The sequence below is a fragment of the Ceratosolen solmsi genome, unplaced genomic scaffold (assembly GCF_000503995.2).
Source record: "Ceratosolen solmsi marchali unplaced genomic scaffold, CerSol_1.0 scaffold10, whole genome shotgun sequence".
Classification (NCBI taxonomy): Eukaryota; Metazoa; Arthropoda; class Insecta; order Hymenoptera; family Agaonidae; genus Ceratosolen; species Ceratosolen solmsi.
This window is the reverse complement of record NW_011948412.1, coordinates 24,856,688-24,978,597: the sequence shown is the minus strand read 5'-3', so window position 1 is coordinate 24,978,597 and position 121,910 is coordinate 24,856,688. Positions and strand designations below refer to the sequence as shown.

The 121,910-nt window shown below is 26.6% G+C and overlaps 3 protein-coding genes across 3 annotated transcripts; 1 reads left to right on the top strand and 2 right to left on the bottom strand.

Annotated features, from left to right (window-relative positions):
* Nucleotides 1–2,045: 2,045 nt before the first annotated feature.
* Nucleotides 2,046–3,571, bottom strand: LOC105366370 (serine/threonine-protein phosphatase 6 regulatory ankyrin repeat subunit B-like). The gene has a single exon (XM_011504795.1). The coding sequence runs from the start codon at nucleotides 3,567–3,569 to the stop codon at nucleotides 2,046–2,048; it is 1,524 nt and encodes a 507-aa protein (XP_011503097.1). The 5' UTR covers nucleotides 3,570–3,571.
* A 6,794-nt stretch (nucleotides 3,572–10,365) lies between these two features.
* On the bottom strand, nucleotides 10,366–12,419 carry LOC105366361 (chymotrypsin-1-like). The gene is made up of 4 exons (XM_011504783.1): nucleotides 12,374–12,419; nucleotides 11,789–12,129; nucleotides 10,699–10,947; nucleotides 10,366–10,529 (listed from the first exon to the last, which is right to left on the bottom strand). The coding sequence occupies exons 1-4, from the start codon at nucleotides 12,417–12,419 to the stop codon at nucleotides 10,386–10,388; spliced, it is 780 nt and encodes a 259-aa protein (XP_011503085.1). The 3' UTR covers nucleotides 10,366–10,385.
* Nucleotides 12,420–37,672: 25,253 nt separating this feature from the next.
* Nucleotides 37,673–111,828, top strand: LOC105363132 (uncharacterized). The gene is made up of 14 exons (XM_011500740.1): nucleotides 37,673–37,881; nucleotides 92,209–92,494; nucleotides 94,206–94,314; nucleotides 94,385–94,409; nucleotides 94,701–94,866; nucleotides 96,194–96,540; nucleotides 98,896–98,950; nucleotides 100,006–100,353; nucleotides 101,564–101,798; nucleotides 102,186–102,532; nucleotides 104,011–104,139; nucleotides 105,502–105,588; nucleotides 108,519–108,980; nucleotides 111,257–111,828. The coding sequence occupies exons 1-14, from the start codon at nucleotides 37,844–37,846 to the stop codon at nucleotides 111,407–111,409; spliced, it is 2,787 nt and encodes a 928-aa protein (XP_011499042.1). The 5' UTR covers nucleotides 37,673–37,843; the 3' UTR covers nucleotides 111,410–111,828.
* Nucleotides 111,829–121,910: the final 10,082 nt, after the last annotated feature.

Below are 121,910 nucleotides of genomic sequence, written 5' to 3'. Positions count from 1 at the left end.
ACCAATCAGATAATATACCATTTGTATGCCAAAAGCACGTTTAACCAACAGAATAAACAATTTTCAAAACAAATTTTAATTTGAACAAATTCATTATCCATATACATAAAGTAATGAGTTCTAATATAATATTTAAAATAATTTGTTGTTCAATTAATTACAAACTTTAAGTATGAATACTCAATAATAAATAGGTATATTAGGTAATGATAGCTTCGAAGAAACTTATGAAATTTTTAAATTCAAATTTTTTTTCATGTTTAATTATAGTTTTAAATCATGTATGTACGAAATAAAATTATACAATGTAATATTATTATTTAAAATATATAATTTTTATTTCATAATTCGTATCATCGTGTATATCACGCACAATTATCGAATATAATTATTATCAACTTTAGCCATAATTTTTCAAAACTATTTGAAATTTTTTTTAATGCTAACAATTTATAATTTCAGATTTAATCTTTAATTTAAGATCTGTAAATATACACGCACGTATTCATAGCGTTTATTAATTTTAATCAACTCCATAATTGTTACCATAAAAAATCTTTATGCAATAATAAAATTACTAATGAATATCTAAAGCTCGTATACTTTTATATAACCGAAATAATGTACGTAAAATGGACAAATATAAATTGTAGAAGTGATTTATTTTAAAGTAAATCCTGTAATCGATTCCACTTATAATAAAAATATCGTTTTATTATATTACGATCTTTCTAAACGAATAAATTGTATTTTAAAAAATAAATCTGAAAATTAGAGTATAATATTAGTAATTATAAAATTAATATAAAAAAATCATCTACATATGTTAAAATACTCAAGATCTATTTTGCAACTAAAAAACGAATATATGTAACATAAAATAATATTTTAAAGGATACCTTTATTAATTGCAAAAATAAAATTTATTACTAGATTTAATATTAAACTTATAATATAGCCAATATCAAATTTAATTAAGTTTTTTAAAATAAAAATTCGTTCCTGATTAAAAAATTTCATAATCATAAGTATAATAATATCTGTTTAATACTAACAATTTATTGTATTTTAGTATATTTGCTACGTTTCGTTTCAGAATTTAAAAGCTTTAAAAAGATAATAGAAAATAAATATTATACGACTACTTATATAATGCATCAATATACGTAGAATATATAAGCCATTTCATTATAAATATTATTACAATATTATAAATATTATAAATATTATTATAATATTTCACATAAGCTTATCTTACTACTAAATAATTAAACAAATTGTATTGAATATTCTTTTTAATTATAGGTGATAAGTAAAAAATTATATAATCTCGGATTGCTAATATATTATCAATGATAAAGAATTACTTTTAATTATAACAATGATTATTAAAAATGAAATTGAAGGTAGAGAATAAAATGAATATATAGAATGTAATGTTAATGTTTGTATCATGTTATAATTTTTTATTATTCCTTTATTATAAATTAAAGCAATAATTATTGAAAAGGTATATATTTTATTGATACTATGTAATTTCATAAAATACAAATTTATCACATTATTCTTAATATAATTGAATTTATTTAAAACAATAGTTTTATGAACATAATTAATTGGTTTATTATTTTAATTAAAATACTATATTCCTTCATTATATTGTCGTACAATTATATATTTACATATAAAAGATTAATATAAACAATTAACAAGATAAAAGTCAATAAAATCTTAAAAATTAATGATTACAAAATCTAAATTATTAGATAACTACAAAACGTTCTTGAATTTCGCTTAATTTAATCGATAAATACAGCAGCTTAAAATTAAATGACATCTATTATCGAGATACAATATGTAATATCTACATTTATAGATGAAAATATAAATATATATGTATGTATACACTTAGCGTTTTTCGTTTTAATATATATATATTAAGATAAATACGAATTTTATAAACTAATTTTTATAAATATACATACGAAATCTATACAATTTTTATTAAGATTTATTTAGGAACATAGAAAATTTAATCTTTGAAGTCAGTCCACTGTTTGAATAAGATTCTTCATTTTTCGAACGCTCTTAGTAACATTTTCAGTTTTTAAATTTACATCGATACTGCCGCAAGCACTTTCATCGGATGAAGTCAAATAATATGAGATATTGTTAGCAATCATTTTACTACCAATTTCAACCAAAATTTTAATAATTTTTGAATCTTTCGTGCGAATGGCGTGATACAAAGGTGTCCTACCCATATTATCCATTGAACATGTAGTTGCTCCGTTTTCGAGCAACATTTTCAATAAACTAGCATTTCCTTGAAAAACGGCTTCGGTCACCATCGGTCTACCTGCTTTCCCCCGTGCATTTGGATTAGCACCGGATCTCAAAAGATATTCTACCATCTCCAGATCCCCATGTTCGACAGCGACCATCAACGGCGTTTTGCCAAATTTATCCGGAATATCTACGTGAACTCCTCTTTGAAACAAAATCCTGATTACATCCTTGAATCGTTGCTTCGTTGCATTATGTAGTGTTCTGGCAATTTCACAGGTTGATGCACCATAATTCAAAAGTGAAACAACCATTGCCGAATTATTGTTCATTATAGCCAAATCAAGTGGCGACCTTGACCACCTGTCACGAGTGTTGATGTCACATCCGTGCATAACCAGTAGCTGGACTATGGATACTTTGTTAGTTTTAGCTACAAAATGTAGTGCATTCATTTTATATTTGTCCTTAGAATTGGCATTTGCACCAGCTTCCAAAAGTAATTTTGTACAATGCTCTTGTTCATTTTTACAAGCCAAGTGTAAGATCGTTCTGCCTTTTCTATATCTTCCGTTCACGTACGCCTTTTGTTTAATTAAATACGCTAAAGTATCAATATCGTTTAGCACTACTGCAAGATATACTGGTGTATGATTTTTATAATCTCTAGCATTCACATTTGCGCCGTAAGTTATTAATAAATTTGCCATAGATTGAAAATCCTTTTTAATAGCCCAATGTAGAGGTGTAATTTTCAGTTTCTCAGACAAATACATATCGACTTGCGCATTATTTTTTAATAAAAATTCAGCTGTATCCGTATGATACTTGGCAAGGCAGACGTGAAGGGGTGTAAGTCCTGTATTATCTTTTTCATTCACGTCGGCTCCGTAGTTAACAAGGTATTGGATCATCTCTAAATTGCTATCGCTGCAGGCTAAATGAAGTGGAGTCTCTCCGTTGTTGTTCGCTACGTTTACCTGCACTCCGCATTTCAAAAAAATATCTAGAATCTTGATATTTCCATAGAGAACGGCAGAATGGATAGAAAAATCACCACAGAAATTACACTTTATGTCGGCTTTTGAAACGAGATTCTCAAGATCTTTGGCGAGGTTGATGCGTCGAAATTTGAAAAGTTGGCATATTTCGGAATGTTCACTGGCTTTTGTTGAGATCCAATTTATAATATAATCAGTTTTATTCGTTCCATTATTATCTGCATAAATAGTTGAAATACGAAATGTATCGGGGTTATTTAGTTTTGGTATATCAACACCCATTTTCACACCCCATTGTAGAATATCACAATCCATTTTATTAATTAAAGTTAATTTTAACTTAAAAAATTAATTTTATTATCGCTTACGTCAGGCACTAAACAATAATAGATTTTGATAAAACTAGATTTAAAATTATAAGATAAATTCTTCTAAAACTAAGATAAAGCTTCTAAAGCTAAGATAAAGCTTCTAAAGCTAAGATAAAGCTTCTAAATCTTATGGTCTTGTATTTCAAAAATGAAAGCACACTGTGAAAATTACCGGCACCGACATGCCAGTTCAACTGCCAAAAGCAAACTAAATATAATGCAAAACACCATACATTTTATATAATCTATAAGGTTTGAAATTCTATGTAACTGTTTAATTCAACCAAGTATTTTAAAATTAAAATTTTCCCACACTGCAAAATATATGATAATGCATTAGGCCTTAACTACTTTACATTCTCGGAATTACCCGACTAAGAATGGTCACAACTTCAAAGTACAAGATTTTATTGGTCAGTTCATAAATATATAATATATATTATAAAGGTTTCATAAAATTATGAAGAATTTTATCATAATTATCTTAATTATGGTGTGTATTTGATTCTATAATGAATTTTGTTATTATTTTATAAGCTAAGATAAGAACACGAATTTATGAATCCCTTAGACCATTTTTAATATTATTGTTTGAAATACGTTCAAAATACATTTAGTAATTTTAATATAAATTATTAATTATTGTTAATAAAATTATATTTAATAACAATTTTATTATTATTATATGTATATTGTTATTATATGAATATAAAAAAAATTCTACGCGAACGATAATTTATAAATAATAAATGTAGTTAATTGTATATAATGTAAAGATCTACGGTGACTTCAAAGCAAAATGCAGATGAAGTTATGAAAACCTGCTTTTGGTAATGGAAGCACGTAAAGCATACACTATTAATTATTATGAAGTCAAGGAATATTTTTTAATTCTGTTAATGCAGAACTTACATTTTCATAAAGGGATCCTTTTTTACCGTTTCCTCCCCCCTCTTTATTATCACCGCTCGTCACATTTTTTTCACCTATGGCTTAATTGTAAATTTCTGTTATTATCTTGATAAAGCTTGTCAATAAATAGTTAACTATTTATATTATATTTCCGACTAAATGTACTACTAAATATAATAGCATTGATAAAGATAATAATAATTACAGCAATGAAATAAAAAAGAAAATTGAATCAATCGATTTAAGAATTTGTTGATTTCCTTACAATATTGTAATAAATACGTATTTATTAATGTAGATTAGTAAATGTTAAAGATAATATTGAAAATATTGTTTTTATCGTTTCCATTAATTATGGAAAAAATATAATAAAATGTATAAAAATATTGTAGAAAATATAAAGCAATAAAATATTTAAAAATCTCTTATAATCTATAAATTAATATAATCTAATACAATCTTACAAATCTATAACAACAAATCGTACTTTAAATTAAAAAATAATATTTTGTAATGTGATTGCGTACCGAATGTATCATCCATTATGTACATAATTTTTAGTGAAATACAAACGTGCAATTATAAGAATAATGCATTTGTCCATCAATAATGTCATTGAAGCCCATAACATACGTTGTGTCTGATATTTCAAGGCATTCCTTCTGAGGAGCATAGACCTAATTGTAATGGTAAGCGTCGATTTTTCTCTCTCTCTCTCTCTCTCTCTCGCGCGTGCTCTTTGTTGCTCTCTTTCTCTCTCTTTCTCTTCCTTCCACTCTCTCCTGCCCGCGCCGTCCCGTCATCGTCATCTCTTCTATGCCATCCCTTCTTCGTATCCTTCCGTCTCTGTCCCGAATATTCTGCACGCACACTTTCTGTCTCTCCCTTTTTCTGCCATACATCTTTGTTCGTGTGATACGTTCGATACGATTTTCTTCTCCGAGTTTCGCTTTCTCCCTGCTTCTTTCCTGTCAATCTGCCAGTATATTCACAGCTTGTAAAATGCCCATGAAATTCCACCAGATTAAAAAGGAGAAAAACAAGACTGGATAAGGACAAAGGGGGGACAGAGAGCTCGAAAGGCGAGGTGCATTTTACAAACGATATCGATGTATCTTACGGAATGGCAAAATGGGCTGAAACTCTCTGCTCCGCGTGCCTTCTTTTTCTCTTTCCTTTTGCTCTTGTGCATATGGACGTTCAATATTCACAGCTATAAAACGTGATGAAAAGCGATCAACGTAGAACAAGATCAATGATGATCTGCGGCCATTGACAATCAATAGAAAATCGTGAAATTACCGATAAAAGTAATATTTTGGTCAATATTTCTATTTTATTTTTAAAGAAATAATTCTTTAAATCTTAAAGCGAGACGTTTGGTTTTCTTTCAATCGCGAAAAATTAATTATACATTTGTATCAATTTGAAGTATTTATTTTCGAAAACTAATATTCCAATAGAAATGTTTTGTTTCTGAAAAAAATTAGTTTGATATTTGTAAGACATAGTATAGTGGTATTATAACAGTAATATGATATATATAAAAATAATTTTAAACATGAAGTTTTTTAAATATTTTTCATGTTTATTTGACTAATATTATATGTATACTATGTTAAATTAATTCATGTCCTTTGCAATATACTGTTCATGATAATCGAGGGAAAAAATGAGTTTATATTTTCATAAAATATCATTTTGTAATTATTTAAACAATTTAATAATATTAATAAAGAAACAATTAAATAACTAATAAATAATAGATAATATCAATAAATAACAATAATATTTATAAACTGATACAACCATTTAGCCTTACTATATACATTCTTAGCCTTAATTTAAATTATTGATAGTATTATTTATTCATGTATATGTTATGTATTTCTTTTAAAACATCAAAATTTGTATTTTTGTTCTTTTACAACATTTTTATATTGCTGATTACTTTCGCCAATTTTAAATATATTTGCTAGCGAATATTTAAAAAACAAGGTATGTTAGACATGTATATATATTATTTGTTAATATGCTTGTTATGTGTTATACAAAATCATAATTTTTTTTACACATTATGTTAAACAATAATTTAATACTTTGCTTAAATATATATTGTATTCCTTTGCTTATTATAAACTATATAAATCATGATATTTAATAGAAAATAAAAGATATAAGTAATAAAATTATGTGTTGTAATTACTATAGAGAATATAGTAAATGTATAATTATTTGTACATATATAATAACTATAATATACGTAAGTATATAATAAATAATAATTATTATTATAATTTTTATAATAATTTATTTTTATTATTAATTATTTTTTATCGCTGTGATTATTGCAAGAAAACAAAATAAAATAGAAAATAGAAAGAGGGAGAGATTGAATAATTTTTACCGAATAAACAATTTATATTCAAGTTTTCTTTTGGAAATCAAAATTATCCTGAACTTTATGCTTTGTTAAATATAATTAAAAGAATTTTAATCCATTTTTATGTCATGCCTTCATCATTGCACAATTTATTATTAAAGGACATTGGATATTGGCGATTCAATAAAGTAAATGAAATGCTGAAGTATATATACTGATATCTGCTTTGATACGTGACTTGGCGAAATTCTATATGATTATGTACGTATGTGAATTGATCTTTTAAAAAATTTCAAACTAAAATCTATCTTAGTTCAAAATTGAACACAAGAAGGTAGTTAAATGTATAATGGTGCCTATTTAGTGATGATGCTTGACAGTTTTTAATTTGCAATAGGAGTAATAACGAAAATTTAAAAAATTATATTATGATTAGAAAATCGATTCGAGGCAATATTAATGCTTTTTACTACCTTTTTCCAATATTAAGGCTTGTTGCTTTTGCAACAAAATAAGTTTTGCGCTTATAAATCTGTTCCACAGTCGTATATTACATCCAGAATCATATATTCTTAAAAGACTCCTAATAATTTTATATGCTGTAACTATCGTTAGAGAAACTGAGAAAACTTTTTTTACATTACTTGAAAATTAAAAATATATTTAACTTTTATAAAATATTGTTTTAACAGTTCAAATTATGTTAAAACTTTTCTTCCTATCTTACTGATCGAGATTTTGTTTCCATATTTTAATTCTTAAATTTTGTAAATTCACTTTTTTATAGATATCTAAAACATTTATATTTAAGCCAATTCTGTTGAACATAAAATTAATAATTATAAAATATATTTAATGTATATACTTAATTAAATCACATAAATATATAAAATTTTTGTCACAATAATTGAAAATAAAATATGCATAAAAAATACTATATATAAATTAATTAATGTAAAATATTAAAATGTAAAATATAAAAAAACTCGTTTTCGAGAACACATTTTCGAAACCACTTGAGAGATTATAGTTTTAACAAGAATTATGTGACTTATATAAAACTTTTATGTAAATTGAAGATCAGGTAATTTTTACTTAAAAAAAACTTCATCAAATTTTCTTTTGCAAAATTTTATCTTTTAAAGAAGTTATATAAAAAATTATATATCATATTATCTGTTGGATAAGAAGTCATTAAATTGAAGCTCAGTCTTTTTAAGGAGATTGTTTCAATAATAAAAGAAATTCAGATTATTTAGTTTTCAGATCGATGCGATATAATATCGATCGAATTAGAAAAATTATAAATACTTCTCATCTGATATTTTCTTTCTAATTTATCTAAGTAAGAGAAAGTAGAATTTTATTAGCTATTAAATCAACTGATTTTCTGTAACGTTTATTATCAAATATTACTATGTAATTAATATAATGATGAATATATGCAATGATAATGGTGAAAACATCTAGGAAATCTAATTCAATGGTGACAGGTTTAGATTTAACAGGGAACTCAAATTGGTGAGCTGAATGACTTGTTCGAAAGACTTTTTACAAAATGAAGGGCAATGATGCAGAAGAACAAGTTACTCTGGAATGAAATTCAGTGGCTGGAAAAAATTATGAAACAAGTACAGCGAAACATCACCCAGCAAATAAATATTCAATGTGGAGACAAGAAGGTTCAATACCAATGAACGCTTGATGAAATATCACAAGTCGCATCGCGATCCAACAAGAAATGGTCGGTTCGGTAATGATTTGCGTATTAATGCGATGGTCGATCAACCACAATTGCATGAGAAAGATTGCATACATGATTTTCTTAGAATTTCTTTGCACAAAAGCAATTATGAAATAATTACCAATTTAATCGAGAGTAACCATCTGCCAAATGTTCAAATCTATCTCGTTTTAAGCGATCTTCAACTTTGATAAATTTCATTAATGGCCATTTTTACAAAAATTTATTTACAAATTTATTAATTATATATACGAATTTTTTATTTAATAAATTATTTATTAGATACATACATAAGCTGCATAGCTAATCAAAAGAAAAACCCATATGAAATCATAATTTAAAACTGTCAATGTGTAGACGAAAACATGAAATAATACAATATTTCCTCTACATTTATAAATCCATCATAATTCGATTTTATAATATTTAAATTTTCTTTATCCACAGATTTCGAACTTAATACCAATAATATTCGATATAATGAAAGATATAAAAATAATTAGTGTAATAATATTATTTTTTGAAAATTAATTTCGAGGGAGAACTTTAACATCGAGCTATTAACATTATGATTACTATTATGATTCATGCTCATCTATCTCTAGATTGGAAGTAAAATTTATTGTATTTATTTTAAATTTGTGTTAAATTTAATTTAAAATTTAAATAGACTCCATGATAGTTTGCAATTAATATATATATATATAATCTACAGTATTATTTATATATTTGTTAACAAATTTTTTTTAAATTATCTGTTAATTACCTTATAAAAACAAGTTTAAATTATTTAATCGAGAAGATTAATTCATAAAATATAAAATTAATTTGTAAGATGCGTTTGAATATTTAAATTTATGAAATAAATTAATTGTAGCACAATATGTAAAAAAATCTGTTTTATATTACTTTAACTTAAATTACATTATAAATTTTAGATGATACATTTCTATATTTTTATGCTAAGAAAATATTATTATATATTCATATCAAAATATTTTTAAATTTTATGGAAAAATATTTATTATTACTTTTGATTATTTTGATTATTGTTAATATTTATTACTTTTGATAATGAAATTATTACATTATTTTAGAAAATATCTAGTTTCAGAAAACTACAGAATCAAAAATTATCTTTGCGTATAATTAACATAAAAATAAACAAGAATTTTTAAAATATTTATTCAAGTAATACTAACAAGTAATAGAACATTTTAATTCTAATAAGGTTTATTAAAACTAAAATTAAGTATTATTATATTTTATATTATTTTTAGTTCATTAAGTATTATTATACGTAATACCATAAGATACTATTAATAATTTTTCACTATATTGTGAAAAATGTATGTAAAACGATTAACACATTTCAATATTAAAAATCTTAGATCGGTATTTGTAACTTATACATATTTATTCCATTTTTATCAAATTTATATTAACAGAAAAAAAATTATTGTTTATATTTTTTACAATAAAATATATAAGTTTGAAGGGTGCAAAGAATGACTAAAAGAAATAAATATTTGAAAATAGTAGTAGTGCATTTGGAATCAGTTAATGTACATGGAACATAATTAAATTTATGCTCATAAATTTTTGATTACAATATTTACATGAGTTAACAAAATACACATTTTATTCCATTTTCAGAAATGACTTAGAATTAAATATTTACACTTGAATTATAAATTTAAAATTGCGAAGATGTATTCGATATGACTATAAATGTTAACGTAAATATCTGGAAATCCTAAGGCACATGGATCAAAAAGTGAAACGATACCAATCAAAATGTGATTAGCAACTAACGGACTACCAACATCACCCTAAAAATTTTTAAAAACAATATTATTTTTATTAAGGTATATTTTAAATATTATTTTTTATTTCTTAAACTTTTTGGTAAATTGAATAGAAAAAGAGATTACATTTAATTAAATTGAATTTACCAATCTTAGCGAATAATATTAGTAAATAAATTGTGGAAAAACTCACAATACATGCACCCACTCTTTGTGTTTGAAATGCACAAAATTGATCGTATAAAATTCTCATATGATATGCACTTTCGCAAACATCGTTATTTATGATCATCATCCAAGTTTTTCTTAATTTATTAGGACTGAAGTCATCGATAGATCTTTTTCCCCAACCGATGATATAAGCAATTGAGCCATAATTTAAATCAGAGGTGGGAAGTTCTATTCGATTTATAAGATAACTAAATTCAAACGAAGTTCGTATCTAAAACATTATTGAAATAAAAATTCTTATTTAATTTTAAATAAATAACGTAGCATATGATAATTGTTAATTTATTTATCATTGTAGATATCTGATTACAAATGTAAATGAAATTAAACAAAATATCATCTGAATTTTTCATTTATATGGATATTCAACAGTTTAATGCAAACATATAATATCAGATATTTCATTTGGTATTTAGAATAGTAACGAAAACTTTGATTTTGTAAATTGACTTATTAGATATAGAATATAAATTAATAGAAATATTTAAAATAGATACATATCACCTGGTACCTATTCCGATACATGAATAGTATATTGATAACGAAAGTATATCAATAAATAGTATTAAACAGTATGTAAATTTGAGTATACAAAATTTTTGCAAATTTTGCATATTAACATATAAAATAACATTGTCTATAAACGTACAAAGAAAAAATAATTTCAATTGCATCATCGAAACATAAATTTACTTGACTAATATTAATATTTTTACCTTTATACACCTTTTGATACATACGTAATTTATGAAAATGTTTTAAAATGAAGAATTAGAATAGCTTAAGAAATTGAAGGTATATACGTAACAGAAAATTCAAAATAACAAAGACTGATAATTTTATAATTATTTAATAATTAAATAATTTTTAGATAAAGTATTAAATTTTATAAAATTGGATAATTTAAATGAAACTTCAATTATAAAAGGTGTAGAATGTCAATTAATAATAACAACATTCGCATACCCATTTCATTTTCACAACTTCATCGATAATATATATTTTTTATTCCTTCATATTAACAATTTTAGTCGAAATTTCACTTAACATACCTTCACAACAGCGATATCACTTTGGTACTTGGAAGTTGTAGTTAATTGGCTAATGTAGTCTGGATGTAAGAAAATTTGTTCGATCTCAAACAAGATTCCATCTACATACAAGTTACTTTCAGTTATATTCGAAGTTCCCACGCGGATTATTAAATCGTTAATATTAACCAAATCCTCATCTACACACTGACCAGCAGTTAAGACATGTTGCGCACTTATAATAGCACCACCGCATATATGTTCATCACTCGAAATGTACTTAAAAGCAGCCATATATGAATGATGCCGAATACTAGTCTCTGTGCCACCAACAAGTCTTATATTCTTGCCAGTAACAGCTTCTAAAAATTTTAAAAATATTTTTATGAAAAATTGTTAAATAAATATGAAAACTACAATTTCATAAAGAATTATAACTGATTAATTTAAATATTGGCATTTATTCTACTTTAAAATTTGCACTCGGTTGCACTTTATCAAATTATTTATAAATTAAACGTAAAATAAAATTTTATTGATTTTATAACCATTTTATAAATGAATGTATTTCAATAAAAATGAATTAAATTAAAAAAATCAACTTACCAACAGTTAAAGCAAGATACAAGCAAATTACAATTCGGAAGGACATTATAACCTCTAACCATAGAGCCAGTAAACGATAAACTGGAAAAATTCACTTTATACATGAAGAATAAATTTATCATAAAGATAATCATTGTACACATGACACTGGTTATATATTTTATAATCGAATACATTATACGAATTATCGCTTCTTATAATATGTAAATGAACATTCGGGCAAATATTCTTGTAACAATCGCATGATGTCACCTATAACAAAAGCTATTCACAAAAATGCCGTTCCAATTTCGTTTAATTTTATTTATTGTAACTTTTTTATAAATTAAATTAAAAATTAGAAAATCCAGACAATTAATATGCTATATAACTTTTAATTGGTATTAGTTAGCCTACTCATTAATTTAACATATTTAAATGTCTTTCAGTTATAATTATTGTTTCAATAAAAATTTTAATCTACTTATCGTTATGTATTTAAGAAACCAGATATACGTATTTTCCACGTTAAAGAATAATTTGAACTGCATATTTAAAAAAAAAAACAGAATTATTCATTAAAAATAATGTATGGATTTATACCGTTAACTTCTATATGAATTTTAACTACCATAAATGTTTATTGTATGAATTCATACGAGTAATTCACAGATTTATTAAAAAATATAAAATGGAAATAAAAAAGAATTGGATGAATAATTACATTATTACATAAATACTCTATGTTTATATTTATAGATATATATTTTATAAAATATTAAATCATAATTCGTTGTGTTACAATCGTAATTAATAATTACACAGTTGGATATAAAGAGCTATTTATTTCATTATATAAATAAACTAAAATAATCACAAATAATATAAAACTTAAACTATTATTGCGTCATAATTAGTGCAGGACAAGCTGAAGCAAACAAAAATTAATTCTTTCATCATAATTGTGGTTATAAAAAATATTAATTAAACAAAACTATTTACACATTGAATATTCAATTATATTTGTAGTTCACTAAATAATATTGTGTACATCCTATAAATTCAATAAAATTTAAAATTAATTATACAAAATTTTTTACATATTATGTATTGAGTAACATTTGCAGACTTTTAAAATTCAACTAATGCATGTACAATTTTAAAGAATAGCAACTTTATTTGAAAAAAATATATATTTTTTAATAATATTTTTGTTTATTAATAATTATACAATAATACTTAACAACAAAACTGAAACATTTGCTGTAGAAATTCCAAATAAACCACTGTTAATGCAACACTCTAAAATATTATATATCAAACTGCATTCATTTATTTGAAATTACAAACGATATTGAATTTTTAAAACTGTAGATAGTTTTAAATTATAGATAGTTAATGTAATATAAATAATCATTTATATATTTATACTGTACCATACCATTGCAATAACAACTATTATTAATGTAATAATAACGCCTGAAAATGTTTATAGTGTGTGACATATGACATGTGATGTTTAGTCATTTAAAATAAACGTTTTTTAAATATAATAATTTTTAATTTAATTTAGTTTTTAATATAATTTAACAGTTACTTACTCTATTATTATTTATATTTTTAAATATTTTTAGATATTTAAAGAAATTACTATGTAAATTTTAAAAAATAAATATTTTTATGAAATAAAATTAAACGTTCTCATTGATAAACATTTATATATTTTTTACTTTATACGATACATTTTTATAATAATTTGACGATAAACTTATAAAAATCAGTGTTTAATATTCACTTTTTTCTTTTAAAGTTAGCTGATAAAGGATATTGAATAAATAAAATATACTTCATTGAAAACTATGTAATTATTGATTTTAAAAATAATGTAATTTTTGCACACTTTCATTCTAAAATAATTTTAATATGTAACACTTTCCGTAAATAATACTTTGTGTTCGTGAATAAGTTAATAACTTTACAAAAAAATATACAATAAACTAAGTTAATTCAATTACGATTGCGACATTATTTATTTAATGATAATAATTAAATACAAAAAATGTCAAAAGGAGTATTTAAATAAAAGATAATATAGAGTTATCAAACTGCCTCCAAATATTAATATGCTCACATCATCGACATTTCTTACTTGTACCCTACAATTACTTGGCTGAATTGTTCAGAGCTGGAAACTCTATTCACTAATTCCAAACATCACACCCTTAATCTTCAAATGACACGCACATTCATAATTGATTTCCTGGCTTATGTGTGAATTTTCACACCAACAAACACCTATCATAAACCCTTTTATATTTGCTTTTCAAGAGAAATTTTGTATAAAGTCATTTCGACTACCTATTTCACCATTTGCATTATATCTTACTTGAAAGGGCAATTGGAGAAATGGACTTTCATGAGAGATTTTAATAGCTAACTTCATATTTCGTATCGTCTACTAAATATTTATTATTGATTATATATACTACCTATAATATTGCAATATTTTTAAAATCTAAAGTTTATAATTTCCAACTTTAATGATTAATTAATTAAGAATACTGAAGAGATTCGAGAAGATATATATGAAGAAACATTGCATTAAAAAAAATCTTATTTTATTCTTAAAAATTGAAGAATACTAATATAAAAGATTTTTCAGTGGTACAGTTTTATAAAATATTTTGCAAATTGAAGTCTTCAATTTTATGTAAATTAATAAACTGATTTAAAAAAAAACATGCTAAAAATATGTTGACCTTATTTTAAAAGAACGTATTCAATTTAATCATTTATTAACAAAAATAAATAATTAGGTTATAATTATAATTTATTGATTTATAATATAATAATTTATAACAAATTTATAATTTATTAATTATAAAAAAATATAAATTTATAACAAAAAATAATTCTAACAAATTTTTAATTTAACTATTTGAAAGTAATTTCCTTTTCATAATATTTCAGTACTTCTATGTTATCATGAATTATAATCAAATTCTCTAATAGTCAGCTGATAGTTTAAATGCAACAGAGGATAGTAGAAAGAAGAGTTACACGGAAATAATTAATAAGCTATATGCACCTACACAAAAAATCAGATCTTTTAAAAATAGTTATAAGAATTATATGAAATTAAGGGCATGATATTATCATCAAATAAAGAGCAGCAATATATAATAGGTGTGCAATTAATGAACATAATTGGCACGTACAAACATGAATAGATACAATATTAAAACTAGTTTGGACAAGTTGTTGTCTGTCGTATCAGGTAATTAGTTAAAATATTGTATATTTAAATACATTTGTACTTTTTATTAAAATTGTCTTTCACTCTGCATAATTTTCAATTATTGATTCAAATATTTGTATCACAAATATCTTTTTAATATATATATATATATATATATATATATATATATATATACATATATGTTTGAGTGTGTATGTTTATGCGCAAATCCATGTGTATTCAGGCGCGTGTGTATATGCATCTCGCTCATCCGTGGTTTATGCACGTGCGTATTTTATGCCCATTTAATGCACCTTTAGGCAACAAAATAAAAATTAGTTTACATATAAATCAATTACATTTCATCCATTTCATCAATTTCTTATTATCTAATAATATCTTAACTAGGATTATAGTTCATATCATTATGTAACTTTATTCAATTATATGAATATAGCTCGTATCATTGACAAACTAATTTAAATTAATAATATTTTACTCCTAATTTAATATAAGTTAAAGCATTAATATAAGTTATTTATTCTATTCTTGATATAAATATAAAAACTTATTATATAATTTAAACATAAATTTAATGAAATAAAATAATCAAAAATAATTGTTTTAATCATTAATAAATAGATATTAAAAGTAATGGTATTAATATTTGTATTCATAATTTATATATATCAAATAAGGATACAAATAAAAGAAATTTATTTATAATAAGGATGGAAAAAATTTTATTTGAATTTAATACAATATTTTAGTTATAAAATACTTCTAATTCATTAAATCATACATAATAAGCAATAACAATTTTATTTAAAATTTAAAGAACATAAATTACAAAATAAACTCATCCTTATATTGTGCTTAATAGCTTAATAGATCGTTTTAAATACATTCCAATAAATACATTCCATTATTTAAATAAAAATATTATTTAATTATAGTTTTCACATTATTTAATCATTCTAAAAAACGTACAATTATGATAACTTTATTAAATTTATTTTTCAAAATTATTTAAAAACTACTTTTTATTTTCTAGTGCAATTCAATTCTATTTTCGTTTTATAATTGCAGATAAGAAAGTCTGTTATTAAAATATTTGTTAATTATAAACTAAATATTATTAAAATCTATTATCAATAGAATATTTTATAGCTAAACCTTATTACGCTAAAGTATTTAATGATTGATATATTAATAGACATAATAAATATTTTATCAAAATTAATAGCTTATAATATAGCACCTGGTGTGAAAATAAATTTTTACAAAATTCATATACCTTATTGAGTGTGCTCATTAACTATAGCTTCACGAACGTATATTCTTGACAACGACAAACAAAAATTTTGACTATAACGGAACCAACTAACTAATTGAACAGTAAAACTGGAATGATAGAATTAAAATACATTGCTTGCTTTAGAAAAATACGACAAATTATCTGCTGGCGGTGGAAATAAAACAGTTAGAATTGATCTTGGTAAACCTGGTAAATAAAAATTAGCATAAAGCTAACAAATGAAAATAAAAATTGAAAAAAAACTAAATACAATGAAATATTATCTTAACCTTTAAAAGTAATATTTGGTCTTTGGAAATATTCAATTAAATGTAATTATATTTTTAGGATTAAATTTTACATTTAAAATATTGCTCATCAACACAAATAATTTCATAATTTACAAACCCGTTCAAAAAATCTTATCTCAGATAATATAAAATATTTAAATAACAATACATATTATTTACGTAATAACATTAACCATTAAACATTAAAATTAATAGTAAATTAATAAAAAAATCGTTTATACAAATTAAATATATAAATAATAAATTTTATTTTATTTAAAATCATACTTATTTATATCTGATAATGTTTGGCAGCTATTGTTTTGTATGTTCATGAAGACAAATAGAAAATATTTACTATCGAATACACGAAAATATGAATTTTAAAAATATAAATAATAAATATTATGGTAATGTAATGAATACTTAAATAGAAAAACAGAAATCTGCAAATTCTTGAATATTTATTATTTAATTTCATAAATAAATTTATTAATGTATAAATTATAATCCAATTTAAATTATTTATTATAAAGAATTTCTTTTGCTTTTTTAATCAAGTTACTCGTAAGATTGATTTTTTAATCAATTATATTGTAACATAATTATATTATATTGTATAAATAATAAGTATTCAGGAAGATAAAATTATGATCAATAGCAGAATGAATATTTACATCCAAAAATTAAGATTATATTATTAATGATTTATAATTCACTTAAAAATTTATCGTACATTAAAAATACTTAATATACAATCCATATATGCAAATCCGTTATTATATGTGTATTATAATATATATATATTCATATAATCATTTTCTGATCTCAATCGATAAATAAATAATCATAAAGAAAATTGTACGTCATTACTTATTTAATTAATTTACATAAAGTACTTTTTAATATTTCGATCTTAATTTGTAAAAATATAAGAATGTAGTATGTTTAGATTTTATAATATAATTAGATCATTCAAACAAATTTCAAACTTTTATGGTGCTCACAATCTTTTAAACAAAATGAAAATGAACTTTAAAGACCATTTGTTATCTGTATTTTTGAATATCCGTATACGACCATCTTCTATAGAATAATCGTTAGATCATATATTATTTGATTAAAAACGTTATTAACTATAATTCTCATAAAATATTATTAATTTATTAAAAACATGCTGACATATAAATTTGAAAATAAATAACATTAAAAATGTGTTACAATTAAGCGTTAAAAAAGTCACCCAGTTTTGACGAGCCTTTGAAGTATTGCATACGTTATGCAAATAAGTACAACTGGTTGCCAGCTAGCTGGCGCTTAAACTAACTAATCGTAATTATATTTGGAAATAGTAATAGATAATTATTCAATAGGTTATATTTGAAGAAAAGCAGCACTATAAATATGAAAAGACTAAAAAATAAATTCAAATTAATTTTCTAAAAATCTTTAATAATAAATTATTATTAAGTCGAATGACACAAAAATTTAAAAATGATCTAATTTTTTAATAATCAAATCATTTTAAGCATTTTAAGCATTTAAAAAACTATTGTATATTATATTTTCATCGAATTTTATTTGACGTTTATAAATAACATTGAAATAATTGATAAAAATATAATTAAAATTCCATAAATCATATTGTTCTATTTTTAAGTCGTTTTATTTTATTATCACTAATTAAGAACTTTTATTGTCAAACAATAGATAATTCTTCTAATATATTCTATTAAAACTCATAATTTATGATTAATATATCTGTCTAATTACAACAAGTATTGCATTCAATTACAAAAATGAAACATTGCAAACAAATAATAGCTACATGAAACGCAATATATAAATATTACTCATTGTTTATTGACAATAAATATACTTGCAGAGTTAATACATTTAATTACTACTGTTTAATTATAATATATCATTCATACTGCACCTATTAAATTCAACTAATTAAATTCCATTATTGTTGTCTAAAGAAAACGAAACTGTAGGCTAATCCAACAATATATTAATCATATATAAATGAACCTTGTAAATTAAGAAATTATTATTTAATGTTATAATTTCAACCATCGTTATAATTTCAACCATCGTTATAATTTCAAGCGTATTCTCATTTGATTTGTTTCGATTAACATGTAAACGGAGTTGTAACACCAAGCAATAAAGTAATTTGAATACCCTTAACGTTACATAACCTTCCAATTTCTTTTGCATAAATATATTTCATTTATACATAGAATAATTAATATTTTCCACATATTTGTAATATTTTGTCTATGAGTTACCGAATCACGAAAATTTATTTTGCGTAAAGACATATCGAAGCTATAAGAATATGCAGATTCATGGATAAACAAATTTATAACTCTAATCTTGTCTTTAAAATGGATGTGCAATTCAGATATACAATTATCATTACTTAATTCTAACATAATTTAAATTAATTTTGATATATGATCTAGTAATAAGTTCCGATTGCATTTGAGAACCTTTTAATTTAAAATATTTAAAAAATTTTAAATAATGATTATAAAAAACATCTGAATACTTTTGCAGCGCCGAGGAAGTAATTAAAATAGCTTTCTTACTTCAAAATAAAACTCATTTTTTATAATCTCCATTCTACAATACTTATAGCATTCCTTCATCATTTTAGTCGGTGCCTTATTATACGATTTTTTATAACGCCTCATTTATAATTCGTATTGGCCTTCCATACATCGATAGTTGAAAACTTTTCACCCCGGTAAATCATTAGGCTTGCAGCTGAATACATACACTGACGGTTGAGTTTCTTAGATACGAGACTATCATACTTTCTACGTGCGCCTTGTTTTTGCTGGAATGACGGATTATTAATATGACTTTTAGTTATTTTCAGTTAAAAAATCACCTCATTTCTGAATTATTATTTCTCATATCAGACAGATACAATAAGAATTTATATATATAAATTATATACTAAATTGCTACTGCAAAAGCACCTATGACACTAATTGTAAATTATAAATTATGTGCATCATCATTTTATATTACATTTTACTATTTATTCAATGTAACTATGTGTATTTACGGTATACAAAAATAATGACGATAATTTTTCCATTAAATGCAGATTACTTCTTCATAAAATAAGACTGATTTTTCTAAATTATTAATTTAATTAACATTACAAAAGAAAACATGAATTATATTTATTAAGGAGCGATAAATAATATCCGATAGGTTCACGTTGCTTACTTCTAAATTTTTAAAAGCCCATAATCATGATTGATAGATTTTAATACTTAAATATAAAAAGAAAAACAAAATATATATATATATATATATATATATTTAATTGTATTTAAAATAGAAATATCACAAATAACTGGTGATATACATTGGTTATTAGCAATATTTGGGTAATGTTAGAAATTTATAGCGTCAAGTTAAAATCGATCAAATTAATAATTTTTAAGTATTGCATATGAACATTAATTAAACTATTTATTACTTCCAACGAATATCTAAAATTTAAATTACAAGTCTTATTCCCATAAATTATTCACATTTAGAAAAATCAGACGTGCTGAAAACTACTTGTTATGTAACTACGGATATGCTTTGTAATATTTTGGATCGTTCCATTACTTTATCGAAAAGTAAAACTTCACATATTCCACATATTGATTTTTTTTTAATTATAGGCAAAATTAATATAACTTAGTATCATAATGAGTTTTATTTAAATGGCTATAGCCTGATTCACTGATTCAATATACCAAAATTATTAAATTACATTTATTGAATATTAAAAAAAAAATTACAATTGATTAATGTTATGACAAAAAATAGATTTTCTGTACAATAATTGAAAAATTGATAATGAATATAATATAATGAAGACACAAATACAATTGTATATAACTGTTTATTAACAGAAAAAAGTAATGAAATTAGATTTATTTGATAATAGTATATAATCACGCTGATTTAATATTTAAATTTCATGTAAAATTTATATCCTTTATCTATTACAAATTATTTGAAAAATATAACCAATCATCATAAATTATAAAAAGATATCATATTATAAAACACTATTTGTCATATAATGTTAGAATATAATAAATATTATAATTCTTCTCTTTTTATTTTATATATAAAATTTTTAATTATTTTTTGTACTATTAATTTTTTTTCTTCAAATTTTAGTAAGAAACAAAAATATTCAATACTCGTAGGAAATGTTGTCAAGCATTCGGCATAGTGATTTTATAAATTTTTTATATGTAAGGTACTAAAGATTGCCGTGCATATTTCATAAGATATTCTTTACTATAAAGTTGCTCAAATCCAGTTAAAACGATCAACTCCAACATCTATTAGTGGCTGAATTATTTCAGTGATGAAATCGAGCGTAAAAAATCGTGTAGTGGCACTAAAACCAAACCGGTGATATATAACAAGTTACGAATATACATGAAAAAAGACAGTGATACTTGCACTGACATTACAATCATCGTACGATCACTTTTAACAAGCTTCCCTTGTGTAAATTACCATTTACTTTGCTTATTTCAATTTCATTTAGATTATTCACAATTTAAAACATAAAAAATTAAAATGTTATAAGATTGTGTTATGTTATTGATTTTAAAAATGAAATTAAAAAAATCATTAATAGTAGAATATATTCGATTTGTCGAATTTAAAAGATATTATTATTAGATTTAACCTATCTTTTAATTTTTATAAGCAATGAATATATTTCTACATGAAAGTTGCGAATTCATTTATGAAAAGTGAAATACCAAAAGTAAAAAACCACCATGAAACATATTTATCATTTACCTACAATGAACAGAATTAGAAATTCAAAAATATTTTCCGATTTTATTTTCAAAAATTCAAAAAATTATTATGATTTTATTAATGGTAAGTATTGAATAGATTTTAAATAGATAAACAGTAATTGCAAGAATAAATTAGTATTCTAAACATTTTAAACATTTAAATACTCATATATTTTTGGAAAATCGTTTATTATTACGTAATTAAAAAAAAAAAAATTTGATTGTATAATTGGATGCATCAGAAAGTATTAATCTTCATTGTGAAATATTAAGAAATAAGGAATATATATAACCTGTATTATTTTTGTCATAAAAGTTATAATAAATGAATTATTTTTTGATAAATTAATTAAAATATAAGATCTTACGTAAAATAGGGTTACATAAATTATTTAATATATCATATAAATTATATGAAATATTTATTTATCAATGATAATACTATAATAATGTAATGTTTATTCCCGTGTGCAATAAATGCATTATTAACTATAAATAAATTTTTGGCCCCAAATAATTATGAAATGAAGCATTTTATACAAAAATTAGAATATATTTTTATCTAGATTTTGAACTATAAACGAGAAATTTTTTATAATATAACTCTTTAATAATTAATTGAAAATATATTAAATAGTTATTTTTTTATAAAAATCAAAAAATAATGGAAATTTAAAATGTTGTATATAGTTATATATTTTTTTTGTCCCCAATATACCACACACTATCAGAAATTCAACCTTGAATGATCAATGTATAGGAATGTATGGGAATAAATATTGTAAAATTACTAATACGTTTATAAAACAAGACAATAACAATTTTACTTCAATATAAGATATAACTAGTTTATAAATGTACACTACTAAATTATTGAAATGCATATTTCCTAATGAATGACGGATAAAAATAAAAATTTATAAAATCCTTCTCGTATTATCAATTCGTTTTAAGCTTAGGTTTCAAACAATCATTCAATAAATCAATAAATCAATGTAAAAACTTACTATTACAGTTATGAAAATGCATTAGGAAGGCACAATAAAAAAGATTGTAATAGGTTATAGAAAAGATTCCCCAGGGACTATACAGTACATTTACATAATGTTATATAATCTTTAGAAGCACACAATATTCATAAAACTTTATACTTGGACACTTTTATGAAAATTACCATGCTATAATGCATACAGTTTTAACATAATATACATTAATTCTATTATATACTCAGAATAAGATATTAGAAATACGTATTAAGTATAAATAAATATAATAATTCTTGTCTAATTTTATTTATATAATACATATTTAATAATAATATATGTTTACATACGTAAATAGATATTAATATAAAATCATTTTACAAAATTATTGTTGCGATAACACTTATTTTTTAACGACGAACAATATTTATCAAAGTAATGATAATCATAAGTAGAAAAGTATTTATGAATTTTATACTTATTTAAAGATTGGTTACCTATTTTAATCATTTATATATAGACTGACAACTGACATTTATCTAAAATTATAATTGAATTGTACACATAAATTCGTAAAAACAATATGTTTTCAATTAATTTCTAATTAAATAAACTTTTTAAAATAATGTATAATATGACACACGACAAATAGAGATTATATTTTATATAAAATTCATAATTTTTTCAATAAAATCATAAAATTATTAAATACATTCTGTTTTCAAAAAACGATCTAACGAATTAAATTTACTTATCCTTTTACTATAATACTAAGAAACGGTTACATTTTCACTAAGACCTACTTTTCATTTAATAACTGCAAATATTTATAATCATAATATCTAAATAAGGCCATTATAAAATTTATAGAAAATTATACATGAGAAGAAAATTGTATTATTTAATTCAATATTATTTTTTATACTGTATATATGTGTACGTACATAGACATATGCTAATACATATTGATGATATGAGTTTAAAATAATATACAGGGACAAATCTATCCGTAACATACAAAGAACTTATGAACTTTAAATCATTTGTAGATGCATTCTTAATTCAGAATAAGTTAATTAAAGAGAGAGAGAGAGAGAGAGAGAGAGACAGACAGATAGACAGAGAGAAATGAAATAGTCAACTTTAACAGACTTAAATACTTAAGAAAATGATAAAATGAAAAAAGACCACATGGAAACTTTTTCTATACCTTAAAAAATTGGTTAAATACACAATACAGTTATAAGTAAACTTGATTATTATATGATAATATAATTATTATATAAAAATGTTTTATTAATAAGTTATATATTATATTATATATAAATAAATATAATATATAAAAATAAATTATATAAATAGAATAATAAATAATTATTATATGATAATAAACATGAATTATTGAAAAAAAATATTTATTTCAATAAAATATGTAAAATTCTGTACCATTATTTTATACTATATGTAACTATAAATTTGTAAATAATAACTATTTTTAAAGGTCTTAAATGTAGAAAAAACTTCAACATAAAATATTTAAAAGTGCAAACATTTAAAAATATTTACATATACGTGTAATATTAGTAACTATTGAAAATTTTTAAATTCACTTTAGTATTAATATGCATCTTTTAATGACTCATCTTGACTTTGAGTGAAAAATGTTTAAGTATTAAATATATCTTACATTGATATTGAAAATTATCAAATATGCAAAAATACTGACTACATATGTATATTTAGATAAACCATGAATGTAGTTCTATTAAAATATACATTGTGTGTTATTTCACGGCTTTAATTCTTTATTTGTTTATATCATATAACTATTGAACAAAAGCGTTAAATAATTTAATTGTTTTCAACAATATATTATTATTAATTAATCAATAACAATTTTATTTTCCTTCTGTTATTAATCATATGTTAGGATGGAGAATATTTTGTATTTGAATAATAATTGATTTAATATATTCATATTTATAACATTAACATTTATACCATGCAAATATTATGAATATGCAAAATAAATTTTATCGTTTTTTAGCGCAAGATAAATATTCTACGAATTTATTTACTTAGAATTAATAAATTTAATAATCATTAAATATTATTAAAAGTGGAGTGCTTTTATATGTTTCAAAATTACTTATACTGCTTACTAAATCTAATGATGTTAAAATATATGGGACGAACATTAGAAAGTATTATGAAAAAAACTACAATTACAACTACAATTACATCTACAATACACAAGCTACATTTTTAATAGCAAAAAATTTAAAAGTGTAATTTCAAAATATGTCTAATAGCTATTATTATTGTTATGATTATTACATTGATTTATAAATATTATTTATGTTGTTGTTAATATATGTTACGTTAACAACATATAACATCTTACTCAATAAATATTTTGACAAATTATAACAAAATTTTAAAACCAAAACTTCATCTTGATAATATTTTTACAATTATCATTGCAATTATTCAATAATTGTACATAAATATGTAATTCAAATATACATAAAAGTGTGAGAAAATGGAATATCCATTATTAACAAGCATTTAGTATTTTAGTTTGGAGTAGTATTTATTTATATGTATTTATATATTCTCTCTAACATAGATTAAAATATATGACGAAATCGAACGAACTTCAAGTTGCTTATTATGCATTCTAAAACAATTTACATAATAAGATAATAATTTTCAGAATTACAACAATTGAAGGATGATCAGCAATATATTATTTTCATTGAATTTAAAAATTAAAATTTTTATTAGTAAAATATTATTATAAAATCCTTGAATTTTATCTTGAGATTTCTAATTGTTATGAAATTTTAAACTCCAACGTACAATTTACAATATTTACTAATTATTGCTCAAATTGTAATGTTAACATTTTTTATGTTTCATTATATTTTTTAAAAATATTATTAGAAATGAAATATCTCCCTGCAATTAATCTAGTGCCTTAAGTAAATGTAATAAGAACAAAGTCATAGAGAGAAATATATATCTATAATAACTATATTTTAATACACCTCATTCATTTTCATCATATTAATCATTAATAAATAATATTTTAAAAATGTGACTCAGGATTATATAGATATTTACATTTCCCTCGTATATCTTTCATACCCAAATTATACTCTAAATTATGAAAATTCATAATGCCCAAATTGAAAATCTTTTACTTTAAAAAAACATTCATCAACGTAGACATTTTTACTTTCGCGTGTTTAAATAGGAAAGTAAAGTAATGTCTCGTACAAATTTTGCGAGCCCAAATGAAAAACAAGAAGACATGTAAAATGGTATTATATTGATTTCGTCTCATGTTTTAACGTGTTCCTTTCTTTTCTTTTCTTTCGCCGTTCTATTTTGCTGACATAAACAAGATACGCGTTATCTTATTCTTACGAAAATTGAAACCGTTTGTCCTTTTGGAAAACAGACGATTTGCGCATGGATCGTGCCATAAACACATACTCCAAATAAAAAAAAAAGTTATTATCTGCTAAAATTTTACAAATGATGAAATGCGCTTAGGAAAAAGAGAAAATAATTCGAGAAACGTGAAAATAGGAAAATTAATGGAAGAAAATATTCGTTAACCATTGTAATTCTTACGAGATAAATAATTTGGTTTGCAACTGTGTACTGTTTGATGAGTAATAGTACTTTCAGCACATTTTATATGTACGATCTTGGTTTTATATAAAAAATCTTGTCATTAAATTTTAATATTTTATGAGTATTTCTAAAAAAAGAAAGACTGGGAATAAGTTAAGACCGCTATACGCATTCGTACTAATTTACTACGCAATTTTCTATAATTAACCACTGCTTTATTTTATCATTACTATTATTAAATGATGTCTCTCTTTATACTTATATATCCACTCGAGTACTAACAAATAATTCTTAATACTTTATAAATATCTATCGGTTAATGAACCAGTAACTACTATATTATTTTTATTATACTTAAGCTTGCATACTCATTATTTTGTACATAATACAGACATTATAAATCATCCTCTCATTAGAATTTTATTAATTTATAGTACAAAAGAATATAAATTTTTAATGGTTAAAAAAATATTACGATTTTCGTATATCAATGATATCATAGATTTTTTGTATTCCTACATATTACTCAGCAACAATGTCGTCTGTCGTAATAAATTTTTTTTTCTTATAATTAGAAACATGTTTTTGATTATATTATGTAGATACATAAAAAATACTAATCTATATAATTATTTTTAAACTTTCAAAATTAAGAAAAATATAAAGGAAAGTTTTTGAAAAAATAAAGTGAAATACTATTATACAGAGTAAGAAAACAATTAATTATCTTTACCATTAAATAAATTGCATTGCATACTCATAATCATACTATATGCATTTATAATTAAGTTAAAATTTTAAAACAATTTCTTAATCATTAGAGGAATTTGACAATAAATTTATTCAATATGGACCTCCTCGTTAATTGCAGTCAAAACGCCGTATTGTTTGTATCATAATGTATCATTGGATTATATTCTCAAAAAATTTATTATTTATTTATATCTTCATCCAACTTTACAAAAATGATCTATTTCATAATGCATAATGCATGCGATTATTTTCCCACGTCGACACATAAACAACTTCATGAAATACATTTACGCACCAAACTAGAAAGTGAAGTATATTGGCTGTTACTTATTCAACTGTTTAGTATTTTTTCTACAGGATCTCAATCTGATAAACACAGATATGATAAAGAATTTCCAGGATTTTAAGACAGAAACCAACTTCATCAACGGAGAGCGTTGGCGGGAAGTAAGAAATTTGTTCGGCTCCAACTTTACTATTACTATATTAATATTAGTAATAATATAGTAACTTGTACATTATATATTAATTGATATTATATTTTGAGAATTCACTTCAGAATTAATTTTTAAAACAATTCACCAATAGGAGTACCATCAATATAAAGGATGCGATTAGCAAATATACAAACGATATTATTTGCAGCTACCTGTTTGGAATTAAGACTTACATGTGAAAGATCTAAGAAATAAATTTTATATTGCTGCCAAGCAAATAACAGTATCTATGGTAAAACAATTAAATTAATTTTTGAAAGTTTTTATTCATTAGAATTTTGGTTTTCAATAGGTTTTTGATGAATATCGCAAATTCTTTATATATATCATTACTTTTATAATATATTATATGTAATTATATAATTATTAAAATTAAATATATTTATAATGTTTATAAAATTAATAATGCTTATAATTTATTTGAATTTATTGATTCTAACAATTTCATATAAATGTAAAATATACCGTTTCAAGACATAGTAAAGAATTATTGTAGGTATTATTCTTAGAATAATTATTATTTTAAATTAAACGATATTATATTAAGTCCATTGAATTTTTCATGAAAATATTTATAAATCAATTGTTATATTATAACTATCAAAATTTTGTATATATCTATAGATTTTAGCAGCGTTAATGATTAGGCTAAAAACAAAGATTTCTACTTAAACTGATTAACTGGATAAAAGAGTGACTAAATTTTGTATTGATATCATTCGTAGTGTAAAAAAAATACGAGATAATATTGATATTATCAAATCCAATATGCTTCAGTTATTGATGCATGCCCGGAATAGAATTAGACAAGAGACGGGAGTCAAATTAAATTTATTAGAAATGATTGCTCAATTATTTTTATTTCATCTTGATAGTTATGTGTTGAACTCATTTAAATTTGTTGTAAAGCCCTAGAAGTGCAGATTAATTCCATACTTCAGGAAAAAATGCAGATTGAAATCGACTTCAAATTAAAGGAAACAAATAATAAATTGTATCAACGTATGATATCATTAACAATAATATTTATTGCTATTCAAAACGATTTTTATTATTACGAAGAGCCTTAAATTTTTTATCCTAAGAAATTCATGAATAAGAAAGTGATGAACGTTGTCGAATTGAATTTATGATTTGGAACAGGACCAAGAATGTACATTGGCAATAAATTCGCTATTTTACAAATAAAAATCAGTGGTCGACAAATATAAAAAATATGTAAAAAAATCAACTTGCCTTTAGAATATTGCCTGAATACATTTGGGCTAGTGGAAAAAAAGGAGTTTTTGTTAAAGATAAAAGTTGGAAATCAAATTTGCAAAACTCGTGCGATTCACAGCTAAATAACTAAAATAAATTTTTTTCTTACTAATAAAGGTATGCGCGCGCGCGTGTGTGTGCGTGTGTAAAATTCATAGTGTTCATTTCATACAATAAATTTTTTTTTAATTTTTGTATATAAGTTTTTGTTCTCTTTTATCGTTACTTAAATTCTTTTTGTTTTTCATATATTACAGTCAAACTTTTAACTTAGTTTGAATAACTTAATTAAATTTTGTCTTTAATAAAGTTTAAATGAAAAAAATATATTAATAATTCTGTCTCTCTAAATATATAGGAAATATCATAAAAAGAGCATTTATTTTTATTTATATTATACACGAGATTACTTCGATTATAAAACTGTCTATAAAAAAAATCTGAATGCAGACTGAAATGATAAAGACAATAATAAAGTGCAGGTAACGTACCCATGAATGAATAAAATACGAAGGACATACATATGCATGTAATTGAAAAAATTGTAAAAATTAAATTCAGAAATAAAATATTGTATAAGTTTTTCCATAAAAAACCAAGCATGGATAAAACTCTCCAAAAGACGAATTTAACATTAACTACGTTAAAACAGGCATTAAAGTTATATTATCCATCCCAACGCTGTGTTTTATGTCGTAATACACGCAGCAGTAAACCTTAGGCCGTATACATATTTTCCGCCAAAGTGTCTGTCTTCAAATCAATGTTTATTGTATTTTCACCGGATCGCAAGTGAAGCTTATACCTTTTTAATTCGAGTGAAAGTCCGCCGCGCCGAGAGTTCAATGATTCCAGCCAATAATCGCTGTGCATTCCGATCTCAGCGAAGGAGATTCAGAGGTGCCTCCCGCTCGGCCTTCCGAGGTGTCGTAACACACCGTGGGTACAACAATCGAATTGCCCTCGCGGCAGGTGCAGCGTCGACTCGAGTGCCTCTACGGAGAAGAGCTAGCAAGTAAGTGGAGCGGAGTTCGTCCGACGGTGGGACGGGGAGAGGAGAAGAGACAGATCCTCGGCTCTCCTTTCTGCTGAACGAGGACTCACGACGAGTTGACTATGTCATAGTTTGAGATGCCTCGTCGAAAGAAGAGATGTCGATAATTCTCGGACTCTGACTCGTTCACCACGGTGCATTAGCTTGCGCGCCAGTCCGCTTCTAGCAATATTTCCACTGACTTTTCCAAGATTCTTGAATAGTATTAATAATAATATGAGGCACATATATTAATAACAAGACGATTAATTCTGGAAGAGCAATTCGGTTGATTTGACAATGCATATTGTGAATAATAAAATAGATTTTCAGATGTTTATGAGATACAGACTTTGGGAAAATTATATAATCAGAGTGACGAATTTTACCATTTGTCCTTCTATATCCATTAATCAAACACTTATGTTTTAAGTTAGCCTTTATTATAATACTGCATGCTTCTTATTAGATTTTCGCACATGACTCGTTATTTTATTATATCAAAAATTGAAAATCAAGGCTCATAAGTGCAATAGTTTAAAAGTATTTTGTGAGCCTATGATCATTTTAAAGCTATTAGCAACTTAAAAAGAAGTTTTTTAATATGCTTCACCTTTCTTAAAAAAAAAAAACTGATAAGATTTTATACAACACTGCAGTGAAAGACGAAAACAGTCATGTTGTTTATCGCTGTAACTCGTAACTTGCGCAAAACTTAATTATACATCGTGAACGAAGCGCAAACGCACAATTAAGAGTAAACAATATAACTTGTACCGGTTTGCCGAATATTTATACGTATAATAACAAAATGAATGCATACAAATAGAGGATAAAATCATTTTTTTTAAGTATCTTAGAGAAGTTGGCAAAACATGTATCTCAAGGAAAATGTAAACTCTGATATAAGAAATAATGATTGCTGTCATGGTTTTACTTTTATTTAAAAAACAAGTCATCTGCATTATTCAAAGTCTAACAATGTCAATATTATCTACAGAATTAATAATACAATAATAAAAAATATGAATAATATATATTGTTTTAATAATATTATTTTATGAGTTCTACACACGCAAGTATATAAATGAACAAACACTTGTATTAATCTCTGATTATAGAATAAATATACTTATACATAGAAACTCTTGAAATTGTTTTATTTATCTATGCTCAAGTTGGGAAATGGATAAATTAGAATAACTAATATATAAACGGATTTTCTATCTCGATTAAAAAATTATGTATGCTAGAGATAAAAAGAAATTCCAAAAGAAAATTGTGTAATATTGAATTAAAAATTAAGAGAATGTTTTTAAAAACATATATGTAAGATTGAATTGAATCTTCCTAAAAGAAAGTGTCTACACGATGACTTACAAAACATAACTAATCAATTCATTAATACTACTCGCATATGTTATTACTGACTTTCAAGAAAATAATATATCATCGATTTTTATTACATAAAATCATATAACAGTAATTTGATTACAAAATATATTAAATTTATAAAATTTTATTAATCGAAAATAATTGAATAAAATTTTAATTCAGTGAATATTGAAAAAATTTTCAAAAATCTTGATCCAAATATTTAGCATTAAAGATTTTTCTAAGATGGTACTAAAATAAAGGTAATGTGCAAAATTAGAATTATATTACAAATTATTATATAACTTAAAACTTTGATTTCTGTCAATAATTTTCTTCTTATTCTTTTATATCTATGTAAATGATTAGATAACTCTTGCAATATCAGCACGATATGAATTACAGACTCACGTAGCTAATAGTGTAATGAGTGAGAAAAGGAGAATTTCATTGCCTGCTGCTGAGAAAAGTCAGGGGACAAATGTCGCCAATGATGGATAATAAGAGACTAAGCGAAGCTTGAAGGATCGTTGGGCGCTTTATACGTTTCTTTCCGACTTAAACGTAGAATTAAGCGCGCTATTTTTTTCTAAGGTATCACACGCGAATGCATTAACAGGAAACTGAATTTTAAAGTTCCTGGATATTTTATTCTAGTTTTATAAGATCATATTCTCATTCAAATGAAAAATTCAAAAGTTACTAAGTGCATTCTGTTATAATCACAGGATTTTTTAAACATTTTTGTTCAACTTTTTCGAAATTTTCATAATTACGAACAGACTATGATTATGCAAAAAAATTCTTGACGCTCATTTTAATAATTGATTTGTTAAAAAATTTGTTGTAGTTTTCGTATTTTTCTATAGCATAATGCCAAAAGTTTGTATTGCCAATCGATTATAAAAATGGCTCAGAGTCTCACATGTACTCTATTAATAAGCATTTCAATGTTAGATATAGATAACGAGTGTATGGAATTCGCTGCCATATAAGGTACGGCAAAAATACATATAGCCATTGTATTAATCGATGACAAAGACTAAGCAGATATAAGAATTCAAATACTAATTGCCTTACAATAATATTGGAGTTGTGGTTGTTTGATGGAACGGATGAATGGTTTGATCCTACTCCAAAGGTCGTTTATAAACGTGTTTTCTCGTCTCGGGCGTACAATCATCATTTTTTCAAGTTGAGGTAGGGCAACTCGAAGTTTGATATTATGGTTAAAAAAAATTTCCATATCCCTTCTGAAAAAGAAAAAAGCTTATAAAGTAAATAATTTTCTCTGCGAATAATCGTTAGTGTTTGACGATCATATTTTTTAAACATTAAAATCATTTTGGAACTACAAACACAGCCAACATAAAATTTACTATAATTTTTTATTATATATCTATTTTAGTCCATTATAAGTAGAGTAAATTATATAATATATTTTTGTTAATCTGTATGCAATCTGATTAATCTATATACAAATTTTTTAATCTTTATCTTTATAACGCATTTTTGTATTATTAATATATGATAAAAATTTATTTCAAATTGTCAACCTTTCGTCCTTGAAATTAAGAAAAATACCGTTTTGAACTTAAGACTTATGAAAATATAATTGTGAAAAAATACAATGTTATTATGTAATAATGATTTGCAAATATAGCTTAAATCTATAATTAATTTTTAGTCACAAAATAATTTATTAGAAGTGGTATGAAATAAATGGACATTCTATATCAATGAAGAATCGCTCGACTAATTTAATGAGTCAATTATAATTAAGCTTGCATAACGTTTTAGTAACAGTTTTGTCAACATGTTGTATGCGCATATTTTATTTATATTATATATATATATATATATGTGTGTGTGTGTGTGTGTGTGTGTGTGTGTGTGTGTGTGTGTGTGTGTGTGCATAATATAGTGAAAGTTCAATTAAATATCAGAATAATAATTATTATTATTATTCAAAGGAGCATCGTAACTCAAATTTGTCTCTTTATTTCTAGGTACAAATGTATATTTGTAACTTTTCATAAACGTCTCATAAGAAGAAAAAAATTATAATCAATCTAATATAATAGCATTAGAAATTTACAGTTAGTATTGTTTCTAGAAAATGTATATTTAATTTAAGATTTCTTAAAACTAATCAGTATAATTCAATTTAACTTCAATAAGAATAATTAAGATTATCACACAAGTATTGTATTTGACAACTGTCATATGCGCAAATATTTTAATGTTTCGTTATTGATTATTAGAAAATTGCCGGTATCGCCAGCTTGAATGCTTGAATAAAATATTTTTCAAAAAAATAATTTATAAAAATCCATTAATTTATTAAATCAATTGAGCAAGCCTTCTTCCCTATTATCGAGCAATATATCCCTAAGCAAACATATTGATATAAATACAAAACAAAAACTTTTTTAAATATCGAAATTACAAAATCATCGAAAAAGAAAATAAATTCAATCGGAACATATACAGTCCGGAAACACTTAACAAGACTACATATATTGTGGAGGTTGAAAAATATTCGATAAAATCAGGATCGTTTCGTAAGCGATTCTTGTTCCAGCAAAAACAAAATTGAAGTCGCGAGAAATCCAGGCAATATTATTCTCCGTTCGCAGCCGCAGATCGGCTCGTCCATCATCAGCAGTACCAACGGCAGTAACGATCCTCTCGTGTAATAATCATCAGCGCTCATCTCCAAGGTTCCGGTCTCATGCACCCCCCCCCCTCCTCCATAGTATGACACTCTCGCTTACTCGCACATATAACCTCCTTCTCGCTTTCTATCTCTCTCCCTTCTGACGAGAGCAGTGAATGTAGGAGATGAAGAAAAAGAAGAACAAAAGAGAAAGCAAAAGACGGCGAAAAGAAGAGGAGTAAAGAGGATATTTCATGTCTTTCAGAAGCACTCGTACCATTGCACAGGTGACGAGCCGCGAGGCAAGATGAGCCCCGACAAAAGACCGCGAAGGTCGACTTGGATGAACGCCTTCGGCGCGTCTGCGACGACACCGGCTCTCTAGTAACTTTATTTGCCCTTTCTCAGTAATTACCAACATTGTGAAAATAATTTTGAAAATGTGAAGAATGAAATTTCTTGTACTAGAGTGCAGACGTTTTGATCGAGGATTTAAAATCTTTTATTTTTCAAGCATATTACCGGTGCTAATTGGTTTTGACAGCTGTTTTCTTTTCCTTAATTATATATGTACCTAATAACTAATTCACTATGAAATATTCATAATAATATAAGAATGATTCACTTTACTTAGAAGATATATTTTAAATAATACGTTTAAAAAAAACTTTTGAGTATACAATAACATTCTGAGATTATCAGTAGAGTATAATTATGTGCATTTAATCTATTTATTTTTTATTTTTTAAGGTAATAGTCTCTTATATATATATGCATATATATGTGTATTAGTTTATGTGTATGGCCATCAAGATAAATTAATGTATTATTTCGCGAAAAATGTAATATTAAAATACAGTGGATATGGATAGTGTTTAAAGTTTGATTTTGATTGCGTTAGAAAATTTCGCGTCAAAACGATATTACTATAATATTGATGTAGATACGAAATAATGGAATGCAAAATATTATATTTAATATTTAATAGAGCAGAACCAAAACAATTGATGAACGAATACATTTATTTAAATCAATAATTTAAGAATGGCCGAAACAGAACCATAAAGTATTATTGTTCTTTATTAATTGAGTTTTTTCATTAAATCGCCAAATTATAATCTACATTTATAAATATAATACATGCCTTCGTAAAAGAAAGTGAAGAAAATGATATCTACAAAAATGTATAATTTAGAGAATGACATGAAAGTCTCTACGAAGAATCGAGTGATCAAGAATTCTCGAACATTCGTTCGTCAATATGATATTCGGAAATACTTTCGAATGGCTATTGTGTTTTCTCGAAGAAATCCTGGTACTTATTTGAGCCAGTGAATCTCGAGTTCTCTGCTTCTCTAAGCTACTTGTATCCTTGGTTCGTTACATTTGGATAGCCGAAGGAGCGCGACTAACATCATCAGCATTATCGCGATCATCGCGAAAGTCCGAGAGAAAATTCGATCGTTCGATTGTGTATCAGGTAATAGCTCGTGGGGCTCTGGTATCAGTATCCTCGGGCGCTTCCTTTAATTCCAATATACAATCAGGTCCCTTGAGTTTTACACGAGGCTTTATTATGCGAATGAACTTCCCGTAACATCCATTCTTATTGTTGCGAACCGTTGTTATGCATATTTGGACCTTTGGCAGCGATAACGAGTTTAACCTACTTTAAATCTATTGTTGTTTTTGTTGTTAACTCGATGAGCCTTATTAGTTTGACTGTTGCATATGATTTTCTAGAAGCTCTCAGAGTGAGCTCTTATTAATTTGATTGATTTTTGTACCCTAATTAGCTAAAAATAAATGTATATTATATTTTGTAACTACTATATGCGGAATATTATGTGAAATATTCCATTAAGAAATAGTCTATTCCAGATATTAATGGATTCTGTAGAGTATTAATATGGGATAGATGGAAAAAATTTTATTGTAAATCAATGAAGTTTTACTAATAGAAATACATAACTTTTACAATTTAATTCAGAAGGTCTTAAAAGCTGTTAAAACTGATTGATTTGATATTAAAGCTCAAATTTTAACTTAATTTTTTGTTACATATCCATAATAATTAAAGTTGTGCAAAAAGAAAATTTCTTAATTCCAGTATAACACATATTACATTTTTTATAAATTACTACAGTAATGGCTCTTAATTAGTGGAAATAAGAGAACGGATTGAGTAAGATTCAATTTCTAGAACCTTTCCATTTTTTTTTCACATGCAGCAAGAGCCTAATAATCCAGTCATATATTATGCACTAGTTAAAAATGGTAATAAATAATAATTTATTTTTAAAAACGAATGATGAAATTATAAAAAGCTTTATTTTATAACAAAGTACATCAAATCTTTTAATACGAGTCTCATTGTGAGTTAAATTTTCAGGAAAACTATAAGTTTTTAAGTTTCAATGCCTTTCATATAATTTAGTAATAAAATCAAATTTAGAATGCTGTAAGTCAAGAACGTTTACCGGCAACTAATTAATGATAAATATAATTACATATGAAATTTATTTCTAGTTCAATCCCATTAAAAATATTATTTATATTGAGCTTGAAAATATTTTAGCAGTTAAATAGAACACTTGATAAAGACGCACCAACATGAATTAAAATTATTATAAATAACTTTCATTGCGACAATAATAGAATGCAAAATAATATATGCATACACAACTTGTAATATGTCATCTCGAATTTGCGATATTAATGATTGTTTAAATTCGATTGTATAGTAAATTTTTAAATACTTCAGAAACTTTTATTTATATAAAATTCGAATGCGAAAGAAGTCCCTTTTTCATTGTACTTCGAAATTTTCTTTTAATTTACAAATTTTTCTTTTACGTTATTAGTTGTAAAAATGAAATAAAATTGTAAAAACACAGGCGATTCTCAGTCTGCCTATAAACACTTTCAATAAACCGTCAATTTCCTTAGCCCCGGGACTCGTAAGTTATTGTTTTCAATTCTCGACAAAACCACGTAGGCGCTCAATTATGGTCAAAGTCTAGTAGGATAGAAAGTCAACACTGCGAGAGGCAAATTCTTCATTCGGCTCTTTATTCATAATTGTCCCACGACATTATTAATACGACCGATGCAATAATCACCAGCGCATTTTCTTGAGCCCAAGAAAAGTGGGGGCACCTTGACGGAAGTAACGTCAGAACCACCATCGCCCCACTCCATCGTCCTCGCGGACCTCGAGGGTGCGCCATCCGAAAACATCGTAGACAGAATTCCTGGCTACATAATGATCAGGTTGGACAATGGTCATGCAGGGAAACTACCATGTGTGCATCTCACCGCGACGACCTCAGCCGGTGCGCACGCACACACGAGGGGAATCCCCTCCTCCTAGGTCTCGACTACCGGAGAGAAAGCCATCGGCGCGTCCGTCGTGTGCGTACCACCTCAGTCTAACCGTGGGTCTCGAGCAGCCCGGACGCTTGGCTCGCCGTTGAAGTTCTATATATCGATCGCTTCGAGTGTGTGACAGAGCGAGAGGGAGAGTAATCAAACGATAGATAAAACGGGTTGTTGCGATGGTCGAATTGTGGTGAGCAGCGGAGAGAAAGGATACGGCCTGCATGGGACCACCCCATGGATAGCAACATGTCCACCGCGGCCTACGTGCACCGGTACGTTCCTTTGGCTTCTGCAAATTCACGCTCGTACACACCTACATATCAATGCACATGCAGGCACGTAGGCAGGCTGGCACGCACGCACGCACGCACGCACGCACGCACGCACGCACGCATGCACCCACGCACGCATGCTGAAGCGCGGAAGGAGAGACATGTTTGATCGATACGTCCTGGGGTGTATCGCTACCGAAACCCTCGAACTCCGGGAGGGGGCGCGAATACCGAGGCGTTTGCGTATGCCTCCCCTCACCTCGCAGCCATTTTCCCGGGGACGCCTGAATTTCCGGATATTCCTTTATTTCCTTTATTACTCCGTATTCTTGTCATTCTAATTATTACCTCTTTTACATGCGGATCATTGTTCTAACCTGTCGCTTTCACTTTTGCAGTGGAGCTGCAATTGCGATGACCTATACGAGACGAGTCCTGTCGTCAGTTAATTGCTAATTGAAATTGGCACGTTTCAATTTTTGGATTGTTCTAACTTTTCCAATACTTTCGACGGCAAGTCAATTTGTCCGATTAAAGATTAAAGATATTGTCAATAGGATAAAACTGTTAATTAAGCTACCTTTACTTCGGCGTTTCTCAATTTTTCATTTGTATTGCTCGTAGACCTCAAAAATAATTTATTAATCTATTATCGTAATTGATAAATGTATAATTGTAAAGTAATGAATACCTTTAAAGAGCAGCTTTTAAGGGTTTCGTGTAGTGATCTTTGAATAAATAGATATCGTATTAGTGAATCGGAACAAAGTAGTCGAAATATCGGAAAAAATGAACTGAAATAGGTGGGCTAAACGTGATTTGCTTGATTATTTTAACCTCAAACAATTCACAATGCCCGAGATAAAAACGCAAAGTTAGCTTGAAACCCACAACTAGTCTCTCCTGACGTTAGTTTTTGAAATTAAAGTTCGCGGTTGAAATCGACCACTATTAAAGAAAGTTTCATCGCCCTGTGGTAATTGGGACTGGAAAGCGTTCGGACTGATAAATTTGACGCGTTCATTCTAAATAAATGGTTCTATATTATATGTTAACCTTCGTATCTGAAAGCCAGTTACACCATTAATGATAAATTGTCGGTGCATTAGTTCTGATTATAAAGCTTTATATTATACATGCGGAATGAGATTAAATAATTGTCTAAAAACGAGAGGGAGCGAAAGATAGATAGAGAGAGGGAGTGAGAGAGAGAGAGAGAGAGAGAGAGAGAGAAAAGCATGCGAAAGGTGGAAGTGCCTACGATATCAAAGACAAGGGTTGACACCAATATGTGCATGCGTGCAGGGTCAGTGTGATTACGGATCAGAGCGAGCTCCCACCGGCTTCTTGCTCACTCACGCAAATCGATACGTACACCCGAACTTCCTACAACCGGCGGCCGGGCTTCCTACAGAACTTCGACTCCCCCTTGCGATGAAGTCTTGCGCCACGAGGATTATTGTACAGTTTCGAATTTAGATGAGAAAAGATTCGTGACTATTGCTAGTCTTCGGCTTCCAATTTAATCTGAAACTACGGCTTGCATGAGCCAGTCAGAAGGGGAGGGTGCGGAAAAGGGATACGCGTCTTGGAAATATGCCCAATTTTACTTACAGAATTAAATAAACTTTATCTCTCACTAACTCCAAGACACTGATTATTCATTGCTCCGAATGAAGAATTTTTTTTAGATAAAATGTAGCTTTTACACTCCTATTCTATGCAATTGTTTATTAATGTAGCAATATCATAATCATATTTGACATTCTGCCCTTTATTTTGTGAGTGATTTATTAGTTATTTTTTACAATTAATATGCCGCGTTTGGCGTTTATCGGTAACTTCAACTTAGTACCAAATTTTTTTTTTCGATTACATAAGAGTAGGACACTTTCAAAATTATAAACGCTTTAACTTTAGCTTCATAAATGATAACTAATTTTGTCAATTTTTCAAAAGGGGAAAAAACCATTTAATAATATAATAAGACATTCAATCTTTAATTTCTTATATAATTCTTTACAACTCGATACGCATTTTTACAAGTTTGCGCTTAGAGGCTCGCACAGCCTAGCCAGACTAGAAAGGAATATTTTTCGCCCTCTCGTTGAGTCGAAGATATTGAATTATTTGTAGGAAATTACTGGAGAAGTTTATAGTACGTATAACATTGTCAGTAATGCAAAATAAACAACACAAATGTTTTTTGTTATTATCAAAAACTTTATTAAAATTCATTTTGTATTTTTATATAATATTTAGTTACTACAACTGATTGCCCTAGTTTTATAGTATTTTTCCTATACAAATGTAGACATTGTTTAATAGTTTGAAGCAATATGAGAGCTTGAAATATTAAATATTAAGACTATGTTATTTCACATTTAGACTAGATTTATGTAATTTTATTTGTGTGTTTTTATTTACGTTGTGATAATTGTAACATAATTTGCAAACATGACATTATAATAAATATTGAATTTGATAAGATATACTAATATTGTTACATGTATTTCACAAATCAAAAACTCATTTTTAAATTATTTTAAAACTTTTTTCAATTACCTACACCATGAAAGAAAAAGCAAACATTTACTCGCAATAATTAGCAAACGTTGATATGTTCTTCTAAAGTCATTATCTTGGTTATAAGTTGATTAGAATCAACTACTACTTATATCTTGGATTTTTATAAGATTTAAGTCAAAGTTATGAATGACTGTAGATTGAATGAAAAGTAAATAGATATAAGCAGATTAATTGCTAAAGATTGTTATTCAATCAACCGTTATATTTAAATAGAAATATTATTTTGTGTAGTAACATTAATTTTTATAAAATATCTAAGTAAGACACAACACATTTATGGAAGAATAAAATAACTAATTCTTTTAATTATAATACTTGTATAATCGCCACTTTGTGCAATAATAATTTAATTGCTCAAAGAATGTCAGGATTGCATTTAATTCGATATGTAATTGTATTTTACCGTCGGCATTATTTTTAATCTCATTAAAATGTATCGCTTGTGTACCTTTCATAAATAGGCACATAAATAAAGCATAAAAGATTTTTTTTCTCAACTATGAGGCGAATCATCATTAATGCCGAATAATTTCTCAAGCGCATGCTCAAAGCTAATAATTAACGCAATCTCCATATATTAACAACAGTAATAATAACAACACTATAGCAGCTACACAAATAAGCTACCTTTTTCATGATCCTACTTGTCTCTTCTTTCTTCATATATTTAACGCAAAGCGTGTAAAATACGATTTCATAACAGAAAAGTATTGAATTGGAGGAAAGAAATAGGATTTGTCAATCGTGTTGAGGACGCTACGGGAAAATAAACAAATCGGCACGTAGGTGTAACGGTCTTACGCCGCTGGACTCATTCTACTCGACGTCAACAAATATTCTTGTAACACTAAAAAACCAAGATTTTTCACCGCCGGCGCAAGAGCACGCATTTTACCTACGTACATTCTTCTTCTTCTGATTTTTCTTCTTCTTCTTCTTTTTCTTTTTCTTCTTTTTCTTTTTCTATTTTTTATAAACAATTATACGAGTATGTTACGCGTAGGCCGGTATTCCATGTTTTTCTTCCCCTTCCCTATTTCTCCCGCCGCGATGTTAAAACTAAAAACTGAAAATTCCAGGCGTGCCCCCCTTTTCCTTGCTCTTGACTTTTTGTTCGAAAAATAAAGGGAAACGCAGAATCCTCGCGCGCACAGGGCAATGAAACGACGACGAAGTAAGGAGGCTAGAAGTAGTCAACCCGGTTTTTCCTTGAACCTGGCGTGCCGGCAGCCATTGACCGCTGCCTTCATCGTCATATCTCTCTCTCTCAGTCACTTACCTCTCTCTCTCCCTTTATCCTGCACTTCTATCTTCCGAGGTTTCTGCTGCCTCAGCTCTTCCCCTCCTTACGTGCGAGGAGGATCGAAGGCTGCCGCTTCCTCTCCGTTTTACTTTCGACGGAGGCGCGATGATGTCCTTTCGAGCTCCTGCTGAGGCTCTTGAATGGAACGAGCGCCCGAGGCAGCAGTTTCGCGAGAAACTACTTTTTTGGCGGCGCAAAGTCGCTTTTATCTCCGCATAGACGGGATGTGAGGTTCTGCTCCGCAAAATTCAATCTTCCGCTCGAAATATCGAGGTCGCCTACATGATCACCCAGAACTTTCCTCAGATGCTTGAAAATGATGGGAGATTGACGAATGGGTGCAAAAATTTATATTGTTTACTCAGATGGCTTTCTTAAGTGACTTTTAATGTATAATTAATTTTTGGATAATATATCATTCACGGGCATAATTCAGATTGAATTATTTTTAGATTGATTTTTTTAATATCTTTAATGCTTCTCGTTATATGATGCTAAAATATTATTGAAGTTATATTAGGTAAAAATTTATATAATTATAGGCAAAAATATTTTTTAAGAATTAAGAATCCTATATGTTTAATTAAAATGTATAGTTATATATATTTCAATTGTTATTAACTACTTTCATTCAACGGTTTCATTTACAGCTACGATGACGTCAAGTAAATATCACTAACTTATAATATGAGCTAAATAGTAGACGAATATTTCATTAAAGACATTTGATTTTAGTGACGTCATTCACTACAGTATCCATCAAAAGTCTACGAACAAATATATTAAAAATTTTTAGCCATGAATTATAAACTATTAGATGTTGATATTTCCCTAATTTTTTTAGCATAATCGTTGAGGTGAAAGAACGGTTATACTTATTAATGTATAGCGCTTGGCATTTCTGACCGACTCAGTTTTAATTAGTTTTATAATTGAAAAAAATACCAATATTAACGGCATATAAAATAATGCTTTCAAAAATATATGCAATATCGACTTCCACGTACATATAGCTAGACTGATAATATTATACATCAATAAACAATGAAATAAATGTATTTATTTCAAAATCAGGTATGGCTGCCCTTGTGTAACTATTAAATCATTTCAGTCAATATAAAATTTCTAATACAATTTTTTATACATTTAAATAATTGTTTCAAACTTTCCATGAAAATGATGAAATACAACTATTGAAATAATGTGTAAATTTTCATATATGTTTCATATATGTTTAGCAATGCTTATCGATATTCACTACTCAGTATAATTGATGTGCTTAATGTCAACATCCACTTGTATATATAAATTAAACAAAAGTTCTGGACCTTAATTTAACTTTAAAATTCTCATTTTAAAATATTTATAATTTATATTATTAAACCGTACATAATTTTAAAATCATCTTAGTCAATAATAATGGGAAATATTAACAATTATTTAACCAATAAATTTGAACATATTATTCAGTATAATGGCTTATTGAGTCAACAGGAAAAAAATACAAGTATTTTTTTATCTAAAATCTTTACAAAGAATTATTAACTCACTAATTTTATTAATTAATAATTTTCAAATACCAATTCAATCAATATCTATGCAATGAAATAAATGAAAATATAGATAATTAGATATTTAAATTTTTCATTTTTAGATACGTTGTAATAAATAAAATTTTATTTCATTAACAAAGGCCAATCAGATTAACGCTGTATCAATTATTATTATTATTATTATTATTATTATTATTATTATTCTTAAATTAAATAAATCTCAATACTGATCGATCAACTCATTTAGTGGAACATCGTTGTACCTTATCTTAAGCAATCATTAAGTAATTAATGCATTCACTGTATTCGATGCGTGCATGCGCAATGTTTTTGACATAACAGTAGCAGTCAAGCGGTACATCCTATGAAGAATCATTCTTTCATAGTCACACTCTTTTAATTTCTAAAGGAAGGCGAATATAGTCGGGGACGTGGAACGAGCGGCAATACCTAAACCGAAAAATACATCCGACAGAATTAGAATAAGTGTTTGGAATTTTATCGGATAACTATGGCTGTTTTTAATTACTCTTTTGTTGCTACTACATATACATAAAAACTATGCATAGAAAAGCTACCGTACCAATAAACCAAAATAATTGAGCACTACATAATATTCAAATCCACGCGTAAAGATGTTTTTTATCAGTTGTGCCTTGCTTTGTTTCAATAATTTGTTTGAAATGTAAGAATTTTACAAAAAAATTCAACGATTATAAAAATTAAGTGTTAATATTTTTATTTTTTATTTTATTTTTTTATTCAAAATATTTTAAAATAAAATTAAAATAAGAATTAATGCATTTTGACAACATTTACATTTTAGTATATAGTTTATCAATTATTTTTATTACCTCGATCTAAGTACCGAATCTAGTTATAATATACAAGTAACTATCATGACTTAATATAGGTCATCAGGTATCAACATTGGCAATATAAAGGCAAAAATTAATTTCTAAAAATATATTAATTTTATAAGATTTTTTAATGGTGTTAATTAATATTCATTAAAACTATTTTTAAAAATTGTTATTTATTGGTGATTGCATTTGAGGTCTTTTATTATTACATCGTTAAATAAGAAACACTCGATTTAATTATAATTCACGAATAATAATAATAATAATTTACATTTATTTTTATAATTATAAAATTACGTATTATTTTATATATAAGTCTAGGTACTAATAAAATAAGAATATACATTCTGCACAATCTTTAAATTGAGCGACTTTAAAATTTCAAGATAAAATTACATTAAAGCCAAACAGTTCAAATATTCAAACGTTATATAAATATAATTACAGCATTTTTCTAACGAATTACTGATTGATAATTATAAAGAGTAACGATTTTGATTTATCTAACTAATAATATGTAACAATTTACTGTAATTATAAAATGAAAATAAATAAAAGTCAACTATTAAAAAGTATAATTATACCATTTAGTAATAGAAATTAAAAATAATGATTTTATAAACTCATCGACTCAACATACATGTTTCAGGAAAAAAGTAAGATTATGAAATTTGATAAAGAGATATCACAGAAGTAGAGAAAAAGTTTAATAAATTTATAATTTAATATTTATTATTTAGATTGTCTTGTTTTGTAATTTGAAAACTATGCCTTCCATGTTTTATTTTGTTTTTTCTTTAGAAGAACGTAAAAAAGTTTAATTATATTACTATTCAAAATTATTGTTGAGCATTATAATGTACTTATTAAATAATTCAAATAAATACTTTTTTTTAAATTACCAGTTTGCATACTTGTTATATTAATGGCAATTATTATTTGCATACATAATTTTATACCTTTTATATATTACCTTTTATATATTAAAACCAAAATTTTAAAACTATGAAGCATAAAGCACATATTAATTGATTAACGTTCGTAAAACTCGATCCTATCGAAAGATATATAAAAATAAAATTTTCTGTATAAAAAATACATATAATCCACTGATAAAAATAAGTTGACAAAGAAGGCGGATAAGTTGATGTATTGATTCGCTGGGGGCTTGACACACAGCTAGGCTTGAATAATCTCGATATTGATAAGATAGCGTACCATCACACAGCGTAGTCTGTTTTTGTACTTTTCCGTATCTCTAACCATTGGCTATTTCTCGCGAGGGTGAATGTACGTGACACCTGAAACTCACTCTATTTCTACTCTATCGATGCACAAGACACTGATACGAAGAAATTTTCATTTTTTTTTTCATTACTAGCTTCAAAAATCTGCAAAGTCTCACCAATAGATTTCCATTTATTGTTGATATCCGTACAATAGATTACTTTTTCTCACTTTCTTCCTTTCTGATGGAACTAGCTGTATCTTATGCCTTCCTTCCCTTTCAAGCAGTTTCCTGGATTATGTAGGATTGGACATTATCTTATTTTTATTTATTTATTCGCATGAAAGCAGTCTGTATTAAGCTTTTGCAAAATCTGTTTTCTCGACTCGAAAGAGTCCATAAATGAAGTACATTCCTTATGTCGCGGTACAAATTGTAACCATTTACTCTGCCACGTCGACAATTAAACAATACACCAAGGTTAAAATTATACAGCGCCCAATTATCTGTAACAACCGAGTATAGAATCCTGGGCGTTTTAGCTTCACAATTTGTAAATACTGCTTATTTGCAAACGGTTTCCAAACATTTCAAATTAAGAAACATCTACAAAAACATAAACACTTACAAGTATTTTACACATTGTTGTAATATATAAAAACCTGTTTTCTAAGAATGAATCGATGGATTTTCGCTGCAAAAAGTACCAATGACGAAACTATAATAAATTTATCTAGAAAAGTATAATGGCGAAATCATGGGAAACATTTGAAGACAAAATGTTTTCCGATTTATTTAGCTTACACTCCGAGGTTTTATATTTTCCTTTTCATAGTCCAATTATTCAGAACTCATATTATTGCATATTCATTTTTTCAACATTTATTTTCAGGGAGATATTTAATGACTCGGAACGTTTTCTAAAATTATTCATTTTGATGTAAACCGTATCTCATAAAGTTTAATATGGTAGTTTTGTTAGAAAATTTATAAAGTGATTATATAAATATGTGCGTATATTCATATTTATCAATAAATTTTTAATTATACGATCACATTGAAAAAGCGATATTGTGTATGATTTTAATTATTTTACAGTATTGAATATTTTTATAAAATTATTACAGAGACGAGAACACGAATAAGAATAATAGCATCAAATTGCTTCGCTTCCATAAAGCTTTGTATTAAAATAAAGTAATCCATTCGAAAGAACTTTATTATTATTTTATATCTCATAAAATGAACTTATATAAATATTAAATTGTAATATTGCAAAACATCAGCTAGTTATTGAAGAAAATCAATATTGCATTATTAGATAGAATATTACAAGTGCCTCCTATCTAAGTTTAATATTTGTCCAGTTTTCATAGTCTTATATATGGAACTAAATATATATATATATTAGATGCAACATATTTAATATAATAACTATCATTTAAAAATTAAAATAATGATATATCGGAAAATATTTATTGTGAAAACTTTCAATTACAAAAATTAAATTATAATTTCTTGCAATGTTTATTACATTTACAAAAACTAAAGTGATAGTATAATACTGCTATGGATCTGTTAAATTTTAATTAAAAATACAAACGCAAAATGATCAATTTTTAATGCTCAGTTAACTATAACTATGTTTAGAAGACATTGCGGAAATATAATGACTTCGATATTTTTCCTTCAAGACTTAAATATGTTGCATTTATTGCATATTCAACTTATTTTTTTAACTAAATACACGGTTACTTACTTATAGCTTTGCACATTGCAAATATCTAAACTTTTAACTATAATTTAGAATAACTCACTATCGTACTAGGAAAATTATTTAAATAGAAATAAATAATGTGTGCAATTTAATTCTATTAAATATTAAGGTAGTGATTCCGATGCCATGTGAAATATACAATTCCAATTTATGAATATTTAACCAGATATATGTATCAATTAATTATTTCTGCTATAAAAAGTTTAAAAAAATGAAATTTTTACAAACGAATTGTGGGCTTATTTTAAACAACTAATTTTCAACATAATAAAACACAATAAAGAAATCGCTATGTATTCTGAAATTGAGCAATATTCATTTCTATTGATTTAAATACAAATTTTTCGAAATTATTAAAACATTTATTGACTACCAAAATAATAAATGCACTCTATATAAAATATATAGTATATTATTCATAAAAAAAAATCAATCAATTGCATTCCTTTAAATTGGTCTAATTACTTTACATTTTTTTATCATTATTCACATTTTTTCAAATTAAACTATACTAAATTAAATTTTTTAACCGATATCAGTAATTTCCATTATAGCATAAATTGTATATTGATATCGAGTGCTATTCTTGCTATTCTTACGTCACTACATACACTAAGATAATCGATATTATCAGCCGACAAACGTTCACTAGACTTACAAATTTGCCACTAGGAATAGTTGAATTTCAAAAATATCTAATCTCTACCTCTTTCATGCAATTTACTCTATATATACCGGCAAAACATATATATATGTATATATATATATATATATATATATATATATATATATAGATATATATATGTATGTAAAACGTATTCTCAAATTACTAGTGAAGTCTATTGTTATGATTGTGTACATAGGTGTACATTACTATTCCATCCCTTGAAGGTGAGAAAATATTTTTGAAGGTATATAGGGATATACCGCGTGCATGGTATAAAGAAAACGCACATATAAGAAATTTTTCCTTTTCATCGTTAGCATTGTTCTGCCATCGACCACGATTATAAATTGTATTGCAAAGCTAATGATTTCTGTTAGTAACGGATTCTTTCAATTATGTATAGAAAACCAACTGAATTACGGTTATCCTCTTATAAGTAGACATTACATTTTAACCAGCTGCAAAATTCTACATAGTTATAGTTTTTGATTTTTCACATTTTATAAATTAAAATTAGAATCAAAGTAAATATAATTTTCATTATTCTATCTTTATACTTATCTATTACTTTATATTCAAATAAAGTAAAATATATTTTCACTTTTTGTTTAATTATAGTTTTTTTACACACTATTGTCACTATTTAAAAGTCTAATAGTACACAAGAATAGCTGCAGAATAGTTTCAAGTTTTAAGTGTAATTTAAATCCACTTTAAGGGTACATAATTGAGAAATTAAATTAATCTTATATGGTTATGAATCTTATTTCGAATAATGTTTTATTTACAACTCCATCAACTAATTTTATTTAAAGAATATACTTTCAACAATTTAAAAAAAAAATTTAGCTAATATTTTATTGTAGAGGACTTATAGAGTATAAAAAATTATATCTTTAAAGTACAATTTATTTCGTATTCGTAATTGAATAATTCAAAGATATTTTTCACTGTTTCACAGAATAATTACTACAGTTTTAGAAAGAATAAATAGTAGAAAATTATTGAGAAGTAAATTTTAAATATTACAAAATTCGTAAGTGGCAAAACACTTTAAAAAGCCAAATTATCGAGCTTTATAAATTATAAATATCGACTTTTAATAGACATATATTTCGTGGTGTGTAATATGATTTGGTTGCTATGTGTTGTTGTAGGAATAACAATGCTTATCAAGGATGTTAATTTCATTGCTAAGACATTACTTTCTATACAAATAAATCATTAATCACAACGTAAACATAAATGAAGGTATATATAAATTTGTCAACAATAATTATATGAATGAAAATGTCGACCTTTTAATGACAAATATTTTTAGATTTTAGGAAATTCATTCATTTTTTCAGAGAATAATTGTTTTAATAAAAATGCGATTTCCTGTCCCATAAAAATAAATACGATAAAAAAACAAACATTATGCTTAAAAAATTTTATTTTTAAAAACTTAGAATTTTATCAATATTTAAATACTGAAATAAAGATTATATATTTCTAAGGTTAATCAAATCGATATGCACAAATATCTAAAATTGCATAATTTATAAAATATTAATTATTTCTTTCATATATAAAATATTGTTTTCATATAAATAATTAAAATAATAACGATTTAAAAAATATTTAAATATTATACAGAACAAACAATAGTGAAGCACGAATGCTATATATTTGTTTTAAGCATACAAATTTTTTTATATATACAAAATAAATATATGTTGATATATTAACTTACCAATAATTAATGTAATAATGTCTTCAATATTCATTAAAAAAAAATTATTAAATTCCATAATATCTGACTGAAGATGTTTTTCCTACACATTTTTTGCTTAAAAAAATGCGTTCACTATGATAAATAACTTTGCAATACACTGTTTTATTATTTATGATTTTAAGTATAGAAGTGGTGTTAACTAGAATGCAGATCCTTTCTAATAGAGGTGATTTGAAATAAGTGATTACATAAAAGTCGTAAAGGTGCGTTTTGAACGCACTGGAATAGGAGATTTTCACGATCTTCTGTACATTCAATAATTGCTTTGAAAATGGTAATGCGCAATAACTACGTGATTCTTTTAGCACCTAGTAAATTTCCAGTTAAATTTGAACGAATATCAATTATTGATATTATTGTCATTATTTACAGCGTTTCCATTTAAATATATTATTACATAAAAAAAAATTTGTACGTATCCGTAATATTGATTTATAATTGTAACTTTCGCATATTTTTAACGTTTATGTATTATTATATATATTATTTTCATAATCAAATCGTATACAAAAAACTATAAATGTAAAAAAATTGTATTAAGAATATTTTAATGCTTAAAATACGTTCGAACAAAAAACAGTTATAATAAGAATAATGTTATCAATGGTATGTTAAAATGACAAATTTTAACATAATACATCATTTCAATGACCTTTGTTGTAAAAAGTATATCTAACTATATATAGTCTTGATCAGAATTCGAATGAAATATCTTTGGCTTTCTTCTTACGTTTAACAATATTGAAATGAATGAATAAAGTGCAAAATATAGTTAGTAAATAAATAGTATAAATATAATTAAATGGAAAATATAGTAAATATGCTGGTTAATTGAGAACTAAGATTCAATATCCAATGTAAGTAGTGGTAATACATTTTTTATGCTATATAATTTTTTTTTATCAGTCTTATTAATAATATAGCATATTTGTTTAAACACTAAAAGTTGAAATTTATATCCGGTTTTGTTAACACAATCAAAGAGACTTTTTACACAGTTTATGATACTTTAAAAAAGCCTAAATACAGATATGAGTAAGGTATGTATATTAACTGGAAAAGAGAACGCATTTACCTTAACACGCGGAGATCGATCAACCGGAAATCTACCGTTACATGGCTCCCGGGGCTTCTCTTTTTCCTCTCTTTCTTCTCCTTTCCTATTCCCCTCCCCCACTTGCTCCTTCATAAGCTTTCAATGACAAAAGCTACACGATAGATGAATGAGTCGCAGATCTCTATTATTATACATTTTGTTGTTATTGACATTGGTTTAAAGATAAAATTGAAGCACATTACAATAAAAAGCCTTCTTTCCTGATCTAGTCAATGATTGAAAGCATTTGTTACTCAGGGAAACCGTTCTTTCGGCTTCATTTTAATTAAGTTTGATACTCAATCAGATGACACGCTCAACTATAAAAAGGAAAAGTTCCTTTTTTGTCAAGAAATAGATTGTGACTAATCTTTTATAAAGAAAGTAGTACTGAAACGTTCCTACATACGCCGGAAAAGCGAGAGTACGCAAGAAATATATTGCTTAATAACTTTCAAGTCGGGTGAGAATTTCAAACGAGAAATCACTGTAGAGAAGAGTCACGAGAGACCACAAAATATAGAAAAAAAAGTTGTATTCGACACGTTAACATTACGCCCCCTAAATGATTTTACCAGTTTATAGCAGCTTATAACACACAAGCTTTCCCTTTCAAAAGTTTTTAAAGCTTATGTTAGCTGGAAGGTCATCGTTTTATCAAACATTCATTCACACATCTGCTGTTAAAACAATAACCTCAACATCACTTATTCACTTCACATCACGTATTTACATACACGAGCTTACATTCCCAGAATTTATGCAGTTGTGTGGCTGTTGATCATTACAGGCGAGTGTCTGTAAAGTCATGCAAGTGGGCCAAATGTCTCTTGACCCGAATTTCTTGCGCCACTACTGTTACTATAGGTAAAGTAGCGTATACTTATTCTTCGCTGTGGTCCTTACACCCATGCTGAAGACATGACGCTCCATGTTCCCATCTCCCGTCTTTCTCATATACACGCGAAAATTAATGAACTGTCATTATGCGATGTTGCTCGCGGAGGCAATAAGGGCCTTTTCTCTTTTTCCTAGAACTTGTTTTGTTTACACGGTTGAGGTACCATTAAACCCAACTTGAAAATGTGCCTGTATGATGTTGTTGTCAAAATGAAATATGGTTGCGTGAAGCGTTGTAAAGAATGAAAATGTTTCATAAGTAAATTATAATATAACATTTTTAAACTTATATTCATGGTAAATGATATTAAGCTATTTTTGAATAATTATTTTCGTTTATGACGAGAATATAGAACTTGTACAATAAAAAAAGTGGACTTACCGATTCCCCAATTGTAAATTTAACGATAAAAATATGAAAGAACCGATTCCTATGAAAATTTCAATAATTTCAATGAATTGCTTGTATGAGAGAAAATATCTTATTATAATCCATGCACTAATTAAATGGGTATTGCAGTGTTTATAATAATAATACAATAAATAATTTCTCTTTGTAAGAATTAAATCAATTTTTAAATACATATTGTGATTTATGGAATGCCAAAAAAAATTATAAGAATCATTTAATAAAAATATTGAAGGTAATGCATATATATTTAACAATAATACATAAATTTAATTAGCTAAAAACGTTAAGCAACATTTTTTATGTGTTGCTGTAAACCAAATTCTCAGAGAATTCATTCAATTATTTCCTATTATGGTATAATAGTTGCGATCAATTTAATTACCAAAGACAATTAGATTTTAACATTGGTATCAATTATAAGGGAATTCAAAAAATTCAAAAGAATCATTTTCCACAATAATACGAAGTCATGAACCTATAAAAAGCATATGAGCATTACGTATTTATAACAAGCAAATATTAGAATAGCAAAGAAAAGAAAAACAAATAGGTTATGTTTGATATAGAAGGAAATTTAAAGACGGATAAAAGAGAGGGGAAGAGATGTTGCAAAAACGCGAGGCAATGCGCTAAAAAGCGAAAAAACAGAAAAAAGAAGTGGATGCCGGAGTGGGGGGTAAGGAGAAAAGGTAGAGTGCCTCTCTAGTATATGTAATTGTCTACAATGCTGAAGTACGTAATAGCATGACTAATTGTCACGTGAGACGCCGAAACTCATTACTTTTTCAGTATCGACATATCTACCATGTATATGAGCCATACGTTTTTATTGTTTTCCTTTTCAACCTTTGGTAAATCAGGGTAATATAACGCCCAACTTGCTTTTCCTGGTATTAAATCCTATACTAACTTCTGAATCGAATAATTTGTCAAATTACTGCGATATATTAACTGTTAGATGATAATTAACCTCCTAAAATGGTGGACTTGTACAATTTTTTATGATGAAGCACCCACGAAGAACTTATGCAATTGATACTTTAGCGATTTTGCAGATAATTTAACACTGACTTTCACACTGACACTTGTAATTGTACTATTACACGCATTTATGAGAATTCGAGAAACTCGTAGTTATTTTGAAATCACTACGATGCACTGCCCAAAATATAGTATTTTTGTTCTTAATTTATCAAGTCCAATAATTTATCGACCCTCGAATCCTTAACTCTTGATAGATCGCTTATAGACAATTGTCAATTAAGTTCTTTGTTCGGATACAAAATTGGAATTCCAGAAGAACATATTATATTACTTGTAATTCGACTAGTACAGAGATATTGAAACAAATAATGATTATTCCATCATATTCCTAGAGCGAAATCAATAGGAATTTATAAATTAATGATGATAGATTTAGTATATAAAATTCAATTTTTATGTAAGTTGGTAAGAAATTTTATGAAGGAATGCTGGTAGAAACTTTCAGAATATTTAATATACGTGTAATTTCTACATAAAAAAGGAGATATTGCATTTTATCAATAGTTCCTTACGACGTTCTTAGCATTTTAACGAAAGTTTCGTAATATCCGAGAATTACCGGTAATTGAGTTTTTAGCGATTTTTAATCGCGTCCCAAGATAATTCATGCTCGTCAGGGGGAACTGCGCGTAATTGCATAAGCCTTTCATTAATAGAAATATTAGCATAAGAGCATTTTAAAAATATGCACTCGTTTTCTCGGGAAATGTACTCTTGACTTACTCACGCATTGCCACTTAAAGTTTAAAAATTAGAAATAAAGAAAATTGAAGAAGCGGGACTAATAATATGGTAAAATTACATTTATATCACAATATTGTCTTTCTCATAATTAATATCTTTAGGAATATCGTCTTCGTCTTACGCACCGCACAGCTTCCAAACGGAAGGCCAACCGATGGTATCAAATTCATCGTCCTACATAATTTAATTACTCAGCTCAATCTCGTTGTATCTCTTATTTTTCATCAAATAAAAATACACCACTATTGACATAAGCTCAGGTGCTTCCATTTTCTATGCAATTCTGAAGGGGCACGAAGACGTTATTTGCTCACTGTCCCCCACCCCCTTCCATAAAGAGGACTAACGGACTGCGCAATGAGTGTACGAGCGCTCACTTGAATCTCGATTAGTCGAAAATGAGCCCGTAGCTGCGCCTCCAGACCTCAAACGTATTTCGTCGATATTATTACGGGGCGCAAACGAAAAAGGAAGGAGGTGCACGTACGAGCCAACACAGGCGCAACCGTGAAACAAAGTACGTGCCAGCAAGAAAACGGGGACGGACGATCGCGCTCCTTGTTTCTCGCGTCGACCAACTTGGACATTTACGAGCCCGCGAGCACCGAGAGAATGTACTTTGCTGCTCTCCGCATGTTTGCGTGCGACGTATCGCGCGGGCAAGGATAATTAACGGAAGAAACCCGGGGAACGAGATCCAGTCCGCGATCTCTCATTACCTCACACAATCACAATGGTCTTGGAGTCATAACGCACAATGCCCCTGGGGATCCTCGAGCCACTACAACTCTTGTCAACGGGGATAGGCGAAGAACTCGATATACGTTGCGCATTCCTAAATTGGGATCGCCGCTGTTTTCCGCCCGCAACCTAATTGCGTAGGAATTGGAAAGTGCGCGAATCGCCGAGTGAAAACCGTGGAAAAGCCATAAATGCGCCTGGCACTTCAGTATGAAAAAATAATGACTGCTTTCTGTGAAATTGTCTTTGATACTGTAGTGGGACTGTTTGATGTCGATAATCTATGGCAGTTGGCCGAGTGCTTTTAATTATCTAGAGTTTTGTTGATATGGATAAAATGGATCCGAAGAAATTGACATTTTGCAGGCTTGAGTTGAGATCAAACGATATAAATGTTCACATCGGCTCATCGCATCATTAAACTATTAAGCCATTAAATTGAATAGTATTCCCAGCTACAAAGGAAACCGCGGAATTATTATCAATTATGCCCTTGCTATATGTCGTTAACTTCTTGTGAATGGTTGCGGTCTAACAAGAAAACTATCGAGATGCGATTTGATACAGAATACTAAAGTTCGATACTACTCGATATAATAGACTTATTAATATAGTTAACATTAAGTTCTGCATTATTCTTATATTAGGCTATTTGCCAATATTATTACCTATGACATATTTAACGATGCGATGGAGCTTGAGATAACAATTTAGTAATTATTTATCTATACTTCTCTCGATGTTATCCCACCTTTCGTATGAACGCTCTTTTTAACAATCTTGATTTGGATAATTTTCAAAGTAAATAATTACATACTTTAAGATAGCTAAAGTAGTCTTTTGTACATGATATTACTTCATTTCATCTATTACATCTAATCACTCGTACTTACATAATACGTATCGAAAATATCCCTTTTCGCTGGACTAGAACAATACCTAAAAGTTTGAAAATTTGTAAGTTAATATTTATGTAAACTGTATGCGAATGAATATTTGTCAAGATTGATTCGCAATAAGAAACGTGCCAAAAATACTTGCCATCGGTGATATTAAAACTCAATACGGTATTTAATGACTTACCGATACTCGGAGTCCCGCATTTTCCGCTACTATTACAGTTATTGTCGTTTTAAGTGCATAGGCTTTTTCACACCAAGCAATACATTTAATTGATATGAAAGGAAAAACATATTACTGCGTAGCCATGTTAAACGAGAAAACGCTAACTCCTCCGACTTAATCGTAATTAATTTTGGAGCTATTTGGATATTTTTCAATTTTTTAGACGTTTATATGAGAAGCATAATCAGCTTCATCAATTATTTTATATACAAAATCAAGTACTTCCAACTAATAAGAGAGTAAAGTGTTATAAAAATGAGCAATAATAACACATTGTAAAAATATACATAATGACGAATGTAGTTTGTATTATTTACTGACTTGAAAGCAATACTAATTCAGAAACTTAAAATTTATTATAAGACACAAACAAAATATTTTTAGCGCATATAAATAAACAAGATTATCTTTATAATTTAAGCTTTAAAAGTACTGATGCAGACATGCAAATAGTATATTTAAAAAAACCTAATCTTTGATAAATTTGATAACAATTCTTCGATATAGTATTGATAATATTATATTTCTATTTATAATTTCATTGATTATTCCACTTAAATTCGTTCATTTGTATGTCTAAATTTAAAATTATAGTTTTTATGCTGCCCTTAAATAAACAACTGTTAGCAAACAACAAGATTAAGATTTGATGTCATACTGATGCCCATTCATCTCTTGAACTTTAACAGTCTCCCGAACTTTCAAACGAATTTAAAAACTCGAAAAAACTTTCAGTTTGATTTTCAATAAGATGATACATTATACTAGAATTGGTTTTGATTCATCACTCTTTCATTTACATGACCACCTAATCCGGCATTAATGATCCTAAGACTGTCACACTCAAGTAATTGATATGAAAATATTTATACGTGTCAGGCACTTTGCCCAATTTCTTCAATCGACAATTTTCGCCTGCACGTGATATCATAAAAACGAGTAAAGTAAAGTAAAGTCATGACTGATGACTATCGATGCGAGCTTGCGATTTCTATCAATATTCTCTCCTTTTTCCGATCCATTTGGCATACGCGTGCCAAACCGGAATCAGAACGTGAATTACAAGTCGTGTAGATTAAAGGCTTGTACAAAAAGAGTGACATTCTTGACATCGTCCTCAAAATCATAAGAAAGTTGCTACTAATGGTCACTCGGTGGCGTTTTTTATTTCTATATTTGTTTCAATTGAACTCTAGCAATATTGAAGGTTAAGATATCGATACGAAAAATTTGAGTTCTTGAAATGCACATTTCCTATTCTTCTCTCCAATGCATTAGTAATTGCAAGTGCAAAAATACTTTAAAAATCTTTTTGTATAAATGGAATAGATTTTATGCAGATTGTTTTAAAAAAAAATTATATATGTTTTATAATTAAGTTGTTCACAGCACCAACGCATGTAATAATCGATGTAGTTCAGTGCACTAATTATAGAATTTGATATATGACCATATATGAAAGTGATTCAGCTTATATGCATTAATATTTAACACATTGATTAAATAATTGTTGTTAAACTGACGGACATACATATAAAAGGAACAATATCATTTACAAGAATTTGAGAAATACAAGAATACAAGAAATTCTTTAAAATAATTTTGTTCTGTGATTGTCTAGTGAGATATCATTTTTAAAAGATTATTTGTTTATATACGCAATTACTTAAATATAAAATAAATATTCAGCGGATGCATATTATGCAATAACAAAAAAATTACAAATATAACAATTTAAATATGCTATTTTATTTAAATATATTTCAATTTAATTAATTATTTTATTAATTGTAGTTATTCATCCCTTTTTATTAATTGTGCATCTGTAAAAATAATACGGTATAAGAGTTTTGCTGCAAATAGTCAATAATAATTTATTAATATTTCGTTAGTTTTTCATATTTCCACTCATACATATTCATATGGATTTGAAAATATCAAAATAATGCTTCTTGAAATTCAATTAGAATATAAAATTTGTTAATCCGTCCAATCCTTGCACTGTATTACATCATGTTTCAAAACAAGGCTAATAAATTCTTTCAAAGACATTAGGAAATAGAAACAGTAAATCACTTTAAAGACAAATGAGAAAATATAAATCTTTTTCATTAATTTTTATATTACTATTTTTAACAATTACTTAGACAAGTAGAAGACATTACTGTCAATCATTTATTTATGATCTGCTTTTTTTTATAAAACAAAGAACTTACGTAATTTTCTTTTTAAACTAGGGTAACAATAATAATCCATTACAAATTCACGTACAAGATAATAAAATCAAATTAGTTTAATTAACGATAAAATGAATGGCTAGAAAAAATAAAAAGATTCTAATAAATAGGTAATAATCGCAAATACAGATGGAGTTCAAATACAATGCATTTATGGAAGAATCCATTGTTAAACTCTACATGCTAATAATGTTAAGAAAATTTTAACGTAGAAAGCTAATCAATTTAGTATTTTTTAAAAGTGGAAATAGATTTTTCAAGAAATCAGAAACTTCTCGCCAAAGCTCATAAAATGCTGAAATGCCATAAACTTCACAGGTTATCTTTTAAAGTGTTTTCCCAAGTATAAATATTGTGTACGATCGTCGCTGATACTGGGAGTTTCATAAATGAGCCACGCATTGCAACTTTGTCGTTTAATTTCGAAATCAAGGCATCAACTAAAACACAAACTTTTTTGCGTTGGCTTATTAAAAGAATAAAATGCTCAATAAACGTATCTTTCGAAATACTTCCTATAACAGTAAGAGCCTATTGGGTATTTATGTGAATTCTTAATCGATGTAATCTAGTTTCTATGGTTTATTACTACTGAATTGTCTGAATAAATAACATTTTACTTAACCTTAATTAAATAGAAATAATTATTTGTAAATTATAACTACTAACGTATTATATTCTATAAATTTTATTAAAAAGTTCTTTTCAAATCAGAAAATTTCAAAATAAGTTAAATTCAATATTACATAAAATAATTATATCAAAATAAAATTGTTGTTGATATCGATATTTAATTTATGTTGTAAATATACTGACTAATCAATAAACTATTTAATTTCTACATATATTTAAGGTGAAAACAGGAAAACATAAACTTTTTAATAATAATAAAGTAACATAAAACTTATTTTTTTTATTATTACTTTACTTGATAAGAAAACCAAACTCTTTATATTACCTAGCGTTCTCAGAAAAATGGATATACGCTTGCATGAGTTAAAAGTAAATAGTGAAATTATAATATAGCTTTAAAAGTCGAAACTACTTCAGAATTGATGAAAATTGAAATATTTCAGCGAAAACATTTTCATTTTAAAATAGAATTCACTTTCGATCTATCTGTGATTATATTTCTTTGGATTATCACAATTTAAAATAACAATAAATACTATAATAGACATGATTCTAGACCAGTTCCAATTCCAGACCAGTTCCAGTTTGTATACAAAGTGAGGGAAAATTAATTGAATATAAAAATTGTTTTTTTGGTAATTATAAATTTCAATTTTATATTGAAACATTAAAACAATGAAATTTTCATTTAATACAAACATCCTAATATATTTCCTTTTTAAATAAAAAATGAAATATAATAAAATGTAATTTGCGAGAATATATGTATTCCATTTAATTGCTGCGCAGAAGTATTTTTTTACATATTTCCTTTGGTTACACATGTAAATGAGTACTTAAATACGGTAACTCTGTAATTGGATTACGTGTACACCGTAAATTCACCTTATACGTAAAGGTTGTGATAACGGTATACAATGCATAGGCAAGTATGTACATTGATGTAGATACACTGCAACCTACTTAATATAACATGCCTAAGAGAGTATCTGCAGGATATAAATATCACACATCTGTACCTTCAAAATACCATCTAATATGAATACATGTGATGAGAATACATATTATTTAAAAATTAAAATCCTATCTAATGATCCAGTTTTCAATGAACTTTATATCCACTTCAAATTCAAATTCTAGAAGATTAATTTTTTCTTAAATTGTTTTAAATTGTGTATTATAAATAGCTTATAAATATATAATTCTGATTACAAATGTGTGCTCGAGTATTTTCTTTACAATTACATACAATAACAATATTACATTTATAAGAAATAAATGGCTGTAATTCCAATAAAGCCCGGAACGTTAAAAACAGCAAATAAAGTAGATCTTAAAATGAAGTTCGTGAGTCATTTCCCTTACTTATAAGCCATACAAAGTTCGACAGAGTCGTGAAGCGCACGCGTAATCGATAAAAAGCATCATCGTGCTGTTGGGTGAGGCTCGCAGCGCTTTGGTTTTTTGCGCAAGTCACGACCGGCGATTAGAATGAGGACCCAAATTTCTTCAATAATTGTACTTATACTTTCTTGATGACAGTACTTCACAGTAGCACAGTACTTGTACTTTTACTTATAAGCGATGGCATAGCCGATACACGAAGCAAATGTAAAAATATATCTTTAACGAAAAGAAGGCATGTCATCATGATTAGAAAATAATTAAATAGTGGCTCGCAATGAATTTCGCATGGATGAAATGATTCACGAACATAACAAGTTGTCTTCATGTCGCAAATATTTAAAAAGTGATTCAAAAGAATTTTTAAATAGAAAAGAATGTGAATTTTTATAAGTCTTTGAATTTGTAAGATATATATATATATATATATATATATATAAGTTAAAGTGTAAATACGGGAGACATGTTTTTTCGAAAATAGTAAGAATATTTTATTTTAGTTAATTTTATCATATTATGTTTCTGTTATTCCTTTCGACTTTGTATTCAATTTCTTATTGTAATCATATAAATCTCAAATATCTTTTTAATGCAGATAAAATAGCCTCAAAATAAATGATAAACTAGCCACACCTTATACAGTCCCTGTAAATGTTTTAAATTATAGACATGAAAGCATATTATCTATGACTTCAACTTAAACGACATGTTCATTAAATAACGGAAATTGTGTATTTAATATAATATTTGATAATAAAATAAAGTTTGTTTATTGATGAATTACTTAATTATTACATAGATTCGCTAATCAACATTACAATTCGATAAACCATAATTCGTTTCTAACTTTGTGGTTATTTCACTTATAATATTTAAAATAAATATTATATTCGTGAATTTGAAAGTATTTCATAAACAAATAAAATTTAACGCTACAATTCATATAACAAAATTTAATCATACTTATTTTATTGAAAATTAATTAAAAATTTTTATTTTAATTGTCATTTTTAAGATTTCAAAAATATTTGTTCAAAAATAGTTGTCACCGCCTAATGAATCAAATTGAAATATAAAACTTTATTATTGAATGGTTATAAAAAGTATGCTTAATATTCTTATAATCGTAAAGTTAAGCCATTTGATTGTGGATTTAAAATATATGACTCAGCCAAACAGGCTTGCTTATTTTATTTTGTTCAATAAATAATTTACTTAATACATTTGTAATTAACATAGTTAAAACTAATCCAATTAAAATTATTCAACAGTGAAATAAGATTGTTAATGGCTTCAATTAAAGTACGTAAATACAACCATTTTAATACATTTACACACTTCTTTAATCAGACATTAATATTACAAAAATGCATAATATATAAATATTTTTTTACATATTTTTTGATTACATGTTAATAATTATTTTACTTTAAAATAGAAATTGTAATAAAGTTGAGAATAAAGATTCTAAAGTAATAACTTTCAAAAAATATTGATTTAGTACTAATATAAAAGAAATTTAATATCTAAATATGTATTTCAATGTTTATTAAAAACTATGGATGAGAATTTTAACTTATTTCGAAGCTAAATAATAAAAATGCCTTGTAAACAGTATTTCATACGATTTCAGAATGAAATAAAAAACATTGTCATAGCTTTTACCATTATATATAGTCATCGTTTATTTACTTATTAGAACGAAATAAAAATAATGCTGCAATAATGCTAAAGAAAATGTATTTTGTAATAAAAATCAATATATCACAAAACAAAAGTTTTCATTAGTTCAAAGAGAATGTGAAACATTACCAACTATAAATGTAATAATAATAATAATAATAACAGAAGTAGCTAGCATCAGCAACAACATCATCGGAAACAATAATTAAAAAAATAATAAATAAAACAAATACAAAATAATATTAAAGTATTGATATTACTTGAAGATGTCTAGTAAATAAACAAGAGATCAAGTTATTTGGTACCTGTAATGTAAACTACATGATGCAGTGTGTTTTGCTAAAATACTCTTCAAATTAAAAATAAATCTTTCAACAAAATTCACATTATACTTATTGAGAATTTCGTAATTGTAATATTTAATGATTGAGGTATGTTAAATGTGAAAAAATTCATATTATATTATTAATAAATATATAATATATATCGAATAGTTACCCATACATAATTTCTATATAAGTTTTTGTATTATTGGTTATTTTAAACATCATAAAATTACTAACAAAAAAATAATCAAATATTATAATATAGTAAGAATTGAAATACAACAATATTTTAACTAACTGATTAATTTTACAAGATTTTCACTTGCCGGTACGTCGATATCTGAATTCGCACTGAAATTAAGTCCATCAATTTCATCATATACTTAAGTAGCGGAGCTATTACATTCCATAGTCACATCTGCGTTAGATTGTACGTATTTTCTACATTTTCATTCAAGATTTACTAAATAAATTCCTTAAAATATGCTGATACCCTCCAGAACACGGCAGATATCACGACTAAAATTCTTCTTCGTGCAACTTTTGTCGGCAACACATTTACACCAGTTACATCATCATTGCGACGATTGTACAATTGACGTGTACATGAGCCTTCATGCATAATAAACAGTGTACCACGTTGTTCCATTTACACGTGTGATTATCTGTTAACGTGCAACAAGGATACAATCATAATAACCCAGCAGACCGTTTAATTCGTCCGTCAACGCCTAATGCACCACCACGCACTCCCGCACGACAAACGTACCGTTTTCCATTATTATTCTTGTACGAAGTTTAAATGTGAGGAACGAGAAAAGAATCTTTTTATGCACTCTTTTATACAAGCAAGATACGGTATGCCTCCTCACGCGTAATTCTCATAAATTATGCACGCTATAGAAAATTATGGAAATCATAATTTCTACGCATCTGTCAACTAGTCCACAATCACTTACAATCTCTAATGATGAAAATATTTAAATACTGAGAGCTTCTACTACCTTCTGCTCATTCTTACTTTTAAATTTTTCTTGAGTATTTTATTATTTTAGTTGAAATTAAATCGTAATATTAATACTTATACTAACTCTTTTTATATATATTTCATATATATGCGAGCTGTATTAAATGTTTCATTACAAAATATATCAAAGCTACTGTTGAAAGATATTCACTTGTGATTCTAGACATCGAGGATTTCAAGGTATTAATTACTGCGAAAATTAAATAAATATCAGTATATAAAATAATAATATATAAATCTAATAATTAGCAGTATATTACAATTGCAATATCAATAGTTCACTTAATTTATCTTAATTTTATAATTAGCATTTTATAATTATAATGTGTTCTTTGTTTTCAGGTGAGTTAAATATTTTGTTGCTTTACCGAGACTTCTTCGTCACGTAAGTTGTAGTATAATATTTGATTTATGTAGACATAAGTATAGGAATACAGACTGCCTTTTTCTTAAAGCCGTATACTTGTTATATAATTGAAAATATAAATAGAATTTCGTTGTATCAAAATAATAATAATAAAATAAAGTAACAATATTGTTAACAACATAGCCTTTATCTATGCAGAAAACTAAAACCACACCTTCAAATATTTAAATATTTTCTTATAATTATAATTATGTAAAATATACTTTAAAAGATTTTAATGAAAAGACACTGAAAGTGTAAGAATATTTGTATTTTCGTAGCATCTAAAATGTTTATTAACAACTTCTACAGATTTTCTCTATTAATGAGATGCTATTGTAAGATTTCTAAAACTGAATAATTGATTTTAAGTTTGAAAATGATTGTTATTTGAACAGAATAAGCGAAGGTTTATGATGAAATGTTTCGGAAATACTTTGAAGAAATATACAAAGAGGACATTTTGTATAGAATAATTGTTATTGCTAACTGTTACTTTTTCTTTAAAAAGATATTTTTACATCAACTTATATTTTTGTTTCTGATTCTTAATTTTTATGGAGCTTTTCATATTTGCCTTTGGAAATTCTCAGAATTCTGAGTTCTCGAGAATTCTGAGGAAAGCCTCTGTATCCGCGATTCTAAGATCTGGATTCAATTCTTGATTTTATATATTTAGTGCCATTATAAAATATTATAGATATCTAGCAACTAAAATTTTATTTTAAAAGAATAAACAAAGATTCTTTATTTTCATTTTATTTTATTGTAAATGGTCTAGATTGGGAATCAATTTAATAGATTCCCAACCAATAAATTGTATTTAAATTATTGGTGAATGTTTCAAAAGTATGAATTTAATATAATAGAAATATTTTTAACAGATCAAAATACTATAGAACCATGAATGAATCATGAATTTTGATAAATTTCTTTACTTTCAAATACATTTTTCTCATTGTGACTTATGTTAATAACTATATAAAAATTTAAATCTTGCAGAAGATATTTTAATTGAAACAGGGCATTTATTGGCAGAAAACAGTAATAATATAGTTTTAAGAACTCTAATTTTGTTAATATAATAAAGAGAGCTGAATGAAAGTATATCGAGATAGCATTTTTCAGTGAATAAATGATCGACATGTTAATAAATTTTTTTCTTTAGGCGCGTTTTCCCATCCCCTCCCCCCTCCCGGAATGCAAATGCATCGATGCGTTACGAAATCGAAAGCTAATTGATCATAAGCAAGAGACTCGCAACGTGCCTCGGGATTTAAGAGAAATTAATATTGAAACGAAAAACGAGTCTCCTACAACGCTGCGTGAGAAAAGAGCCGCTTGCGCTTTCAGATCTCATGGATGTTTTACATGAAAGATGTAGACAACAACAGAAAAATAAAAGAAAAGTAACAAATAATATTGCGCAATATGCTAAAGAGAGAGAGAGAGAGAGAGAGAGAGAGAAGTCTAAGAATATTTTTCATCGTTTCTCTTCTTGCTAAATACATGTGTAAGTGACGCATATATGTATCTAAATACATTTTACACCCGCCAACTTGATTTATGAATTTTGCGCTCACTTAATGACTTTTATTCCTCGGCAATCTTGCTATGTACGCAAAATGCCTCTGTTTATATAAAGGCTTGTAATTCCTTACTATTTTATTGTGATATTATAAAAATATTGGTGAAAATTTACACATTATAATCAAATCCGTCATATACATGAAAATAAAATTATTTCAATTGTTGCAGATTTATATGCAATTTTAATAAAACTATTTAATAATATTATTGATTCAAATAAACAAAATTGGATTACCGTATTTCTATGATTTTCATAATAATGTATAAGAGATCCTAATATATATATAATAGAATAATCACAGTAAAACATAAATTTATTTATCGAGTATTTAGCTAATGATTTGAAATTATATAAATATGTATGCCATTATCTAATAATAATGATATCTATAAATGAATATAGAATTGTAAGCCATAATTATAAAAACTTATATTTAACTTACAGTACAATGATATAAATAAGTCTTCAAGTACTTAATTTTTTTTTTGTTAAAACAGATATTTAATAGCTTAATTACTAATTTTTATTTGCTCTTAATTTGGTAGTTACATATATATATATATACTGTGCAAATAGACATCTCGCATTAACCGAGAATACGAAGGTGCAATTATCTTATGAAATACCACGCAAATAAACTCAATTAAACTCATAGTCACCTTATATGCAGATAAAACTCTAAATTGGAATGCGAGAAATCTACATTACTATTTAAATGCTTATATACTAGTTTTAAGAATTCAACATCCCACTACACCAATTATATTGATTTTCCAGCTTACATACTTAAATGGATTCACAAGATTACTATACATTAAATATAAATCATTGTGTAAATAAAAAAATTTGCTAGACTTCGTATTATTATTAAAATTAGATAAATTTTAAATTGTTAAATAATATATTTAACAGAATTTATTTATTCGTTAATAAAGACTTTAAAAATTAATTTTTAAAGTTACTTTCGTACTAATTTAAAAAATTACTTACGTACTAATAATAAAAAAACTAATAAACTATATTTCAATAAATTAAATTTGTATACGTGGTATTTGAAAATAATAAATCCTTAATGTGAAAAGAATAGTTCAAATTATAGTTTGCAAATATAACAATGTCTTATATCGCAAACATTAAAAGAGTCTACAATTAAAAAAATGGACGATACTCTAAATCTTCTATAAAAAATATATATATTTATGGAGCATAAATGTTTTTGACAATATAGGAACAATTCCAAATGGACATTTGACTGAAAACGATTAGCTCATTATTCTTTCGAGCGTACAGTAAATTTAATGAGCAACCGAAATAATCGATTGAGTGTATTTAAAAAAGAAGACTAAGGTGAGGGGATCAACTATGAGAAAAAATATATTAATTTATATTTCGTTTATGCGCTTAAAATTTATAAAAAAAATTAATCTACGCAGTAGTTGCAGTATGAATACATAGATGTATTCTTTAGATTCGAATTTCAATAATTAAATGTAGTCCGCTTTTCTCACCTAAGCACTGTATATAAATGTCTACATCATTTTTTGACTTTTACAGATACGAACAAAAATAAAAGAGAGAAAAGCGTAGTAAAAAGACGTTGGACGAACGTTTAATCTCCGGCCCATCCACAAAACGCCCCCAACATTCTGTTGGGTAATTGCTAAGGCCTTTTAAAGGGTTTCCGCTCTCTCTTCATCTCACCACTCTTCTCTTTACTACTCAACAATTTTCGATTTCATTCGAGATCTTTATTTATTGTTGTGAAAACGAAGCTGCATGTGCATTTTTTCTCATTTTTTCCGTAACATATATCACTAAATTATTATTTTGTTTATGTTACACTATCGGCCATTGTAAATTGATGAATAATGTGTCGTTCAAATTCTACATATTTAATAAAAAGAAATAATACTACTCGTCCGAAAAAATAGAGCTATTTTACAAAGTATGCCAAGTACTTTACACGATAATTGCCATAGAAAATATAAAAACCTGTTTCAGAAAAAAAACTAAAGGTCAAAATATTTAAAAGTCTTTTCTTTTGTGGCAGGCAATAAGTTAAATTAAATATAAGCATATTCTTGAAATTGCATTTTCAAGCTTTGAACGCTGTTTAAAATACTTTTAAGTTAAAATGTATACATTTATCACTACATTTAAATCTTACATTTTATTTACATTTTCATAATAATATTTGAGAGTCATGGTTTACAAAAGTAAAATTTTGGTTTTTAAAAGTAAAATATTGACTTTTTCTTGATTTCCTTCTGGACATTATGTATTATCGTTAAAATAAAATCGTTAAAATCGTTAAAACAATATGCGATTGGATATAAAAAGTTAAGATGCTTCATTCTGAAACGTATGCTGCATATATGCGTAAAAATCGACATTAGAGAACAGCTATAAATTTACTCAATATAATTAAAAAAAGAGTGATAGCGTAGTGTGATATTAATTTTCGGAGTAGAGTTTTACTGTAGAAGATTAAACCTTATCGTCAACGATATACTGTACGTAGGCATGCATACATATATACATAGAGACGATCATGAATTAAAAGACCAAATAAATCAATGTGTATGCGTTTGGGCTTCAGTCCTATCGTTAATATTATACAATGATCGGTTTCTTTCTCTTGTTTCCGATACTTTATGTTAATCGACTCTTACTTTCCTTGTTGCGTTTGATGCTTATGTAAATGTACATATGCATGAAACATATTTTTTGTATTCGTGAATCATTGTTAAGGATGTTTGTTATTATGAGATAATTTCATTGCACGAGGATTTTAATTGACAGAAAATTCTAATTCTTACGTTTCAGAATCGATTCCTTCAATCATCGATTCTTAATTATTTCATGTATAAGCTGACGATTGCATAAATCATTGCATAAAAGTGCGACTTAAATAGAACTTATCTTGGAAAGCTGTTTATGAATTTAATTGAACTTCAGAGTTAAATAATTAAATACATATAGAATTGAAAATACTTTTAATAATTTTATTACACTTTTTTAATAATACCGAGAAATATTTAATTGAAATTCATTAACACATATAAGCTCATACTTCAAATATTATACATATTGAATGAATATACTCAGTGAGAAGAAAAGTGAGCTATACTCTGGAAAAAATATTCGATAATTACTACCGATATCAGATCGATTATTTATACCTGAAGTAGTTTCTTATAAAAGTAATTAGGAATTCTTTAAAACAAAATCGTTTTTTATCGAAGCAATTCTGTGATTCATTCCAATATTTTCTTATCGTGGAATGCAACGAAAAATTCCCGAATAACATGCAAAATCTCTCGTATTTTATTTGACGTATAGGCAAAATCTGCAAGTAGACAGTGAATCGATTTTGTAATGGCCACCTTCTCTCCTAGCATTATTAGTCAATATGAAGAATACAAATTGCAAAAATCATTTTTAATAACTGCTATAATTGCTGGCCAGTATAATTTTTCTTATACATGACTTCTTTAAATAGGACTGAAAGTCCTTGGCGTTAATATACTTTTTATCAACTGCGCTTATTCAAACCGCGCAGATCTCCGAATCAAATGTTCGGCGATATTAGCTTTTGTAACCTGATTAAATTAATATCTCACCATTTTAACGTTCAAATTATGAAACATTTAAAAATCACTGTACGAATATAGACTATAAATTTATTACCAAAACGAGTTACAGCATAAATATTATTTTTAAAAGGAGGATTCATCTATTTTTATGGTAATATTTTTTTATGATTTATTAGAAGGTTTTTCAATTAATAGCCTTTTAATAGTTATAAAAAGTATTCTTATACTTTATGCAAAAATTTACACCAACGTAAATTTTTTATTGCTTTGATTGAACAAAAAATAGTATTAAAAGTTAATTAGAAAATATTGCTTCAGTTATTATTTATTACAACCTTATAAATCAAATTTATGAATCTGTGAACTTCAAACTAAATACATGACGAACATCGTGTTGTTTCAGATGTCAGTTTTTTTTATCAAAATGCAATAAAGTATCACGCCATAAATTAAAAATAAAAAATTTAAATAATAGTTCAATCCAAATTACAAAATCTTGTTAAGTAACTTATTCTATTTTATACTGAATTGATACAAAAAAATAGAATATTAAATAATATTAAACATTCATTGAAACTTTTTAAATTTTATAATTTTGTCAAATTTTATATTCTTAAACTAATGATGTTATTATTTATGATTTACATTACGAATCTAATTAAAAAATTAAGAAAAAGCATAAACTTTTATAAAAATTTTTATTATTGAAATATTTTAACGACCGAATCCTACTTCTAAAATTTATGTCCGAAACTTAGGACAGCTCACATTAAAATCGAAAAACTGCATGAAAACAAACTTATCTAGATTTATGTTTGTAAAGATATTCTTTAGATAGAAACGTAGTGGATAGATTCTTTCTTTTTTCTCATTCTCATTTTGTGAGAATGTAGGTTTGATTTCTCTCGTTTCTGAAAAATTTCTAGTCACAGTTCCTCTCGAGGCCGATTATAACTCTCTATTTCCATTTGTTCTACGACATCATCAGGCGTGATCGATAAAAACTTCGACCGATATTGCTCTTTTATTTTTCTTTATTTCTTTTTCGTCGTAAACTAAGAAATAAATGATAATCCTTTTTCAGTTTCCTAAATTTGTACAAATGGAGGCAAGTATCTGTATGCATAAATACGTATATAAATATTATATTTTAGTCATTAGTTGTCAACGATTTTTTGAATGTCAACGTGAAAAACTACCGCTTGGTGTTCTTTCATTAACTCGCTCAAAATAGATTTTAAAAGAGAAAAAATTTGATCATATTTTAAAATAAAAAGGTGAAGGATTCTTTGAACCTTATTATTAAGAATTTTTTTAATGTTTTAAAAAGAGATAAACTCTTGCATCTATGAATAAATACTACTAAATTACGTTATATAATATATAATATCCATAATTGATTATATATAGTACTGCATGTGAGAAAGAGAGAGTTTAATTTTATTTAAATCATAGACTGTGTGTGTATATGTACATGTATGCATGCATGCGTAAATATATCCTTTTAAGTCATACTTTCGTACGATCACTATATAATTATAGAAAGGCTTAATATATTGACGTAATATACATATGGAAGTAAGTACTTATAGGTCGTAATGTTTGATATGCTAATTTATAATTTAAGTGAAAAATACATATTATTAAATTGAAATTCGTTTCGGAGTAGGTATATATCGACTAAAATCATTTCAACATATGATTTGATAAAGATTAAGAAATAACCAAAATTAGAAATGAAATAAATATTGTTAACGTTTGTGAAATGTAAATATGATATCAAAATTATGTACAATATATTACAATATTAACGCTATGGATTAAATGAAAAGATAAAATATAAAAATATGAATGAAAAGATTATATATAAAAAAATTTTGTTTGTAATACAATTATTTATTGTTTAGTTTAATACATATTATGATGCTTACTAATTAAGACAATAATTAGAAAGTGAAATTTAATAAGATTTGATATGCAAGGATTTAATAATTTATACAAAATGTATATTCAAACAGCTTATAGTGTATATTATATTTTTAAATCATATATAGATTAAATATTACAACCAATAATAATTTATTTTTAAAAAACATAATAAAAAAAATATAAAAAAAGGATATAATAAATTCGAATAAAGCTTAAACTTAATTTACTGGTCTGTAAAAATAAATATATAGTATCTAAAACATTTTGCAGAAATTTATTCGTTATTAAAGATTAAAAATATCCTTGATATAGTATTATTTCTTCTTGGCTTTTAATTTTCTTTTCTATATAGATTTAATCAAACCGATTTTTGATATCTTAATATTTTAATATTAAAATATTTTAATTTAAATACTTTCTAATAATTATATAATATTTTTAGTTTTTAAATACAACTTTTATTAAATTGAATATTATGCAGTATTATAGTATCAATAATTATTTATAAGTAGAAATTATATATGACTTGTTAAGCTTGAAAATGTCATATTTTAAATTCATTAATAATAATATATATATATAATCTATTGGCTGTGAGAAATATTTTTACTAAATGAAAGATAAAATCTTATATGCTTGTTAGCGTTGTAATATATTTATAATATCAATTCAATTTTTGAAAATCTGAAATGGAACATATAGGATTTATTCATTGCTTTCAAACATCACTATCTTCATTTGGAAATAATTTTAAATATTTTATCTATAAAATCAATTAGCTTTTTAAATTTATGTAGTATATTTTATAAATAAATATATATATCATATCTTATATATACTATATAACACTTGGGTACATAAACAATTTTCTATAAACACAGTTAAATTATACAATAGCAAATAAAATATATTATATTTTCAGTGTTAATTTTAGATAAAGACAATAATATAATGTTAACAAAATTTTAATATTTTGTTCATAAATTGTATTAATGTCATGATTTACTATAAAAACATAATAATTACAAGTGGAAAATATGCGCTAATTATCAACGTACACGGACCGACGTCCTCAAGATAAATCTAACGATCGTTAAAACAATTTTGTCTCTAGAAAATAAAATACGCAAAAGGAAAATTAATTTATATGATATATAATATAAGCGTTGAAAATTTTTTTAAGCGCGTGCGTAGAGTTTTCGCGTCTTAAAAAAACACATACCAACTATCGACACTATGCGCTTATTTGTATATTCACTTGTACATGCGCTCCCATAAACGGATCTGTAATCTCAACAACTCTTGCACGTAACTTCGGCGTTATGCAACAAAAGCGTAGTCCCGAGTTCACAAACCGAATTCTCATAAAGCAAACATATAAACGCAATATGGATATACATAAGCATCTGTCTGTACGAGGTGGGAGTTTGTACAAGATGCTTTACGATTTGACTATTACTTAAAAATATAAAATTTAAAAAAAAAATTTTGAAAGTAGTTAATGATTAGAGTTACTACCTCTTTATTAGATTATAATTTACGTATAAGATTTTTGCACATTTTGTTATTTAATATTCATGCTGTAAAGCTAAAACGTTAGAACGTTTATTTAATTCACACTACAAGCAAGAATTTCAATCAGACTCCAATGGTACTAAATTAAAAGATATGAATTAAAAGATTAATAAATATTATTAAAATATGCTGGCATTGTTTACAAATCACAGCTTCTAAATATATATATATATATATATATATCGATATTTAGAAATCGTGTAAATTTAATTTATTAACAGGAATTTGAGTAAAATATTTTACCTTATTGAAATATCATAATAAGTAAGAGTTTAATCAATATATAATCAACTTCAGAAAAAATATAAAAATTAAAGGAATATATATATACATATATATACATACTCCAATATTAAATTTGTAATGAGCTTCTTCAATATTTTCTATTATATATCTTTCATTATATATCTATCTTTCTATTTTCTATTATATATAAAAATTAAATTAAAACATTGTTTACATAACAATATAAAATATGGAAACTTGACTTCTAAAAGATTTGTCATAAACAATAAGCATTTCCATGAATATTTTTGCACAAGAAAACTTTGACATTTTAACGTATCTTTTAAAAACTTTATTTATATACACTGGAAATGTTTTACAGGATATAATTCACTTGCTATGATTATATTTATAATTATAGTATCCGACTGATTATTACATACACATACCCACACATAGTCCCCTCCCCCGTGTGAAATTTATTTAATTATATTTTCGAAATAGTACGAAATTCAAAAGACTACTGATTTAATGTAAAGCAGTGTCAATTATTTTAGTATTAAACCTGATTAACATTTATTACTAATATTTATACAGTATTTTTGCTCCTTCGCAATATTCAATTCAACTTAATCGAACGAAGTCCTTAGACCTCTTTTTGTAATGTCATAAAATAATTCTTATCGGATTGGATGAGAAGATATGTTTCTAGTTGGCAGCTTGCAAATTTCCAGCGATTTATTATAAATATATATCTGAAAATATAAATGAAATATACGGAAGTCGAAAAACTTCGTAGTAAAATGAAAAATCGATACGCATGCGGATTGTAATGATGCCCTCTCGAAAAGAAAAACTTACCAACATATTTCCTTTTCCAAGTAGCTGAACGAAAAAGATGCTTCTTTAATTAGTATAGAGAGGGAGACGCTTTTTATTAGGCGCTGAAAAAGGACATGAGAACGAAGTGAGAGCTGCGATTTCTAATCGAGTGTGCGAGACTTACCAGTACGCATGCGCAAGCGGAAACGCAAAAATGGAATCCGCTAGCGTTGCTCGTCCCTGGAACTGGATACCTGCACTTTATTTTTCTCCTTTGGAATTCTCCGAGCTCCCTACATATTTCTACGCGTCGGCTACAACTACTCTTCTCTCTCTTTCTATGCTCGAATATTTCCTTTTACCCCCCCCCCCCAACTACTTTTACAAATTGTTGCAATCTCTTGTATTTTATTTACACTTAAATTCAAACGAAGTATACGAACACTTAGCGAGAGCAATTTGAAATTGCCGATAGACTTTTATTATGGATATTTTAATCAACTCATCGCCACCCGTTTATTTAGCATTATAAATTAAATAAAAATTATTTTCACTTGTGTCCATACACTTTTAAAATTATATAACAAAATAAAGGTATATTAATATATTAACTGACAAACCGATTCTTGTCGTTTAACCGTACTATTGAAACCCAATACCGGATAGTCACGATTAAATATATGTTTCGTCATTGAATTTCCATTAATATATTATAAATTATTATGACAATTAGTCTTGTTTTTTTTTTAAGATTTCAGACCAATTATATCGAAATAACATTGAAACTATAATAAAATCCATAAATATTAGTGTTTTATGAGGACAAAAATTTACATGAATGAACTTCAATTTTTTTAATAAGTAAATCATTATTATTCATCTTGTTTGTATTGAAATTATAAATTTGTTCTTTTGTTTCTTTCGTTAATATTTTCTTAATTATCTGTAAATTCTTACAATGAATTTTCATCATATGTATAAATAAATTTTTATTTATTTCATATCAACGAAGTTCTTAGGATTAAATAAAATAATATTCAATTCCAGAAATAAAAAACAATTGATGCGATTCAATCAGTTAATTTAATTAAATGGCTAATCATTTCTAAATAAACATTAACATGTACGATAAAAAATATATATATATATTTATAAATATAAACAATTTCGAGTGATTAGTGCCATAGAGGTAATGAAGAAATCATTATATGTAGCTTTAAATTCAAATTATACACTTTGATATACTATACTGCTGACTCTCTCTATATAAGAGAGTAAAGCTCGTTGTAGTTATTCAACAATAATATGCCAAAAATCATTCCGCATAGCATTACCAATTACGTAAAAGCTCCATAATTTTCAAAAATTAACCAAATTACACACCATATTACAAGCTCATCATAATATCGTCGTAACAACGTAAGAAGCTAGCAAGCAATGGTAATTAGCATACAACGATCGTTCATGAAGAAAAGAATCGAAGACACCAGTGTATGTATAAAATGTAGGGAGTCGACCCCAAGTGGTGTCACAACTAACAATCTCTCGCGGAACAAAGATTTCATGTGGGCGCAGCCACGCACAACGGTAACACAGAGTCGCTCACGTGTTATCACTCGTTATCGGCTTGCGGACGACAACCGGTTACTACGCCCTCATGCAACCTCGCAAAACGGCTCCCCGAGGAACCGGCATTCCGCAGTCTCGACTTCAAGACGGAAGAATTTTCAGTACTTGATGATATTTATCGAGAAGCTCGAGGAGCTTGAAAGTCAATTAATAGGTTGCGTGACAATTGTTGCTTACCACTATTAGGTATATTTTATCAGATATTTTTCGCGAAATATTTAAAGTTGCTCCTGGTCTATTATTTCTCTCTCTCTCTCTCTCTCTCTCTCTATATATATATATATATATATATATATATACATAATAAACCGTAGTTACATAAATATACATAGAAGTTTTGTAAATTTGAGAAATAGGATTTAGCTAGATTACACGGAGAATAAGTGAGAATAAATAATGGATATATTCTTAATATTGTTAAAAAATTATTCGGATTTTACATTAAAAATTCTCTAATACATGAAACCATTTAAAATTATAAATTAGCAACAATATTATCGGCCTATAATCTTTAAATTTTTATATATGCACTTTTAAATATATTCACTCATCCTTTAATGAATTGACAAATCTATTATAAGATTAAACTAAAAATTGTTGGGTAAAATACAAAAAAAATTTATAAGTCGATTAAAGTATACATAATTTATCAATCGTGAACTTGATAAAAAAATTATATAATTTATGATAATCCTTAGTTCTTTTTAACTACCATAAATCTCTAATAAAACGAATCATCTTTATGATTAATTTAGAATATAACAGCATTTTAACACTTTACATTTTATTATAGTGAATTCGATTACGTTAAAGTTTTACATACAATTTTGCAATATATTCCATATATAAAATAATATAATCGTCACAAAGATGCATTTGTATATAATTTGTCAAAATAAAACTTAAATATCAAAATCTTATTACATATATTAATGAAAGAATAGAATATTTTTTATTACATTCATATATAAAATGATGTTATTAGTATTATAAATACGTAGTTGTGTTTCAAAACAAAAAAAAAAACAAAAAAATGATCTGTATTATCAAAGCATTCGATGATATGAAAAAATATAATTAATTTCTGATATAATTGATTGCGAAATTAATATTACATAATATTAAAATTACTTAACTCTGTAAATAAAAGTTATATTCGTCATCGTAAATAAAATATACTCATTTAATAAGAACTATTTTATTGTATTAAACTAATTTTAGTAAGGAAATCATTGTGAAGCATTAAAATTATGCGTAAAGTATTTTGTTTCTAAATTTATTTTCTTTAATAAGCTTGATCTAAAAATCATTTAAGTACATATTAATTTCAAATACAGCTAACAGTTATTAATTTAGTACTATTAACAATTTATAATTTAATCATTAATTTAATATCTTTTATATTTAATTAAGTATAGTAGAGCCATGTACATTGTTTTTAGAACGAAAATTAACCTGCAACATTAAATAGTCGATTAAATGTAGTTACCCTTAACAAGAGTAATTTAAAATATTTTCAGTAAAATTAATTAAGATTAAAATTTAAGAATAACAAGTAAAAACTTATATGATGCGTAAAGCATTGAAAATATACTATGAATGACTAACAAATCTGAAATATCGTAACGTACTGCATTCACTATATTTACAATTATTATTAACATTGGATTCAGTAGTATTCTACATATATGTAAGTAAAATTTATATTTATTAACTTTCTTATATATTTTAAATATAAAATTACCTTACTAACCATAATTATTAATTGAATTATAATTAAAAATATTAATTAAAAATAGATCTTATTAAATTTTAATATGATAATGTAAAACATGGCCTTTTAATATTTACAAAATAAACATACTAAGTTATTGAATTACATCATCTGAAGCCATTCAATTGAAATATGATTATACGTATAGTATAACAATACGTATACGGACATAATCAAAAATATTTATTTGAAAATAAATTCCCAGCATTGGTGGAAATAAGTTTTCGGCTTATCTTATACATAATATTCAGCTTTCAATTTAGAAATAATCATAAAACCAATACTTTTGTAATAGACAATAATAATAATAAATAATAATAAAAGGCCAATTTTCGAAAACTATAAGATTTGGATCTTTTAGAATATGTATGTTGTTAAATTCTTTTTTCTTTAATAATAAAAATGACATCTTGAAAAATCTTTTCATTCTTAATATTTAGATAATAATACTATACTAATCAATATATAAGCCAACTACGCGATTAGTGAGTATTAAATATATATTATAATTGTTAATCAAAATGGATTTTCTGCTAATTGAAATGATACTTGTATTCTAGATAATTCACTCATAAATATTTCATATCTATACGTTCGCAAAAACAAATCAAATTTTGATAATTATTATTATCTTATTGCTATTAACTAACATTTGAAATTTCAAAATTAATATCTTCAAATAATGGTACTTCAAATATATATATATATATATATATATATATATAAATGTATATAAATGTAAGCAGAGCAGCAACGACGATGTTCCGCTTTAAAGTACATTTTAATACTCAATACCATTAAAGCGTGACCGCATTACTCAAGCTGAGAAAAAGAAACGAGTTTGTCTCTTACTCTAAGGTCATCATAGTTCTGAAACTCGTTGTGCGAACGAGAACTCTTTAGAATTCTAGCACATACATGCCTAATTAGGCATTATATAAATTGAGCTAGGACCAAAACGTGATTTGAGTCACAACCAAATAGGCAACCATATCGAAAATTGTGAGGTTTTGTTCCATTCACTGCACCGAGGAACCATCAGAAACAGAGTCGGTGACACGCTGACACACATTCGTGGCTGAAAGAGACGCTATTCAATGAAAATAATGCGATGTACCTCGTCCTTGACAACTGTCTTACCAAAATCTTGCGGAAATAATAGACTTTTTATTACTATCGAGTATCACAGAATCAGAAAACATTACTATGTAAGAAACCGCATTGGTATTTTCACAGCGTTCGTATTGTTGGTCGACTTGATCTTTACTCGATTACCGAATAATAATAAATTAACTCAATCGCGAGATAAAAAAATAGGATGTATTTTATTAATATATTTCAGTATGATTAAGCTTATTTCATATCGTATAAAAAATTCAGACTTTATATATTTTCTTTGCTCTAGAAATCAAGACTGTATTCTAAGAGATGAAATCTATGAAATTATCATTATGAAATTAAGGATTGCAGAAGTATTTTTAACTAAAAACTCTAGAATTATAAGAATATAAAAAATTTTTTATTCAATTCATTCATTAAAGTCATATATTATTAATGTTAAATTCTAATAAAAGAATACTGAATAAATAATGAATATAATTCAAAAGTAATTATAAACAAACAATTAACTATCAATTGATGTAAACTAATTTCGTATTTATTATTTTTAATGTATCCGAAAATGTGAAGTCATCTTATTGTATATTATTTTAAAGATGATTGATGGTAATGAATTTAATGCATATCTTAAGGATATGAAAATTTTATTGTATATCGTATTATATAGCAATGTCATCATTTTTCATTGCTGCCTTAAAATAACGAAAATTATAATAGTTTACATGGAGTAATACTATTTTACAAAATCAAATAAATAATTTCAAAATATTTTTTATATTATTTTATTTTACATAAATACTATTATATATTCTATAAAAATTAAAATAATATTTTTTAATAACTAGGATAATCATCCTCATAGTTTGTATTCAAAATGCTAATTTTTTCGTTCTTAAATTTATATCTTTAGATTATCTTTTGAATTATTAATGTTTTAGTTTTGAAAGATCACATACAATCTTTTTATAGTTATAGAAAAATATATAAAAATATATCTTTAGTCTCAAATATTGAATCTAGTATGATCAAATTAATCTAAATGTTAAAAATAATTACACCAAATATCATTTGTATAATAGACGTATTACATTATGTTTTGGACATCTTATAATTATAGGTAAAATAACCTCAATATGGCAAATTCAATAATATAAAGTGTTCGTTCAAACAATAAAACAATAAAAATCAATAAATTTTATTCTTAATTCTATTGAAATATAATAAATATATTAATCAATCTATATTATAATCAATTTTCATATTAAATTTCATGCTAAATCGAACAAGAAAAGCACAGTATTACAGTTCTTTTATTAATTATAAAAATAAAAGGAAAATAAAAATTTGTTTCATAATTGCATATTAGTGATTAATCCTTTGTGACTATTGTTATAGTCTTAAAGTTTTAAAAAACTTGTTATTTGTTTAATCTTCGAGTAAAATAAATAATTATGGTTATTTGTGAAAAAATTTAATAACATTCTAAAAAATTATATATGTATTTGAAAAAATTAGTTCAATACCACTTAGTTGAAAAGTAAATTAATATGTGGTATATTATTTTTATCTCTTGTTCAATTTTACTTTAATTAAGTCCTAATTTAAACCAAAATCAAGTAAAAGAATAATGTACGAATTATAAAATTAATATTTTCTTTAAAATTCTAAATCAGAATAAATTAATCTACAGTTGTAATATATTAACATTTACGTAGTTACGTATAATAATAAAGGATCAATGCAACTTTTGAATTGACAAATAAAAATAAGGAAGTAAGTATTTTAAACTATATAAAGTAGCAGGAAGTATTTAACTCCTGTTCAAATTTTTCATTCTTATATTGGTATAACGAAAATCGACGGAGGTTTTCAATTTAGATTTACGAATCCAATAACATACATATGGCGATATCAATAAAAAATACCGAGCACAAGAAAAGTGAAAATCAACAAATCGATCAAATTTCTCCTATTTAATTCTGTATACAAGTAAAAGTATATTCGTTAAGTTATTAATTTTATCATCGTGTTTTTTACTACTAAAAGAGAAACCAATTCAAGACATAAATGACTCAATGGAATTTTATAAACAACGGTAAATCGTCGCGCACTCATGAGGCTCACGTGGCTACGTCGGGCACTTGAATTTTTTCTGACGGCGCGAACAAAAATTAAAAAATAGGCATGAATTATCAACGAAAATCGAACGACTTTCGTTTTGCACGTCGACGACGTTGAGAAGCCGAGTGAAAACACGCGTAATGATAGTCGACGGACTGTCGCGTTTTCACGGTCCTTGCGCATTCCCCGTGCACGAGAAAAACACAGCGATTTCGCGCAATTGACGTGCGCTTGCAAAATAACTTTACGAGTGCGGCCGTAACAATGTATCAGCCAAGCACGCGGAAGGACGAAAAGATCGATGATAATCCATTGGCATTCGGAAGGGAGCAAATAATGTTTGGTGTAAAAAACTTGCGTAATTTTTTGCCTTTCTATGACTCAAATTCAACGGTTAAAAATCTAATTTTTACTGACAAACACTTTAAAAATCATTCACTACGTAAATCCTGTACTTGTAAATGTCTTGTATCAGGATAAACAATTTATTAATAAAAATATCTTTTTTTTATTAAGCAATTAAAAGAGCAAACCTTTGATCAAATATTGGCTATTGTATTGGATATTGTATTTTGAAAATTATCATCTTATTGTTAAGCGACCAAAAAATAATCCTCGCATTATTTTTGAAAATCTTATATTAGATAAATTATGTACTTATTTCTCAATATATTAAAAATTTACTCTTTTTTTCTTTAATTTCAATTAAAGATTAATAAATCGATACTGTAGATATGCGAGTAATACGTAATTTAATTAACTCATTACCAACCGTCTAAAACACAAATTGCTGCCCAACGATAATATATTTAAATTGTATAATATAAAAAAAAACAGATTTACAACTGTTTAAATAAAAATCAAGCCGAGCCTGCATCTGTAATTTCAAATATATTTCGAAAACATTCTACTTTAATAATCACCAATTTTACAAAAAAAAAAGAAATAACTAATAATCACGCAGAGTTAAGAATGCTGTTCTTAGGTAAAAATACGCCGAGAGCGATGCAAAACGCGAATTAGGGAAAATGCCAAAACGCGCGCGCACAGATTTCCCACTGGACACTTCCTCGTTCCTATGCATTGCCTGCGACAATACCCCCCCCCCCACCACAATCCCCCGTGAGTACGCTTAAGGTAATGGATAGGCTTTGTGCGCCTCGATTTAATGGGAGAAAGGTATTCCCAGTCACTAGGGCATTTTGCGTTTTACCAAAGTGAATAAAAAGAGCGGCGAACCACCGCTTTCGCAATGGCAGCTGGGCTTAGGTGAGACATTGATGTGCACTTGCGAAACGAGTGGAAAGTATTCGCTTGATTATGCGTCGTGAGCGCGCTTAATTTTTCCATTTACCGCCTTACTGCGAGATTCCGTAAAAACAATAATGTCTGCTAGTTTGAAGAGTATCGAAAGCGAACAACCAATTATAACGAATGGTGCTTGCTCACATTTACTAAGTTTATGCTGCATATTATCGTAAAATTAATCGTCAAGCTAGATACTGTATCGACTTTTCTCCTATTAAACTTGTAAAATGACCTGTTATGATCATTATTAAGTATTCTAAACTTGGCCAAATCTCCAAGGCGTTACGTTTTGGAAGTTGAATATTGTAATTGTTATTATTAACTCAAAATATAATAATCGAATAAAAATTGTGAAATACGTTTCTAAAAAAAAAATATACTTCGAGTTAAAAAATTGAAATAAGTTGGAACCAATTTAACATTATAGCTTATGAAAACTTGTGCTTCATAATTTATATAATTAGCATGTAATACTAACTGCCGTCCAAAAATGATAAATCTATTATTGAAAAAGAAGTTGTCAATAATAGCTTGTGAATTTCAACAAATTTTTTAATTTCGACGATAATTGTGCTTAATCAATAGTAAGCTTTTATTAAATTTTTCAATACTTGTCTTCAAACGTAATATTGTACCTATTCTCTTAAACATTATAAAATAGTGAATTTAAGTAATAATTTCATGTATATGTGTGCAAATAGTACCATAAGAACTTATGCTTGCACAAACTATAAATTTAACAAACGTTTAACTACATTTTTTCTGAACATTTTATGATGATGCATACTGTTACAATTATTAGTACATGTTCCAGTATAATTTAAAAGAAAATGTCAATATGATAAATAATTAATACAAAATTTCAAATAAATTTAGTTAAACAAGAATTTAATTTCAATTTTTTTAGACTATTTAACCAATCATGCATTTTTAATTTCTTTTCTATTCCATAATTTTTATTACATATATAAACTAACATTCTATTACATTATTATATTAAATTACACAATATTAAACATATATACTCTAAATAATTTTAAATAATAATCTATTTTTTCAGAAATTTGAGTTAAAATTTGAAAAGATAATTATTAGATTAATTACATTTGATAAGAAAATATTTTACGATTACATTTAAGTAAGACTACTTTTCACTTTTCTCTTTTTTAAATCTCATATTCTGCATTTATTTCACATTTTAAGCAGAATCTAATAAAATTAAAATTTTAAAAACTATACTATTTATAACAAACCTCATAATTATATGTTTTTCGTCACTTTTCCTTTTCATAGCAGATTTTCAAAAATATTCAACTTTTTAAAAATACATTTAAAATTTATAAACGTACCCATTGAGACATTGTTCATTTTCCTTTAATTTTTCTCGTCCAGTTATTCAATTTTTTGTTCACATATGTTTAGTTCCGTTAACCCTAAAACTTAAAAAAATATATACATTGAGCATACTTCGACTATTACAACTCATCGTTTTCGTCAAGCATACAAGATCTGAAAATCGAGAGACGCACAATATACGGAACAAAGTGTCCGTGTCATGTGATCGACGTGCGTTCGAAATAGTTTTTATTGTATCTGCACCAGTTTACTTTCGTGCACTTCCTTATAACAACAAGCAACGTCCTATCGGCTGACCTTGATTTTCGTATATTTAGAAAAAATCTAAGCTGAAAGTTACTGGTGGACTATAAATCTGGATGTTCGTCCAGCTAGTTTAAATGAGGTAAAATCTCCAATAGAAATTCAAACATGTTTGTACATGCATGATGTATATTTACGAGTACAACTACGTACTTGTATAACTTTCCATGGTACTTTTTCATTATTATACCGTAGAGTTTTAGAGAATAAGAAGTACGGATTATAAAGCAATCGACATTCTAGTTGATAATTTGAATTCATAAATTTTATATAAAAAAATCCATCCATTAGTAGAATCAATATCTATTGCTGATACAAATATTATTATAAAAGATTTTATAATAATGAATATTATAATAAAAGAAGAATATTCACAATGTGTCGTCACTTGCTTATATAGAGAATACATAATAGTAGCAAATACATTAAATTATTCATCGAATTATTATAAATAGTTTAAAGAGAAAAGAAAATATAGGAATAAAAATTTCAATAAAATTATTCTCTACCAAAGCTTCGATTTAGATTTTTAATTCATCAGATTTATGTTAAACCGTTCTGTGCTAATTTTGTGCAATTAATTGTTTTATATATTTATATTTTATATTATATTCAAGTTAAACAACTATCGTCAAACACTTATTCAATAATTAATAAAATAAAATGAGAATATATATATGGTATAACTCAATCATATAAATGCAATATTTGCTATAATAAATGTAATGACTCACTGATGTTCCTATTAATCCTATAGTGATTTTACTAATTTCTAGTAATTCTACAGCAACAATTTCACGATAATATTTTTATATTGTACGCTTTTTTTAATTTGTAATGAAGATCTAATTCTAAAAATTTAACAATTATGCTGATTTTAACCCCTATACTCTTCTATCTCTCTATTATAAAAATTAACATTCAATTATTATAAACTCTCATTATAATTAAAACTAATAAGACTTAATGTAAAAATTTAAGAAATTTATTTTAGTCGTTACAACAATTACAACAATATTGTAATTATTATTAAAATCGCTATTAGAAAATTAAATAAATAAATAATTTACGTAAAAGCCTTTCTACCACAAAAATTAAACTTCCTTTTACACAACAGTTATAGAGAAGCTAACTTTTCGAATGACGTACTCCGTGGTGCATAATTTTACGACGGAAAAATTTACTTTAAATAAAAAAAAGTATTTTTAACTCGAAATAAGATAAAAAAAATTGTAATAGATATGGGTAATTTTAACCTTTAAAAAAATATGAACAAAGGTTGCATTTTCTTTCAGACGCATTTTCCTCAATTTCATTTTTCATTCATATTTAAGATTTAATTAAACAGATTTAATTATCTTAATAGATTTAATAATATCGAAATGTTTGAAAATTTTTAAAATCAAAATAAATTTACATATTTTAGAAAATATATAAAATAAATGATGTAACGGTATTTTTATGTCTGTGTACTTATATAATAAATCTATATTGTTTTATAGCTATTATTTTATTTAATCAAGTAATATCAAAATTAATAATTAGATTTTATTACCTACCATATATATTTCAAATTCTGTTTTTTCTTCATTTTGTCAAACATGTCACGTTATTAAGAAAAAAAAAGATTTTAATTCTTAATACTAAAGGAAGTCCATCTTATTCCTTAAGTTTTTTTATAACTTTTAATTCAAATAATAGTGATTAATTGTCCTTTTTTACGGGTGATATAAATAATAAGATAAAAAAAATTCTGAAAATTTTTAATAAATTAATTCTTTGGTTATACGCATATCTATTCCATTTGTCGTAAATTTAATCAACATGATAAATACTGAGTTTACATTGTATTTAGACTTTTAATTATAAAGAAATCTGAAAAAACAATTTATGTAAGAATACACTCTGTTTCTATATCATGAAGAATCAGAGAAAAAAGCTGTATCGGTAATGCTTGCTGTATAAAAATAAATGGTATAATGAAACATTACAATTAACTTAACAAAACTATATTCTTTATCCAATTCATAACGCATTAAAAACAGCTTGCATAAATTGTCAGATTATTTACAAAAACATTTAAAAGAACGTTATAAACTAATGAAAACGTCGACAGAGGCGATTTTCTAAAATGTCCACACAATGTCAAGTATATTATCGCCGACAATTTTTCTGGACTATGGAATGTCCATAGTCAACGGAAAATAATTCACCTGTTCCTTTAACTACCCACGGTCTTCATATCATACGTCTCTGGAAATCATTTAGAATAGAATAATAAACTAGAACAATTGGTATATTAATGAGAATAACTAAGAATAGGCAAAAAGTAGCTAAGGCATGTTTTTAGTTTTTGCAAGTATTATGGCTATAGTACAATATATTAGAATTAGCCGCGCCCTCAAAATATAATATCCAGTACACTTTCCCTGTACCCATTTTTAAATGATTGTTTGGCATTCTCATCTAGCTAGTCCTCCCCTCATGATTCATGATCGATTTGCCAACTATTTACAAATTTTAGTTTTTCTTTATCGTATAGAAATTTTCTATGTTCGTTATAAAATCACAAATAAATAATCTTGAAAACATTACGCGTATCCGATTAAATTTCCGATAACTTCAACTTACAGATTCAATTTGCTTTCCATTTAGGCCATATTATTTTTGATACGATATACCTTAGCAATAAACTACATATTTTTTAATGACTACAAGTATATTATGTACTTTTACTGTAATTCTTATTGTGAATTCGCTGAATCCATAAAATCAAGGTTTTTTTCAAGGTACAGACATATTTAGAAAATTCAATTATCACTAATTTATCACCTAAATAATTAAAAGCCTCACATTTTGTCTGCTTTCACATTAACAACGCATCATTTACGCCCCCCGTATTTTTCTCCGCCCCTACAATAACTCTCGTCACCACTTTAATTCACCATTGTTGTGCAATCGACGATCTTTTTTCCTCAGCTACTAACGACTAGCAACGCGCCCACGACGATACAAAATCGTCCAGTCAGAGTTTGCGTAACTCTTCAACCCGCACATTTGCTATGCCCGTTATAATTCACACTGCGCAAACCTCAAGAACTTATAACGGCCAGCACGCGCACGCGCTTTGAATAAAATGCATTTGGGGATGAGCACCTTCCTCTCTCTTACTTATGCTCTTACTATGCTTAAATACTATGTCAGTGATGACTAAATTTTCTATAATGGGAGAAAGATTAGTAGCGTGTCATTTTATTGGAATAGAGTCATTGAACAATTAGAATCTAAATATGGAGAATTAGATTAAAGTATTTCTAAAATTAATGAATATTTTATCTTATTTATGTTAATGCCGTGCAACTTATGAATTGATAAAGTAGAGTATGCTTTGTAAATATATCAAAGTTATTGAATTGTTGAATATGTATTATGTATAAAGACGTTGCACAGATATTAGAATATGGGAAATCGATCTCAAACCACGGAGATCGGCGGAGAAAGTTGAGCTAATGTGGAAAAGTCCCGAGGACTTATGATCATGTATCAATCATCTTTCGACACACAATGTGTAATATTTTATAAAATTATACGATTTCAACGTAGATGCTATTTTAATCAACTTTACGGAATCGCTAGCTTTCTACAAATTTATTTACTTTTCCAGATAACAATAAGAACATAAATGTTTTAATGTGCTAAGCGGAAACTCATATCTGTCTTTATCTTCTAAATAATTAATCTTATAATTTTATTTACATTAAACTTGCAATTATTATCGAACTATAAGATTATTACCATATCATGTATTGTTCTTATTCTACCTGAGGTTGGAGATTATTTTCAACCTTTTCTCGCAGGCTGAAATAAAGTTTCAGACGTAAATTACTTATTACTCTATAAGGTATATGTGTGATTGACATTATGTTGCGTAATTATATTATTTAATAATAATATGCACGTAAAGCTTCGTATGCATATAGATGTAATTTCTTTGTACTTGTTATTAACCTCATCTTGAATATTTTTCATTGCATTTTCTTGTCGTACGTTAAAACTAGTTTCTACTTGATATTTATGGTCTATGATTCTTCTTTATATACAAATGTCTGCATTGTTATATATATATATATATATATATATATAAGATCTGTAAATTCTGATTCAAAGATTTCATAATAGCAATGAATATTTAACGATGGGCTACTATATTTTAAAAAATTATCTTTTTAGAAATTTATTTTACTTACTTCATTCATATTGTTCTTTATTTTATTCTATTAATTTCCAGAATATACTATTTTATTTATCTAACTACTTTTGAATTATATCTCACTTTAGTCGTAACTTCAATGTTAATCCGAAATGTGTATTTTGTTAAAATAATTTCATTTTCACGTAATATTTTATTTGCTAATCAGTACTACATTGATTTTGTTATATTAGATCATCATTAGATTAGATTATCACTGTATATTCTACACCCCGGCGGATGATTTTTATCCGCTATGATTTTTGTAATTAAAAGCATTATTTAGTATAGAATCGAAATAGGTATTTAAAATACCTATTAATTAGTTAAAATTGGAATAAAAAATATTTTCAATTTTTAATAATAATTTTATTTTCACCATTTAAAATTACATATTCATACTGACGATTAATATATCATGGTTTATTATAAAAAAATTTAAACTCAATTAATGATAATGCATTATCGCCACACGAAGATAATTCGATATTATAATTATATACTTGAATGGATGTTCGATCTATTCATCGGAAGGACTGGAGAACGGAGTAATTGAAATTTAAACGACAAGGATCAATGTGATTAATTAATGGATGTTAATATATAGCGGTAGGAACTGGAACACGATAGATAATGTCAACCAACACAATTAAAAGACCAGACTATTCATCCAAACGGTTTAACTGTAAAGATACTCTTAAGATTTTGTAAAATATTTAATGGATAGTAAAGTGACAAAAAATGTACTACAAATAGAGGAAAAATTAAAGATACTACCATTTAAATAACATTGAGCTCTAGCTTTCGCATGATGATAAAAAAAGTATACCACAAAAACTTCTCATTATGTCAAAGCATTGGAAACTCGATGATAGGATTTTCTACATTTAAATCTTAAAAAATATGAGAATTGAGCTGCTTAATATATTACAGAAGCATGATACACCTTTATCTCCTAATCTATTCAATTTACAATAGAAAAATAAATCTAATGGTTGCATTATATTTACTATATAATACATATATTAATGTATATTATAATACAGATTTGATTCGATCGATTTTAATCTTCATCCTGTACTCCTAAAATCTCGTGTTAATCTTAAAAATGATTCAACTACCACAAGGATAATCTTCATCAAAGATAATCCAAATACGATATTAACAATCGGCGTAGGCGTCAGGCTAACGGTACATACGTACGTGTTTTGATTGCCGGTGATTCGACCTTGCAATGGGAGACAAGCAACGTCGTATCTTGTGGCATTCGACTTTCTCTCTCTCTCTCTCTCTCTCACACACACGCACACACACACACTCTCTGTTTTTTCTCTTGCTCTCTCTTGTTGTCTCTTTTTCACAGGAGCGATTTTACGACCGTAAATAATTTCGTCCGAATGATATATCTGCGTACAAAGTCTGCATTTTGCTCAAAGCCAAGGTTTTCTATTTTTCCTTTTTTTTTTACTGAACGAATTTGTGTACAAATGCCTGCGGTGGCTTTTTAATATATCGCATCGGGATTATATATACTAGCAGATAAAATAGGTATTTTTCCAAGGCGAATATTAATTTGCGAATGTGGCATTGGCCTAATCGTAGCTGCAGTGTGTGAATATCTATGATCTTTTATTTTCTACTTTTTATATACTATACTCATGTATAATGTGCTCGGTTTAAAGATAAAAATTAATATTGTTCCATTAAATATGATGCTACAGGGCTACTACAATTTAAAGACTGTGTAATTTCCAATGAGGATCAAATACTAAATTTTTATTTTAAATTCAGAATTTTATTGTCTCTCGAGACATATAATTTAACTATAAATCATCAGCTATACTGTATCATAAATATGTATAAACTTTTTCTTGTAAATAAGCAATTGCTGTTTTATTTTATGACTTTTACTTAATAAAATATTTGCATTTATAAAATACAATCTACTTATGGTTCAACTTCAATAATTCATACTCATGCTTAGCTTCATACTCTCTAGTTGTGCGATCTTTAGAAATTTTCAGTTTAAATACCAATCTTCTCAAATTTATTCTTCACTCGAACTACATAATGTTATTTTTTATTTGATTAATATTGCACAATTATAGCAGTCAATTACAATGGCATTTTCTGGCATCGGACTCTTGTATTAAAAGCATTCACAAGAGATAGAGACTTAAATAGTGCATAGATCAGATTATGCTTTATTGCTTATTAATTACAGGCATTCAAGGCAGTATATTGAATAATATATATCCATTTTATTCACATACGAAACAAGCTATAAAACACGAGAAATTTTTCAGAAAAATAGCGAGCAAAGTTGTATGCTAACATTTTGAAATTTTTACCTATGTATGAGTACTTTTTTAAAGGGATTATAAAAATCCTTGAGTAGTTTAAAGTTTCAAAGTGTTTCCCTTTTTTTCCTCATAAAGCTGAACGAATGAAATCACCAACAAATTTAGACCCGATAACAATGCATGTGCCTTACTCAAGGGCATTCAAAATAATAGTGGACAAGTCGGATGTATTTTGCTAATTTCTGAATACGATTTCTTCTCTGAGTAAGAAATAAGAGGAGTGCAAAAGAAAGAGCAAAAGAGAATACGATTGCTTTACAACGTCACGATTGCGTGATTTGACAGTGTGTGTATAGTAAACGGAAGGCCGGGGAAGGGGAATCGTGCCCAAACCAAAGAGAGGTCAGAGTAAAGTAAACATTTTTCAGAATATATTAGTCTCATCTCCTGTTCTCCACTTTATTACTCTCGGTAATAGAACAAATACAGCACATCTTTGGCAAAGTAAGACTTCTCGTTCATATTTCCGTGATTTCATAACGCCCCACATGCAGGAAAGGGAAGCGCGGGCGCATGCGCTCTCCAACTCAGGTCGCGAACACGATATCTCGCTCGAATCTTACGCTCCTGCTTCTGGTGCACCGTTAAACACGCCATTTTCTAAGTACGAAGACCAGCAGAGGATTTGCACATACACTTTAGTGACTACGTACGTATCATCAGGTCTCTTTTCTTAATTACTATTTATCCTTACCTTTCGATACTTCAATCTGATCAAAAAAGTATAATGGAAGTGAGCATTTTATGTCCTTCTTTAATCGAATTTTCATTGATTATTTAAAATGCAGTTATTCACAGAGTAATTGGTATGCTGTCGTTGCTTTACCTACCCTCATAAAACCAGCCGTATCCTTAAAGTTTATGCGAACGCCTATCATCATGTGCATGATTGGTATATGCTTTAATAAAGCTGTCCCAAGAATTGATAATTTTTCATGAAAAACAGCAGAATTAAAAAGAAAAGCTACCTTATTTATGACACCAGTACACACGTCGAAGCATTATAATTATGAAAAGGCTGAAAGAATTTTTGGAATTGGTCTAGAAAAACACGACTTTTTTGTTAAGCTCCTTAGATTTCTAAAATAACGCAAATTGCATCTGAAAAATCTTTGCTATCACGTAAATGTAAGAAGATTTTATGTGTTACAAAGATTTATGCTTAACATATTGTCTGATTTGAAAATATGCAGAATTAATGTATTTTCAAAAAAATACTCAAAACAAATATATATGTCTAAATTTTATTAGTTGTTATTAAATTTTATGAGAATATCAATACAAGCCAATTGTATAAAACGAAGTATAGACATAAATAATAATTTACTAGAGTTAATTTTAAGGTAAATGTTCGTGAAATTAAAATAATTAGAATATAAACTATAATATATATATATATAAAATATAAAATATTATTTTAGTTTGTCGATATTATAGATAGTCTACTTTATCATGAACTTTTCTGATAGTCATGAAACGATAAATTCAGAAACACTCACATAAATATCAATGTGTAATAACGCGTTAGAATGAAATTTCTACAAATTATCCAGCGCAAATACTTTTTTTTATCTGGATACTTTAATATCTGTAATTTTCTGAAACAATAACATATTTGTATTGTTTTGAAGAACACGAGTTTATTCACTTGTATTAAATTATAAATAATTCTTATCAACGAACGCCATAGGAACTTACATAAATTTTATTAAACTATAGCAGTCAATTATCTCCGTGCATGATAATTTTAAATGCTATAGAATAATCATAGTTTAGTGCAAATTTTAAGAATCAGTAAATACCGTCGCTACATATATGATTTAAATACGTGAATTATCTCGATTCATTAGCTCGTTTAAGATAATTCAGGTACAAGCAAGTTAGAATTAGGCATTTCAAAGGAGAATGCGTACAAAAATTAAATTCGAACCATATGAAATTATAATGTTTCTAATCGGCAAAATTGTGCAGAATCCATCAAGATCATAAAAAACAACTAAACTCACAACCATATTTTACATTGTTGGAATTGTACTATACTAATGCTTTTCTAGTAATTGCATATCTATGCACGTTAATATTCGGAAATCTAATTGAATATATCCGTTCCTCACACAAAAGTTATCTCACACCTGAGATATTCGACAAGAATAAAGTATTATATAACTCTAATAAGACACCCACTTTTCCTAGAATGCTTTTCCCGTAAGAGGTCTAGATAATTTTACACATTCGCTGGCACGTAATCCCTATATTTCATTCGTACTGCGAACTTTCACCGCCCAGAAAGAAAATTCAAGCTTTAAAATTACAATTTTTAGACCTGCAGAAGTAAAGTACCATTATTCACAGCGTGGACCCTGTCTATTTAGAAAAAATAGTTTCACTTTTAACCGAGAGGAGCATTTTAATCCGAATTATAAGTGAAGGTTTTTCGTCAGATAAAAACAGGCTCGCTGATTTCCCTTTTATTTTCACGGAACGAGCCAGTAAGAGGCGGCGCATTAACCGCATTATTACCTGTTATCCCCTTTAATGCCGCTTGCACATATCTGCTGGTGACTCACTCGAGATTCTAAAAAGAGTAGAAGAAAATGGAGAGGCATGAAAAGAGCAAATCTTTTAAACTTTCATCGAACAATAAGAAAGATGAACCTCCGTACTTCAGTATGTAGCTGCCATTAAGACCTCTTTTTTATTTCCAAGAAAGACGAATCTCTGGACAGGAGCCCTTCCCTCATTTCCCTTCTCCTTCCCTCATCTTCTTTGGGAGCATTGCTAAAAAGCCAGAGAAATAAAACAGCAATTGACCATCTCGATTTTCTGTCGCAGGGCTGGCTCCTCGAGCGCCTCGAGTACGTGCACGTCAAGCTTATCGGGGCCCGGCATGCCATCGAGTGGCAGCGGCGGCGGCGGCGGCGGAGGCGGCGGCGGCGGCGGAGGAAGCGGAGGCAGCGGTGGTCGCATGGCCGTCATCGGTGTCACCAGGAACGTCAAGCTCAGGCGTCGAGGCGCTTCGGGTTTCGGGTTTTCATTGAGAGGAGGACGTGAGTATGCTGCTGGATTCTATGTGAGTGACGTCGTACCCGGAGGTGAGGCGCACAGGAACGGCCTTAGGGTAAGTATCATATTTTACGAACCGATGAGACGGTGCAGCAGCGATTATTAAGTAACGACGAAAAGTCAAGACAGCCTATACTAAAGTATAGGAATATAGTATATTATATAGGAATAGAATACAGAATATAATAATATATAGCCTATACTAAATTAAACCAGAGATGCATGCGTCTTTGTTTTTCTCGATTCTCACATTAATAATTCATGCGAATTTACAAAGATGCTACCCGACCCTGAATAATTAATAATAGTTAATAATATGAAGCGCCGCATAGCGTGTTATTTACTTTTTGGTACAGTTCAAAATTAATTTTAGCCAAAATTCTATTTAATTATGGCAAACGTACGTCAGTCATTGTAAAACATCGAATGAGTATCTCTTTACAAATTTATAATTATATGTTTAATTAAAATTGAAACTGCATGTACTCGGAAATGTTAAAATTCAAAGTTACCAAATTTAAATGAAGATAACACGTTTATTCTGTATGTGTTTTCAGTTGAATTAAACGTATTAGTATAATAACACTATTTGTCTAAAAGTATGCAGGCATTTGTTAATTCCCGATAAACAATTGGTGGAAAGAAATATTCGCTTAAATTTTTTTAAAAAATTTATACTCACTTATGTTGAACATAAACATTGAACGTAAAAATAATTTTACAAAAATAAAAGTTAACTTAAAAATTGAACATATATCTATTAAAAATTCACAATTGCTTTACTATTAGTAATATTCGATTATCTTAAATACTCTACTATTATTATTAATTTAGTAAGAAATTTTATTATCATACATTTGTCATGAAAAATTAAAAAGAAAACTGTTGAAATTGGAAAATTAAAATTTTATAAGAACTTATAATAAAACGCATTCGTAATAAGAAATGTTTTTCATATAATTACTAATCTTCGAAAATAAACGTGAGCAATAAGTAACGGGAAAACAATAAATGAACAAACTTTTAAACCTACCTGTGATTGAAAATACATTGCATTTGAATATGTCTAAAATTGTAAAATACCAATAAAATGAATCTATTTTATTCTCAAAGAAATATAATATATTATATTTATATAGATAATTTTGCGATTGTGAAATATTTCTATTAGTTATTAATATTAACTACTTTATAATATCTGCATTTCAGCGATTTCACTAATTCACCTAAACGTTTTTTTCGATTATTTAACTTTTGTCATTCTTCGTTTAGGGATTAAGTACCATATTTAGTAAATATAATGCTAAGTTTTTTAATATATATACATGCATTCATATAAATTTATTAAATTGTAATTATTTCAATTATTATCATATAAAAGTATTTGTATATAAAATTTGTACGTAGACATTATGCTTCAATTCAATAAAATATAAAATTACATATTATTCACTATTAGGCTAATTTAAATAAGTTGAAAATGAATATATATTTCATGGATAAAAAGTAATCGGATTTATATTTTAAAAAGTACTATAGTCAAAGTATAATAAATATAATAATTTTTTTTTAAATATATGTAACTTAAATATTTAATTTGTCATATAAGTAGCCAATGAAATCTTGCAATTACTATTAACGTTACTAAATTATCTGAGCACGTTACTTGCAATTATGATAATAGTCATATAATAATGCAATTATGATAAGTCATTCAATAATAATGAAAGGAAAACATTATTTCTTATCTATAATATAATAAATAGATCGGAGATCAAATACTTCGCGTGAACGGATATCCAGTTGAAGATGCTGTTCATCAAGAAGTTGCACTTTTAGCGAAAAACCAACAAGTTCTTGTTCTTAAAATAAGAAGTATGTATAATTTGTAAAAACTTCAGTATTTGAATAATGTAAATATAGTAAAAAAATATTTACTTTTTAGGTGTTGGCATGATACCAGTTAAAGAGTGAGTTTCTAGAATTAAGCATTTTTTTAAAAGCATATTCTGGACATTTTTAATTGTTTTATTAATAATAATTTAAAGTAATTCAATGATAACCAAATTTATACTTAAAGATTTATACTTTTTTTATTCCCAGAGCATTGTTTGTTTCTCTTAAATTTCTCCAAGTATTCTAATATCAAGCAAGCCGAGGATTGTCCTGTTGTTTTCCAAACAGATTACATTTTTACCGCTAAACTATAAGAAACAACGTAGCAATCAGACTCTCCTTAAGCTGTATGTAAATTTCTTTAGTAACCCAAATGATCCAGTCACGTGGCACATGGTGCAGCAGCAACAGCAGCAACTGCAATACGGTGATGCTGTCAGCAATGAAATCCGAATCCGAATACTTGTGGGAGAAAAAGGCAGACTTGGCTGTGGCGTCTGCAGGGGAATAGTACCCGGTCTCACTGTTCAAGTAATTAGTTATATTTATTTTAAATTTAAGGATCTTTTAACGCGAATAGAATGTTATAACGGAAGGATCGTTATTAAGAATGTAATTGTAATACAAAAGTCAAACAATGATTTCACATGATCTATTTAAAGATGAATAATTAAACTATTAACATATTGAATAATTTATTCATAATCCATATAAATTATAGTTGTGGAGGATCTGAATAGATATTCTAGTTGCCTGTTTATAACTTATGATATTTTCATAAATAATTATAAAATATTACTAAAAAATAAATGATCTTATTAACAGTATTATAATGTCGAAGTAAGAAATCCAATATATTTCTAGCCACTATTAAATACTTTTGTCATTCAACTACTTAGCAGAGAATTAAATTTGATTTAATCATTTTAATTGAATATTCAATGTATGTTGGTTACAAGATTTTGTGTGTATAAGGACTTATTAAAAAATAGATCAATAATACATTGTTCTATCATTTTTTACCATTACAATGATAATTTTATAAATACAATATGTAGTAAAACATTTACTTTATTGGACTTATTCAACACTTATTTTATACTTGCAAATAATATATACAGTGTACAATTTAAATTATATCCAACATTAACGTTCGTTTCTTGCGATAACTTGCGTAGCGCATGATAGCAATACATATTCATAGAACTTGTTTTAAAATTTAAATTTATTATGTGATCTGTAAAATCAGAAATTAGAGCTTTAGCTTCCTAAGACACGATCTAAATTTCGCCTATTATAGTAACAAAAAATAGCCATAATTCTTTACATTACGATTTTAGAATATTGCAAATAGAAGGTATATGCCAGTGTGGTAAGAATTGGTATGCACATGCTCAAGATTTCCCTAACTTACATTTCTTTACGGTCTACATAATATATCCATTAAAGAAAATTTATGTTAAGCTTCGTTTTCATAAAAACATAATCTTCGACTATTACATGTTTATACATCTTGTAATAACGCTTCTGAAATAATGAACTCATGGAATCTAATATCTCATTGCGGATGTGGCACACGTTATATTTATCCCGTAAGAAAACCTCTTTTAGTTCCCTCACTGCGAATATTTTTAACTAGACAAGTCCCGTTAAGGGCGTATACAAGTCCTGTTATTATAACAACGCCGCCTTATCGATATAATTGTCTTTGCCCACAAAAAAATCGTCAAGCTACGAAGCATAACCAAGCTCTCGATCGGCGCTTACTCGGAGTATCCAGCGAAACGTTCGTTATTCGAAAATCTTGCGTTAAAACATTCGCTCGTTTTTAAAACTTTGAATGCTTATGTGAATGCAGGGAACGAGGGAAGGGGGTCCAGCGCGAGCGGCGGGTCTCAAGGCCGGCGACATAATCCTGTGGTGCAATGGTCAAAGCCTGACGGACCTGCCTTTCGAGAGAGCAATCGAGGTGATGCGAAACGCAGCGGTCCTCGACCTCGTGGTGAACCGGCCGATCGTCAACCACGTGTATGACTGCCCGGAGGCTCTCTGGATGCGCGGCTCCAGCGGCTACGACTCCGAGAATTCGAGCATCGCTGCTCCAAGTCCGCCGCCCATGCACCTACCGAACCCCGTCTCATCGCCTCAGCATCGAGGAGTTGCCGACCCAAGGCTTTTCCAACAATCTTGCAATCGTAATGGACGGTGAGTAGAGTGGTAGCGAGCATGCGGTAGATATGATTAGGGGGACTGGGACCGGAAGTCAAGTCGCTCGACAACTAAATCTATGTACCGAAGACTGCGGATTTCCTTAGTGATCTTCGAGAAATAGAGAACTAGATACGTTTTATTGACTTCTTTAGAGACTTACTTTAAATAATACAGTTTTGAAAGTTCTATGGATTTTTATGTATTTGGCAAAGTAAGATTTTATTATTTGCCAAAGTAAAAATCCGAAACAGGATTGCTGGCATTGCGTATGGCATTGAAGTCATTGGCCGCAATTAATTTTAAATGACATTTTAAAAATACCATTAGTTTTCACGAAATGGAGCATTTTTTTCCTAAGAAATTATGTTCAACTTCTTCTATCACAATTGCCAAATTTTATAATTTGAATTAAAACTAACTTTTATAGAACCTTTTTAATATACAAGATAATAATCATTATAGATAAAAATCTTCATGCTTTTTCATACCTAATATTGCGAATATAGAATGGTCGTTTAACAGTTTTTTTTTTAATAACTTTGTACAAACCATATTTTCATAATTGCAATAAAAATTTGTAATTCGCATTTAATTAAAAAATATGTATAATCATGATATTTATTAGGAGACTAATTTATCCTATAGAAGTTATATTAAATTTATTTACAATGAAATTGCATTAGCATACAATATAATAACTTATTATTATTTTAAATTATTCCTAATTATATTTAATATATTTATTAAAGCTCTATGTTTCAGTCTTAATGTTTTAAGATGATTATTCAAATATTAATAACACCAATTTTCTTTAAATATAAATATTTTATTGCTAGTATGGATATTTTTTCATAATATTCCAAAATTCATCTCATAAAATCAAATCAAACATATATTAGATATTCATGCACAAAATATTTAAATGCTAAAAAATTGTACATACCATGTTCAAAAGAATGTTAGAGATTTAAACACATTTAATTATCGATTGTGAAGTTGTGATATTTAGAGTAAATTAGTTCTTGTGTGAATATCAATTGTCATTATTATTCAATAATAATGAAATAAAAAAATAAAAAACTTCGATTTCAAAAAATGTACAAGGTACTACATGCTTAAACCTTTTGAATTTTGTATGTTGCTAGTTGAGGTAATGTTGAATACCTAAAATAACAGTCTGTACTAGTTTGTTATATGATTTTTTAATAATTAAAATTCAGTGAAGTGTAAATAGAAATGGTAGTCGACTACAATTATCTCAATATCGTCTAATTTCAGACATTATCAAAACTTATCATAATATATTAAATATCAAAAGTGAAAGCGAATGCAACATTCACTTGCAATAAATGTCCTACGCCGAATCACGCATATAAAAATAAGTTAGTTCCGCGTTCACAAGTAATTATCTTGATTGACACTTAATTTGTCTTACCAATCATAATTTGATGAAAATTAACTTTCCAAATCCACCGCCTCTGCTCAATATTCTCTTTCAATATATCAATTCAATGTGAGTTAATTTAATGCTGCCAAATAACTTTTTCCACTATTATATCTAAGACTAACTTATAAATAAAAACAAATGGAAGAAAAAAATAAGACCAGACGTCTATATTCTGGAGCACGATTAAAACATGCCCAATGATGTAATTCTGCGAGGACTTACATAAAACTTTAATAAAGTCATCTGCATTCCGTGTTCTCGCGAACGAAGTGCCGGCAATGATCTCGATATCCCACGAAAGCTAGACAGCAAAAGTATTCCAGCTAATGGTAACTACAGAGAAGGATTCATAACGACTACGAGGCACTCTGCTTCTTTTCCCTTTTTATTTTGTTTAAGAGAAATTGTAAATTCTCGTTTCCAGTATATTTGCAATTGGGAGAGGAAAATATACGCGCAACGTCTATTGATACCAACCTCGTTGTTACGAAGCGTCGAGAGCCTTAGAGGCGTCGTTCGTCCCTTATCCTTTTCCAGTAGAATTAATTATGTAATATTTTCCAAAAAGAAAAAGGTCCTACTTTCTCAATGGGATAATGTTTTTTTGAAATTAATAGAAAGGAACAATTTGGTCGCTCGAGGATACGTAGATTAACTCATGAGTCTATATATTTTATTTTAGAATTGTTCAATTTACAACCTTTGTCACGGCTATGTATTTATATCTTGATTAAAGCGAAACTAAAACATATATCTGTTCTATTCGGCAACGAAAAATTGCTTCATTATCAAAACTCATTAAAATACGTGCAACGTAATTTAAATATTTAACATACGATAATTTTATATTGTTATAACAAATGTTTTTCAAAAATTGTTAATAATAAATAAATTTTTTACAGTAACTTCTATCCGCCAAATGGTTCAGGTCCACCAGATTGGGGCCATGTGGAACAGGTCCGTTCAGTTTATTATCTAATTAATAGTATCATTTTATGCCTTATATTATAATCAATATAATGGATAAACATTTTTGTTCTGTTTAGGTAAAAAAAAAGTTACCTTAACATTTTTAATATCTACATACTTATGAGTAATTGTAGTCTTTTACAAGCATCGGTCAATTTATAAAAGTCAGAAAATTATGAAAAATTTACATTTAAAACTATATTTGATTATTTGTTTAATTACTGAATATACATAATATATAAGGGCATAGCAAAAACTATATATAAATAGATATAATTTTAATGATATAATAATTAATTTTGTTATTAAGAAATTTTTGTATCAGTTCAATCGCGTGTAAAAATGCATTTGATATACGAGTTATTTGTCATCATTGGCAACATTTTTTATATATTTTAAAATAAGATTTAATGGTCACGAGATAGACTTATGTATAATGTAATTTTGTAAGCTGATTTGGAATATATCTTTCATCAAATAAAATTTTTATCCATTTTATCAATGATTATTCATCGCTCATTTTAAAAATAGCTGCTATCTACGCTAGCTCGAGTCGATCAAATTTATATATTAAATCAATTAAATTTATATTAAAGATTTCAAAAACTTATAATGTTCTCGATTATATTATTCCATTAAATAAATGATTTTAAAAAATTTTTCAATTTTATGTTATTATTTATAAATTTATTAATTACCAATACTTATTCTAATATCTAATGTAGTAAATTTAAATTGATATCATATAGCCAGCGATCCACGTAAAATTTGTGTGCATATATAACCAATATATTTCGATGTTTCCATGTACCAAGCCATGCTTACATTATAATTTACGAAGTACCTATACTTAGTAAGAACTTCACCAATATTTAAAAATCTATCGGTCATGAGAATGTACACATTAATAGCTCAATTGCATACGCATTTCACTCACCTCTACAACTGCATTTCTATATTCAACAATGCAACATTGCACAACCGACAATAATTGAAATTACGTTTCGATAACCTTCTTTCCTATAACCGACGCTCATCGACAGTCGCAAGAATGGACGCGTAAACCGAACAATACGACGGTTATACGAATAAGCCAGAGCCAACCCCAACAACAGCAACATCAGCAGCAACAACAGCAGCAACAGCAACACCATCAGCAGTTTCGGCGTGGACCACGCCAGCAAATCCGATCCAGTTCCGTGCTCTACGACGATGGCCATGAACTCGACGAAGAGCCACTCTACGATCCAGTGGCACCTAAAGACTTTGAATGCCATGACTTCGATGCTAATCCCCGAGAAGAGATAGATCGCAGAGCCGAGTATAGACGCGAGCACGGCATACGCGAGATCCAATACAACGAATCCACCACCGACGGCGTATTCGTGAAGGTGAGCCAATACTTCCAATTCTTTCTTGCAAACGATTTCTAAATATGCGCTATCCTCATCTCTAACCTCACTTACTTCAGTAGCTTAATTGTGTTTCTTAACAGTTGAGGTAATTGTACTTTTTCATTTTTATTAGACATGCAAGATTATAAACCGATGATGATATAAAATTTCGTTTAACTACTAATATAATAATTCGTAAATGTAATTATGAGAATTTTTAAACTCAAATAATGAATCCAAAACACCAAAATAAATGATGGAAAGTACCTATTTATTATCAATTACTTATACTACACAGTCTGATACTCTACGTTTCAGGCATTTTATTTTGTATTTATTGTTCACTACGAATGCACGCTGCGCGTTCTATCTAATTATAAAAATAAGTTTCAACCAAAGTAATAATCAAATGAATATTTTTTAAGTTATTATATAAATAATAAAAGTGTTATAAGTATAATATTTCGCCTACATTAAAAGATGCAAATAAAAAACAAAATTTAGATCTATGTGTATATATATATAAACGGTGAAATTAAAGATCTAACTAACATTGATAAAATATATACTTATATATTAGCAGTGCATAATTTGCATAAAAAAAATTAATTGTTAATGTCTCAATTTTCTTTCTTTTATTACATATTAAATAATCTTTTTACATATAATGTTCATATATAGCTTTGATGTTACTAAAGTAATTTTGTAAATTATTTAGTGTAAGATTGTTTCAATTATAAATTCAAAATTTATTGCTGTTCATATTTAGCTCACCATCGAATCTTTTCATTCTGTGAAATCGAAGGAAAAATAATTTTCTTTCATGAGACCACTGTACTAAAATCTGATATAAACATAAAATACTTTCATAGAGCATTAAAAAATATTTAAAAAATTCTGGTCCACATAAAAATTTTTATTCAAAATATTATTTCAAAAATAAAACTTCAACGGGCTGATTTACATATGAGATAAATTTTCTCTATAAATTATGCCTATAAAAAGCCTATGCATATCTATATTATAGCCTGATATATATATATATATATATACACAAATGCGTATACATCTGTGTAGAGATAAAACACTGAAAATGGTTCTCTAATCAATGCTTCAATTAAAACTTTTCTAAAGAAGAAAAGTCACTTTCACTTTCATCTCGCGATTTTAAGTATAACTAACGAGGTTACGTACGCTTTTCTTTTAGGTACAAGAGAGCGGACATGTCGACAACGGCATCAACAGCAACATCAACGACGGCATCAACGGCAGCATCAATGGTAGTATCAATCCCGGTAACGGCGGCACTGGTAACGTTATCCTGACCGCCCAAAGACAAGGTGAAAAGGAGAGGAAAACAGTGACGACCGTCGAAGTTCATCAGCCGTGTCCGCCGACACCCCCATCCATGCCCCCGCCTCTACACTATAAGTGGTCAACAGGTAATTTAAACGCTAGTTAGAAAGAATTTTACGGAAGATTTTCACGATTTAGTCCGTAATCGAATGTTTAATTATTCAGATTTTCGTTTATCAAAGGCTGTTCATTAGTCAATTTTTCTCCCTTATCATATCATTGCTTTATCAAGTACTGAGCACATTTAAAGTAGAGTAATTATTGAGTAAACCTCATAAATTAAAAAAATATATAAATATCATAAGTTTTTAATGAAAACGAATGAATTGGAATGAAATATATTGTAGCAATTAAAATATCGTTAATTACAATGACTTTACGAGCCTAAAACAATTGCTGTGAATACTGTACTTACTCTTAAGCAAGATTGAAAATATGAGCCACAAACCAATTAAAATTTTCTTGAACATCAGAAACGAAGCCAATGAACGCAATGGGAATGCAAATGGGCAGCACGATGTCAATGGGCAGCACTGGCTCAACGGAGACAGAGTCAAGCTTAGAGTCATCGTGCGGCGGCAAGGATACCGCCTCCACCTCCTCCTCGCTCTCAACCTCCTCGTGCGAGCCCGCAACTAGCGTTTCCTTCGCTGCGTCGATTGCTGCAGCGGCGGCCTGTGGAGGCGGCCCTAAGGAGAGGCAACAAAACCGCCCCAACAATACGGTACCGCCGCCACCACTCTCAAAGATACCGACTCCACCGCCCCCCATCGATCTCAGTACTGCCATTACTCAGGAACTACAAAGGCGAGCAAAGCAGGTAAATGACACTCTCGAATACGAAGTTTTTAGTATTAAACAACTATTGTTTGCTAAACGAGGTTTGCATACGCTAGGTTAAACTTCACGCGATTCATGTACTATCTTAAACTACTACTGTTTGAGTAATGATTCTGCACTTACCTCGAGGTAACTCCTATATTCACAACAAGTACTATCAGAAGAGGGACCCTTGGGTTTTAAATGGAATTAGCGTGATAATAGAGTTACGAAATGAATGAGAAATACAGTTACTTTTTTCATGTAAAATATACATAATAGTAAAAGGCTATTTATAGTTGAAAATTTGAAAAGTAAATATAAGAATAAGTTTCTTATATTTAAACTGAAGAATTTATAAACTTAATAAAAAATTTCAATTTTAGATCTAAAATTGTTAAATTTCAATAAAGCACAGAGCAATTCGTTTCAATAAATAAAAATATTTTCATGTAAAAAATTAGAGAATCAAATTAACTTTAAAATATACTCTCTTATGAAATTTTTATTTTTTTGTTTTTTGTCGCTAATTTTCGCTAACTCATCGCTTATTTTAATCATTATATTAAATCAAAGCTTATCAGTTTCGTTACATAATACTTTATCTATTAATTTTATAAATTTTACATAATACATATATATATATATGTATATATATATATATATATATATATATATATATATATATATATATAAGATATATAGTATCTATAATATAAAAATCTTAAAATTAATAATAAAAATTTTTATTGATACAATTATAACAAACAAATCAAATTTCAAGAGAATATGACTAAATAATTCATTTTATTAAAAAATAATCTAAATATCTGATGCAACTATTCACAATTGTCTAAATTTAATTTGTATAAAATAAATGTCAGTTAGGTTTTATTATGTAAATAATTAATGTAAATCAATTTTTTGTTATAATCAGTAAATTAGTAATGATCATTAATGCTTTTGCTTACTTCCATATTTTTAAATTATAAAAAACATTCACGCATACGTTGAATAAACATAGAGAGATTAAATTATGGATATAAAACACAAAAATTGATAAATTCAAATGCATAATCAATATTGTAATTGTCAGATTTTATAAGTCTTTATTAATAAATTGAACTATCTATCAATTATGAATAAATAATTGCATTGAGCTTGATATGATAATAAACTCCTTACAAAACTTCTCAATTTACAAAGAATGCATTTTCTTGAGAATAAAGGACTTTTAAAATTGACGTGTTTAAAGACTTAGATTCACGAGATAACATGTATTCAGCAGGCATTTTTTCACCGGTACTAGTTACTTCTCTCCTTAAAAGAAATTCATTTCATGTCGCGTAACACAGTAAAGACTGCTTCCTACCTTTAATCTCCATCTGAAATTCCCCTCTAAGCATTGCGGCATTGATTTATTAAAGCTGACAGTGTCACTTGCCGCTCTAGCTTTTGTCTCTTTTGGTTCTTCCGCAGAGAAGCATGAATAATGCAGCAGAACAGGATGGAGTACATGCTGAGAAGCTGGGAAGTGGTCAGGAGATCCGGAAACCACAGAATCCAGAAGCTCTCAGGGCTCAGGAACAAAAAGTAACGCACGATAAGGTCGGTGAACCTCCATACTACCATTAAGCGCTTCCGCCTTGACTATTAACCTGAGAGGTATTCTTCTTGCTGTTATGGAAATCGATATCGGGGAATTGTATCGAGCAAGAAGTTTGTAAATACATATTGTGTTAATGTGCATGTGTCGCGCGCGCTCGCGCACACATGCATGTGTGAATGTGAGATACTAGGGGTACAGCGGGGGAGGGGGGATGTGTAAAATCAATCGGAGACGTTCTGCTATTAATTTTCGGAATTACTCGAGTTCTATTAAAATTTTATATTTCATTTTAAGAGACATGGAATTGTAAATTACTTGAACTTTATTAATCTCTTCATTTAAAATGATTTTATTATTTCCATGCAAAACGTATCCATACAGTATATGTAATGAAACATAAATTGATAAATGTTCATAGTCCAATCAATAAAACATAATTGTTTTACATGAAAATCACTGATTGAAATTGAATAAAATTAGTTTATTCTATATTAATATAAATTAGAATAAATTAGTTTTAAACTTTTTTAAATTCCACGTGGAATTACAAAACTATATTAAATTATATTCACTATAATAAAATGAATAATAATCCGATTACCACACTTATTGAATTGTTAATCTTCAATTTTGTCGATAAAATTTTTATTTTTTTTATTACTCGAATTTTAAGAATTAAATGATTTAATACATTGCTATCGATTTAATTAATCTTTGCTTTACTATGCATAAATAGCTCTTCTATATCAGCAATATCTTACTGCGACTATTTTTTAATTCGAATGTATTTCGTCATCTAATAATAAAAATATTAATTGTTATCAAACGCATTTATGGTACAAAATTTTAAACAATCGTAACGTTTATAAAAAGCTAATAAACAAAAGGAATGAATTTTAATTTCATAACATTCAATTTAATGAATTGAATTTCTTCATTATGACGTGCATAAAATAAGAAAATACTATTGAATGAAATAATACTGAATTTTTTATATTTTTTATATTTTACATCTTATTAATACCTATAGAAATTAAATTTATATTTTGAAAGAAATTATGTAAATGATAAATGAAATAAAATAAATATTTATAAGATATTAAACTATTTATTATAAATACGAATGAGTAATTAGACTCAACGAGAAAAATAAAATAGTCACGGTCCCTCAAGTGCGAGTCCCAAGGAAAGCAAAGTGCACATCCCGTGTACATTCAGTAACAAATGCCATTCCCTCTCGCTTTTTAATTTATCTCGTGTGTAAAGGTTTTTGCTTTCTCGGAGTTCCCTCCTCTCTTAATAAGTCAATGGCACCCAGGTGCAGCCCGTGTGAAATCTTATTCTGCTTTCATTTTGCGCAGCTCATGGAGGAGTTCAAACGGGCCCATCAGAGGATGTTCAGCAACGCCCAGCAGCGCAACCAAACGACGGAACAGAACGCCGAGAAGGTAAGAGTGAGATGAGTTTGTCTCTTTAATTTCATACTTACACCGCGGTTGTTTGTACAGTATTTGTTATATATGCTTGCTTTTATGGATATTGAACAAGCAAACAAAAGATTACATATATAAGGCATCAATAATCTATTCTGATCTTTTCTTTTACCACCAATGGCGAAACTGAACTATTTGATCATGTTTTGATGATTAATCAATATCTCACAATATTTCAATTATTGTAAATAAGTTCTCTCATAATCGAACGCAATCACGCTTTAATGAAATTAATCGACAAGTATCGGTATTGAGAATACGAAGGTTTGGTTATATCGGTTCTAATCATTTTAGCTCATCTCATCATTGTTTTAAGAACACTTTATATTCGTATGATATATAGCGATCTACTAGCTAGTCGCACACGTAATATTATACACGTTAATATAGTAAAATAATAATTAAAGTGAAACTGTGAAAGATAATTTTCTATTTAGCCGATAACAAATAGATCTTTTATAGATTTAAATAGATCTTAAATAATATAAAATATACAAATATTAAATGACTAATTGAGGCGATCGAAACTATCAAATTTTCTTACAAATCTGCAACATGTATTTTGTTAATATTCCTTTAACTTTTGCTTTAACAATAATTAACATTATAATTTCACCTATTAATTTAACAATTATACAATTTAGCAGTCGCGGTATCTTTTGACCCCCTTGAATAGGTCGACGAAAGATTGGCGAAAAATTAAAGTTAATTGACAACAAAGGTAAGATTATGGACCTCATTATTCATAACGACTTCTTCATCATTTTCACCGCGTTTTTCTCCGTCAATGATGCCGAGGTGACTTACACCGTGACATAATTTCGTACATCATACACATAGAAAGAAAGAATGAACCATTACCATAATAAAAGATAACATAAGTTACCACAGGTAGCGTGAAATATGAAAAAAGATGGTATTTTTACAATAGAAAATGAAATTTTTGAGCCATATACTTGATAAGCTTTTGATATATCAACAATTACGATGATCACTCTATTTTTCTGTTTCCATGCTTCTTTCACTGCTTCCCACGACTCCCGTAATTAGTCTAGGACCATGTCTATGGCTAGTCAAGCTGACGCATAATCAAAATTTAACAAAAAATTGTGGATTGTACTCTTTATTGTACTCCCTGAAAATTTCGTCACATTTAAGCTTTTATCTACATACTTCATATATTTGATGAAAATATATAAGATTTGTACAAAATTTATCAAAAATTTGATAAAAGAAATAATAAGTAATTATCAATTTTAATCTATTAATTTAATGTGTATATAAATCTTTATAAAGGCAAAAAAAATTTAAAGCATATTTCTTATTATTTAATATTTAAATTCTTGTATCGCTATATGCTTATTTGCCGATATTTTATAATAAAATAGTAAAGAGTAAAAAATAAATAACAACTTGTTAAAGTCTTGCTTTTGCACACTCACATCTTATTGTCACATTCAATTTTATAGTGTAATATAATTTATTACAACTAATATTGCATTTAAATAAATTATAAGAATAAATTATTTTTTATTTTAAGCTAATATGAATTGTTCATAAAATTGTGCAGAGTTGTGAAAATTCTACAGACTAAAAAGTATACTTCAGTATGTATATATTGATATGAATATTATGTAAATAATAATTCTTATAAATGCTTAATTTCTCAAATTATTACAATATAATTAAATAATCGTTATGTTTATTCAATTAAAAAATATTAAGTTTAGTAATAGTACTTCTTTATTTACGTTACAGACGTTTATAAATTAGCTACTATTTTTGTTAAAAAACGTCGATTAATAGCAGATTATCGTGTAATATTATATTTCGACTGAAAATTTTTATCGATTAATAATTGATTATCGATTGTAAATTTTTATGTTGAAATAATAATTATCATTTGTTTTATTTAATTTTTAATTAATATTATTTACAGTACATACTTAAATCTCTATGCATTAAAAAATATTTTATAATTTCTTAAACGTGTAAGATTTGACTTAAACAAAAAGAAACATCAATTACTCTTTTTAATATAATATTTATTCTACAATTTTGAGATGGTAATTAATAATAAATAAATTCATTTAAGATAATAATACTGTTTAGTATAACTGGAAGTTATAAACTGATGTGATGATCAACAACTTTTGTATATTACCTGTATTGTTTATCTTAGAGAAAAACTGTAAGAATTATTCGCTAAAGATTAATCGTTCGGACTTGATTTACTAAATAAACAGTGCAATCAATAATAAGTTTTTATTTTTTCATTAAGAGACCAAGTAAGTAGTTTGCCTTTATTTATTAAATAGTTAAAAATCAAAGATTACAGTCATTAATCGAACGATATACTTTACTATTTGACTTTTTACCATTTAACGATTTTAAATTTAATTCTTTTAAAACTGAAGAGTGATAAATTTTTAGAAGTAAGAAAAAACAATCCGTATTATTTACAATTAATTCACAATGTAAATTGACTATTGTACAATAGAAAGCTACTAATTGATAGAATAAACTTTCTACTTTCCTGATTACAAGGGTGTAACAGCATATCAATCGACTTAGCTGTAAACCTTTTCACATTCATCTTTATATTTTCAAATAATCTTATAACGCAATTAGTCCACATTTTCTCTCGCGACTCATACCGGCATTTTCGAATTCTCCCTCCAGCTCATTTTGCGTTCAAGCACGCCTCATAAAAACCACGCAAGAATACTTTTCCATAAGATCTGACTGCACCCGATCAGCATTATCTCTTCAATCTTCACAAGTCCCAGCATCCCCTAGCCAGTGAGCGTGTTTCTTCCAAAAATTCAAGTCGTGTTTCTCATGACAGCCCGAGGCTATAAAGAGCAACCTATCGCGCATTTCAGACAGAGGCAAAGCGCGCAAATTCCATGAAGCTCGGGCCACCAACTCCTAGCTCTAAAGCCACCAAGAGAAGCAGCAACGACGAGGCCGTCGAGATGCAGAGCATCGAGTCCTTCAAACTGAAGGAATCCCCGTCGATTCAAATGCCGAAACCCCCGCCCACCTACTTCCCATCCTCAAGTCCCGGGAAGCTAGGAAGCGAGTGCGCTCGACAAAATAGCGTGGCTAAGCTGCGCTCGAGCGCCACCTACGTTAGCCATGGCACCGGCAAGGCCGTTAGCAAAGTCGCCATTAGGATCGGCACTTATGAGGGCGATGTGAAGCAACCCTCGAGGTTCGGCTTCCTTAGTCACACGGCCGAGTGTAAGCCGAACTCCGAAGGGGCTTCGCCCGTCGCGTCGCGACTTCAGAACGAACTCGTCGCTACGCTCCAGAGGTCGAATTTGAGAAAAAATATCGAGGGGGTGAGTTGCTTTCTTCCCGGTCGGATCCACGCTAAATCCCATCGGGTGGAATTTACATTGTTGGAACTGAGTCTTGGTTCCACTCTGAACGTTTTTCGCTTTTGCCAGCAACTATAACAATTGGCGAATGTTCTTATGTTTGAAATGCGATTTTTTAGATTAACTTAATATACGATTATTACGTGGCGAATTATATTGCGAGCTTGGGTCTTACGTTGGAACTTGCACGTAGGTTTTCGATAAAAATGCAGTGGCATGTAAACTATAACAACAGTCGTCCTACTAAACGGGTATTAGATTTAGAAAAAAATTTAAAAAATTTGGAACAAAAATTTCATTCAAAGGGATTTAGCGTGGCGAACGATGACGCGTTGTGCTCTTTTATTTTATTTATTTTCTTACCTTTTTCCTTACTTGCACTCTATTATTATTCTTTTAGCGATTATTCATAGGATTTGTAAGAAAATAGACTCCGTATAAATTATATACTGATAATAAACAGTCTAGCAGGTATGTAATGTATCTAAAGTTAAGTAGTTATGAATAAATAGTTGCTGAATGTATGATAAATTTAAATAATTTAAACGTAAAAATTATATTAAAGCTGTATTATAAAACAATGGTAAAACAAGAGACTCAATGAGTAGAATATAATTCGTGCATTTTATCATGTAATACTTATTCACATTTGTTGAATATCTATGAATGTTCATTTTGTACTTTAGAGCGCTTAACTACATTTCCTATGGAAACAGTCCTACAAAGAAAGTAGCTTTCAACTGCTAAATAAATTCAAAGCTCCGAATGAATATGAAAACTATGATGACACAATTTGGAAATTAAAAAAATTATCTATTTAGTTGTGCACCGATTGATATAAGATTCTTTTTTACTCCTATATTAAGAAAATCGGAAATTTTTCAATTATCCAATTATAATAGAATAATAGGATTAAATTATATGAAATAAAATTCCTCATATAGCGTTTAAAAGACTTCTGTATTATAAAAATTAATTATAACTTTGAGTAAGTTCGATTAGTGTATAAGTGAGGTAAAAAAAGTAAATTTCTATAAGTGTTACTACGAATATTATAAAATAATTCATATTTTCATATATCTAAAAATGTGAATAATTTTAAATATATATATATATATATATATACATGATAGATAAATAAACATCAAATAATAAATTAAAAAACGAAACATTTTTAAGAATAGATTTGGAAACCTTTTTTCAAATACATTAATTTTTATCTCTAATTTAAGAATACGATACTATATTTATACATCGTTTATTAGTTTTAAAGATCAATAAATTATATTGATTATGTAAAAATCCTATTGACAATAAATGGTAAAAAACTTTGATAGCAGTGTACAATTGATTAATTCTATATTCTAATTTTAGATACTAATGTTAATCTATATATTTTTAACTGCATTTTGAAAGACAGAACCGCACGAAAGATGTTTACAATTCTAAATATGTATTTTCAATATTTCAAATTCCACATGAAAAAGAAGTAATTAAATTGGTTTCGGTTATGAAATATCTAAATACGATATAATGAAAAATTATAACGTTTTTTCGATTTTAATATTTGCTCATCTCAATTATATGCAGAAAAATATTAAATACAGGTTTACGGCTACAGATTTAAATGTCTTTAAAATAATATGCACGATTTATATCTATTCTACGTTTTAGTATTTAAAAAATTTTCGAACTTTGGTAGTTAAAGAAATAACTAGTGGTATTCAATAGTACGTAAATTCATTCCATATATATCTTATGTTTTTAGAAATTGCAAAATACCATTGATTAATGTAGACTTGTACAATTATACTGGATAAGTTAAACAAAATTTTAAAACACTTGTATGGTTTGAAGTAATGTAAGTTTGAGTAAGTAGTATTTTCTCTTACGAACACCACTCATTTTTTATCTGTAAACAGCCCATATATCTTTTCAAATTCTAAAAAAAAAAAAAAAAAAAAAAAAAAAAAAAAAAAATACGCGCCTATAAACTTCTGCACGATACGTATTTTTTAATGAAAAAAAAATTAATTGTATATCTCTTCCATTCTATACATGTAGACTTGGATTTACGTATAAATGCCAATATATGCCGTATAAATCGATGATAATGTACTTAAAATATAATTAAGATCAGAATTCAAATCTAACGAAATAGAGTACACTGTTAAAATCGACAAGAAACATGTATAATATAATAAATACCAGCTCTAAAACATTAATTCTGTTTAAAGGAAAATGAGATGTCGAATGCACCAGGTGGAGCTGCGAAAGCGAACCAAGATAACGACCAAGTCGATGCTGTCATGCAGAATAACATCGATAAATTAGCCACTAGCCTCAACAATAAAGTCACAATTCGAGTAAATCCTGAAGCTAGCAATTGATAAATTGCTCCCGACTCTTATGGAGGCCCTTCAGTATTCTTTTGTTCGTCCAGCTTGAGAGCCGCTTTATTTCGCATTCTTTTTACACGACACATGAACGAGCAAATGGCTTTATAAAGTTTAATCGTTATTAAGATAATTAAATAAGTTATAGATTGCAAAGCAATGAGATGCTTTACGTTCCTTATGATTATGAAAGTTTTATCAAACAGACTCGATTGTTACAGTATTGACGTAAATATTATTATAAAAGTAAACTATAAATATAATAGACTTGTAATATATCTATAAGTAATCTATAATGATTGGTGAAGAAATTAAAAAGTTATCATTTATAGAATTTGAATTCATCGTGCGTTGTGAAAATGATGAGAGATTTATACGGCTTCATTTTCTTAATACGACATGCCTCGTTATGACTTAAGACTATGATGCGAAAGGTTACCGACTGAGCGCCATTCTTCCAAATATAATTTGCAATAACAGTTTCGTTTCATTAAGAATATACGTTTTAATTTCATTAAATTAATTTAAAATGAAAAACAAATTAATCACAATGTGCATAAAGAACTCGAGTTAATTGAATATATTTTACTCAGTCAGTAATGGAATGAAATGTTTGAAATCACAAAAATAGTGTCCAGTCAAGTGATAAATTAATTAAGAAAAAAGTGTGAACAATTATTAATTTTTCCTATGTTCGATATTTAAGGTCTTCTTCCTCTATATAACCAAGAATCATTTTCCAATTACTTGGTAATAATTAAAGTGCTTCCTTAAAATTGTAAGGATTTTTAAGGAATAAGGAATTTTAAATAAAATTTAAAATATAGTTTGAAACGAGACGCATGAATGGAAAAACGAATGAAGGAATGTAGTTTTTACGTTTGATACAGAATATTGTACATTTTTCTTTTTAATATACATAATCTTTTTGGTATAGTATTTGACGAGAAAAAGCCAGATGCGTATCGAGATTTTTAAAAGGCTCTTTTTATATATTACATACTTATCCCATGTATTATATATACTTTATACATACGCGAGTTTTTATATTATTTATTAACGTATCTCCGACTTTTATAAATATATGAGGAATTATTATCAACCGATAAATCGGATATGCTTCCGATACAAAATGACACAGTTTGTTCATGCATTAAGAAGTTATGTAAATGTAGAATTTGTAATCGCAGATAACGGATTTATTGAAGCACATTCACAAACATTATTGTAACCCTGTACACAGGATTCAACTCTGATTCTATTGTTGCAGACAGAAATAAAACCATCAAGCACAAATAATTATGAATATACTTTTTATCTCCTTTTTCTATTCGTAATTTGTAAATATTGCAAGAATATATCAATATCTAATGAGCTTCAGCATAACTTTTATAAATTACTAAATATATATTTATTATATTACAAAAAATTTGTATTATATATATTTTCATTAACGGCAAATAGTACAAATATGAAAATGAAATATAAATAGCAATTATTATTTATGTTATTCAAAAAATGTATTCGTTTGATACTGATATTATTAAAAAAAATATATAAACACATTAAATTTAAAATATCATTTTCTCTAAATTAATGTTATAATTCATTGAGTGCTTTTTAATTAATTGTGCGTTTTGTTTGTAATTCTTCTTTAAATTGTAATAACTGCTAATAATTTAAAATTAAATTCCATGAAATTAAAATGTTATTCACTTTGAAACAAATATTGTAAAACTTAATTAATTAAATTTGATATCTATCTGTTTAATTTTAAAAATAAGTCATTTTTCAAGAACTATTTATTTTATCCAATTATTAAGCGTTATCACAAAAATATCAAATTCATTTTATACGAGCATGATAAATCGATAAAAATTTATCGGTAGCGTATAGCATTGGTTTATCAATTATGTAGTAGTTAATCTAATTAAGATGTTATATTCATTGATTAATGAATTATTTCTAAAATTCTGCTCATATAGAGTTACTAAATCTAATTTTCTAATAAGCAATAAACAAATTGCATCATAACCGAATTAATTCTAAAAAGTATTTACATGTTTAAAATCTTTATCAAATTACTGGTTAAACTATTTTTATAAATATTTAGTAGAATTTTACATATGGTATGAGACTAAAATACAATTAAAACTATTCGATAAAATAATATAAGCAATTTATAAAAAATAAAACTATATTTTTTTATATTAAATAATATGAAAATGCTAAAAATAAGTTAGTATCGTGAATTAAAATATATGGTTGATACATTAAAATACAAAATATATTTCAGAACTTTTTTCATAATTTATATTCATACTACTACAATCATGTACCAATATCTGCAGAAATATTTTAAATAGTTATATAAAATTGTTGAATTATATACATTAGTCGTTAAATTTTAAAAGAGATACTTTGTAAATAATTCATACATGAAACTCGATATAAAATGTAACTAAAACGCAGACTAAATAATGATATTTAATACAACCTTAAACAGTGTTAAATATAAATATCCATTACAATGAAAAAAATTTTCAAAATTTTTCCAATTCAGATTTTTATGTATTTATGAACTTTACTATAAAAATGTTACGTGCATACATACATATAAACATATATACACAAATTAATCTTTCTACAAACACATATCTTACATTAAACTTTTGTGAAATTGATAAGAGCAAGAAATGTTATAATACAGTATATCAAGGTATTGAAATTGTAGAATCAATTTCAAAATTTAGTATCGTTAAAATTAATCTAATTTCAATTTCAATTTTATTTTATTAAAGTTATAACCATTTAGGTGAAAATTAAAAAATTCTCAACTCAACTCTACGTTTTAAAATAATTTTTATTATTCTTTATTAAATGATTTAATAATTTTTTATTTTATACTTGTAATAAATAATATATTTTTAATTGAATAATAAATAAATAAATTAGCGTAATGGATTTAGAATATTTAATTCTAGTGTTAATTTTACATTGTAATTATATTAAATTTTATAAATGTACAATTGAATCATTAAACGTATAAGAAATATACTTTATATTAAACTAGAATTTAAGAATATTATTTTTCTATAAAAATTATGTTGTTGACTTGTAGAATTTTATTCATTTTTGAGCGTATTAATTTTGTATAAAAAACAAATTGATTACATATTGCTCTACAACGTCAATTCACGTTATCAAGTAAGTATAAATTTATATTTTTAATTATGACTATAATATGCATAATAATGTAAAATTCTATTAACATTATTATTATAATGATTATTAAAATTTATTATTAAAATTTGCGACATTGCATATTACTGTAATTATTTAATTCATTACTGTAACATATTAATTCATTTCATTACGCAGTAGTATAAAAGTTTTTTTAATTCTACATTAAAAAATGTAATTGTAATATGTTTTTGAAATATACTAATTTCATTTATTTAATATATTTACTGTAAATACGTGTAAAAATATTATTGCAAATAAAGTAATCAATTATTATTAAGTAGATAACGATATGTTACGTGTTATGGATGATGCATTAATATGAAATTTCACCGCAATAGAAAATAATATTTCTTGGACTTTTCCAATTTAACGTTAAGAATAAAATTATATATATGAGAGTAAAAATTTTAACATTAACTCAATTGCTTTCATATTATATATGAAGAATATGTATTATCGAACGATTTGTTTAATATTATTAATAATAGAGTATATAATATTTAGTTTGTTGTTATTTATATATTATATTATATTTAATATCATAAATCTTGAAATTGTGGTTTATTATTAAATTGTTGTAGTTTGCTTTTTTTCAATAATATACTGTTATCAAAAGGAATAGAACATTATGATTATTTTTTTTAAATTCAGCACTTTTTCTTATATATTTGTGTTTTTCATTAACATATGAAAACTTAAAAGTCTATATTCGTGACAATGTTTATACCCCTTTCAAACGCTAGATGATATCAATTTAAATTACTATAGCGCACGGTATAATCTACCAGTCAAGGCTGTCATTTCTATTATCTTTTATAATATGGTCACCTGCATTGCAGAAAGGTTAAACAAGCAGAAAAAAAGGAAAAGTTTTCTCCCGATTATCATACCCTGACAGTGTTATCTATGTCGATTATATACACCTGCCGCCTCGTCGTGCTTCTTATGTTCACAGCCAATTGTAAGACATTGATGCAATAACATGAAAATAGTGACGATAGTCACGCGCTGCTGCATCATTAACCAGCAGTACATATAAATCACGCGTATTTGATTAATTTGCTATATTATTTGTTGTTTATTTATCTACCATCGACTTTATTTGGTTAATATGTAATTTTTATTCTTGGAAAGCATTCGTATGCGCTCCATTTTTCTCGTATGGTGCACTCGATCTTTAATCGATAAGAAATCGCATGTTTTATCTACATTTGATTATCAGTGATATAACACGTCAAGATTTATTTTGCGTGCGGACATGTATAGACGAGTGGTAGGTAGTGCACGTGTCTTCTTAGTTTCATTAAGTAGGTCTCAAGAAATAGTAGATCTAAAATTTATTATTGGTATAATAAAACTTATTTAGACTAGTATAATTGAATTATCAATAATTTTTTTTGTTTAAGTAAAAATTCTTTCCATGTAATTTCAATGCAGAATATATTCAATTTAGAGCAGTGAAGTATATTCATATATCATTTTTATAAAATTTTATATAGTGAAGTGAATATGAATAAATGCAATGCTACATTTGAAAATTGTAAAATTGATATTGTAAGTTGTATGAATTTCCAAATTTGTAATTATTACGATTCATATACTTCATACATATAAAATATTTCATATATGAAATGCTTTATATACAAATACTTTATATGTAATATGTTTTAAATATAAAAAATAAAAAGTACTTTTTAAAAACAGCGGAAAAATAAAATACACTTGAAAATTTAATGAGAAAATTTGATGTAATTAACACTACTAAATTTCAATCATAAATATACGCATATATTTAAAAATATTTTATTAATATCCTGTATGTTTTCGTAGTTTAAAAAAACTCAAATTGTATTCTATCGACGTTATCGATATTTCTTTGAATATTTTGTATGCCTTATCTAATTTCTAAGAAAAATTAGTTGCACTTCCATTAAATATTAAATACCAAACTCTCTGGTTTAACAATTTTTCTCAATAATTTGCTATTTCGTACAAATGAATAATCGCAATAAATTTTTAATGCCCTTCATTGACAAATCTAATAATTATCTTTCATGATTGTTTTTTATTATCACTTGCCATTCATAATTTATGTATTACTGATAATTTGCATTAATTTGTCTTTATAGAATATTAAAATCACAAAAAGAATATTGTCGAATACAGGTACATGATATTTAATTGATCGAATATTCTCCAATGTTCAGATGATTAAAATACTGATACATATTATATAACAAATAACAATAATTTTATATCAATAAAGAATTTAAATATTAATCTTTTATGACATTACTGTAAATTAAAATCAAAATTATCTAACAGAAAAACAATGCAGAAATGTAATAAAATAATAATTACACTCATGAATATACATGTACATTCAGTCTTAATAAATGTAGCATAATCTTTTTATTTGAGGTGAGTATGAAAACCATAATTTATCTCGTGAAAATATTTTATTACTATGACTAAAAAAATTAACGTTTTGTATTCTATTTAATTGTTGAAATAAGTATTCGTACTTAGTATTTTGTACAAAATTTTCAATTTATAGTCATCAGCAAAATGTATTAATCTATTTATATATTGTTTTAAAAGAAAAATATCAAAATTAACAAAATGTATAAAAATATAAAAGAAATATTAAACTTGATTGTCAAAATATAAGAATCCATATATGGATAATAAAAATATATCCAGCTGTGAATTTTCATAAAGGATCTTTATAAGAAACTACAGAAACCGAATAAGATTGAACCCATATAAGATTCACTCCGCTAAATGAATTTTCCACCATGTTATAAAAGAAGTTCCAATTAATTGAAAATACAGTATATTCTTCTAAGATCAACTACTCATTTCTCTTTGTAAAACAGTGATGTACCGATGCAAACTTAATAGGCCTTATGTAACAACATATCTTCGTAAGAGTATTCTATTTATTTTCCCAGCTTATACGTACTCTCGGTTATTGTGTGCAAACATCGAGTCTTCTTTTACGCAGGACTTGCAGTTTGTTCAAGAGTTACAGCATTGAAGTCTCGCGGAATCTTAACTTACTGCAATGGATCTGATTTTTATTTTACTTTGAAATCATTTTTTATTAATAAAAAATAAGAATAACAATAATATTGTGAATTATATCTCATTTTTGTTGAAACCAAAAATTGAATAAAATAAACTTGAAGAAAATAAGATAAAATAAAATAGTTTAAGAATAATTATTAATTATACCTAATAAATAATTATAACTTAGATTATTTAAAAAACATATAAATGTAAATCCCTTGTACAAAATTTTTTATTTTCGTTAATATATTGCTACTCGTTTTGTAATTCAATATGAAGTAATTGAATATATAATGTCAAAAAAAAAATGAAATATTTTAGCAGAACGTTTAAATTAAAAGTGAATATTAATATTAACAGTGTTTAAAACATGTGTTTTAGCAATACAGTATCTGAATTAAACTGATTTAAAGAAAAAAAATTATTACAAGAAAATGTAAATTGAAATTTAAGAAATGTAAGCAGGCTGAACAACGACTAAAAATAAAATGAATCGAAGTAACGAAGAAACAAAAAATAAACTAATTCGTTTTTCTATTGGAACTTATGATGTAAGTTGATATCGCCATTAAAAATATATATTCTATAGCATTAATAATTAATTATTCGTTAATCTGAATAAATATAACATAAAAGTAATTTGTAGTAGAATAATCGAGAATTATAGTATATTATATTATATTATTATAGTATCTAATGTAGAAAAATTAAAATTTTATATAATATAATTAAATTAATATTACATAAATATATATTTTTTAAATATCTATAAACATAATCACAAATAAATTTTTTCTTTTCCATTAAGATCTTAAATAGACATTAATTACTATTTACTATTTAATCAATACACCATAAACATATATTGAATTACTTATACATTATCTTATTACAATTCTAAATCATATTGAAAAAATATCGTGTATCTGTATATCTCACATTGTATCAACATACAGGTTTCTTATTAATTTATCAAGTGTCTCATTTTTCAATCGATTTTTAATAATTGTGGCCTGCTTTGACATTTACTTAAAATCATATTTTGTAATTACATGAAAAATTAGCATTCCAAGTTAAATCTAAGTTAGGATTTATTAAATAAATAAATAAAGAGAACTTTTTTTATTAAAAGTATTTATTTCATGAAAATATTACTACTAAATTAAAAAATACTTCAAAAGTGTGAAATAGTATATTCAGAATAATATGATAATTTTAATTACGAAATAATAATATGCATAAACTTCATATATTTATATATATAAATCTAACTTCTGTAATTAATGTACAATAACTAAAACTGAAATTGTATAAATATTGAAACATTAGGGATTAAATTAATATAAATAAACATTAAATTTCCAAAATGAATTAATAAATGAAAACGAATATTTATATGAAGTCGATTGTTGAAATAAATGGAACTTGAAATGTTCAAGAACTATGTAAATACAGTGTAAAATACAGTTACGCAATATAAATTTATATGATATTAAACATATTTGTACAAAATAATCTGAGAATATTTTTTAATATAAAGAATATTAAAGTTTATTTCAATAAATTTTATTATTTCATATAAATATAAATGATTGAGTTTATTATATTATTGTAAATTTTATTTAAGGACAAAGACAAACGAGTAATCAATAAAATAGCAAGAAATGGATTATTTTCATCATCAAATTGTGTCTCTCTTCACAAAACCATAACTCCCCCAGAGCCATTTCAAGCACTATTCGGAAACAAATCTGCAATATTAAATAAGTCGAAATCACCAAAATTCAATACACTAGCGCGAATACAGAATTCATCGATTGGAACAGCAACAAATTTCAGTCTTCAAAATAGTTCAACAACAAATATAAATGAGTCTGAAAATAGTTTCCAGAAACCAAAGTATCCACCATCATCGACGAACAATGATCTTCTAATTAAAGTAAATGAGCCATTCTTGAGTGAACCAACCAATCCGCTTAAACTTTACAACAGGTGTACTCATATTTCCTAAAAAAATCATATTTTAATATCATAATTATATCATTATTACACATTATTAACTAACAATTAAAAAAATTTTCTATATTTTCCTAAAAAAATTTATAAGAGAAAAATTTTTGTAAAATTCTGTGATTCTACTTATTAATTAGGGGTCTTCAGTTTAAAACTTAAAAATAAAAACTTTAATTTCAAAGTTAATAGACCTGCATTTTTCAAATGGGATTTCAAATCAAATTTAAAAAATTAAATAAAATTATATATATATATATATATAATATAAAGAATAAAATAATGTATAAAACATTTTTTCTTAAAGAGAATCTGATTATTTTTAATAAAAAAAATTGTAAAACGTGAAGGAAAAAAATGAAAACTATATTTTCCAAATTCGTTCAATAAATTGAGAATTTAATTTATATATGTAAAAACAAAGTGTCATTTAAACGATAGATCACTGTCATTACACCCGGATAATTTCAAAAAGACGAACAATGTTGCTCTAATCATCACTCCCTATGAAGGTAAACCGCAAACACCAATGAGATTAACATTTCTTCCACAAATGAACCTTTTAAGATCGAACTCCAAGACAAACATCGAAGCCTCAAATTTAGTTGATAACGCTAAATCGATTAGCTCAAGATTACAGGATGAACTCATTTCTACTCTCAAAAAATCCAATTTAAAAAATAAAAATGATAAAGCGGTAAGTGTTAATTTCATATTTTAAATGAATTATAACTTTTCAATAGATGTTTCAATTTTTTATTGCAATTAAGAGAATATTGAAGATATGAATCAAAGTAGATAAATTTTGCATTTTAAATTAAAAGATATGCAAACCAACAATAAAAAAAATAATACTAGGAATTATTAAATATTTATATCTATTTCAATTTTGAGTGAGATAATACAAAACAAAATAATTTTGTTTTTAAAATATTTATGTTTATAAATTATATATTTGTAAAATAATTGTTTTTATAATATTTAAATATGTGTTATATACATTTACTATTTACAGGAAAATGGATCACTTAATTCGCCAGAAAATAATAGGGAAATCTCAAATCAAAATAAAATGGAAACTGAGTTTATAAACAAAAAAGTTAAAAAACTATCTGCAGTACTCGACCAAAAAATAATGTTTAGAATAAATCCTGAAAGTAGTGAACACGTAGCTGATAACAAAATCGACGTATAAAGTGTTGAATAATTTACAAAATATTCATTTTTTCTTTTAAGCTATTATTTATAAGTTTTCATTTTTTTAACATAATTTTATTTATTTATGTATTCGAATCTTAATGTTCCGTCAGTATCTATAAACCTACGAAAATCGTAAAAATATTATTACCTCAATCAAATTAAATGAATATATTGCCCACGTATTATCAATTTAAAAACAAAGGAAAATGTATTTATAATTAAATAAACACAGACTTAATAACAAAAGATTAGTCCAAAATAAAATGTATAAATACTTAATTACTGTTTCAAATTTTTGTCAAAATACATTTAAGATATGTATAAAATATACAAAAGAAAATTAATTTATATTTATAATTTACATTTATAAGAAATTTTATAAATGAATTTTTATAAAATTAATTTAATTCAAATTTTCATTCTAATAATAATAGTATTAAAATTTTAACAGCATATTGTTTATTTATATATTATAAATTAATAATCGACTGTTTTTAAAAGTAATTCGATTCGATACAAATTTATTAGAATTTTTAGTATAATACGATCGAATTAACTTCCAACCGTATGTTTAATTTTGTAATGATTTCTCCTTTCGCAACTATTACAAAAACTATTCTTTTTTGTTATGATTTGTGCCAATTTACTAAAAATCATTGTTATATCGTAATATGATATTTCTTCGAAATTTCAAAGGTGAGTTTGAATTTTAAATAAATCATTAAATTTTTCAAAACTTTTTTTGATTTATAATTTATACAATTTACGTCATAACTTATTATAAATATCAATAAATATTAATATATTTTTTTTTCCTGCGAAATTATATATATACCAAACTCCTATGCATACTATAAGTTTAAAATAAATAATTTCAATTATAAGTAAATTATTTAAATAAAGTTGGATGTAGAGATAATTTTTAAATTCTTTCAAAAAGTTCATCATAATAATCAGATCAAATAAA

Bases quoted from the DNA above. Each gene is read 5' to 3' on its own strand.
- LOC105363132 (XM_011500740.1), top strand. From the start codon at position 37,844: ATGGATAGCAACATGTCCACCGCGGCCTACGTGCACCG. The intron at 94,410-94,700 runs GTGAGTTTCTAG...AAATTTCTTTAG, and splicing joins GGCATGATACCAGTTAAAGA to TAACCCAAATGATCCAGTCA. The intron at 104,140-105,501 runs GTCGGTGAACCT...CATTTTGCGCAG, and splicing joins AAAAAGTAACGCACGATAAG to CTCATGGAGGAGTTCAAACG.
- LOC105366361 (XM_011504783.1), bottom strand. From the start codon at position 12,419: ATGTCCTTCCGAATTGTAATTTGCTTGTATCTTGCTTTAACTGTTG. The intron at 12,130-12,373 runs GTAAGTTGATTT...TAAAATTTTTAG, and splicing joins GTATCTTGCTTTAACTGTTG to AAGCTGTTACTGGCAAGAAT. The intron at 10,530-10,698 runs GTGAGTTTTTCC...AAAAATTTTTAG, and splicing joins AAAGAGTGGGTGCATGTATT to GGTGATGTTGGTAGTCCGTT.
- LOC105366370 (XM_011504795.1), bottom strand. From the start codon at position 3,569: ATGGGTGTTGATATACCAAAACTAAATAACCCCGATACATTTCGTATT.